At 43.5% G+C, this 114,921-nt stretch overlaps 6 protein-coding genes across 7 annotated transcripts; 3 read left to right on the forward strand and 3 right to left on the reverse strand.

Moving 5' to 3' along the window:
- Positions 1-483: 483 nt before the first annotated feature.
- On the reverse strand, positions 484-14,248 carry LOC306793513 (hepatic sodium/bile acid cotransporter-like; the record flags this gene model as incomplete). Its single annotated transcript, XM_079291154.1, has 7 exons — positions 484-545; positions 1,171-1,370; positions 1,466-1,644; positions 1,917-2,118; positions 13,514-13,626; positions 13,855-13,941; positions 14,030-14,248. 7 exons carry the CDS (start codon positions 14,246-14,248, stop codon positions 484-486), a joined length of 1,062 nt encoding a protein of 353 aa, XP_079147280.1.
- Positions 14,249-18,132: 3,884 nt separating this feature from the next.
- LOC306793514 (uncharacterized protein) lies at positions 18,133-24,734 on the forward strand (the record flags this gene model as incomplete). The annotated part of the gene is made up of 6 exons (XM_079291155.1): positions 18,133-18,140; positions 22,469-22,618; positions 22,870-22,942; positions 23,878-23,951; positions 24,067-24,174; positions 24,319-24,734. 6 exons carry the CDS (start codon positions 18,133-18,135, stop codon positions 24,665-24,667), a joined length of 762 nt encoding a protein of 253 aa, XP_079147281.1. The 3' UTR covers positions 24,668-24,734.
- Positions 24,735-26,766: 2,032 nt separating this feature from the next.
- Positions 26,767-30,277, reverse strand: LOC306793515 (hepatic sodium/bile acid cotransporter-like; the record flags this gene model as incomplete). Its single annotated transcript, XM_079291156.1, has 7 exons — positions 26,767-26,828; positions 27,454-27,653; positions 27,749-27,927; positions 28,200-28,401; positions 29,548-29,660; positions 29,884-29,970; positions 30,059-30,277. The coding sequence occupies 7 exons, from the start codon at positions 30,275-30,277 to the stop codon at positions 26,767-26,769; spliced, it is 1,062 nt and encodes a 353-aa protein (XP_079147282.1).
- A 3,302-nt stretch (positions 30,278-33,579) lies between these two features.
- Positions 33,580-42,365, forward strand: LOC306793589 (protein max-like). Of its 2 annotated transcripts, XM_079291254.1 has the most exons (5): positions 33,580-33,733; positions 34,020-34,046; positions 39,337-39,498; positions 40,171-40,294; positions 40,858-42,365. In XM_079291254.1, exons 1-5 carry the CDS (start codon positions 33,698-33,700, stop codon positions 41,043-41,045), a joined length of 537 nt encoding a protein of 178 aa, XP_079147380.1. In that variant the 5' UTR covers positions 33,580-33,697; the 3' UTR covers positions 41,046-42,365. The 2 variants fall into 2 exon arrangements, with proteins under 2 accessions (XP_079147380.1, XP_079147381.1); XM_079291255.1 differs by lacking the exon at positions 34,020-34,046.
- A 389-nt stretch (positions 42,366-42,754) lies between these two features.
- fntb (farnesyltransferase, CAAX box, subunit beta) lies at positions 42,755-56,378 on the reverse strand. Its single transcript, XM_079291336.1, has 12 exons — positions 56,214-56,378; positions 54,837-54,901; positions 51,969-52,041; positions 51,560-51,651; positions 48,765-48,911; positions 48,085-48,168; positions 46,777-46,863; positions 46,532-46,661; positions 45,218-45,350; positions 44,583-44,694; positions 44,331-44,445; positions 42,755-43,169 (listed from the first exon to the last, which is right to left on the reverse strand). Exons 1-12 carry the CDS (start codon positions 56,310-56,312, stop codon positions 43,029-43,031), a joined length of 1,278 nt encoding a protein of 425 aa, XP_079147462.1. The 5' UTR covers positions 56,313-56,378; the 3' UTR covers positions 42,755-43,028.
- Positions 56,379-58,121: 1,743 nt separating this feature from the next.
- Positions 58,122-68,107, forward strand: rab15 (RAB15, member RAS oncogene family; the record flags this gene model as incomplete). Its single annotated transcript, XM_079291006.1, has 7 exons — positions 58,122-58,272; positions 64,443-64,503; positions 65,396-65,456; positions 66,080-66,157; positions 66,719-66,808; positions 67,703-67,768; positions 67,946-68,107. The coding sequence occupies exons 1-7, from the start codon at positions 58,149-58,151 to the stop codon at positions 68,105-68,107; spliced, it is 642 nt and encodes a 213-aa protein (XP_079147132.1). The 5' UTR covers positions 58,122-58,148.
- Positions 68,108-114,921: the final 46,814 nt, after the last annotated feature.

A 114,921-nucleotide genomic window follows, 5' to 3' on the forward strand; every position in this document is an offset into this window, starting at 1 on the left:
GTGGTACAGGAAAAAGACAGATTTTTTTATGCAGGACAATGCTCCATGGCATGCATCAAAGTACTCCACTGCGTGGCGCGCCAGTAAAGACCTTAAAGATGAAAGTATGACATGGCCCCCGTCCTCACCTGACCTAAACCATAGTGAGAACTCGTGGGCCCTTACGAGAGATATACGGTGAAGGAAAACAGTCCACCTCTCTGAACAGTGCCTGGGAGGCTGTGGTTGATTGTCAACAGATCAAGACAATGACACAATCCATGAATGGAAGGCTTATTACTGTCATTGAAAAGAAGGGGGGCTATAGTGTCACTGATTTCTATTTGTTTTTCTAAATGTCAGAAACGTTTATTTGTACATTTTGAGTTTGTTCATTATCACTTTAACAGATGAAAATAAACAAGTGAGATGGGAAAATTTTCATTTACCGGTAGTTGATCAGAAAGTGTTGACATTAGTAAAACTTATATTAAGATGCATCCGTCATACAGTCTCCTCAGGGGCCTCTTTCTTCTGGTCCTCAGTGATGGCTGGCTGGTATTTATCTGTAGGTCAGGCAGACAAGCAGATTATTAATGCAAACTATTTTCATTAGCTTTACGCTAATACAACAGACTCGGGTGCATTGATTCCGCATTTTAAATATATAAAAATTATAATTGTATCAAACATGTCAATAACTGGTAAAATACTAGACTGAACTAAATGGTGTTAGACGTTTCTGAGATGATTCCTCTTACTGCACTACATCAACTTGAGAGAGGTAATATTTTGGATGACTTTTGTCCACCTCCATGAATACAGTGGTATGACTTCATCCTGCATCAGTCTGTGTTACTCACTTAGGTAAAATCTATTCATAGGGTTGTGTTTTCAATCAACCAATTAATCCTTTAGTCTATCAAATCAGTGGTGCCAAGGTGTCTGAAAAGAAAGTTTCTCAGAACTCAAGGTGACAATTGCTCGATTTATCAGACCAACTGTTCAAAACCCAAATATATTCTAATTATATTGTTTAAAAACAGAGGAATTCAGCAAATCCTCACATTGGGGATGCTAGATGGCATTTTTTTTCCCTCAGAAATAACTTGGAATGAAACGAAACCACTTTGTGTGGTGCTCACATTATCCCTTTAAATGAACCCGTTAAAAGCCTGTGGTCAGTCTCACCTTTCTTTTTGAGTGTGAATCTTTGGTGACACCTGAACAGCAGGATGAGTAGCCCCGCCTCCACAATCTGGAAGGCCCCGTAGACACCGGGGAACAGGAAAAAAGGGCCGATCACCTCCGTGGGAAAGGCCAGTTTCAGAATGGTGGAGCACAGCTGGACGTTCTGACAGCCTGTTTCCATCGAAACGGTCCTCCTCTCCCTGATTCGTAAGTCACGGATACACAAAGGAAGGCTCTTTATTCTCTAACATGGTTAACACCACCCGTCACAATATATTTCAACCAAATGACTCACGATTGGTTGAGTCTGAAGAGCGAGGAGATGATGTATCCGAAGGAGTAGCCTATGAAGGGCATGAGAGCGCTGGTGACCATGAGGGGAGGAGACAGCACCGTCAGGATTACACCTCCGACTGAAAAGATGGTCAGGCTGACGGCCCCCAACACAGCAATTACCATGAAAGTGAGGCCCACCTGAGAACAGCAGAACAGGAGACACATTCGATTTATTAAAATCCCGTGTGACACACCGCTCCACAGACATCCACAGCTTTTGGAAACACTGTGTGACATGTTCCTTTAGCACCATGGACTTGAGCACTGTGGCTTATTTAACAAAATGTGCAAAATATGACAGTGAAATGATACATTTACGATGTTTTTGAGATATATGTCTCTAGTGCTCGCCAATGGGCTTGTGACTGAGTGCCACACACAGGGTGCAGAAGTTGTGTGTATGCACTAACCCTCGTGATGGTCTTGGTGTACTGCGGCCTGTAGTGGTTGATGAGGATGCCGATGCCGCAGGGTATGAGGATCATGACCAGCGATATGGTGATGTCGACGTAGGGTATGGCGTTCTGCAGGTTGAAGCCCTGACAGTAGAGGTAGAGCAGCAGAGGCATCATGCCAAAAGCCAGCAACGTGGAGCAGGACGTCATCAAAATGCTGAGGGGAAACAAACGGTGGGGGGGGGGGATAACTTTCTCTCTCCCAACCTCGTGCAAACAGCAAGACTGCCAGGAAATGTGGTATAAATCTTTGACTCCTTATTAGTTTGGTGACCCATGACCTTTTTTTCAGGCCCACCAAGTGGGTTAAAATGCTCCCTTGACCAACTCTTGAGAAAACAATGTCACCAACACGCTGATCTGGAGCTTTTGATAAGAACAGCTACTCCAGGGTCAAGAATTAAACGTTGAACCTCAGATTTGAAGCTAACATGGAAAAAAAAGTCCCTAAAAAAGCCACATCTGTAATTCTATTTAACAGGGAGTACAGTAGAGTTCAATAAAGTGCTGCAGGAATGAGAACCTCGATGGTTCCACAACCATCTTCTGTCTCCCCTACATGATAACGGAAATAATTGATATCTTCTGGGTCCAGGCTACAAGGCTAATGACACCAATGACTCTCTCCAGGAAAAGTCGGGGCCCTGTATGCAGCTAGCCGCTTCAATTCCTGTCTTGCAAGTTTATAGAAAAAGAAAGGTGAGGCTGCGAAGAAACAATAGTAAACATGCAAACTTATCAAACTTAGCATACATTCCTCGTCAGCCTGTCCAAATAAATTGGGCAAAGAAAGCTTTAACCACATTAAACTTAGATTTATTAAATGTCAGCTCTCTGTCAGGAAAAACATTTTTAATCAATGATTTTATTGTTGGGCACAAACTGGACATTTTGTTTTTAACTGAAACTTGGTTAAATCAAGATAACAGTGCAGCTGTTCTTATTGAATCAACACCTCCCAACTTCAGTTTCATGAGCGAAACAAGAGCGCATAAGAAAGGAGGTGGAGTTGCTATTTTATTTAATGATTCTCTTCAATGCAAGCAGATGTCCTTTGGTCATTTTAGTTCTTTTGAATATGTGGCTCTGAATTCTACTCAAGCTTTATTCCTAAACATTTACAGACCGCCTAAATACTGTGCAACCTTCTTTGATGAGTTTACTGAACTGCTGTCTGTAATCTGTATTGATTTTGACTGTGTTGTCATTGTTGGTGATTTTAAGATCCATGTTGATAATCCCCAGGACAGAGAGTCTATAGAACTATGTGGTGTCCTTGATAACTATGATCTGACTCAGCATGTGACAGGACCCACCCACAACAGGGGGTACACTCTGGACCTAATCATCACCAAAGGTGTAAACATTTCCAAGGTTGCTGTGACTGATGTTGCACTCTCTGATCATTTCTGTGTTTTCTTTGACAGTGCAATCTCCTTGCACACAAATGTCCAAACCAAGGTTGTGACAAAGCGTTACATCTCTGAAAACACCAGTGAACTATTTATTCAGAAGTTCTCGTCCACACCAGCCCTCTCTTGCCACTCAGTCAATGAGCTTGTAGATGGCTTCAATTTTAAAGTTAAAAATATTATTGATGCCATTGCACCCACTAAAGTGAAGGTTGTCTCGGGTAAGCAAAGATCTCCTTGGAGAAATGCTACGCTGGTCAAAATAGAGAAACGAGAGTGTCAGAAAGCTGAGCGCAGGTGGCGAAAAACGAATCTCCAGGTTCACTGTGACATCTATAAAGAGAGACTTCGCAATTATAATTTGGAACTTAGAAATGCAAGGCAGTTATTCTTCTCTGACATCATAACCAAAAACAAGAACAATACACGCGCCTTATTTGCTACCGTCGACAGGCTAACAAACCCTCCAGTGTCGGTAGCTGCTGAGCTCCAATCCACCTGGGCATGCAATCAATTTGCCTCCTTTTTTACTGACAAAATTCAGAAAATTAGACAAGCAGTCAGTGCCTCCACATCAACCACAGGATATGTGTTGTCCCGATCTCTGAATAACATCCATTCAAATATCATGACACAATTTCATTCAATCGACCGTAGAAGCCTAGAAGACATTATACAACATCTGAAGTCATCCTCCTGCTGCTTGGATATTCTACGAACACACTTTTCAAAAATATTTCAAACTGCATGACCACTGATCTCTTACATATTGTAAACACATCCCTTCTCTCAGGTGTCTTCCCACAAACCCTAAAAACTGCAGTTATTAAACTGCTCCTAAAGAAGGCTAGTTTAGACTCCGCAACGATGAAAAATTATAGGCCAATATCAAACCTCCCATTTTTAAGTAAAATAATTGAAAAAGCGGTTTTCCAACAGCTGACCAACTTCTTGGCCGTAAATAACCGCTTTGATGTTTTCCAGTCAGGCTTTCGACAGCACCACAGTACTGAAACTGCTCTTGTTAAGGTTTTCAACGACATCCACTTAAACATAGACAATGGCAGAAGTTCAGTCTTAGTGTTACTGGATCTCAGTGCTGCATTCGACACGGTCGACCATGCCATACTCCTAGAAAGACTAAACATCTGGGTGGGACTCTCTGGCACAGCACTTAACTGGTTTGAATCCTACTTGAAGGACCGAGAATACTTTGTGTCTGTGGCTGATTACACATCAGAGCTGACTAAAATGACATGTGGTGTTCCCCAAGGTTCAATACTGGGGCCTCTTCTGTTCAACATCTACATGCTTCCACTAGCTCAGATTATGGAAAGCAACAAAGTGTGTTATCATAATTATGCAGACGACACACAAATCTACATAACTATGTCACCAGGGGACTATAATCCCATACAAGGGCTGGGTAACTGCATTGAACAAACCAACAACTGGATGTGCCAGAATTTTCTTCAATTAAACAAAGATAAAACAGAAGTAATTGTTTTTGGTACCAAGGATGAACAATTGAAAATCACCGCTCAGCTTCAGTCACTGATGTTAAAACCCACAAACCAAGCCAGAAATCTAGGTGTAGTTATGGATTCAGACCTCAACCTGAACAGCCATATCAAGACAATTACAAAATCAGCCTACTATCACCTGAAGAATATATCAAGGATTAGAGGACTTATGTCTCAACAGGATTTGGAAAAACTTGTCCATGCATTTATCTTCAGCAGACTGGACTACTGTAACGGTGTGTTTACAGGTCTCTATAAAAAGTCCATCAGAAAGCTGCAGCTGATTCAGAACGCTGCAGCTCGAGTCCTCACTAAGACCAGGAGGGTGGATCATATCACCCCAGTTCTGATGTATTTGCACTGGCTTCCTGTCCAACAAAGAATTTACTTTAAAATCCTGCTGTTGGTTTACAAAGCACTGAATGGTTTGGGGCCAAAATACATCTCTGATCTGCTGCTACCTTATGAACCATCCCGACCCCTCAGGTCGTCTGGGACCGGTCTACTTTCTGTTCCCAGAGTCAGAACTAAACATGGAGAAGCAGCATTCAGTTTTTCTGCTCCACATATCTGGAACAAAGTCCCAGAAAGCTGCAGGTCTGCTGAGACCCTCAGCTCATTTAAATCAAGATTGAAGACTTTTCTGTTTGCTGCTGCCTTTAATTGAACCACATTCAATTAATATATTAATCAATTTCCTGCATTTCTGCATTTTACTACTGTATTTTATTTCTTACACTGTTCTTAATTGCTGTTAAATCTCCTTTTCTTTTGCCTTATGTTTTGATGCTTTTAATGGTTTTAAAAGGACTGCACAATATATCGCCATTTCCTCCGGGACCGAGTTCGTGCAAGGCGTACACTATAAAATGCAGATCGGCAGAGATCTTTTCCAGACGTGGTTTGTGTGCGAGTAATTGCAGAATTGCGGCAGTGTATGGTTGATTGCGTTCAGCGTAATGTCTCAGGGAGACATCAATTATTGTTTCAATGTATGTTTTAAATCTCCTTTACTTTTTACTACTGAATTTTATTTCTTACACTGTTTCTTTAATTGTTTTTAAATCTCCTTTTCTTTTGCCTTATGTTTTGATGCTTTTAATGGTTTTATGTGAAGCACTTTGAATTACCTTGTTGTTGAAATGTGCTATACAAATAAACTTGCCTTGCCTTGCCTTACCACCTAGAGATGAAGCAAACTTGATAGTGTGTTGCCAAACATGTGAGGTGTCGTGCACATTGAAGCCTCCAGGGTGTGCATGTGAGGCTTTTGCAAGGTTTACACAGTGTATTGTCCTGTAGCTGCTTAACGACATGCAGCAGTCCCCTTTACACTCTATGAACACTGTAAAATGTTGAGAATTACCCTGTAACAACAAGTTGATTCTGATTTGTCTGCTGGTTAGTTGAAACAAAAAAAAGGCTGATTCATTAATGCCTTAAGCCCGTCCTTTCAGAACAGCTGTAGAGCAGGTAAGATCCACATCAGATATCAGAGCAGGCATTTCCTGAACAACACGCGTCGTCCTCAATGAGTAAGGTGTCTGATGGGGTGAATGGCCCAGCGGTTGACAAGGGGTTTGGCAACACCTTATTGTGATAATATCACAGTTTTATGATCAGGCTGGTGATGTCTTGCAGGTCATTCAACTCATTCAACGTACTACTATTAAATTACAGGGTTTGCTCTGATTGACCCAGCATGAACTGCTGCAGCTACATGAAACCATTAACCCCACCCTTACCAGCTGTGTAAGAAATTTGAGCAAAAAAACTGTAGTTAGTAGATATAATAAAAGTGTTTAATAATTCATAATTAATAATTCATAATTAGTCATAATCATAAGGGTTTTGGGAATGCATAATTAAGATAAACATAAAGTGATATAGGATTAAGTAGCTAAAAGTGCATAGGGGAATTTGGCCAATAGAAATTGAGATAGACGGAAGGGGAGGAGTCGTGAATTAATATGTGGGGGGGTTAGAAGTGTTTTTCTGCCTCTTTAGCTTGTGGATCTGCAGGACGGCTGTGTCCTGGGACCAGAGGTAGTTTTTTCCAAAGAGGGTGGATATTGTAATATTTCATAGGAGTATGTACTCCATGTATAACTGTGATCGTGCTTGCATCAGTGGAATTAAATTCCTTATAATTGTAAATCAGTTTCGGTAATGTTTTTAGCGCCGTGTGTCTGGAAAGCTATCATTCCACGTGTGCTAGCCGGCTCCATTTTCATTGTGAGGAGATTTAGCCTTAACAAATTTGGCAGACCACGAGGGACATTCTTACCGGCCTCGCTGTGTGTGCTGAAGGCGGCGTTGGTCAAGCAGACATCCCGGGCCCACAATATCGGTAGGCAGAGCCGTTTCATGAAATCTGTGAGTTAGTTTCTAGGAATCTTAGGGGAATGTCTGCTTGGCTAAGCGCTGCTAACGGCTAACGCTCCGTTGCCGGTGGGTACGTTCCAAGGAGGAGGCCACGTTCCACTGAGGTAAGTACGATTTACTGTCTGAAGTATGATGAACTTAAGGGATTAGTCAAGAGTATAAGGATCCTAAGAATCAATTAAAGGCAGACAGCGCTGTGTAATTAAATCACCACATTGGAACCAAACAAGCTGTGGAACGGGCGAACTGCTTTGCTCATGCTGGGAGCCTCCTTCGGCCCAACATAAGTATTGTTAGGCCTGCAGATAGCTAGTTTAAAGCAGGTATGTAACTTGGCGGACTGAGATTTCGTGGCATTCCGGCTCAGGGGTGCAAGTCTTTGCGGGTTTAGCCCACGAGTTTCGGGTCTTGAAACATACGCTGCTTAGGTAGCTAGGCTAGCGGGAGTTAGCTTCTGAGGCTGCGGCTTCAGGAAAGACACTCTCGTTTGTTTTGGCTGTGAATGGATAAATATAGGGTCGTGTGGGTGATTCAGAAGACGTAGCATAATAGGCTTTGGTGGTGCTAGGCGGACTGGGCGAGTGGGTGACACTGGAAGTGTATAACTCGTGATCAGACGTAACGATGAACCCGGGTCTGGAGGAGCTAACAGCCTGTTAACCGGAGGTTTAAGGTATAATAAAACCGGACAATAAGTCCAATAATACGTGTGACTAGTCTGTGTTTTAGCAGCGTGGAAATACGTTTAAAATGATGACTAAATAAGTCCAATAATACGTGTGACTAGTCTGTGTTTTAGCAGCGTGGAAATACGTTTAAAATGATTAACATTGCATGAACTGTAGCCGCGCTGTGAGGAGCTAACGCTAGCTACGTGTAGCTCCGGTGTTGCGGTACTCTGTATGAAAAATAAAAGTGCTTGTAAAGAAAATAACTGCTGGAGTGAGAGAGGAGACAGAAGGCGTATGAGTGGAATTAAAGTGTGGGATTTTGGTGATACTTGTGTGTGCGTATGCTTTATTAGAAGCTCCGGTTTTGTCGTTAGCATAGCGGTTAGCATATCCGTAACCACAGGACAACTTCCGGTTCGGTTACAGGGTAACTTCCGGTTCGGCGAAGTGTTTAGAATCTGTACATTTTTCAGAGATTCATTGTCTAAGAGCTGTGAGCTTATATCCTGACCTTAGTTTTAATTAAGCATTATAACTTTAGTCGTTGACTTTGGTTTTAATTCAGCATTTTAACAAAGATTAATGGTTTCAGTTGTTCTTCAATTCTTGAACTTAATTGTGACTCATTATTGTGCAGACCAGAGTGTAAGTGCAGTTCAACAGTTTGACTTGCATTGGTATTTCTGATTGAATATCTTTGAACACAGTTATTGATTTTAAAGTTGAATTTAATATTTAATTGATTAATTATTCATTGTTTTTTAATTTCATTTTACTTCCAATTTTAAACCTTTCGAATTCTGATTTGGAACTGGATTGTGATTGTGATTCTGATTTAGATGTTGAGTTTGATTTCGGAATTCTAGCTTCAATTTTGGATTCGAGATTCCTTCACATATCCAGTATTGACTAATTTTGGTACACTTACTATTTTACATAGTTCCTAAGAATCAATTTTGACACGGACGGCGCAAACATATTTGAGAGATCGTTGACCTCTCTTACACTACAGACGTATGCTAACATTTACTGCTGAACTTTTGGCAGTTCTGTGTTTGTTTTAGTCAAGGTGCGTGGTTGAGTGGGTCCAGATCTGGGAAGTGAAGCAGTGGATCCCAGTTTTGGAGTCAACGACCACACGCCATACAGCACAGAGGGTGAGTTGATTTTGATTCATGTGATGACAAGCATGCACATTTAATACACACATTTGAATACTCCTAGGCTGCATAATGTTCACATTAAAGAAGCAGAGGAAGGAAGCAGGAGAACTGGTAAGAAAACTAAGATGTGGAGTAAGGGAAGTAGGAGAACTGGTAAGAAAACTAAAATGTGAAGTAAGAGAAGTAGAATGCATCAGAAAAGATTTGCAACAGCAGATAGAGGAAAGACGAGCAGAAAGTAAAGAAGACGAGGATATAAAGAGAATGCAGCAGCGACTGCTGAAACTGCAAGTAGCAGAGGTCGACAGAGAATTAAATAGAAAAGTTCAGGCCAAGAAACAGATGATAGCAGCAGAAGCCCAGCAGCAACAAAATCCAGCAGTACCAGCCCACACAGTGGTGTACAATCAGCCCCCACCACGATGCAGAAGTGGTGCATCCAACAGAGGGAGAGGTAACGATAAAGGGGGGCATGGGGGTCTTGTATGTAAAGGAGTGTGCTACGTATGTGGGAGAGAAGGTCATTGGGTGAGAGATTGCCCTCATAAAAGAGCAGGAGGACCGATCAGTGCAGCACCACAACATGCTCCGTTCCCACCACAACATCAGCAGCACCTACGACCAGGTCCAGCTGGACCTCCTCCCATGAGACATCAACAGATGCCCATGCTGTCACCAGGATCATGGGGAGGTTCAGTGTATAGCCAAGATACATAGATGGTTGCCATGTGATCCCTTACAGCAGAGATATCGAGGTGAAGGGGGGATATGGTAAGGTGTCAAACATTTTTTGTAGATCCACATTTAGAATAGTTTTCAGTAAAGGTGCTACTCACAATTTTTGAGATTTAATAACGTCATGATAAACCACAACTAGACTTGCTAACTCTAGAAATTGAGAAATATACGGGAGCTCTAACTAACATGAGCCGAGTGTTGTTTTCTCAGGTGACAAACGCAGAAGCAGCAGCTGACGAAAGGAAGCAGGCTGACGTGTCACCAGGCAGTCTGGTGTGGATAAGAGTCCACTAGCGCAGGCGGAGTGAACCAAGGTGGACCGGTCCATGGGAGGTAGTATTGGCAACCTCACATGCAGAAAAGGTAAAATGGGAGCAACTTGGCACCACCTCACTCACTGTGCAGCAGCGAAGGTAACGAGTAAGACACTCGCAGAGACAGGATTGAACATCAAACAGGAAAATTTGAAGCCAAAGACACCTCAAAAGAGGGGTTTAGACAGTACTGAAGATGCCGTTTTCCCCACAGTTTAAGCGAGGGCGTCCATTAGGAGACTCTAGCTTCAGTAGGTTATGGAAGTCTGTAATTATTTTATTCCTGAGTTCAGTAGCTTCCCTCTTAGTATGTGGAATTAACCACAGACAGGAACCAGATCACATGCATGACTACATCAGGATTCGACATTTAGCCTCAGTAGCTAATCAAACCGATCTCAGACCACGTAGAGAGGCTTCTCTGACGACACTCACCTATGAAAATGTAACTCTCACTCTTATGTTCAAAGAAGGTACAACATCAACGGTCCAGTTCGACTTCTGTGAAGTAGTTTCCTGTCCCAGGTATGAACACGCCTGCGGGTGGATGACCAAAACCGTGTGCATCATAACTGACCAGTGTGGGCCTGCCACACATAAGTATGGGAAGCTGTTATCATATTATGCCTGTGATGTGTAGAAAGGGGGTGGGTAGATGTAATCCTTTAAGACTTACCTTAACAGACCCAAAATTGACTGACTGAGGACTTTACGTAGTACAGGGTAAGGCAACTACTGATAGTCCTGCCCCACAAGGGCTCATTAGGATTATTGTTAAGCCTGTAAAAAAGACCAGGTTCGACATACGACTGACGCAGAGAATGAGGTAAGGGGTGGAAACTGGAATGGCAGATGGGAATTTATGGTGGGTACAATATACGGCTTCAAGTCAGTAGTACAGATTGTATTGTGTGTTCAGGACCTAGCAACCCCTAGCAACACCAGTTCCTTCAAGATTCAGACTCATAAGTCCTGAATTTAGTTGTATTTTAACTCTGTTTACTGATGACACTTTGCCCCTCCATCACACTTGTCAGAGGCTGCACTGGGATCACCCACCTGTAGAATATAATACCCCACCTCTGTTCGAGGTTACAGAGGGTCCATTTGATTGTATAGTCTCAGATACAGCTAAGGGGCCCAATGTAGGTAGTAGTATTGCAAATTATTGCAAATTGTAGCAACAGTCACAACGCTAGCGACTATCTATATAACAGTGTGTTAAGACAGACAGCACCTAGAGCTGATTTATGATGGTGGGGTGGAGGAAGAACCATATATCCAATCCAGCCTAAAGATTGGACCAGTAGATGTGCGTTGATGCAACTTATATTGTCATTCTATATCTTGCCTGTCACTGATGCAACTTATAGAGAACTCATCTCTCCACGCCCACATGCTAACAGAAGATCCAAAAGAGATGCCGGTGGCCCGAAGGGAGCCTTTGATGACCAAGTGTACATAAGATGTCATAAGACTGCCAAGGGGGGTGTCTAATGACTTTCAAGCCAGAAATCAAATAGCAGCAGATTTAGAATCTGTTTTCTCTCAGAGGGTGATGATTAATAAAAATGTCGATTGGATCAACTACATTTACTATAACCAACAGCGTTTAGTAAACTTCACCAGTGACGCCATATCAGGACTGCATGCACAGCTGGCGAAGACTAGTTTAATGACCTTGCAGAACAGAATGGCATTAGATATGATTTAGCAGAGAAAAGTGGCGTGTGCCAGATGTTTGGGTCTGCGTGCTGTACTTTCATTCCAAATAACACAGCTCCTGATGGATCGGTGACCAGGGCTCTGGAGGGACTGACAGCACTCAGCCAAGAGCTAGCAGACAACTCTGGTGTCACGAATCCATTCACCGACTGGTTGGGAAGTATGCTTGGCCAGTGAAAACATACATTTTTGGCAATCGTAATTATTCTGTGTGCTGTCATCATAGACCGCCTAGTTGTCTGTGGATGGGGGTTCCCTTGCATCCGTGGACCTCTACAGGGGTTTATTGCTTCACCGATGAGCCAGACACCAGTCCAGGCAACCAGTTATGTGACGAGGATGAGGACGAATTGGAGCTTCTGATGGCCACAGTCTAGATGAGGCCACCAGCGGTGCCATAGCGGAACTTCACAAGCGGTTCCTGACCATCCTCTCGGAGATCCTGAAGGACCTGATAAAGGCCCAGGTGGACTTCTAAAACATCCAGTGAGATGTTGGAAGTTTGGGAAATAGACGGATTGTTTTGGATGAGTATTTGGAGATTAAATTTTTTGTTTAATTGGGTTATAAAGGGATTTTAGGGTGTAAAGATTAAGAAATGTAATTTTGTCACGTGTAAAAGAACAGTCAAGGCTTCTCAGTATGTGTTCTCTAGCCTACAGGCTGTATCCTGATCCTGCCAGCCCCAAGACATGGAAGGCAGTGACTTTCAACGCACTCTATCTTGAAACGAACTGAACAGAAATACTTGAAATGATATCTGTGTGCATGAATTCTTTGCCTCTGTTTAGATAGATAGGGAGCCTCTCCCTGGATTGAGTAGGGGGGAGGTCTCCAGGGACATTTGAATAACTAACTACATTTGAGTAGCTAACTCACAGTGAACTGTGAGTTAGGGGGGAATTGTAAGAAATTTGAGCAAAAAAACTGTAGTTAGTAGATATAATAAAAGTGTTTAATAATTCATAATTCATAATTCATAATTAGTCATAATCATAAGGGTTTTGGGAATGCATAATTAAGATAAACATAAAGTGATATAGGATTAAGTAGCTAAAAGTGCATAGGGGAATTTGGCCAATAGAAATTGAGATAGACGGAAGGGGAGGAGTCGTGAATTAATATGTGGGGGGGTTAGAAGTGTTTTTCTGCCTCTTTAGCTTGTGGATCTGCAGGACGGCTGTGTCCTGGGACCAGAGGTAGTTTTTTCCAAAGAGGGTGGATATTGTAATATTTCATAGGAGTATGTACTCCATGTATAACTGTGATCGTGCTTGCATCAGTGGAATTAAATTCCTTATAATTGTAAATCAGTTTCGGTAATGTTTTTAGCGCCGTGTGTCTGGAAAGCTATCATTCCACGTGTGCTAGCCGGCTCCATTTTCATTGTGAGGAGATTTAGCCTTAACAGCTGCCACATGCTTACACATCAATGCATCAATACTTAAAATGCAGTGATGTGATATCATTGGATTGAGTATTTTTACACTGCGGTATTGCTATACTTTTACTTAATCTACTTGATGTACTACTAAGCCCACGAAAGGTTCAGGAGCCACCGACGTCACCTCAGTTTATATTGTTTTGGAGCATATTTGTTGGACAGGTTGTTGGCGTGCACCTGAGGTTCATGTCTCCCTGCAGAGCCAGGGCCATGATGTTGGAGACGGCTCCTCCAGGAGAGCAGCCACAGATCATAACCACCACAGCCGTGATTCCAGTCTGCTGGAAGGCCTACGGAGTGAAACGACATCATGAATTCATACAGCGATCGGATGCCTGACTGTGTTGCCCGTGTCCGTTACTGAAAACAATGTGTAATAGTGATGCCTGGGCTGAAAATATGTGGAAGTAAAGAAAACAGCAATGAAAGGAGGAGGCCTCACACATGTCCTGTATTGTAAAATACAAATAAAAGTAAATATATTTTTAAACATTTTTTTATTAAAAAGGAACACCAACCTTAACCAGGCAAAATGCTGTTAGAGGCATGACACCATACTGTGCCAGCACTCCTATCGCCATCCCTTTAGGTTTCACTATGTGACGCTGGAAAGAAGGAAAAGATGCTTTAGTACAGACATCTCAACATGATGGTAAAGCCTGTCTATAAACAGATGGACATCGATGAAGTCACCTTCATCTTGGACAACTCCATGGTGCATCCCAGCGAAACCATCGTGATGAAAATGGTGATTAGCATGAGTATGTTGATGGTTTTATTCATCACCGGCGACATGGTGGCCTCGAAAACAGAGCTTTTGTTGGCAGCCGTCATGTTGAACAAGAAGCTTTGATTTTCCCACAAATCTGGATGAGAGAAGAGATCCGACGTGTCGTCCAGGGAGTCTTCCATGTCGGAGCAGCTTGTTGAGATGTAATCTTAAAGCACAATGTGTTGGACACAAAGTTACACAGAGACGTAATAGATCCAGTGGCCACAACGACTTTTAACATTTCTTCATAGTTTTCACTTTCACCATTAAATTCATGCTTTGAAACACATTTATAAAAAGAGTCACCAAAGTTCATTTTCAGTCGCACTTTCTATGGTGGCCACGTCTATAATGCAAAACAAACATACTTATGATGCGAGTGAGTACTTATAACTATTATACTGTGCTATAAGCAGATTATAACACATGATATTACAATGCATTATAGATATAAACTACATAGAAAGTGCTGCCCAATCTCTTAAACTGTTCTTTTTAATCTTACAACCATTGTGGTCATTTAGATAAGAAGAAAACGCAACATGCACTCTGTCCTCTCCAGAAATATTGAGATTCTGAAGTCAGATACTTTTATTGATTTAATAAATAACTCTGCATACTTCTCTGTGTGCTCTGCGTTGTTTTATGTGAAGCGTTTATTGTGTTTGAACAGGCGGACGGGTCGCTGTTGTGTTAGAAAGCAGTGCTTTTCTGCAGAGCGAGCATTATCTTTCAGTTCAAAGTACACATTTTATGATCTTGAGACAGTAAATGTAGTTCAGCCGTACAGTCTGAAACATATAAACTCCAACTATAAAGGAAGTCAAGTTTTTCCACTGATGGCTAAGACCCTGTATTTCCAAATGTGTTCATATTTTGGTTCAATATCAAGAAGCTTACAAATCCAATACCCTATAAAGAGACGTAACTTGATAGATATGTGTGATCTTCACATTATTAGAAATATATTTAATTCTCTTATAATTAATAAATGCTTACAACTACATTTGAGTGCATTATAAACCATTTATTCAAGGTTTATGTACAGATGTGTTGCTATCAAGTTATTGTTACTCTGAGGAATGCAAAGCAGAGAAATAGCAAAACAAACTGAGGCTGACAATATTAAAAGTATTGAAGAAATCTGGAAAGAACTCCTGAAGCATGTTTCAATAAAAGGTTACACCATTTCATCAGTAATCTTAATTCATTTCAAATATCAACAACGTGCGTTCTGCTGTAGATATCCAATTAAAGTGATCACGATGAGCCATTTCCAGATATGTCATTTCAAACAGAATAAGAGACGCAAACGCCTCTCAATTTACTTTTACAATATGCTTGTTTTATATTTTTATTTTCCAACCAAAAACACATATTTCTGCAACAAGTCACTTAAATCTGGCGTTTGCGTTCTTCCTCCCCGTCGTTTGTGCTTCGATGCCGAGAGAACCAACCACATCCTCCCGACTGGCATGCTCTCATGCTGTGTGCAGGTAAATTGCCTTCACAGTATTTTTTTGCACCCATAAAAAAACCACACACACATGCATGAAAAGATAAGACCCCACAGCTTCATAAATGTGTCACTCAACTGCAAACTGACTTCTCCACTGTTCCGAAGGTGAGAATTGCACACCTATTCCTGGAGATCAGTTTGAACAAAATACAAGAAAACGCCTCCTGAGAGGATTCACCAGACAAACAAACACTTATCCCTGCTAGAAGTGTAAAACTGACACATTTGTTCAGAGCTATATTTCATATATTGTGTTGTTACCTGTTGGGCCAGATGTTCCTCTTCTCTACTGCTCTCTCTATGGAACAGAATGTACGTCTGTGTTTGCGCTCTCTTTTCTGCAGGTCACAAATGACACATGGAGGCTACTGTACAGGGGTGCCATCTACTGCAACTGTTGATTTCTGCAGCTTGAGCGTTATATGAGAGAGGTTTACAGCATTCACTCCTCACATCTGATCAGGCACGTGCACAGACATTTTGGGGGGCAGGTGCTCAAGCAAAAAAAAGGGCACCCATCGCCAAAATTATACATGAAATTAAAATAATGATAAATAAATAAATAACACAGTCGGATATTTTCAACGTATATATTTATTTTTGTTAACGCAACCAATACTAACTCAAATTATCAAATTGAATAAATAAATGAATAATAGGCAAAAACAAGGCCAGACAAAAACAAAGACAAAACAAAGACGGGCTGATGGCATTTGATGCAAGAGCAGTGACTTCAAATGCTGGGGTGGTGATTTCCATGCAGAGAATGAATGCGAAGTTAATCGCATTTTTGTACATTTTTGCATCCCCTAGGGCCAGGTCAGGTGGATGTCTTTCGCAGATCTCATTGAGGAGCATCATTATAGCTTCCAGATTTCTCTGCTTGCTGCTTTTCCCTGTCCTTCTGTTTTTGTAGTCTCTCTTTTCTTGGCATTATGCTGCAATTTTTTTTAAATGACATAAATCAATGTTGTGCATAATAATCAAGACATTACATATCTCTCTAAAGCTGACAACACAGTACACACCCATGTTTTTACTGTTTTCTGACAGTTGAAGCATAAGCAGCATTACACTAATAATAGCCTATAGCCTACCACAATACCTCACCAGACTGTCATGTAGCTCAACTTAAGACCTACCTTTCTTTTTAATAATTAAAATAATTAATGTCTGCCTGCCTCTCTCCCCTCTCTCTTCATTAAACATGACAAACGTCAGTAAAACAACTGGGCAAGGCTTTTAAATCATGGATTTCGTGAGGGGTTTTTTTGTTTGTTTTTTAGCAAACGTCGGACCAGTTGCGACGTAATGTTTTCAGCGGCGCTAATTGTTGTTGTTAATTTATCACCAAACAACGTCGGGGTATTGCACTGTCATTACCTGTCTGTCTGATGCTCCGGGTCAGAGAAGAAGTTGGCTTCAGCCGTTTAGCCTGACGCCCAGCACTGCACGCGCAGTAGGCAGTAAGTGAAGGAGGAGGAGGGAGGGGCTATTTATATTTTTTTAAAATAAAAAATTAAAAAAAAAAATATTTATTTTATAATTTAATAATTTTTCTTAAATGCACTACATGTATTATAATTTATAAAAATATTTTTCCCATTATCTTATTTTCTCATTGCACAGCTGTCTTCCTCAGTTGTGTTGAGAATAAAACTCATGTTGAGGAGAAAACTCAGGTGAAGAGACTTAGGTCGAGGCGTTTAGCTCAATTCAAGCAATAAGGTTTATTTGTAACAGAAGTATTATGTCCAGCAGTTAAACGTGCACGGACCTAGAAAAGTTCACTCTGTAGGAGCGAATGAAAAGCTAAAAGGCGCTTAGACAGAGTGCGCGAGCCGTGAATAGGTTCTTCGGATGGAAGCCTATTGGTTGAATACAAAGTAGGAGGCGGATCTGTTTTTAGCGTTCAGATGGCCTGATGGAGCTCTGAGCATCTCCGCCCACACTGGCTCACGTCCCAGCACCTCCTTCTCTGCGTCATCAGTGCGTGTGCATGTTGATGTAGCAGCATATTGTTATGTTCGGTCGACTAGATAAGCAGGGCGCTAGATATGCTAGGGCGCCTCTTTCTATCTCTAAGATGGAGCAGGCAGTTGAAACTAGTTCTCTGTAAGACTATGTGACATTTAACTGGGGCAAAGGCTATCCTTCAGAGTTCTAGTATTTTCCACTTTGTTCAGGCGAGCGCTAGAGTGCCCCGCCTGGAGTTTTTGACCTTCGTGCACTAGAACTCACATATCCGCGTATAAGCTGTGTTTAACATTGAATGAATGTATATTTTATTTACAGTTGCTCTCAGATCTCACCTCTATGTGTGTCTATGCCAGATGCCTGCAGCCTCGGCTCTGCCGCCAGTGCAGATTAAAGTACATGGGGACGATATTGTTGATTGTCATAGTGTTCAACCAATCAGAGCTTTAGTTTGACATGTTGCGCGTATTCTTTGACGTGTCAGCGTCGGCTAGCGGCCTATAATGACGTCAGCATTATGTACCGCTCATGTCCAGGTGCACGCGCTGCAGAGTGTGCTGTGATTGGTCAGTGGGCGAGCACGTGACTAAAGTGAAACTTGTGCTTGCTAGCAGAACTGAGGTTGTTAGCAGTCAGAGTTCAAGTGGAAAGATATGGAAGAAATTATGGCATTTTTAGTTTTTTTTACTTTGCTTTGTTTTTTTAACATCAAATGGCGGAAGGACGAGAAGCTGATTTAGTGGCGGAGTTACTGTCACGGGAGTTCACAGATAGGACCCAAACGCAAGACCACAGGAGACAGAAGTGAATGTTAAACAGGCTTTATTTATAGACAGGTGGGTGCAGGTGTGGAGCCCGTGGTCCGACACCCGAGTGGCAGATCGACAGTGTGATGTCCCGTGGCTCGACACTGGAGAGTTGACAGATCGACGGTGTGAGTCCCGTGGCTCGACACTGGAGGGCTGGTGAGTTGACGGCGTGAAGTCCCGTGGCTCGATACTGGAGTCGACAGAGTGTAATCCGTAGACCACAACGAGAGCAGAGCGGCAGAGCGCATCCACAAAACACAAGGAGGGCAGAGCGGCGAAGTGTAATCCACAGACACAAGGAGGGCAGAGGAGCGGAGTGTAATCCACAGACACAAGGCGGGCAGAGGAACCACGGGGTTTCAGCGGGAGAAGACGGTACGACCTGACACTCCCAGACTGCAGGACCAGAGTTTATATAGTGGCAGGCTACTCATTAAGGGGCCCTGAGTCTGGTGTGTCAGGCTGCAGGAGGTGATCAGCTTGAGTGTCCTCAGCCGTGCACGATTAAGGGTGCGGCCCTGGGAGGTGTCTGAAGGCAGAGGACAAACAGAGCACATGGCACACCACAACAGACAGGGGAATCCTGGATCCTGACAGTACCCCCCCCTTAAGGCACGGATTCCAGACGTAACACAAGACCCAACACAGGGCGGGTGGAGGGGGTCCGGAGGAGGGATGTCCCCACAGCTATAAGGCCGACTAGGGTGGGCGGCGGGGGTCCGGAGGAGGGGTGACAGGATCTGACCCGCCACGGGGCCGCCGAAGAGCGTCGGCCCCCGGTGCTCCGGCGGCCGGCCGGGAGGGCAGAAGGGCTCCGGACACGGGTGCTCCGGCGGACGGCCGGGAGGGCAGAAGGGCTCCGGCCACGGGTGCTCCGGCGGACGGCCGGGCGGGCGGACGGGTTCTGGAGAATAGGATGCTGGTGCAGCAGGGGCAGGTCCTGGAGGTCTCTGCTGCTCCGCGACGGCAGCGGGCACTGGAGGTCGCTGCTGCTCAGAGACGGCAGCGGGCACTGGAGGTCGCTGCCGCTCAGAGACGGCAACTGGAGGTCGTTGCGCCTCTGGGACGGCGGCCGGGTGTGGGAGAGGCTGCGGCACGGAGGCGGCGACAGGAACTGGAGCGGACTGCGGCGCTGAGGCGGCAGGAACTGGAGCGGGCTGCGGCGCTGAGGCGGCAGGAACTGAAGCGGGCTGCGGCGTAGAGGCGGCAGCGGCAGGAACTGGCGTAGAGGTGGCAGCGGCAGGAACTGGAGCTGGCGCTGCGGCGGCAGGAACTGGAGCGGGCTGCGGCGTAGAGGCGGCAGCAACTGGAGCTGGCGCTGCGGCGGCAGGAACTGGCGTAGAGGCGGCCGCGGCAGGAACTGGAGCTGGCGCTGCGGCGGGAACTGGGACTGCGGCGGCAGGAACTGGAGCTGCGGCGGCAGGAACTGGAGCTGCGGCGGTAGGAACTGGAGCTGCGGCGGCAGGAACTGGAGCTGGCCCTGCGGCGGCAGGAACTGGAGCTGCGGCGGCAGGAACTGGAGGTTGCTGCTGCTCCGGGATGACAGCGGCGGGAACTGGAGGTCGCTGCTGCTCCGGGATGACAGCGGCGGGAACTGGAGGTCGCTGCTCTGGGACGGCAGCGGCGGGAGCTGGAGGTCGCTGCTGATCTGGGACGGCAGCGGCGGGAACTGGAGGTCGCTGCTGCTCCGGGATGACAGCGGCGGGAACTGGAGGTCGCTGCTGCTCCGGGACGGCAGCGGCGGGAACTGGCGGTCGCTGCTCTGGGACGGCAGCGGCGGGAGCTGGAGGTCGCTGCTGATCTGGGACGGCAGCGGCGGGAACTGGAGGTCGCTGCTGCACTGCGACTGCGGCGGCCGGGACTGGAGGTCGCCACGGTATGGAGACAGCGGCGGCCGGGACTGGAGGTCGCCGCGGTACGGAGACGGCGGCGGCCGGGACTGGCGAAAGCTGTGCCGCAGAGGCGGTAGGAACCGGAGCTAGCTGCGGCGAAGAGGTGACAGGAACAGGAGCCGGCTGCAATGCAGTCTGACTACGGGGAGCCGGAGTCGACCGGGCCACCGAGTGTTCCGCTACCCTTGCATGGCTCAGTCTCCGGCTGAGAAGGCGCTTGACCAGATACTCAGAGTTCCCCAGAGGGTCAAAAACTCTCATCAGAGCAGTCACAAAGTCCACATACCCCACAGTATTAGGCTGGTCGCTGCTCACTGTGTACATGGCCCAGTCCAAAGCCCTTCCCCGCAGTAAGCAGACCACGTAAGACACCTTGGACCTGTCTGAGGCGAAAGTCAGGGGCTGTCGGTCAAACACCCGTTGGCATAGCAACAGGAAGCCTTGACACCTCCCCAGTGTTCCATCATAGGGACTCGGAGCCGGCACGGGGGATTCCCAGACCGGCGGAGCGAGGACAGGAGAGGGGAGTGCAGGTGATGGGTCCGGTGCTGGAGCCGGCTGAAGCTGGCCTGTCCGAACCAGTCCCTGCAAGATGCGGCCAACCCCAGAGACCTCAGCTTCCATGGATTGCAGGGCTTGACGCATCTCCATGAGCATCTGCTGGGGTGCCTCCAGCTGCGTGCTATGTCCGGCCAGCGTAGCTGCTCCTGTGGTTGCTGGGTCCATTATGGTCAGGTCGTTCTGTCACGGGAGTTCACAGATAGGACCCAAACGCAAGACCACAGGAGACAGAAGTGAATGTTAAACAGGCTTTATTTATAGACAGGTGGGTGCAGGTGTGGAGCCCGTGGTCCGACACCCGAGTGGCAGATCGACAGTGTGATGTCCCGTGGCTCGACACTGGAGAGTTGACAGATCGACGGTGTGAGTCCCGTGGCTCGACACTGGAGGGCTGGTGAGTTGACGGCGTGAAGTCCCGTGGCTCGATACTGGAGTCGACAGAGTGTAATCCGTAGACCACAACGAGAGCAGAGCGGCAGAGCGCATCCACAAAACACAAGGAGGGCAGAGCGGCGAAGTGTAATCCACAGACACAAGGAGGGCAGAGGAGCGGAGTGTAATCCACAGACACAAGGCGGGCAGAGGAACCACGGGGTTTCAGCGGGAGAAGACGGTACGACCTGACACTCCCAGACTGCAGGACCAGAGTTTATATAGTGGCAGGCTACTCATTAAGGGGCCCTGAGTCTGGTGTGTCAGGCTGCAGGAGGTGATCAGCTTGAGTGTCCTCAGCCGTGCACGATTAAGGGTGCGGCCCTGGGAGGTGTCTGAAGGCAGAGGACAAACAGAGCACATGGCACACCACAACAGACAGGGGAATCCTGGATCCTGACAGTTACTGGGAACGCCTTTCTCAAGAAGGACATTAAGCTGCCTGAGCAAAGCCGCTACACGACACCAAAGTACGGCGGGACACTTGCAAGCTACGGTGCTCTTAAAAACGTTTGAAAGGACCCGAGTGGATCTCCAGATCAACGAACAAGTTCGCAGGGAAACGGAGCTCCACATTGAAAAAGTTAAGAAGAATAGGGAAATACTGAAAAGGACCTCTTGCTGGAACTGAAACGCACGGATGTACTGCACAGCCGAGTTATTGACCTCTTTGTAAACAAAGAGGAGGATGGACTTTGTATTGAAATAGAACAGCATTTGGTAAGTGAAACTGCTTTTGTTTTCTTTATATCTGCAGTGTGTTCATTTTGCCTATCGTGTCGTTTATGGATATTAGATATGTATATTATATATTGTTCCCTGATGTAAATTGAATGTGAGCGTTGCTGGATTGTTTTGTCATGCTTTGTTGTGAATATGTGTGACGGTTCTTTTGAGTTTGTCTTGTCATTGTGTTAATTACATCGATTTTGACCATATGCATTGTCCGTTAATTACGAAGCATCTTTTACAAACAAGAATGATGGTCTGGAGAAATGGGGATTGTGTGGCGATTGCTTAGCCCTGTTTGAATCAGTAGGGAACAGCTAAACGCTGCGGGGAGAATGTAGCGTGAGTTTGTGCGTGTTGTTTTGTCAGACACTGACCTGGAAACTAAACAGACAGACAGACCGGTGTCCACCGAAAACGTTATATTTACCACAATTTAAGCTTCTGCATTTTCGGCCGTGGTAGAGGAGGTGGTGGTGGTGGTGGTGGTGGCGGAGGCGGCGGCGGCGGTGGCGGCGGCGGCGGCGGCAGCGGCAGTGCAGGAGGCCGCTTCTCTGATCGCTATGGCCGCGGCTCCCAGAACAGTCGGAGGTAAAGTAGTCGCACCACCCATAGTTATGGTAACAGGTCACCTGCGTTATGATGGCAGGCAGATACGTTTCACTGGATGTCATTCAAATGAGGAAGGAACATGTGTGCAAGTACAGCTAACGAAACAAAAAAAAAAGTTTATTTTTTAATAATTGTGAAGTAGCTAATGGAAGCTGCTATGCTCTGTTCCTCTGTATCTCAGCCCCACAATGTCGTCAATCAGCTGATTTGAGTCTTTTTCACATTTTCAGCCGAAACCCTCCGCCGATGCGCACTGAGAACCGCCTGATCGTAGAGAACTTGTCCTCTCGAGTCAGCTGGCAGGTTAGTAATGCAACATTATCATACACAAGTCTCTACAAGCTGCAGCACCACACATGTTATTACCTCCAGCAGTCTGGCTCCAACAATACACACATGCAAATGTAGATTCCAATGCTGCTAAAAACCATAGAATAGCTGGAATCCAATTGATAATTTGCTTAACTTGCTAATATGTTTAATCAAACTGTTATATTGTGATGAGGACTAAATTGTTTAGAAATGTCCTATTAAATCTGCATCTCATGCAGCTATGTAATGATTCAAATAGCAGTAACAACAAGAACACACTTAATTTGTTCCTCTTTTTTTTCAAAATTTTAACCAATTCTTCACCCCTTTATTTGCCAGCCTGACTGTTGTGTCATATGGAAGAGGTCGCTTATGGTGGCGTTAACCCCTTCTGGGTCCTTCTGTCTGGGTTGAGCCTCTGGCCTCAGCCAGTCTGTCCTACTCCTAGTTGACGCCTGCTGGTCATGTGAGCGATGCCCGAGACGGGGCGGTCCCGGCATGGAGCCCTGTGTCCTCCTTGCCAGGGAAAATGGGGCTCTTGGTGCCAAAGGCTGCCCAAGTGGCGCCACTGCAGTTCAGTTCATGCAGATGGTGTTCATGTCTCTGTAGTTGTGGTGAGTCCAAGAATCTCAAAGCATTTTCAAATACTGTACACTGATAATAGCGCTTGTGAAAATTGGTTGATATCTAAATTGGCAAACATTACATCTTTACTAATCTGTTGTATTTTATTTCATAAAACACATTATTGAATGATTAATCGGCCACCGAGGTTCTTGGACTCATCCTCCTTATCTGCAGTAGCCTGTGTAGTCCTCTCAGAAAATCTAACCATCTCTTTTTTTGGGTAAATCAGTCCTGTTATGTGTCTCTGACTGCTTGTGTCCCGAGCCTCTCCGTGAGTTGACTGATGTTTACATGTGTAGGATCTGAAAGATTTCATGAGACAAGCTGGAGAGGTGACATTTGCAGACGCACACCGGCCCAAGCTCAACGAAGGGTAAGACCGTCTCTGTTGGCGTCGAGCCCCTCGTGAATATCACAGCATGAGTCTCGTGCACCATATCAAGCTTATCTACGATTGTACTTAATACGGTCTCGTGTTGTTTCCACAGAGTCGTTGAGTTTGCTTCTGGCAGCGATCTGAAAAACGCCATTGACAAACTGTCTGGAAAGGAAATCAATGGCAGGAAAATCAAGCTCATTGAGGCAGCCAGGAAGAGGTGAGCTGCTTCACTGCATCACTACACATTGATGCTGTATCAGTTAATTGTACAAACACCGCGGCGAAAGAGATCCAGTAGTGCTGTGTGTTATGTAAATATATAATTATCTTAATGTTGTTCTTCTCTCTCGTTATTTCCCAGGTCGAGAAGTCGTTCCCCGTCTGAGAGTTCCTCTCGCTCGCGGTCCCGCTCTCGCGGTCGCTCTCCATCTCGCTCCCCCAGGCGTTCCCGCAGCCCCGCCCACAGGGCCCACAACCGCTCGCGATCCCGCTCCCGCTCCCCCAGCGGGTCCCCCGTCGGCGCCGCCTCCTCCCCGTCCTCCAAATCGAAGGAAGCCGCCAAACGGTCGTCCAAGACGAGCAAGTCCGCCACCCCGCCCTCCTCTCCGCCCGCCCAGAGAGCCCCCGTGTCCCGCTCTCGTTCCCGCTCTCGTTCCCGCTCTCGCTCCCGCTCTCGTTCCCGCTCCCCTTCTACCGACAGCCAGCGCTAAACACTGCGTTTTAAGTTGAATGGGAATCGGCGGTAGAAACGACTTGGTTCAGCAGGATCTGGAGCTCCCATGACCTCTCCTGAACACAGAGACAAGAGCTTTTCTCACTTTTTTTTTTTTCTTTTTTCTCCTCCTGCTGGATCATCATAATTATCCATGAAGCTTTTCACATTTAAAACACCGACACATTGTCAGACAGGAACAATTATATTCATTTGTATATTTAATTGCAATTATAGGGCGTTAAAAATGAAATACCGTAAACGGAAGACATTTGTTTCACAGTGATCCTCCATATATGTTTACGCCCAGTTCATCCATCGAGGCTGCAGCTCCTCTTCTGCTGCACCGTCGTTTCTCCTCACACATCCCGAGTGAACCAGCGTCAAGTGTCTGTTATTGGGTCTGTAAATTTAGCAATCCACACACACTACACACTCAAACTTTGAAGAGGGAATCTGTATTTTTTTTTTGGCAGTACTGCAACGCTTTTGATAAGTCGTGTGACCACTTTCTTTACTTTTTCTTTTTTTTTTCCCGCAATTCGTTTGCTTGTTTTTGCTGGTCGTTTGGAGAACTTTTAATCAATTTCCACATTTTTTCGCCTAATTTTTTCTGTATTCTGACCTACTGTGGCTTGGACAGCTGGTGTGTGTGATATCTATACCTGGGGATGCCTGCATGTGATTTTCGTTTGATCAAAATTTAGAGTTGTATTATTGGCATTGGCAGTATCGAGAAACGCTGCAGATGTGCAGAGTTCAACAGTTAAACAGCTGTAGAGTAAATGAACTGTTAATGTGATGGATCTTACGTCTTCTTGCCGTTCACTGTCCACTTTTATTTTGATGGCAGATGTAAAACTACTTTTGAGGATAAGGTCAACACTTTAATTTCAACACTCAAAAATGTTGTTTAAAGAATGCAGTTTATTCTAGCATTGTAATTACCTTTTTTATTTTTTGGATTAGGGTTTTGTGTACAGCATTGCTGACTTTTGTTTTACATACAGTATGTGTATAATGTAATTCCAAGAATGCGTGTAGGTACTGTGTCTGTTACTGTGGTTTAAATGAACTTGTAGACAAGAGTTTGAAAAAGAAAAAGCAACATTTTTGTACGTAAGGATTTTATTTTCAGTGAAAAATATGATGGCCGTTTCTATGGTGGACTGAAACAATAAAACAATTTTAACTAAAATCATTGTTTTTGTTCATCTGTGATTTTTATTGAGAAATATACAAAGAAATTCCGGTTATAAAACTCACAATCAAGGACTTGGCATAACAAAATGGCTGTCCTGCAGTTGTACACTGCGTGCACAATTAGTATGCAACTAAATGTTCCCATCTCGTTTATATTCATCTGTTAAAGTGAGCATAATAAACAACTCAAAATGTACAAATAAACATTTCTAATATTTAAAAAAAAAGATCAGTGACCATTATAGCCCCCCTTCTTTTCAATAACAGTAATAAGCCTTCCATTCATGGGTTCTGTCAGTGGAAAGGTCCAACCAGCTCATCTTTAATAATACCAGCTAGTTGGACCTTTTCGGGTCGAAGATGGACTCAAAATCAACTCCCAAACCTACCGCCAGACACTGTCTTCAAGCAGTGGTACAGGAAAAAGACAGATTTTTTTATGCAGGACAATGCTCCATGGCATGCATCAAAGTACTCCACTGCGTGGCGCGCCAGTAAAGACCTTAAAGATGAAAGTATGACATGGCCCCCGTCCTCACCTGACCTAAACCATAGTGAGAACTCGTGGGCCCTTACGAGAGATATACGGTGAAGGAAAACAGTCCACCTCTCTGAACAGTGCCTGGGAGGCTGTGGTTGATTGTCAACAGATCAAGACAATGACACAATCCATGAATGGAAGGCTTATTACTGTCATTGAAAAGAAGGGGGGCTATAGTGTCACTGATTTCTATTTGTTTTTCTAAATGTCAGAAATGTTTATTTGTACATTTTGAGTTTGTTCATTATCACTTTAACAGATGAAAATAAACAAGTGAGATGGGAAAATTTTCATTTACCGGTAGTTGATCAGAAAGTGTTGACATTAGTAAAACTTATATTACGATGCATCCGTCATACAGTCTCCTCAGGGTCCTCTTTCTTCTGGTCCTCAGTGATGGCTGGCTGGTATTTATCTGTAGGTCAGGCAGACAAGCAGATTATTAATGCAAACTATTTTCATTAGCTTTACGCTAATACAACAGACTCGGGTGCATTGATTCCGCATTTTAAATATATAAAAATTATAATTGTATCAAACATGTCAATAACTGGTAAAATACTAGACTGAACTAAATGGTGTTAGACGTTTCTGAGATGATTCCTCTTACTGCACTACATCAACTTGAGAGAGGTAATATTTTGGATGACTTTTGTCCACCTCCATGAATACAGTGGTATGACTTCATCCTGCATCAGTCTGTGTTACTCACTCAGGTAAAATCTATTCATAGGGTTGTGTTTTCAATCAACCAATTAATCCTTTAGTCTATCAAATCAGTGGTGCCAAGGTGTCTGAAAAGAAAGTTTCTCAGAACTCAAGGTGACAATTGCTCGATTTATCAGACCAACTGTTCAAAACCCAAATATATTCTAATTATATTGTTTAAAAACAGAGGAATTCAGCAAATCCTCACATTGGGGATGCTAGATGGCATTTTTTTCCCCTCAGAAATAACTTGGAATGAAACGAAACCACTATGTGTGGTGCTCACATTATCCCTTTAAATGAACCCGTTAAAAGCCTGTGATCAGTCTCACCTTTCTTTTTGAGTGTGAATCTTTGGTGACACCTGAACAGCAATATGAGTAGCCCCGCCTCCACAATCTGGAAGACCCCGTAGACACCGGGGAACAGGAACAAAGGGCCGATCACCTCCGTGGGAAAGGCCAGTTTCAGAATGGTGGCGCACACCTGGATGTTCTGACAGCCTGTTTCCATCGAAACGGTCCTCCTCTCCCTGATTCGTAAGTCACGGATACACAAAGGAAGGCTCTTTATTCTCTAACATGGTTAACACCACCCGTCACAATATATTTCAACCAAATGACTCACGATTGGTTGAGTCTGAAGAGCGAGGAGATGATGTATCCGAAGGAGTAGCCTATGAAGGGCATGAGAGCGCTGGTGACCATGAGGGGAGGAGACAGCACCGTCAGGATTACACCTCCGACTGAAAAGATGGTAAGGCTGACGGTCCCCAACACAGCAATTACCATGAAAGTGAGGCCCACCTGAGAACAGCAGAACAGGAGACACATTCGATTTATTAAAATCCCGTGTGACACACTGCTCCACAGACATCCACAGCTTTTGGAAACACTGTGTGACATGTTCCTTTAGCACCATGGACTTGAGCACTGTGGCTTATTTAACAAAATGTGCAAAATATGACAGTGAAATGATACATTTACGATGTTTTTGAGATATATGTCTCTAGTGCTCGCCAATGGGCTTGTGACTGAGTGCCACACACAGGGTGCAGAAGTTGTGTGTATGCACTAACCCTCGCGATGGTCTTGGTGTACTGCGGCCTGTAGTGGTTGATGAGGATGCCGATGCCGCAGGGTATGAGGATCATGACCAGCGATATGGTGATTTCGACGTAGGGTACGGCGTTCTGCAGGTTGAAGCCCTGACAGTAGAGGTAGAGCAGCAGAGGCATCATGCCAAAAGCCAGCAACGTGGAGCAGGACGTCATCAAAATGCTGAGGGGAAACACACGGTGGGGGGGGGATAACTTTCTCTCTCCCAACCTCGTGCAAACAGCAAGACTGCCAGGAAATGTGGTATAAATCTTTGACTCCTTATTAGTTTGGTGACCCATGACCTTTTTTTCAGGCCCACCAAGTGGGTTAAAATGCTCCCTTGACCAACTCTTGAGAAAACAATGTCACCAACACGCTGATCTGGAGCTTTTGATAAGAACAGCTACTCCAGGGTCAAGAATTAAACGTTGAACCTCAGATTTGAAGCTAACATGGAAAAAAAAGTCCCTAAAAAAACCCACATCTGTAATTCTATTTAACAGGGAGTACAGTAGAGTTCAATAAAGTGCTGCAGGAATGAGTCCTACCACCTGGAGATGAAGCAAACTTGACAGTGTGTTGCCAAACATGTGAGGTGTCGTGCACATTGAAGCCTCCAGGGTGTGCATGTGAGGCTTTTGCAAGGTTTACAAAGTGTATTGTCCTGTAGCTGCTTAACGACATGCAGCAGTCCCCTTTACACTCTATGAACACTGTAAAATGTTGAGAATTACCCTGTAACAACATGTTGATTCTGATTTGTCTGCTGGTTAGTTGAAACAAAAAAAAGGCTGATTCATTAATGCATCAAGCCCGTCCTTTCAGAACAGCTGTAGAGCAGGTAAGATCCACATCAGATATCAGAGCAGGCATTTCCTGAACAACACGCGTCGTCCTCAATGAGTAAGGTGTCTGATGGGGTGAATGGCCCAGCGGTTGACAAGGGGTTTGGCAACACCTTATTGTGATAATATCACAGTTTTATGATCAGGCTGGTGATGTCTTGCAGGTCATTCAACTCATTCAACGTACTACTATTAAATTACAGGGTTTGCTCTGATTGACCCAGCATGAACTGCTGCAGCTACATGAAACCATTAACCCCACCCTTACCAGCTGCCACATGCTTACACATCAATGCATCAATACTTAAAATGCAGTGATGTGATATCATTGGATTGAGTATTTTTACACTGCGGTATTGCTATACTTTTACTTAATCTACTTGATGTACTACTAAGCCCACGAAAGGTTCAGGAGCCACCGACGTCACCTCAGTTTATATTGTTTTGGAGCATATTTGTTGGACAGGTTGTTGGCGTGCACCTGAGGTTCATGTCTCCCTGCAGAGCCAGGGCCATGATGTTGGAGAGGACTCCTCCAGGACAGCAGCCGCAGATCATAACCACCACAGCCGTGATTCCAGTCTGCTGGAAGGCCTACGGAGTGAAACGACATCATGAATTCATACAGCGATCGGATGCCTGACTGTGTTGCCCGTGTCCGTTACTGAAAACAATGTGTAATAGTGATGCCTGGGCTGAAAATATGTGGAAGTAAAGAAAACAGCAATGAAAGGAGGAGGCCTCACACATTGTATTGTAAAATACAAAAAAAGTAAATACATTTTTAAACATTTTTTTATTAAAAAGGAACACCAACCTTAGCCAGGCAAAATGCTGTTAGAGGCATGACACCATACTGTGCCAGCAATCCTATCGCCATCCCTTTAGGTTTCACTATGTGACGCTGGAAAGAAGGAAAAGATGCTTTAGTACAGACATCTCAACATGATGGTAAAGCCTGTCTATAAACAGATGGACATCGATGAAGTCACCTTCATCTTGGACAACTCCATGGTGCATCCCATCGAAACCATCGTGATGAAAGTGATGATTAGCAAGAGTATGTTGATGGTTTTATTCATCACCGGCGACATGGTGGCCTCGAAAACAGAGCTTGTGTTGGCAGCCGTCATGTTGAACAAGAAGCTTTGATTTTCCCACAAATCTGGATGAGAGAAGAGATCCGACGTGTCGTCCAGGGAGTCTTCCATGTCGGAGCAGCTTGTTGAGATGTAATCTTAAAGCACAATGTGTTGGACACAAAGTTACACAGAGACGTAATAGATCCAGTGGCCACAACGACTTTTAACATTTCTTCATAGTTTTCACTTTCACTATTAAATTCATGCTTTGAAACACATTTATAAAAAGAGTCACCAAAGTTCATTTTCAGACGCACTTTCTATGGCGGCCACGTCTATAATGCAAAACAAACATACTTACGACGCGAGTGAGTGCTTTTATGCTATTATGCTATTATACTGTGCTATAAGCAGATTATAACACATGATATTACAATGCATTATAGATATAAACTACATAGAAAGTGCTGCCCAATCTCTTAAACTGTTCTTTTTAATCTTACAACCATTGTGGTCATTTAGATAAGAACCCCACAGCTTCATAAATGTGTCACTCAACTGCAAACTGACTTCTCGACTGTTCCGAAGGTGAGAATTGCACACCTATTCCTGGAGAATTGCACACCTATTCCTGGAGAATTGCACACCTATTCCTGGAGATCAGTTTGAACAAAATACAAGAAAACTTGTGCTTGCTAGCCGAACTGAGGTTGTTAGCAGTCAGAGTTCAAGTGGAAAGATATGGAAGAAATTATGGCATTTTTAGTTTTTTTTACTTTGCTTTGTTTTTTTAACATCAAATGGCGGAAGGACGAGAAGCTGATTTAGTGGCGGAGTTACTGGGAACGCCTTTCTCAAGAAGGACATTAAGCTGCCTGAGCAAAGCCGCTACACGACACCAAAGTACGGCGGGACACTTGCAAGCTACGGTGCTCTTAAAAAAGTTTGAAAGGACCCGAGTGGATCTCCAGATCAACGAACAAGTTCGCAGGGAAACGGAGCTCCACATTGAAAAAGTTAAGAAGAATAGGGAAATACTGAAAAGAACCTCTTGCTGGAACTGAAACGCACGGATGTACTGCACAGCCGAGTTATTGACCTTGTCAAGAAGAGTTGAGCTCACAGAGAAAGCCGCCTTGGATACATGCATACACGTTCAGGGCAAAGACAGGATATAAAAGCACGAAGCATATACTCAGAAATCAATAGTTAAAGTGTATTCGAAAGATAAGGTTTATGATCATTATATAACAAATGTTTAATGCATAGAGTGATTTAACAAATGTAAAAACTGATTATAATAATGTTCTGTGTACCGGAGCTGAGATGTGGAAACAGTGTGTCATAGTGTGTCAGCAGACCGAGTGAGTCAGGAACAGATGTTTTTGGGTGTGGGTCGGAAAAACAGTCATGAGACATGGAATTCTGCTGTAAGAGGTGACTCATACACACGAGAGGGAAAAGTCTGGTGCTTTCCGGAGACAAACGCACACACAAAAGGGTGGGATGAAAATCATGTGTTCAGAATATCAAATCAAGGATAAAAGGAGACGCTTAAGCCCCAAACTGGGATTTCTTCTGCATTTTCCAAATGCACCAGTATTATTGTTCGGTTTGTAAGCCTTGTACCGAACGGTTTAAAACGAATACGTGATGTTACACCCCTAGGAACAAATAACCGTAGCTGTGGCGCCATCATGAGGTTATTAGGTGGTAAAACAGCAGTGAAGGGCCAGGTATAAAATGCACGGCCCGCCACTGAACAATGGGATAAAGAATAGTTTGAGTAAACTGGTAAAACTGGTTCTAACACATAAACAGTCGTGTTCTTGAAGGCAGGTAAACTTCTTTCGAATCTAAAAACACCAAAACACATCCAATCCAATTAATTAAGATCTCCCACATACAAAATGACATCTATGTCAAGTTCATCACCACATCCCAACAGCACGATTACACAAAAATCTAAATGAAAAGAGGTTTAACTTACACACAAGTAAGTATTTGAAATAATGTAGCAGAAGTCCTTTTCGCAACTCTCATTTTATTTCCTGAGAATGTACTGTTTTACTGTAAATATATAGATGAAGTATTGTAGTTTACACCTCATCAAAGCCTTCGGTCATACAATTACAAAACAGTGATGGTGACGGCACTTAAACGCATCGGTTTGTATTTCTATGAAAGCGAAACGGATACTTTTATTAAACACTTGGAAGTTAAATTCTTGTGAATTTGTTTGCCTGGACTGCATGTGTTGTAATTGACAGAACTGCATTTTAAACTAGATTATATGCTCACCCAAGGTACTTTATGTGCAGAGAGAAAGTATCCAACAACAAGTCTTGCCGTGGTCTGAGCTCCCTTTGCGGTAACGTTCCAGCAACTCAGAGGAATATGGGAACAGGTGTATAAACAGCTTGCTAAGTAAACAGGCCTGCAGTTCAACAGCTACTATTATCATACTGGTGAGACCAGAGGATAATGAAAAAAGATGCAATAGGGCTGTACACACACACAGGCCAAGAGCAGTGCACGGCTAATTCACCCGTGTTAGCATCGTTTTAACGACTCTGGTAAAGGCAAAGCTAACTGTAATAATTACAACAATATTTCGTTTGAAAGGTACGAAGTTTAACTTCAGTTTAACACCATTAAATCAACTGAAAACATTACACGATCATTTTTATCAACATTGTAAGTGAATTGTATTGAAACATTAGCTAACAACTGTCCGGTTTGGGGTACAACTCCGTTAAATAATTGATACATTTTCAAAATATTGGCAAATTGGTTTATCAATTCATTGACTAACTGTTTTAGATCAACACATGTTATTGTGGCAGTACAGCTCTATGGATTTGGACTGTGGTTGAAAAATAAAGAAAAATGAAAGAAATATCAGTAAATAGACCTGAATTATAGGTGGTAAGAGAAAGAAAACACATGATTAGTGCATATTTGCAGGCTGTTGTATTTGGACATGAGTGTGTGTGTGTGTGTGTGTGTGTGTGTGTTTCTTGAGTGCATTCTTAAAATCCACGTGTCTCAGCCATGGCCTTATTTAACTTCTCTGGCATACAAATATGACCAACGACAATTCCCAGAAAGCCCCTGAAGGGAAAGACGCTGTGACGTTACATGCAAGCTAAATGACTCCTGGATATTGTAGTTTATGAATAAACATTGCTTTCTCTTTTGATAATATTAAAGAACGTACTAGTGTTAAAACCCTTCATCGCTTAATCCATCTCTATTTTGAAATTAATCTACTGTAAAAATCACTAAGAAATGTCATATCTTTTAAATGATAGACGGAAGAAACAACTCGAGAAACTACATTTCCCACGCGCCCCCAGGATGTTGCGCATCCGCGTTGCGCAGTGGTACCTGAGCGTGTGAAGTGTAGTCACGTGGAGAGTCCACTTCGGTTCTGTCCAAACAGAACGTGAGCATTTAGCAGTCTGTTAGAGCGCCGGTCGGTGCTAAACTGATCCATGTTGTTTTTTTAGCCACGCGTCCCTTTAAACTAGCCCATTTTATCGAAGAATGAGTGACAACGATGATATCGAAGTCGATAGTGACGTGAGTATGGCCACTTTGAGCTTTTTACGGATGTTATTTAGCTAGCTGGCGATGTAGCTGAACTAGCTCCGCTAGCGTTAGCTCCCAGTAAGCCTGATAGCTCCTCTGTCTTCATAAGTGTGTTTTTATCGGGCTTCTTGTTAACTGAAACGCAACACTAGCCTTTCTCGCCACAGAGCGTTATTATAAACCTGTTAAATTTAACTTTCTAGTGACTTCAGCGAGGCAGTAAGATTTGCTGGACAAATGTGGCTACAATTGTACTTTTTGTTCTGTTTCTTTGCAGGAAGACTCACCGAGATATCACTGTGTGGTGCGTAATGCTGGGGGATTCTTTTTTTCTTCCAATCTTGAGAAATGTTTAACTGTTGTTGTAAAGTTGATTTATCCATCACATTCTGCTTATTTTGTCCGGTATTTAATCGACCGATACGGTTATTCTGTGGCGGTTGATGTCGCTCAAACGTACTTATTTCTGCCTTGTGGCACAAGTACATTTTTAAAATTAATATTCGTGCACGTAATCTTCTGTGGCATTGAACTACAGTGCATTTATATAATTACGTGTAGCGATTGTACCTCGGTAGTGCATTGCAGGGTGTCCCCATCCTGCCTGTCCGCGGCCATAGGGAGACTGTGACACGACGTCTATATTTAGACCGAAGGTTTATCCCGCTACAAAGCCTTTATTGTAGCATGTTTATTATTTCCCTGCTATAATACAAATCTCTCTGTGAGCGGTGGCAGTCGGTTAGTCTCTCCGAGTCGTTTCCCCCGCGGTGCTTCACCTCACACCACGGGGGGGTTCCACTCCTGATCATTTTTTTTCTTTTTTTTTGTTGCAAATTACACATCTAGGTCATCTCCGTAAAGAGAGACCGTTTTGCATCCGTGCCGCATTCACGATGAGGGTGACGATGAACAGAGGGTGCTTGTTGCGTGTAGCCGCGCCTGCATCTCGGACAAGCCTCCGTGTCAGGAAGGAGGTGCTGCGGGATGTTTTCCTGTGTTGCAGCCAGTGATTAGAGCCATCTTCTCTCTACAGGCCCACTAAAGGGCTGGCAGCCTAAATGAATGACGTATAGCTGCATCGCACACTGGCGCTAGAGGAAAAAAACACCATCACCTCCTCCACCACCACCCTGCTGCACGACTCCACTGATGCACACAACACGACGACTTACCTCCAGTCACATTGCCAGCATTAGAGTGCAGAAAGGCATTCAGGGATCAATAGGATTGCATTTTAGAATATACATTCGCGATATTAAGATAGAAATAGTTTTTTTTTCTGCTGGTGATCGTGGTTGCTTTTGCGTCATCACAGAGCCACTTGAGGAACTCTAAACCTGATTTCAGTTCACTTACCATCATTACAGAAGCTATAAAATATGTATCTCCTGATGGCTGTTTGTGTCACTCAGACAGTTGCCTCCATCGCTGCATGTCTCCTGTAAGAGCTTTATAATCTGCAGGCATATAAATAGAGCTGAATTATTTGGGGAAATATTTAATAGCTTCAAACGCGGCCAGCTTAAACTTTCACTTGCTGCAGCTTGTTAAGACACTGGTAAATTGGCTTTGTGCGGTATAATTTAAATTTCAGCTCTTGTAATTTCAAAATGGCACTTTTTTTCAAATTTGATAATTTCGATAAAAAAAGATGCATCATTGAGGCAAGCATTGAAATAAAATCTGTGAGCACTAACGGTGTGGCAGATATTGAAAATGTTACACGGTGGGTTTGTGAGATAAGATACTGACAGACTGCTTTATGTCCTGTAAAGCTAAAACATGAACAGGCAACCGTTTATATAATCGTTTAAATACAAAACAGTCTACAATTCACAGGTTCATTCTCAAATGTTGACATTGCAGCAAGTTTAATATCCTGAGGCTTCCTAACTGTTTGTTGAACAAAACAAGATTTAAATATGTCCCCGTGGATTCTCAGGGCATTTTACACTATTAGCCGACATTTTATAGACTAAAGTGTTAAAATAATCGAATCAAAAATGAAACCAGCTGTTGTTGCAGCTCTATTTGGAGTCTAGCTTCACAGAACATGCTGTTGATTTTATGCTATCTTTTTACTTTTATTTTTACACCAGTGGTGTCATTCGCCCCGCTGCAGCTTCTGCTTTATTGGTGTTTACCACGTTGTTTTTAGTGAAGGAAGGTTTTCCACGTTCTCCACCCGGCGTTCATGCGGACCGTGTGAGACGGACATCGGTATCCAGGAAGCTGCGCCACCCGGAGCAGTTATGTAAAGTGTCGTGGTCAGGTATGAATAGAACGGAGGGAGCCGCTCGGCTGGCGTGTCCTCTCAGGCAGCTGGCTAAAGCTATCGGTTTTATGATGGCTGATAATGGGTGTTCTTAGGTAATTGGACACCTGTTTTTCGGGCTGCCTGATGTGCTTAACAACTCCCGTAGTTCATACCAGGTAGCTAAGAAGGCACCGCAACATGTAGTACAATTACCCGGAGTTATGAAGGTAGTTTGATATCAGTAAACCTGTTTGTTCTTCATCCTAAAGTGAGATGCTCATAAACCTCTCATGCAATGAAACAGAAGCTACATCAGTCTGGAATATATATGTACAGTTTGAAGTCGTTCAGAAGTGAAGTTAGGTGACATGCGTCTATAAACCGTTGCTTCTCAGCGTGTATTCTGATATATTTCTTTAATATAATGACGTTCCTCCTGTCTGGTTAGTACATTAGTCCATCAGAGAATGTAGCCTATGTATTGATATGCTGGTGTATCATTAAATATATCACGAAACATTTTATCCATATAACCCAATTTTTAAGTAGAGGTGATAATCCGCCCAGATCCGGATGCATCTAGTCTTGTAATCCATTCAGTCTTAGATGACGGCCTACATGACAGCCACACCTATCACACACACGTGTGTGTCATCTGCTGTGTGAACCCTCCTCCATGAACATCTCAGGAAACACTGCATCAAGAATAGTTGAATTCTGTAAAAAAAAAAAAACAAGAACATTTAAAATGGCAAGTGGCTGTCGCTTAGTAGAACATTTTTATTCCAGATTATTGGGTGATTCACCGAGAAAATATTCAAAGAAGTGATATTCAGGAGAAGTCTGTTAGGTGTTCACGTTAAATCACCCGGGGCACTCAATGTCCATGACTGCAAAGTAATTGCACACAGAGCAGCTCCAGAGGGGAGTGCTTAAATACGTTCTTGGATCTTAATTACGAAGATTAATGATATAAAGTGCCGCGCTCGATGTAAGAAGTGTGTTTTAAGAGTCAATACAAGTCTTGGTTTCCAGCTGATCACATGCTCAAATACGTCTTTAGTGTTTTGTGTGTGTCACAGAATGTGATCAACACTACTTAAAAATGTACTGCTGGGAGCAAAGTCTAAAGTGTATTCAGTATATTATTATACTTTAGTGTCTTCAGTGGTTCTTCAGATACAGAAATCGGCCACGTGTTCTTTCTAACCCTTAAACTGACACCATGCACATCACAATAGCAGCCAGACTTGTAATTGCACATGCCATCAATACCAGTCATGCGTTTGTTTGTGCCGGGGTTAATGGAGGGAGTGGAGCCTCGTCCTCTCTGTGGCTTTGTGTATGACACGAGGAGGAGGAGGAGGAGGCACGTGGTTCTAGTGGACTGGTCTCTCCTGGATGGGTTGTGGCTCTTGTGCAACAGGCCTCATGAGCAGCTGTCACTATGCCAGCCCAACTAATCACAAGCCGGGAGTTGTCAGTTACACGCAGTCAATTTTGATAACGCTGTTTTTTTATTTCGGTTTCAGTTTCAGATGCGCGTCATCTAGTCTGATAGTTGGTTTTCTTGCATTAAGTTGCTAAATAGGAGCTTGTATTTGTTCCAGATGTTTGGTGGCTGAGTCACACGTAACACGCCGGCCTTCCCACCAAACACATGACACACTGCGGGCATGTCTCAACCTGCGTGTTGTCTCACTTTGTTGCGACTTTGTTTTTTTTGTTGTTGTTGTGATCGTTGGACTAAAGGAGTCAGATGACGCCAGGTCACGTGACTTCTCCTGTGTCGTGGCCACACCACCGTGCCGTTTCATTGCTGGTATTAAAAATTGGGCCTTGCTCTGTTGGCGTACGAAGCGAGATGATCGGTCGCGCTTGTGCCGGCTTTGATTTGGCGTCGGGGCTTGATTTCTCTCCACCCGGTGACAGCGTGGATCAGGCCAGAGTCAGACGTGATTGGAGGCCGCGATGGTTTGGCCTAAAAACAGGTTGAACGACAGGCAGCAAACTGATCTGCCGGCTGCCTCTGGTCATGTGATTATGGCAGCCATCTTATGCCTTTACAGTCTAATTACAATACAAATGTGTGTGGTGGAAATGTTGAGCCTGGTAGGCGCTGTTATGAGCCTCTGCGTGTCAATTGGGGATGATATTTAACTTGGAGGGGGTCAAATAGAAGGAGGGGGGAGGCTCAGGAGGGGGTCAGAAGACAAAAAGGCAACAGAATACAGCAACTTGTTGTGATGAAAGTTGAGCGGTATTTGGTGCACGTGCAGTCGGGCCAAGGAGCATGTGATCAGTTTGTGGATTTAGTTTTTCCCGTGAACTCTTGCGCTTAACGTGAATAAAAAAAAATGGTGGCATATTAATGACACAATTGTCTGTCATTACATGTATTTTGAGGCAGATGTGAGATTGTTGGATTAATCTCTCAATATTTCATTGTTGTATTGTGCAGTCTTGTTGGAGAGAGCTGATTATTTGCCAGCTAGTTTCTGAAACTTTAGGTTTCCTCCTTTGTCCGTTTTCAATCAATCTTAAAATGATTTTTTTAATGAGACAATTTAAAAATGACTGATAACATAAAATATACGGCAGGTCCGTTTGTTGACCTCTTCGGCTAACATCCTCCGAAGACGTTGATTCATCAATAATCTGCTTCTGCTGCTGTAACGGTGCAGTTTATGAATTAGTTTTTAAAATTTCAATTGTAATCTATTTACTGACGACAACCAGCAGATCCACGGTAGTTATTTCCCCTCTGTTGTGTAGTGGACTGGAGGTCTCTACCAAATAACAGCATCCAGCAACTACTAACACAAGAACCCGTGTTATTCGTGTATACGGCTTCAAAACTTCAATCTCAACATTAATGTAAAAATACAAGGCAACCAAGAGTCATCACATTAAGGATGAGCTTTTGTTTTTGATAAACTAGAATCAATTAGGGTTAGATCGGTATGTTCTTCCGTCGTGTCATCGTAAATTGTCTTTTTTCTGATAGTAAATATAAAATCTTTGGGTTTTTGGACCGATGGTCGGACAGAACGAGCAATTATAAAGATGTCACTTTGGGGTTCAGACATTCCTCAGTATTTCTATTGGATGAAGCAATTCATCAAGAAAAATAATCTGCAGATTAATCAATAATGAAAATGACCCGTAGCTGGGTCCCTGGTGACATCTTTTGTGACGTTTGCCGCCGACACAGAGTGAAAACTACAGAGCCAGTTGTTGTCGTTTGTGTAGGTGGACCTGTGACACCCCCGCTGTCCTCTACCCACGCTGCTCTGCTGTCCGTCTAAAGGCCGTGTGGCTCTTGTCATTGCAGGCAGACAAACGGGCGCACCACAATGCCCTGGAGCGCAAACGTAGGGACCACATCAAAGACAGCTTTCACAGCCTGCGGGACTCTGTCCCCGCCCTGCAGGGGGAGAAGGTTGGGAAAGCTCAGCCTGCCAGTCCTCCAGGCACACGATGTTCCGGCTCTCATGTAAGGGAACTTTTGACACGTTTTATTAAATGGTGAAGTATGAACTGTACTGCACATGTTGTGCATGGGTGAGTGCATTTCTGTCGTGATGTCATTTTAATGTTTTCTTTCCTTGTTTGATTAATACAGAGATGCAGATGTCTTTACTTCCTTCATTGTGTGTGTGTGTGTGTGTGTGTGTGTGTGTGTGTGTGTGTGTGTGTGTGTGTGTGTGTGTGTGTGTGTGTGTGTGTGTGTGTGTGTGTGTGTGTGTGTGTGTGTGTGTGTGTGTGTGTGTGTGTGTGTGTGTGTGTGTGTGTGTGTGTGTGTGTGTGTGTGAGAAATGGTTGAAGGGACTGGGAGGAGGAAAGATGGTGGACGAGTGCAGACTGGCAGCAGCAAGACAGTCTGAATGCTTGGGCCAGCGTTCTTATGAGGACATTTAGTTGCTCTCTTCCTGTTTTGACAGTGAGAGCGTTTTGGAGAGCTGGTTCAGTAACTGGGCACACGCTGTGTTATTTTCCCCTAAAAGAGCAGCTCATGACTGACTCAGTAGGGGGGGGGGTTTAAGAGACGACATTTCTTCTCCAGCTGTTCCAGTCTGCAGCTTAACGATAGGAGCGTGAATGTTTATGAAAGATGCGTGATGAGAACTGTGTATACGCGTGTCTCTAACCGCTGTCTGCCAAACAGGCGTCTCGAGCTCAGATCCTAGACAAAGCGACAGAGTACATCCAGTACATGAGGCGAAAAAATCACACGCACCAGCAGGACATCGACGACCTGAAGAGGCAGAACGCTCTGCTGGAGCAGCAAGGTAACCAAGTCTCTCTGTTCTTCAGTTTAGGGTTAGACCGATGATACCACACGTGTTGTTTGCAGAACGTCTGCGCTAGCGTGTGGCAGATGTGAGGATTCAATACTTGTAGCCTGCCGATGGGGACTCTGATAACATCATCAGAAGAGGTTTTTGAGTTTTAGCAAATCAAATTTGACCCTCCTCCAGCCGGCGAGGAGGGAATAGAAATGCTTCAGTGCCATGTTTGTTTTAGTTTGTTGTGATTGTAGTGATAAAAGAGCATGCGGGTGGCTGGTTTGCGAACATGTGTCACGATCTCAACATCAAAGTTGTTTGTGCCGCCACAACATGAGACAAAGCTGAAGTTTAGACGGGACTGTTGATTTTGGCGAGTAGTAGTTCATGGTTGTGGACGTGAAGAGAGAATCTCCACGGAGGTTTCTGCCCACTCAGCAGAAGTGCGTTAAACACAAATGGATGGGACAACGCGCCCAATGTCCATTTTGAATTCCCAGATTATCTGCATTTCGTCACTGACTCGTTTTGAAATCCTCCCCGTGGGTTCTTGTGTGTCCCTGCAGTCCGCGCTCTGGAGAAGGTGAAAGGCTCCGCCCAGCTCCAGGCCAGCTACTCCTCGTCTGACAGCAGCCTGTACACCAACCCCAAAGGCAGCGCCGTGTCGGCGTTCGACGGAGGCTCCGACTCGAGCTCCGAGTCGGAGGCCGAGGAGCCGCCCAACAGGAAGAAGCTGCGCGTGGAGGCCAGCTAGAGGGGGCGGGGCAGTTAACACCTGGTCGGAGGAGGCGGGGCATGAAGGAGGGGCGATGAGAGGAAACGCAGCCTTCAAAAGCTCTCGAGGCTCATCTACCCCTCCTCCCTCCCCGTCCTCCCTCCTCCTCATGTGGGTGGGCTCACACCGGAGACTCATGACCCCGCTAACCTCCCGACACCGCCGCCACAATTGTCTCCCATTCCACCCGATCTCCAAGAACAGGAGGGAGGAAGATGACTGCTTCAACCCACGTAGAGAGCTTCAGGCCCCCCCCCCCCCCCCCCATCTCCTCTTTTCCTTGGTTCTCCATCAGGTATTTTCCCCCCGACAACATCTACAATCCCAAACCCAAAAAGAGGCAGCTTGGCTACTTTAGGACATGATGCGTTTTTTTGTACACTCAATACAGCTCCTCCTCCCCGGGTTGTTTTTTGGGCGGAGGGCGCTCCTGGCGTACCCCAAGCATTGCTTTATTATATATTTTGGGTTTTATGTTTTGTTTATTTTGTTCGTGATTAAAAAAAATCAGTTTCGAATTTACACACGCCTAGATAAATTGTCCCGGAGAAGTTTACCTTTTTAAAATACTAAAGTCAAACATTTGTAGCTTACTTTTTTTCCACTAAAGAATGTGACGCCGCTCTGAAGCGAACGTTAAAGTGATGCCCACCTCAGGCCCACTGGATCGCAGATGTTTTCTGCCCGACACGTTGTTGTGATCACAAGATTAAAAAAAAGAAAACAGGACTCTTGTTGAAATTGATGTTTTGAAGGAGAATATTCCTAAACTTGTACCGTATTTTGTCCTCTAGCTTGAAGTAGTGAATGACTAGGTGGCTGAATAAATTAGGCATCTCCGTTTTATATATTATAAACAGCATTGATTGGATGTTTTCAAGTTCTAAAGTATGTTATGCATTTTGTAGTAATCTCACGAGTCATGGAGAAATGCCAATTTCTCATAGTTTCCTTAAGGGTATGAAATGTCAAAAGGTAGCTCCCGTCGTTTGCAGTGCAAGGAATCGGAGTAATTCCCTGTCGATGTGTTGTGCTTTACACGGTAAAAATCAATGTTGCTGAATCTTCCCCCCCCCCCTCCAAGGAAAAAAAGGAAGCATTTTGCGTGTCTAGGAAACGTGTGTATGTATATGGTTTCCATTTTATTTCTATTTAGGATATAATTAGTGTAATAGTTCTGTTTGTCAGATTCCATTCCATGGAAATTACAAGTATGTTGTACATACTGCCAACAATTGTCTTGCAAGTTGAGGCCTACCTTTACTATGAGACTATACAATAAACTATTTTATCCTTTAACGTGCTCCTTGTGGTTATTTAGCACTTTAGTTTGTAACTCGTTTCAGAGATTGTTTCCCTCCAACAGCCCGCACTGACCTCAAAACGCCAATGTTTTATTCAGCGAGTGAGCAGATTATGTTCTGCACGTTTGATTCAAATGGGAGCAGTTCCCCCAAACTGTCAAAGATAAGTCAAACTATTGGGAAGTTGGACAGAATACAAACATTACCATGGTTCACTTCAGGAAAATAGGATCGAGTGGAGATACTTATTTTGTTGGAACTAGGAAATTTAAATATACTGACGCTTAAAACACTGGGGTCAGTTACTTTATTTAAATATATCTTGTTCTGTTTAACGGTCGACCGTTAAGTCGTAAAGCATTTTATAACACCATCATGAAAAGTTCTATACAAAGGTTTATTAACTGAGGTCAAACTGAACGTTTCACTTTTATTTTCAGGCAATGAAAACATTTGGCATCGCAAGCAAAAATCCAGCTAAATGCTAAACTGCCCACACACACACGTTGACCTTTTACTCAGGAAAACTCCTAAAGTCCAGCCCTCATTTCTACTGACGGTCGACCGTCTGAAGGTCTTCGGGGGCTCGTCTACGTGAGCCCCGCCTGCTGTTTGATGGTTCGAGTCAGTTAGCAGCGACGTCTCCGCTGACGACTAACTAGGACTGACGGTCACGTGATCTGGAGGCGGCAGCGGCCGGGTCCGACACTCCGTCGTCTGGGACAGGCAGCCGGTGAAAGTGCTGCAGGGCCTTGGCCACCTTCTCCGGACAAATGTTGTAAACTGGATGAGTTGGAGCCTACGAGACAGAACGAGAGGACAAGATAAAACTCATGCTGTACCAGAAGGTTTTATTCTAAGCCTTCCATTTCCTCCTATTCATGATCTGCTTCTTGGCTCAAAAGTGGCCTAATTTTCCAGCAGCTTTATCTAATCAGGTTCGGGTGTAATCACAGTTTCAGTATTACTTACAATGTGCGTCTTTAATTACAGTAAACTGCTCACCATCCAGGGAGACGTTTCATTGACTTCAGAATGAAACTAGTCTGCCAAAGAAGAACCCATTTATTTTAACGCTGCACTGTATTGGTAGTTTGGTAAGGGGACACAACATTGTAACGCCGCCTCAAAACTTTCCAGAATTGAATAAACACGTCTGAGGTTTTCAAAAAAAAAAGATAATGCTCACACTTCCACTAAATATGTGATAAACCCACTGCCGTTACTGGTTGGCTCCTGATTCTGTATTATAATCCAAAGAGATGACATATGTATGTCTGGGGGGGGGGGGGGGATACAACAGGAAACATGAAACCACATGCCCTCTTACAACCAACACCCCCGTCATTGCGTCGCCTTTTCCATTTGCATAAAAGTGTACCCCGATCAGGAAGTGAAGCCACAGACCGTCACACACTGAAGATGAAAGGCGTGCATTCAAAGGTGCATAATGAGGAACCGCGTCACGCTCTCTTGACTGAATAAATGCATTTGCATACCGCAAATAAATGGCAGATTAAAAGAACAAAATTTGTACAACACAGTGAGAAAATAAAAGGGCGAATTAGAGGCAAGATGAGCAGCTGAGACCTTTTAAAAAGGAGTCGAGTTAATTCCTTTATATTTTAAGGACGTGCAGATTAGACTCTGTTATTGCAACCATCACATCAAGCCGTTTGGTAATAAAGAAGTCTACGAGGAGCTGGACTAATATGATGATTATGTATTTTGGGCCACTACAGATACCTGTTGATCACCTTTCCTGGTGCAGATCAACGTAAATACTTTTCTGAAAGAAGAACTCTGCAAAAAGAACAGTTCTACAATCACCAAATTATTCCAACACAATCCATTTCTATATAAAGTAGCAACACATCCATTCCTCATTGGGAATAATCCACTTCTGGATGAATTCCACCCTGGTTGAGGCATTTCCCCCCCAGCCGCGCTGCAGTCTCACCAATCTGTTCTCCTCCCTGCCGAGGATCATCTCATGATGGAGGTCCACGTTTCCAAAGTGCTGTGCTATGGAGAGGCCGCTCAGGCAGTAACACGTGTGGTAGAAGTCTCTGGATCTGGACACATGGAGACACAATGCCGGACAGTGTAAAAGGATGTGCGCGAGTAAAGAACAACATGTGAATCACATTGTGGAGCGCTGCCACCAGCCCTTAGTGTGTGTGTGTGTGTGTCCAGATGGTGCTGTACTGACTTGCCAGGCTTATCCAGAAGCCCCCCTGTTGGGTTCTGACAGCACAGGAGGAGGTACTCCTGCAAGGCCTGCTGCTCGAACATCCACCGCTGCCGACTCAGCTCCGATTCTCCTGCGCAAACACAATACAGCCAGACGCAAAAGTCCTCCGTTACTCTGACGCCCACAAACACGACACACGTACCTTCTACTGTACGATGCACTTTCTGAGCAGTGCTTGCTACAAGAAGACCTCGTTCACAGTCAAATGTGATGATCGGTGTCTTTAAAAAACATGACCATGTTTTTTTTTTTGGGAGCAGAAACTGGTCAAACTGGAAATGAGCGGTTCAGTGTAGCAACAGTAAACACAAGTCGGCAAAGAGAGAAGCACTCTTAATCCCCTTAACGGGAGGCCTCGGGAGTGCGCCACACTTAACACCGGCATAAGGAGGTTCTCTCGGTTTATTGTGTATTGATTCTGTGGTGGCAATGTTAGTGGGGAAAAACGCAATTGATATCGAGTTGACTCTCAGGAGAGGAATCAGTTTATTTTCCACTTATTTTTTAATAAGAAAGAGTCACATTTATAGCTATACTATGCTAGAGTCCGGTCCGTGTGTGTTCAGACTTTGCTATGACCAGAGACACGGTACCTTCTTTGAATAAGGCTCTGTGGAGTAGCGGCAGGAGTCCAGCCTGCCAGAAAGAGTAGCAGCCGTCCACCAGTTTATTACAGCGGCCCTGGAAGCCTCCTTCGAATCGCATCTGTCTGCTGACGACCCACCGCTGAGGAGCACACGCGACACACACACACACACTTTAAACAATCTTTCTTCACTAGTTATTCAACTGTAACATGCAAATATCTGAATGTTCTAGCTTTTTAAAAAAGGCATTTGATGCCCCAGCAGTAATCTACACCATAAACGCTTCATGCTGAGTTTAGTGCCGTGTCTACTTGATTAGAATAGACGGGCCGATCACTCATTGGCCCGGCTGCGCTGTGGGAACTGTCCTGCGGGTGTGTGTGCTGATACTAGTCTACTAGCATGCAGGGAACTGGTTCAGACCGGTCAAATGCAAATTTCCCTTTACTATCACACCGACATTTGAAGACGTATAAATACCGACATGTATATTTACAGTTTGAAAGGACCAGCGTGTAGACGTTAGTGCCATCTAGCGGTGAGATCACAGATTGCAACTAACCAAGTGAATGATGAAGATGCAAACGGCTCATTTTGAAGCAACGAAAACACAACTCTTAGTTTCAGGTGAAGAAAACGTAGTTATGAGTTTTATATTCTCTATGAATCCCCCTAAATCCTATAAAAGTGTTCCTGGACGAAACCAAAGCAGCCAACACAAGCTGTTCAATAAGAGATAGAAACTCTCCGTGTCATTCGGCATGTGGCCTGCTGCACACGACTCTCTGGCCAAACTAAAGCTCCGGGGCTGCGGTTCTGCCCTCTTACTTCTCTGGAAGCCGGCACATGACGAGAGAGAATTCCCCTGAAGGGATCAACGCGGTGTCCCGATGGAAACTTTGACCTCAAATGTACCAAGAGCCTGGAGGCAACACAAACAAACGCAATAACGGCTACAGCTACGTCTCTAACAGGTTCTGCAAGACAGGAGATGGTGGCTCTAAGATGCGGAACAAACTCTGTTCTAAATAAACAGAATAAACACCAAAGGGCTGCACAGACCGTCTCCAGCTGTTTACCGACTGAAACCTCCTCTGGGTTGTAACATTGTATTCTTATTTAATCACAGCTGTGTGTTATCTGCAGACAGGATATTGCTTCAGCACATCCATCTTATTTCGATCTGTTTTCTGCGCGTCTGTAGGACTCGAGCCCAGCAGCCCCTCGGGTTCTCCTGTTGCCATGCTGTTTTAATACTTATTTGTTTTTTTTGTTGAATCAGCAAGAAAATGGGCCCAAAAGGTGATGGGAGCTCCTCACCAGCAACGCTTTGAGGTCCAGCATGTGCTCTTTGCCCAGGATGACGAGTGCAGCCGTGCCACAGAAGGTGTAGCCGCCGTGGGCCTCCAGACCCGGCACTCCGCTCAGACCTCCTTCCCAGTTCTGACAACTAGAGGCCAAAGGAAACGAAACATACGGTGAAAAAACAAACACACAATCCCCGGTTTATGGAGGAACGGGGTCTTTGATAAATTCAACAATAGAGCCGCTGTGGTGGGCTGTACCTGAGGATCCAGTTGGGCGTGTCCTCAAACAGTTTGGGAATGAGGATGTTTGTGAGCGACGCTACGGAAGCTGCACAATAAGCACTCCTATAAGACGGGAAAAACACAGGCTGATATGGGTCAAGGGAGGGGGGGGGGGGGGGGGGAGAGAGAGCGAGGTCTGCTCTTCCTACACTTACACATTATCATCCACATCTTGTTATTTTTAGCCGAATACAAACATCTTTTTTACGTGTGTGTAATCTGTCATCCTGGCCTTTTAACTTATATCTTTATGATTATTATTATTATTATTATTATAAGACTCCTTGAAGACTCCAGAAACGACAGTGAGTTTATCCAACAAGTCTCGTCTGTCTGTCCAAAGACTGACTGCTTATTTCTACGTGCGTGACCTGGAAACACACCTCTGAGCGCGCTCAGTGACACGACATGGAGCTTCTCTCCATAGATCAGGAATACAGGCGTGGAGTTCTTTCAAAATAAAAGACACTGGTCATTTTAGCCGAGTATCAGACTTCGCTAGTAGGACACATTCAGGGCCATGAAAGGAAATGTCCACTTGTGTTATCTTATCGCAGACGATACTTGTTAGTCTGATTAATTCATTGCTGGTTTTGGTGTTTCATGGGATTTGTTGATAATAGAGAAGACATTGAATATCACCGGACCTGTCCTTAAATGTTAAACGGGTTTGAGCAAATCCTGCTAAAACGAGGCTGTTTATTCATCGTTCTTGATCGGTTACGATAAGCGGTTTTTTTTATTTCATTTTTTTTTTTTTTACAGGACAGCGACAGATGAGCAAACCCGTCAGAGAGGAAAAGAGTTTCAATAATACAGAACGACAGCAGAGCATTAACTGGTTGGCAGCAGATAACAGAGTGAAACAGTAACTTTGGCTTTTGAAGTTCTCTGTTGAAACCGAGGACGATACCTCAAAGCTGCTTATTAAAAAAATCCACCGCCACACAGAGCAGATTCAAAGAGAGACACACACACACACTCCACTCTTACGCAAGAGAGCTGTGGGTATTTCTCTTTTTATCAACAACAAAGAGGAACACAAAGCACAAAGCAAAGAGAGATAAAGAAGGGAGGCATTCCTTTAACAAAAAATGTCCTACTTTTTCGGGGAAAACACCAAATGTGCCGACTGTCACACTGCAAAAAACTCAAGAAGGAATAACATTGTGGATACCAAGCGTGCTCCTAATTGTGACGGAGACTTTGGCGAGTAATGGATCTTCCTGTGTGGTGCGGAAACAAAGACGAGAACAGAGGGTGGAGGAGGTAGCGCCATCTCACCTGACATCCACCTCTCCTCCGACGTGCATCACGAACGAGCCATCTGGCTGCTTCACCGACATCAGGAAATCTAACAGCTTCTCCCTGGAGACGGCCGATGTATGGAGACACGAAGAGCGGGGGGGGGAGATAGAGGGGAGGCGAGAGAAACATCAAAGGGGGGGGGAAGGGGATATTGTAAATACTGCACATTTTCAGAAAGCGCGAATAGAAAGCAAACACGTAGCAGCTTCACCCGTCAAAATGAGTTAGTTGTGTAAAGACTTCTACCTGCTCTTATAAGCTATTGGTTAACTAGAAGATAAGTCTGTAATAATAGTAACAATTAAATTACACTGAATGGTATTTAAAGGCAAACATCATTATACAGCCACTGATTGAAATGTGAATATCATTACACTTAATAATACAACTAATTAGTGTTCAATTATTATTTAATTATAGTCTCAAGCCCTTTCATTCAGACTGATTGTGAAACCCTTCAGGTGATTTGATGTAAACAGAGGTTTGTGTATTCTTCTAGTTATCTCTTTCCAACAAAGTGTGATTTCTTTTATCAACAAATATCAACATAGGAAGCATCCCGACACCTCAGTATGAAGGAGTCTTATAACAATCACCGAGCTATTGACCACCGAGTCTATTTGAGTTCTATAGTGTTGTGGTGGGGGACGCCGTACCTGTCTATAACATCAAAAGCCTCCTCCGTGCCGATGATGCAGAGGGCGTTGACGGCAGCGTAGGTGGGCGCGAGGTGGGCGTGTTGTCCCGGTCCTCCGGAGAAACCGCCTGCAGCGCTCTGACAGCGAGCCAGAAACTGACACACGCTGGAGAGAAGAAGACCAAGAAGTTAAAGACCAAGAGTTGTTTAAATCCCTCTCCCCCCCCCCCACACACACACACACACACACACACACACCAAATAACAGAGGATGTGCTTCTTGCATATTGAATTACTGCATTTTTTTGTCACACATTAAAACACGATAACGGTTTCGATCCATGAGAACTGCGCTGGAAGGAAAAGCCAACATTAACCCTTTGCCAACCAGTCCGCCCGGTGTCGATACTGACCCGAGAACAGTGAACATTTCATGGGACACAGAAAGCAATCTGCTGTAGGTTACATTGTTGTGAATCCTGTGTGTGTGTGTGTGTGTGTGTGTGTGTGTGTGTGTGTTACATTGGCGCTGGGCAGTGCCAGCCGGTGTGTTGGCACGGCCTCGCGGTAATAATGTGTGTGCGGGTTGGCAGCCTGGCATCGCCACTCGCTACGGAGGTTTGCTGAGTGTTACGTCCGGCTGGCAGTAATTTAATGAGACGACAATAGAAGCAACAGCGTTTGAAGTTGCAGCTGCATAGACTCGTCTGAAACAACACACCTGCTTGTTCTGCCCAATAGCGTCGTCACAAAATAACGACGACTGGAGGAAAAACGCAAATTCCTTCTCACATCAACGACCACTACTGATTTAAGTGGGTGCTTGATTATAGACGAGAATTAAGATGAATTGTTTGCAGATATTTATGGAAAAATACAGAGGCGAGAAATTATTTAACAGCACAACCCTCACTCATATTAATGAACAACATAAATTGACTACTGCTCGTTATATGATCAGGGTTTATTTTATTCCAGTAAAAATGTCTTAACATCTGTGATGAATCCTTCTGGTGGCATGATGATAAAAAAAAGTAATTTTAAAGCCATATTTTATTTTTTAGAGCCTTGAAATGAAGACAAAACTCTTTCTCCATAATATCAGATGTAGTTATGTCCTTTCGTGGCGTATGCTGATTTACCACTGTGATGCTATTTGAGGCTTTAAAACAGGGGCCAGTGTGTGTTTATGCACAGTATAAAGCAGGGGTATTCAACTAAAATTCCAAAAGGTCCAGATCGAGAAAATCTCCTCGGGCAAAGGTCCGAAACATTACAATAATATCTAGCTCGCGCTATTTACTGCCATATATATATATAAATATATTCAAGAAGCCTAGTAGTAGTAACACCGTCTCTGTGTAGTCAACAACTGTCAAATCAAATAAAGTACACATCAATTATATTTTAACAAATTATTACTCAGTTTTCTTATTTAACTGGATGGATTATAAATAATACATAGACATACATAAATAAATGTTCTTCTCATTTCAAGTACAATAAGGGCTGGATTAAAGAATAACTGACATAACGGAAAGCTTTTCAAAAATGTGCATCTTAAAATAAAGTAATTCATTTTAGAAAAAAATAATTTCACTGAATTGTCCTGCAGCTTTAAATTCAGTTCATTCAGGTGTGAAGTGATGTCAAAAAGCCACAATATTATATTTGTCTCATCTTCTAAAAAGAGAAATTAGTGAGCATGATCTTTATCTGTGGTTATTAAGCCACTTGTTTCAGCTCTATTCTCTCTGTTAACATCCTTGTTGTGAAGTGAATTCACATGTTAGGATTCTGATCATGTTGGGCTCGTATGTTTATTTTCTGTGTCTTCATTTAAATGTGAGTGGGTACATTTGTTCAAAAGAGTTGTGGTTTGTCTCGTAGTGGCGCTTCATTTACCGCTTTTAATTATCGTCACGGTCTCCAAACATGAGAGACACACTGGTTTTAAACTGTCCGTGTGAAGAATTAACCTATAAGAGTCTGTTCATTCCTGGTTAAAGACTCTGGTCTCTTTGACCACTTTTCTCTTTTTGGAGAACGTCATGTGAAATAACTTCTGACTCACGCAATATTCTCCTGCTCTTCCTTCTCTTTCCTCGTCTCTCCCCCGGTGTGTGTGTGTGTGTGTGTACATCTCTGAATACCCATATTTGATTCGGTGAGCTGCATCACGTGTTGTGATTTGGTCGGTGCGTTTCCTGCATCGAGTACCGTGAAGGCTGAAAAAGCTGCGCAGCGCCGGTTAAAATAGAAGCGCTCTGTCAAAATAAAAACGATTTTAGGTCCTGGGTCCAGATACAACGGCGCCTGTGTCCGGTTCCGGACCGCGGTCCGCCAATTGGCGACCCCTGGTATAAAGCCTCCAATAAAAAATTAAGCTCTTTTTAATACTGGCTGTGTACCGTTGAACAGCCTTACGTTTAACATGAACTTAACAAAAATATACTTTTTTACTTTTAACATCTTGGAGCCATATTGGAAAATAACTGTCACTTTAACTTCCCTTGGATTGGTGTAAATATTGTGTCTTATAAGCCCATGTTGGTAGAGAATTCACATCACATCACTTGTAATATATACTTATATTATATTACACAATAAACCTACAGATATTGTTGCCATTAGACAGTTTGTGTGCAGCTGCTGCAGTTAATTGTCAGCAATTTTTCGTTGCAGCTACATTTGCACTGCTCTAGTAATTATGAGAACTGTGTAATAAATAATACAAAGTCTTTGGCAGTGCCCCTCGGTAGGAGTCTCGTTGTAGAGTGTGTAGCACTGTGTGTAGCACTGTGTGAAACTCACTCTGAGGCGACAGCAGCAGGAATGGGCTCCTCTAGTAACTCCAGACTGTGAAGAATCCAGAAGCAAAGCCACGGTCTGCTAGCATCCAGACACTACCCGGACATAGACACACACACACACACACGATCAGATGACCAATTACAGCAGTACACGAGATAGTGAGATCAGTCAGACAGAGACGACAGTAAACAGAGCAGCAGAGGCCCAGCCTTCAGGAGGGAAACGATAAGAGGCAGAGAAATAATCACACCACTTATTGTCACCGTTTACGATCAAAACAACACAGGAGTTTAACGTATTTTGTGCTCTTGATATATATATATATATATATATATATATTATATTATAATGACTCAGATTGTAATTTGCATTGCCGACATGGCTGCAAGATGGCCGTGTGATACCGTACCTCATAAGCATCTGATAGGTGCCGTAAGCCTTTCTTGAGGTATTGGTAGTGTTGTTCCCGCAACAACGTTGGCCTGAAGACCAAACACAGGACAGAAGCAGCGGTTAGAAAAAAAGAGCAGCAGCTTGGAAGTAAATGTCAGAAACAGACCTCTGAGAAACAGGCAACACTCATTTCACAGCCTTTGTAGAGAGGCGTTTCTTGGCCACGCTTTCTTTTTTTTCTTTTGTCATTTTGAATAGCAAGTGATACCTCAAGTCATAAGACAAAATGAAAAATGCTTTTCAGTCGGTTGTCCACCAGGTAATCTCTCTGCTCGCTTCTCTCTTCACATGCAAGGCTTTTGACTTTCTTCTTTATTAAAAAAAGAAGAAAATACAGGATTGTATTGGATTAATACAACCATTTCAGCACATACGGCCTGTCAGCGTTTCTTGTATTTATCCATCGACATCTTTTGGCTCTTCGGCTTCTTACTTTCTGTCAGCGGGAAAGTATTCTGGTCTGTCCTCATTAGGAACAACCAAGAAAAAGAAAAAACTACTGTCAGGTATCAAAATTAATATTTATAAGAGGTTCATCTGTCAAATTTAAAGACACTGTAATGCAGAATATTACATTACTGAAACATTGTGTTGTATTTTTTTTTTTGTGAGTTTTGTGCAGTCGCATAATAAAGGTCCATCTAGGGACTAAAACAGGAAACTAGCTCGGGCTCCTAATGCTGAGGCATGTTGCATTAGTACTTGATTTAAACAGTATTGTAGCAGCAAAACAATGTAATAAATAAATGTACAGTTCTTTAAAATGTCATGACGCCTAAAAAGTAATACAAGTTTCACTAATATTGCACCAGTAATGTAATAAACTGCCCCGATTGATATTGTAATAACATTTTTACCGTTAATGTAACAGCTCTCAGGCGGCTCTTTGTAAACACACCAGTGTTTGACCGTATGTGCGTCAGTGAGTCAAAGACGGTTGACCCTCCCACCCGGTCCTATTTACCGCCTGCCCTTTTCACGCACTGTTTACTGGGACGATTGTAATTACGCTCTACCTACAAAGGGTTAGTCACAGATCGCTGGCCAGGGATTCATAGCTGCCATCACTGCAACAATCGGAAGGGAGAACGAGACCGGCGCTGAGCAGCTAAAAGTCAGTCCGCCCACCCCGGATGTGGCCGTCAGAGACGAGGCTTCGACTCGGCTGTTTGAAAGTTGGGGGCAGTGAGAGTAGATTAAAACCCATAATTTCACCCTCAAGTTCAGCAGAACTAACATTTAAAACAGGAGGGCGAGAGAGAAAGAGCAAATACTGCCTTAGGCTAAAGAATAAATACGTCCAACCCTCTCAACTTTATCCACGTTGTTTTCAGCTGTCTCATACTGGTTTTCGTGGCATATTTGGCTGATTCTTTACACATTTTGTAACTTTTGGTAATAACACAGAGGGACATCGCAAATGCAAGGTTGTGTCTCTGGTTTCAGGAGTTCACATTCTACTGACACACACACACACAGCATTTTAAAAGTCTGACTCTGATGAATGAGTCAGGATCTGAAACGGGGGCTGATTTTAGGTTGAATTAAAACGTTTAAGTAAAACAAAAAGGAGAGATTTTCTCCACTGAAGTGATCCGTGGCAGTGTGAAGAAGTCTAATACAATATATATTTTTAATTCCTGGCTTCTTAAGGACTTCAAGAGATATAATATAAAGGTCACAATAAAGACTCAGTTACTCTTCTCACATCAGCACATTTCTGATTAAACTGCTAAAACGACGGCGAGCAACCCGGCCAGAACATAACCGACGCCTGGTCTCCCTTTCATGCGAGACGACGTCTCCCTATAACGAAAAGATGTGTTGAACTCAAGAGTTCAGCCCAAAACAGGTGATCACTACTAAATAAATGCATGACCTCCACCGATGAATACCGCTCCACTATTGTCTCTCGTAGAACATTTCCCTCATCGGCTGCTACAGCCGTGACATTCGGGTCCGTGCAGTTGTCATAGAAATGAGATGAGTCACCCCCATCAAGAAAGAAAGAAAGAAACCATTTTTATTGTCATATATATTTTTACACATACACGAAATGTATCTCTGCATTTGACCCATCCCTGTATATAGGGAGCAGTGGGCTGCCATTGATCAGCGCCGGGGGAGCCGGGGGTTCAGTGTATTGCTCAGGTACACTTCGACACGTGACACGTCCCAGTCGGGGATCGAACCGTTGACCTTCCCAGACGACCCTCTTAACCCAGTGAGCCACGGTCGCCCCGAGGAGACTGATGATCAGCTAATGGCAAAGTGTGTGTGTGTGTGTGTGTGGGCTGATCGACACACCCTTTAGATAACAGCCGCCATGCATCTTCCCTGCAGCCACCTCTACAGGCAAACAGCAGGCGTGTGTTGGTCCAAAACCACCACAGCCAATGAGCAGAAGTCTCTCCCGATGGCGGTAAATGTATTGGACAGTACTACGAGTCCTATGAACAGGTGATCGTCATCGCTCATATTGCATGATATGCTGAGATCATGTCTTATGTCACGCAGTCACATGTCTGAAGCACAAGCAGAGCTACCCAACTTTCCTCTGTCTACATAGAGATGATGCAGATCCACTTATCTTTGAAATCAGATTAAAACAACGTGGACCTAATGGAACATAAATGACTCACTATGATATCATGTAGCTTGGGCACAGGTTTTATGACAGAAGGATTTTTTTGTTCTTGTTTTTTGAGACAATGCTGAGTGTAAAGGTCAAGGTGAACAGAGGGAAAATAATCTGAGCAAAAAAACCCTCAAAAACAAAACTCTTCAGACCCAACCACAAATAAGGTTCTCTCTGCGTACTTACTGCGGTAGGCTGTGTATCTGCTCGTAAACACTGATGACTTCTTCAATGCTGCGCTCCACTTTTTTCTGGTGAAAAAGAAAAGAGGAGAGAGGAGCGCGTTAACTCCAACAGTCATTACAAAGGCCGTTTGTGAGCTAAAGAATACCAACAACCAAACAGTGAGCCGGAATTTGATTTAGCCTTTTCCTTATCACGCGGGTGCAGATCTTTCTATGTTGCCAAGAGGTGAAGCGGTCCTAAGCGGGGCCACTGGATCTAGCCTTGGGCCAGGCTTTGTCTCTGTGGTTGGCATTGGAGAGTTGTGGAGAGAACCACGGACTGTATCCGTTTTATATAAAAGGTCATGTCTGCCAACAACACCATTAAATATTGTGAAACGCTAAGAGTATTTTTGCAAAAATGGTCTAGTGTGTTTGTCTATGAGCTGAAAAAGTTTCAGGCACTGTGCTTTTAATTTGTTAGAGCTATCACTGATCCGGTCCAGGTTAAGATCCCCATCATCAATGACTCAGAGGAGGCATTCAGTGTCCAGAGCTTTGCAATGTGTCACATGCATATCCCAACTAAGACTTATGTCCGACACAACATGTTCATATTTCAATGGGCTCTGAGCAAAAGATGATTTCGTGGACAGTGAGGCAGTCTTGGGATCTTAAGGCGAAGGCCATGTTTCAGTCAAAAGGAGGACATCTGGGGACATTTCATATAACAAAACTTGGTTATAGTCGATATTTGGGAGCAGGCCTCTGATGTTTAAATGGAACAGACCGAGCCCCCTGATGTGGTTTCAAGTCATGAGGAGTTTCAAGTGTAATATGCTCATTAGAGGTAGCAAGGGGCAGAGAGTGGGCACGGTAGACACAGGAAGTTAAATTCGATTTTTGAAAAACATCATTTTATAAGAGTAGCTGAAAAACATAAATAAGTCATATGCCGATTACAATACATCTGTGTATTGGCACTATACTTTCTTGGGTCTCTTAATTAAGTGGGCCGTGATTGAATTCAACCACACACTAACTCAAGACCATAACATATCTAATTGACTTGGAGCTTCTCCTCTGAGTCTCGTTAATGTACATGGGCCGTCGTCTCAGGCTTAGCCAACAGCTAATTTAATTAATACCTAATCTCATTAAGGTAACATTACAATGCTAGCTAACTAAAAGTTCTAGTTTGCTAACTAGCTAGCTAACGGGACGCTAACCAGTATCGAGCACTCTTCTCATCTATGGGCTGATCCGTTGCAATAGGAACTTAAGTGTGTGAGTTGAATTTTCTGTCACTTTTCCAGACGCGCCTCCATCCAGACTGGCCAGCAAGCAGTGTTAGCATTAGCCACATTACCTAACGCAGCTAACCTGTGCCTGCGCTCACCTGCTCCACTGAAGTCACCGTTTCCACCTCGTCATCCACAAACTTTTCTGCGGAATGACACTCATTGAAGCACCGCAAAGGCGTCGGAAACCCGTCCATGGTGTTCGTGGGACCCGTTAACTGCAAGGGGTGCGGGACGTGTAGCGATGCCGCTAGTTTTGTAGTTCGCTCAGTTTGACTCTGCTCACTTCCTGCTGTGGTTGGAGTGGGCGGAAACTACGCGCACACCCGCTACGGCGTCTCCAAGGGATCAAACGTCTCTCATTCCCTGATACCGACTGATACACACAGCCTCGTGTAAACGTGTTCGACGTGAGGGTTATAATACAATATGGATTAACGAGTAAGTTAATGTGTACACGTTGTATTTAATTGGTGTTATGTCACCAACGTCGAAAGAAGCCAGCCCACCGCGCGCTTTATTTCTACCGTTAATCTGTTCTGCATCAACAATACAATACCGGAAGTGGTTTGACTTTTCCTTCAAAAAAATAACATTAAAAAGTCTTTGGATCTAATTTCCTGCCAAAAATTAGCAAACAAACAAAATGTGTTTTAATAAATGCCCTGCGATTCACTTACAAACAGTGTGGTTAGTAAATAAGCATGAACATGCCAAAGCATTTTGTTTTGCAAATATAAAACATACTTATCAAACATAATTATAATACATCAGAAACAAATATGTCCTGTAGGTATAAAAAATAAATATCCTTCAAATAAAACATACAAAACATATTACATAACGTTTGGCACCATAATCACAGTTTGCACGCTGACTTGATGTTTGAGATGTGCTTTGATTCAAAGGAAGCACACACACAACTACGTGCAGGGTGCAGGAGGGTTTGGCTGCCAGCAGAGATAAAGCTACAACACGATCTGATGTTGGAGAGAGCGTGTGCTGAAGATAAATAACACTTTGCACTGGTTGTAATGGCCTCTGAGGCATGTTTTACACTTTGAGGCTGCAACAACAGTAGCCTACCAACTCTCGAGGCCCCATCTTGTAGAGGGGCCCTGAGTTAAATTATAATTAGAAGGCTTTTACTATGCTACTATACACTGTGCTTCTATTGTGTTATTTAATAAATAAATTGATCACTAGTCGTTTGATCAGTTGGATGTAAAGTACAGATGCTGCAATTAAACATTCTGTCAAAAACAGATGATATGTACAATAAGCAGATGTAACAACAATATGCTGTGACCTTTATAAACTAGAATACGAGAAATGGGACATAGTCAAGATAAGATAAAATAAGATAATCCTTTATTAGTCCTGCAGCGGGAACATTTACAGGATTACAGCAGCATAGTGGATAGTGCAAACAAGAGACATATCAAGACAAGTATTATAAATAAGTAATAAACAGTAAAGAATGTTAACTAAGTAAGTGAGTTATCATATGAATGAATAAAGTACCGCTTAGATACTGGTAGACATTTAATGTTTAGACATTAAATGACATTTAACATTTTAATGTTTAATATAATGTATTGTTTAATATTATCATGTTAACCATGAAGTTTTATCTTTATAAGGATATCTTGGGGGGGGGGGGGGGGGTCGTGCTGTTACTGAATTTGCTACCAAAACATTTGTCCAATCCTCTTACCACAGAATTAAAAATGTTCTCAAGAACCCAAGGCTTTTATGTTGGAAAGCACCACCGGAAGTCTCTTTTGCTCATCGGGTCTTACTTGACAATGGTCCACCGCACCCACTGGAAGCTGGAGGCTGCATGGGAAGCCGGAGCATCCCTGTTTAGTCACCCACCGACCGAGCGTCACTGAACAAAAAGAAGCGTCGCCAAAAGCCTCATGTTGACCATTTGAGCAGACATGGGATGCAGGCGGGGAGGGATCGGTCATCCATCACTGAGTTAGCTGACTGGGGCTTTTCTTTTCTAATTCAACACCACATCCAACACCATGGCTAAGCAGTACGATGTGCTCTTCCGACTCCTGCTCCTCGGAGATTCTGGGGTTGGGAAAACATGTTTGTTATGCAGATTCACGGACAACGAATTTCACCCGTCTCACATCTCCACCATCGGTAAGACTCTGCTTTACCACCAGGAGTTATTATTTTAATTGTATGAATCACGTGCGTTAATTAACAACGTTTGCACGGTCATTTTTTTAAACGTTTTCTGTTGATGTCGTTTGCGCATCACCCTTTCTTTGTGGTCATTGAATTATCTGTTTAAATTCCACTGAATAGATTTGATGCGTAAATTATAGAGGTTTTGTCTAGATTTAAACAGAGTAGTGTATTCACCCGGAATAAAGAGTGTTAACTATAAAATCAGCGTGATTGCATTGGTTGGGGTAGCTCTGAGGCGGAGGGTCCAACACTTAGCAGCCATGCATATGAGTTTACCAATTATCAGCACTTGGCACTGCCAGTGCAACCATGTGCCATAAAAAAAATAACAGCAGAGGGACACTTTTCATATTTGGGAATAAGTTGCGTTTTGCATCTGGCACTGACTTCCTGGGTCTGTTAGGAGGCTCCTGATCAAAATGATTGACAGTTTTATTTCAGTGCGTTATAATAAGCATAATTAGTAAATGGATACCTCATGTTCAGTTTCACTCTACACATCATACAAAAGAAGACACAGTCTTATCAAATAATTTGGTGTGATGTTTGTAAAAATCATGATTGATGAACCCCTGATTCAGTCTCAAGTCCTTCCTGCTAAACCATTATGAAACAAATATGACTCGAGTGGATTCGTCAGAAAATGAAACCGGCAACCAAATTTTGACAATTGGTTTAACGATTTAAGTTTGTTTTCAAGAAAAACATTTGATGTTTTATGATGTTGCATAGATCAAATGACGAATCAAAAACGGAACACAAATGCTGCTCCTCTTTCTTTAAATTCAGAGTACATAGAGCAAACCAACAGTACCTCTTCCTGCCTTTGGTCATGGCTTTGCCACGTATACCTGAAGATGACTATTGACTCAGCAAAGCTGAGCCAGCCTCTTTCCTCATAGTTAATATTGGCTGTGCAGTCCATCTCCCTCCATATTAGGATTCAGAGCATGACAGACTTCACTGTGAGGTGATGGAAATAAGGATGTATAAGCCGTTGTTTTTATTTTTGATCTGCTGCAGTTGTGTCTCTTATCTCTTCTTCTGTGGCAACTGCAGGTTTGTGGGTGTGTTTAGTTAATAGAGACGTTTTCTCCCAATAAGCTCCTATTTGTGGTAACACCTATGACATTGCAGTATGAAAGGTGCAATACAGATATCCATGTGAGAAGTTGAAGTCAGGGAACGTTCTTCCTGCTTTTGATGGATAGCTGACTTTTTGTTGAAAAGACATGTTGTCTGAAGAAGGTCAAGGGAATAAATCATGAAGCTGGCGGTCAGGCTGGGATTTGCAGACAGATGTTGCCCCGAAAAAGTCGGACAGAAAAAGGCTGTGGTTATACATTTTAAATTTTAACATAATAATTGAACCCACTAATGTGTTTGCATGGATGCTTTCATGGCGAATTCAAAGCCTTTCCGATGTTCAAGCTCTCAGTGAACTCCTGCAAACACCCCACATCCACAGCATGAGGCTCAAACTCAAGTTCTAGACTCTTCTGCCTCGTCACACTGCACGTAAAAGGCCACTTCAGGACACTTCCTCCCAGTAGAGTCACGTTCATTTAATTGCAAGCCTGTCTGCATGTAGTGATCTGTTTGTGCTGTTTGTGCCGCGTAAGTGTTCACAAGGCAATGGAGTCCAGATGTTGGCATTCGGCCGAATAGTTGTGGGCAGCAGACTGTAACGGACGTGCAATAGTTCAAACTCCTCTCCTCAGACTAACAAGCCCAACAAAGTCCAAAGAGACAGAGAGATCATAAGCGACCACCATCAGTGCTCTCCTGCGGAAGATCAATAAATAATTTCCGAACCTTCATGGTCACAGAGGGACATCAATTCTCTCCCAAGTTCCCCTCACGGGTAGCTCCATAATTCATCAGTTTCTGTTACAGTCCACTTGCTCAGTTTTTGCTCTTAATTATCTCAAGAACTGCTGGGACATCTCAACCCATAGGGGGGTTGATTAAAGTGTATCCATAAATATATTAGAGGATGAAAAGAGTCTTATTCAGCACCTCCTGCAGTTGTGCATGAAAATAAACCCAAACAATTGATACGCTGAGCAAACGGTGTGATGATGTATATTATGGCTCCCTCTCAGCCACAAGAACGTCAATTCAGATCATCACACCAAACTCAGAAAACATTTTCTCTATGGAAAGGGTCTGTTTGAAGCACAACATCCTCTAAAATATTCTTGGATGTTGTAGCATCAAGGATTTGCTTAATTTGGTGCTTGGCTCAAACTATGACAGGACAAGGTTGTCCACTGTTTGTGTCCTGGGCTACAATCTAGCATTTTGAGAGTTTTATGTTCCTTTTGCGTTTATGTTAAACGCAGCTTTCTCGCGGCCTGTAATGATTTTTTTAGCATTCTACGACAGGTCAATGGGTCAACGTTTTCAAATGATATCGTAAAACGTCTCTTCCAGAATCGTTGGCAGCAGCTATTCCGACGATACACCCTCACTCATGCAGGTATCAGAGACTTCATTTTAACAGGTCACTCTGTTACGACTTCCATCTGGGCCAGAGAGTGCACATTACTCTGGCAAAGAGCAGCTGTAGAGATGATTTAGTAATGCTGTTCAGTCACTCTGCCGAGTTTAATCTTCCTCACCTTTACCTCGGCGGCATCGTCGCCGGACTCCTCGAGGCTCCTGGCTGTCACAACGCCGATAAAGTGCGAGCCCAAGCCCCTGCCCTATATCACCGCTCAATGAGCAGCTGTCCTCCTGGTTGTGGTCCCAGTGGGTCTCAGCCTGGTCAAACACTTGGTCATTAGTCTAAAGGGCTGGGCATCGGGACACAGCCACCACACATCTCATAAAGAGTTGGCAAAGAAACCAGTGGCGCTGTCTCAGCCTTGACTTCCTCCTGGCTTTCTAGAAACATAAATGGCGTGATCTCACGTTTCCTTTCATCTGCTGTCCTTTCAAATCAATCTTTCAAGGTGTGCACAGTGCAGGACGTCTTACAGCTGATAAATAATGATGTTAAAAACCCTCTTAGTTTTCACTTTGTGTTAATCTTTGGGAAGCGATGCAGGCATTATTTCTAATCACAAGCAGATGGCGACTCCTCTGGTTGCCAAAAGCGTATGAGAAAAATGACCCTCACTTGATTTATAACCTCAGTAAACATTGTACGCATGAGTTCATGGTCTCAATCAAGTGTCAAGTCTTCTTCAATACAGTAGGATGTTCATTTCGTAAGATATGGTCCCATTGAGAGCAGCACAGACAATACAACTGGGTATGTTTTGGGGCCTGTCGGCTATACCTTGTGATTGACAGGTCGCTACCACGGCGTTGTGCGTACTGGGAGCTGTCTGTGTTTTAGTCTGAGAGCTTGAACCTTTTCACAGAGTGTTTTCAGGTCATGAAAGTTAATCGTAACTGTCACTACTGGTTGAAAACAAGATGGTAACGCCCAAAATACTGAATTCAAGCCTCCAAATAGCAGTTCCCAAACCAAAGAATGAGGTCACGGTGACTGCATCCAATTATATACAGTCTCTAGCCTCAACGCTGTGTGACACTGGCCTGGAATGAAACAGCCACTATGAGTCATTATACGTGTTGTATTTCATACAGGAGGTCAATACAAGGCTTACCTATTCAGTCCAGGTTGATCACAAGTTTTTAAATTGAGAAAGAAGTGTGTCCCTTGTCCTGCGGTGCCCTAAAGACAGCAGCTGTTGGCAGCTGTTGGCTGTCCTCTGCTAGTAATGATAGTCATGGATGACAGGAACATTCCCCAGTCAATCTGTGTCAGTGCCAGAGCATCCGTCCATCCATGAGTGAGCCTGTCGCCATCACCTACATCACCTACTGGCATGTGTCACCGCCTAATCCGTCTTGTATAGTGGAACACAGTCCTCCTGCTAATTTGGGTGTGTAGCCATTCGTTTTTACATGGCTTTCACACTGCTGATTGTGAAAGGCTGCCATGTCGAATGAACTGCTGTCTCTTCTTGCACATTGTGCTTGTCTCCATTGTCACAGTTCCCTCTGAAGAGGAGGGGGAAGAATGACTTTTTCTCAAGCAAGCCTTTGTGATTTAACATCATTTAAAGCCAATACGACTGACATACTTCTTAAACTTGGCACTTGGAACTTCCGGCAGTGTGAGGTGTAAGGTTTGGTTTGCAGTGAAAGTACATTGAAGTGTTGTTTACAGTTTAGTTTCAGTTTGAGCTACAGAGGAGTTTGTTACCTTGCAGACCTCTCATGCAACCTCTCATGCAGTTTGAGAAATTGTGCAGCAAGTGGGACTTCTGCTGTTGTGACAGAACAATTCAAATATCAAACCTCTGATAAAGAGACATGTTTTTATACCTTCACAACAGCCTGTTGGGTCGTTCATTGTTTGCACTATGGTTAGGAGCACCTGGTTCTATGAAAGAGCCTCATGTTGCTCGACTGCTATAAAACAATGCGGAGCAATCAGACGGGTGAACATACAACCTCATTTGTTTAACAGCAGGAAGCAGACAATGTGGGCTCGAGTACTTTTTTTTTTGTAAATATAACTGAAAAGATACTCGTTATGGGGACTTTTTATTTATCTTCTGAAGACTTGCCTGTGGAGCCATCTTGATTTATTTCTTAAATTTCCAGATTTGGTCCACCCCCTTGTTGTAGACACACACTGTACAGCTGAAGAATCCATGAGTCCATATCTGCATTTGCTATTTAAAGCATGTTGCCATCTGACTGGACTTACACACTGCTAATACAGTGACGCAGGAAGACTCTTCATCTGCCTCTTGTTCATGATCTCGTCTCAAGCCTCGGGCAAAGCAAGCCGCTGATTGTTATGCTGACCTTTCACTGAGTCTGAATGCTCTCCAGTCAAAGGCAAAGGCCGCCTCACGACTTAAATGAGTGTCGAGTCGGTGCAGCTCCGGCCTCCGTGGAGTCTCCGCTTGACTCCAGCTCGTTTTCAACAAACACTAAAACCAACCAGGCCATGCCTGTAGCTCATCTGTCAGCTGTTTCTGCAGAAACGCAGCTATAAAACAAACACAAACGGCAGTTCTGATGGGAATCGATTGGACTCAGTCGGTCTTTCTGTGAGGGCGATGCCCGGCTTGTGACACATGGGTGCTGAGTGTCAGGTTAATTGGGATGAACTGTTCATTGATTTCTCAGGGATTAGTGTGGTCTATAGAAGCCTGTGGTTTTGCTTTTTAACGAGTTGGATGCATTAGTCTGAGGAGAAAAGACAAGATATAAAGAATTCAGTCGAGGCAGAGTTAATGGTCAAACTGATATATTGTGTTTATTTACGAGTGTCTCCCATCAAGACGGATGTGTTTTATTGTTGCTAATGTTTGTTATTATAGTTGGTAACTATACTGTTGAGGAGAACACGGTCATGTCATCGGTATGGAAGGATGATAATACAATGGACCCCTGCATGGGCAAAGAAATGTCAAAGGTTACCCATACGTCTAAACGTTTCAGCAAAATGCTGCTTTAAAAAGCAGAACTTTAGAGTTAAAAGTGCTGCTGATGGTTGAAAACTACACCTGAACTTCTGTATTTCTTTGATCTAAAGCCTTCAGTAATCCATCTATGGGAATAAAGAGGAGGTTACATTCTATATGCTTTACACATGCTGAGATTTTTAAGGCCGATTTGGATATTATATTCTGTCGCTACACAATATCGCACTCGGCCGTCTGAAATAGATCAAAGATCCCTGAAGCGAGCGTGACCCCCTCGCCATCTCATCGCAGCTCTCATCTCTTCCTCTGCGGTGTTACGCAGCGCTCGGCTCTCGTTGTTTGCCCTTCTCCCTTATTCCAACTCCTGTGTGATCGATGCAGAGAACTGAACTGAACGAGGACTCGGCTCGCTGGATCATTAGCCCGATCTCCTAACAGGCTGATTATACAGGCGTTGACCGTTAATCCTCCCTATGATGTTACAAAGCTGCAGCAGATACCGGTGACCCTCTGTCTGTGAAAGACACGCCGGGTTCATTGATTTCAGTCAATTATTGAGTGCAAGGCCTTTTGAGAAGATCCAGAACATTTAGTCTGAATACATTTAGAGCTCCTCTGTGAATGTTGTGTTTTCCTGACCATATCTTTCCTCTCTTACAGGAGTCGACTTCAAAATGAAGACGCTAGTAATAGATGGTATCAAAGTACGGATACAGATATGGTAAGACAGTGGCATAGGATGCCTCGCTGGAAGGCCTTGTGCAGGAGATTAACACAATGTTGTTTGATATTACACAACAGTAGCTCTGTTCGAGGGGATATTTCTCACTTGTAAGTATGCTGTCACTATCAGGATCATGTTCAGGGCTGTAGCTACCATGACTAACACTGCTTTTTTTGCTGCCTGGAGGATTTTCAAACTCTACAATGACAAACTTTCATATTGATAGTATTTTGTAAACTGATTCCAGTACTTTTAGACTGTGTGTGTTTACATTTAACTACTTTTTAGGTCAATTAAATACGAGTACTTTCATGCAGGAGGCTGGAGTTTGTGTCACGTCACGGACCTGCTACTAGCGTTAGCTTTATTAAACTGTTCCTGAATTATATTGCAATGTATTTGTCAGGCGATGATGTCATACAATTCACGAAGAAAATTCTCTGAGGCTGTACGTAGATAAAGAGGTGAATTTGAGCATGCTCACGCTGACAATGCTAGACGTTTAGCAGGTGAGCTTTACCAAGTTCAACATTTAATTTAGCCTGTTAGCGTGCTGACATTTGCTCATCTAAACTCAAACACAGTACTGAGGCCGATGGGAACGTCATTAGTTTTGGTCATGAACCATTTAGGCATTAGCTGTCGAGATGTCTCAGTCTGGAGCCCCCCCCGCCGCTAGCATGGCTAAACAAACCACTTCAACAAGATACAGGGTTTACATCAGTGATGAGAAAATCGAAATACTTAAACATTTTAGGTTTCAGGGATGGAGACTCAAGACCTTAGTATTTCTATAAAATCCTGCCTACCTACCTGATCATGTTGTGATATTATAATCTCACAAAAATATGTGTATGTTCACGTTCATATATGCTTGTTGTCTTTCCAGGGACACTGCAGGCCAAGAAAGATACCAGACCATCACGAAGCAGTACTACAGACGAGCACAGGTAGCTGACCGCTACTCTGAAAACAAATTGAAATCAATTTCATTTCTGACATTAAATTAGTTCGAGCTACAAGATGTTGATATATGCCTCATACCTGGCACCGCTTCAGGTGCTTTAATGAACCGTTAGATGCTTTTAAAGGGAGCTCTCATCGATCAAGGTTGCTACATAGCAGCTTTAAAATGTGGTATTGTAGGCGTGGAGGATGTTGGGAGTAGCTCTCCAGGCCAAACACAACCACCACCACTCTGACATTGTTGTATGCATGTTGCATTTGCTTTTGGCTGTTAAATAGGTCAAACTGGCTCAAATCGAATTGTCCATTTACCAGAAACTGATAATGAAATTATGTCCGGTTCCTGTTTTGCGTTACAAAAATGCCACTGGCACTGGCAGGATGGGCCAGTGGCTTACAATGCAAAATAAATTGTTGGAAGAGGCTCCCAACTTTCGAAGTGGCGGTCTGGTTTCTATACAGCAGTATTGATTTTTCCACTTGTATTGATTTTTAAAATGCTGCTTTTAAGCATCAAGAAACCAGGAACCTTTTTAAGCATGCTTTCAAATGCACTGTTTCTCGTCTATTTCAAAAAAAAAAAAAAATCCTTTCAAATCCTCTTCAGGGAATCTTCCTGGTGTACGATATCACGAGCGAGCGATCCTTCCAGCACATCATGAAGTGGGCCAGTGATGTGGATGAGGTGAGTCACAGAGATTGGGGATTTACCATCAACAGGCAGCAGAAAAGGCAACAACTACTGTGCAGAGGCCTCAGCTTGACAAAGAGCAGATGCCTGACACAGTCTGATAAAAACCAAATGCTGTGGCCTGACGGATTGTGCTCTGCTGTGTTTATTATGTCCCATCTTTATTTTCAAATATCTGTCGTCATACATTTTGTGTCAGTGTAGTCATTGGAAGGAGAACCTTTTTTCCTCTCGCGGTCACATTTTTCTTTCAGCTTCAAAGGCTTCAGGAAGCAATCTTGTCTGCCTTGCCTCCTCCTGTCGTTTCCCAGATGATTTTATTCTATTAATTTAGTCACGATGGACCTAATTTCCTCTATCTGTCTGAATATACACTCTGTTGATGTTGGCACACTTCCAGCTTACTTTCAATCTAGGTCTCATTTCCTGAGCGCTGTGTTTTCTCCCCTCTGCATTCTCTTGACATTTGAAATCTCTCTCTCTCTCTCCCTCTCCCTCTATCTCTTTAATTTTGTTTTCTTTATTCCTCTATATTCACACGACAAACCCCTGCAGTACGCTCCCGAGAAGGTCCGGAAGATCCTCGTAGGGAACAAGTCAGATGAGGTGGACAAGAGGCAGGTGGCCACCGAGCAAGGTGTCAAGGTGGGTCAATCACTGGCTCTGCTACATAATGGATTGTTCGATCCTTGGCATGGTTGTAAAAACAATGGTTTAAAACAATAATGTTTTTAATTAAAATACACTGTGCTGGTTTTCTTTGAGTTCAATTAGTTCACTGAAAGCTTGAAGCCATTCGGTGCAAGTTTGGGTTCTGTAAGAAATCGGGCTCAAAGTTCAACATAAGAAACTGGAGGCAGTTAGCTTAGCATAAAACCTGGAAGCAGCTTTCCTAGCTCTCTCCAGAGTTCAAAATGATGCCCTCCAGCACCTCTAAAGCTCACGCATTAACACATTGTACCTTGTTCGTTTAGATCGGCAAAAGGAAAACAATTTCATGTTTCAGACAGAAGTTATGTGCTGTTACAAACGACAGTTTATCCATTCAGGTGCAGTGCCCGAACAAAGAACCTCAAGAGCCGCTCGTCCAAACAACTTCACTCAGTCGATCGGGTGAATGCTTGTTGAGAGAATCGAAGGACAGACAGACAGACATATAGACAGAGACTCCTTCCATTTTATTTAGATCCCAGCACTTCTGTGCAACCTCGCTGTCACTACAAAACAACAACATGTCAGCGGTATTGTTAGGCCTGTTTTTGAACTTTGGACAGAGCCGGGATATCTGTCTCCTCCTGCTTCTAGTCTTAAACTAAGCTAGGCTGACTGCCTCCTGGCTCTAACTCTATCATTGAAGAGGTACTTATCCTGGGTTCCCCGAAAGCTTATAATCATTTGTAATCATCATCAGGTCTGCGTTCCAAAGCTGACAGCCAGCAGATCTCACCGCACCTGTGCAAAAGGAAATAACGTGTCGGTTGTCTGTGCTTCTAATTCAAAAAGACCAAAGTAAATACGTCACTGTTGTCTATCTTGCAGCTGGCCAAGGCTTATGGAATGGACTTCTTTGAGACAAGTGCCTTCACCAACCAAAATATAACAGAGGTGAGGTGATCTGAACTCACGACATGTGACCACGTACAGAGTAGGAACACGAACAACGCAATGCATGCAGTCATGGCTGTATAATAGGAGGAAATCACTTGATCCGATTTGATTAAATTCAATGTCATTGCACTGAGACAATGAATGTCTCAATGAGTGTCTGTGTTTCCCTCCAAGACTTTCACACGATTGGCTGAACAGGTGCTGGCAGCCAATAAAAAGGACCTGGATCTTCTCCGGATGTCTTCTAATGACGAGATTAATCTTGCCGCTCTGGAGGAAGAGGAAGGACTCTGTGACAGTGCCGCGGGCGATCAAGGCAAAGGCTGCTGGTGTTAAAGACACAATTAAAATCGGATAGTCTGTTATCACCAGACACTTTGCACACTGTAGGCAAAATGGCTTTATTTTTGTCGTTCGTTGAAACACTGAGCTGCCATTTTTGCCTATGTTCCTCCGTGTCACCTGCCAAAAATGCTAACGAGCTATTTGAGAGCAGTTTCAAGAACAAAGGTGGAAACATTTTGCCTCCGAGTGCCAAGTGTGTGGTGGATTAACCAACTGAAGGTCCAAATGTCAAGGTTCCCCTCAGTGGGACAGAATGTTCATTGTCTAAAAGCACTAATTCCTGCTCAGTTCAGTGTGTCTTGGATGGAACCAAATACAAATCCATGTCCTCTACCAATTCTGCAATTGACATACAGTTGAAAGGACTTAACTCAAAGATAAGATTGTATCATCGCTTCTTACAGAATTTGTCCAGTGTTCAGATGTATACAATTTGGGAATGACTCGGAATCGTCCACCACTGACTTGAAACTTTTCACAACGTTGTATTTCACATTGTTTTCCGAGCGCTGTCGCTTATATTCATCACAGGGCCGGTTGCCTTGCAAGTCAACAATGTGATTGATTCCATTTGGCCTTCATCCGCCCCTTCGCTGATTTCCTTTTATGTGGGGAATCGGCACCCCCTGCACACACAGCCTTTCTACTGTTGAATGCATTAGATGTAGTGTGAGCATTTGACCACAAGAGGGTGCTACGTGCATTGTGAAAACAACACACACACTGGAGCGTTGCCCTGAGTTAAATGATGCTATTTTGCCCTCTTTTTCCTTATGTGTTTGTTTTTGGTTGTAGTTGCACTCGCAATGACCACCTTTTAATGCGATGAAAGGATTCTAAACATATGCAGCACTTTTCTTTTTATTGCTTTTATGCAAATATTGGCTCAGTAAATATGTTTTGCCGCTTGCAGTATCATCCATGTAAGACCACACATACACTCTGACAATGACGCCTGTACAAGTCGTTGACTGAGGGAAACATTGAGCGCAAAATTATTCAATTTCCCTGTAGCAAAACTGATGTTTTTCATTTTATAGTCTTTGTTTATTCCAGAATATCATATAACAGCTCATTGCATTGTACATACCAGGTTTTTCAAAGCATTGTAGATCGGTATAGTCATTCTGTAGTTTTCTCGCTGTTTTGTACAGAGTCCAGTAGAGATGCCAGTTAGCACCCCCCCCCCCCCCCCCCACCCACTTCAAAACGGGACAAGCGAGGGTTTTGCATGCGATCCACTCTTCTTTCCTTTCTTTTATTGCAACTTCAATGAAGTTGATCGACAACTGACCATACAAGCATTTGACCAGAGTTGCCTGTTTGAGACTTAAACAGAATCACCACCACTGGAAGAAATTTGGCTACATTTTGTTTTTTTTTGCAACTTGGTAATACTAAATGCTACTGAAAACAGTTGTTAATCTGTGCACAGTGTGAAATGGCAGTATGTTGTACTGAATGATGTTCTGGACTAAGCTCTAGATACACAATCTATCTGTGTTGTTTTGGATAACTACTTTTCTTTCTTTTAGAGTACTTCAACTTGTATTTGTGGAAATATATTACATGCAACATGTCAAATGCAACATGTTATTCTCGGAGAAAAGATGTCAGATGTTTACGAGTAAATACTTAAGAGATAAGAGCCGTCGTCCTGGTTGTGTCGAGACCCGGTGCTCTCCTGATATGAGACGGAGATACGGTACAGTGTCCTTTGTATCACATCAGCACATTATCTATTGTACAAAGGAAAGGCAGAAGACTGTGCATATCCTCCACATTCATGCATTCACGTCGAACCAGTGTTTGAACATCATGGCAAACACAATTGTGGGCTATTTTGTGTCATATCACTCAACCTATGGATGAATATCATCACATGGTGGATGGGGAGGGGGCTTTTTAGAAACCTTTATGTCACTTCCTAATTTGACCACTAGATGACAGATTCACTCATTTATCTTTGTTTTGTTTGTCAAAGTCTGCTTCTAGAGTGTAAGGCACTTGTGTCATAGTGAGAGAATTATTCGTCACTTATGGAATAACCACGAGTCACCACAAGATCATGCTGTTGCCATCTGGTGGTCACATTTAGTCATATAACTTCAATACTTTAGATAAACTAAGGTCCACTTTATTCCTAAACCCTTTAAAACCTGGCTGTTTTAGTACCCTACACACAATGAAGTTCACACAGAAACGTTACAGTAATATGAATTTGTAATTCGTCGTCAGTGATGGTGTTTTCTCAGTGAGAACTACAGGGGGAAAAAAGCTGCAAAGCTTTTGTTCATCACCTCATCTGAGTTGTTAATGTTGTGAACTCATTAAAATCGCTCTGGGTGAAATTAGCATAATGATGAATATGCATGCTGGACTGTTTGTCTGGTTGTCAGATATGACAGCTCAATATCTGTCACACGGCTGAGTGACACACGGACACACGTACAGAATAACACGTCAACACGCACACTGACACATAGCACCCACACGCATCATCATCATCATTTTCTGCAACACAATCCCCCACCACAATACTCCAGGTTTTGCAGCTGTCTGACATTCGGCCATATGGTATGTGTGTGTGCGTGTGTGTGTGTGTGTGTGTGTGTGTGTGTGTGTGTGTGTGTGAGTGTCAGTGTATGGGAGTGTTTGTTTGGGAGTCAGGGTGATAAAACTGTGTCTGTGTGTGGGGAAAAAAGAAGAACGACAGACAAGCTCTCTGATAAGGACAGGTACACAGACTACAGGAAAGAGAGTTAATTTATGTAGACACAACTTAATACTCTTGACCTTAACGCCATACAAGCTTTAACTTGTACAGTTCTGGAGGTCCCCTGGCCAGCTGGCACCTAGAGTAAATAATTAGACATACCTGTGTAAGGTTAATTTAATGCAACTTTAAATCCAAAAGTCCTGACATCACCTCCAGGCCAGCCACACGCTTCTGTAACTCAATGAAAGAATGAATCGTAGCTGATTGTAGCTGTTGTTTCTCCATTATCCACGACTATCCATTACAGTAGAAAGAATGCAAGTTTAAGGCACATCGCATCAGCTTCACTTTTCAGAACCGGAGGTATCCGCTTGGTTCAAACACTAGCTCGGCTACATGGAGCAACATTAGCTCTCATTTGGAGTTGTGTGTCAGGCCACCTGACAAACGTTTGTCCAATCCCTGAGGCCCTTTTTAGCTTTTGGTCTCGATGAACTTTGCATGTGGACAGCAGCGAGATGCTTGACTTTCGTCAGTAGCGCGTGACTAATTGTCTCTGGTGGACAGGCAGTGTGTACAGTCCTGTGAGTTTCTTTGCCGTGAACAGCTGAAAACTAGCGGAGGCAGAAAGGATGAGAGTGGAATCAGCAGGCCAAAACAATTAGCTAAAAGAGACTAAAAAGGCGGAATTGTTCAATTCATTCATTGTTCATATAAAAAAATGTTGATTGGTGCAGCTTTAAAGATCACAATGAATCAGTTCCTTCTATCTTCATAAGGTTGCGTTCTTAGCTTCATGGCTGTTTTCTCGTGATATGACAAATCATGTCATCGCCATTGTTTGAAAAATAATGACAGACCACTCTGCTCATGAAATGTATATTTGATAGTGAAATCATGCTTTTGTGATAATGAATAATCCTGCTGTGTCGAAATGACAACATTATCTGTGACCACAGGCAAATCTAAACATGAGAAATAATCACATATTGGTATAATGGTTCGCTAAATATATGTGGGCTGTGATTAGCTGGACGGCAAGATGCTCAGTGTCCAATTGTAACAAATCATTCAATTCATCCTATTGAGACGACAACATAGTACATTTAGAGTCACAATCAGTTTCTCGATGCGAAAGCCACCAGAGGCCCTCTCTACACTCCCACTCATAATCCCGAAATACCTGCAGGTATTCACATACTGTATGTGTGAAATCTGATGAAGAGACATATGAGACATCTGATGATGAGACATATGAGACATCTGATGATGAGACATATGAGACATCTGATGAAGAGACATATGAGACATCTGATGATGAGACATATGAGACATCTGATGAAGAGACATATGAGACATCTGATGAAGAGACATATGAGACATCTGATGATGAGACATCCTTGGCTACCACGTGTCCTGTGGCGAAGTGTCCCTGAGCAAGGCACTGAACCCCTAACTGCTCCCCGGGCACCTCTCAGCAGCCCACTGCTCCCTAGGGATGGGTTAAATGCTGGGAATAAATGTCCCCACTGCGGGACTAATGAAAGATTTATTCATTTGATTTATTTATCACCTCAAACATTTGTCTTGTTTATTTCTATATTCTATGTGTGTTGAGATCAAAGTCAAAACCGGAGTCAAAATCCATGTATGCGTACGCAGCTGATTCTGATATTGAGTGAGCGGTCAAGAGAACGAATGGATGGTTTTCAGAAAAATATATACAAATCAATTCATAAAAAACATGAAGAGACGTATGAGACATCTGATGAAGAGATGCCTGGCAGCTTTAATTAACTGCTCTAGCACCCTGCCAAGCCAGAACCAGACACCCACCCCCCACTTCCCAGTATCCTGGCCAATGCCTCCATTACAAATGGAGCTGTAGCATTATGTTCTGAGCGAGCCAGAAAATCTGTGGAGAAAATAGACTCTAAATCACACATTCAGATGTAGCAGTGTAGGTGGAAGGTTTCTTGGACAGCCGGATCTTACATTGAATCATGTTGTCCTCCATCTTCTCATGCCACCTGCGGTTGCACTGTGCTTTTGTTAAAGCTACTTGTGTTCTTGAGAACCACCTCCATCTATCCTCCTTAACGATATCTGAAAAAGAAAAGGAGTAGGAAGGGGTTGCCTGCTTCAGAAACATCTCCCTCCAAAATCGACAAACAATCCGCCCGACTTTCTTGTTGTCATCAAAGCTTCAAGTGTAATTCTTCAGTTCATATTCCTTTAGAGACGTGGAGACCCAGCAGGCAGCTGTTTTCAGCAGACAAAAAGCTCTGTGTGCTACCTGTCCAGGACAAAGTATCGGACACATAATGTTGGCGACAAGCTGATGAACACAGTTGAGCGTATCGTAGCGAAATAGACAATTGTTTTTCTCAGGAGCTGGACCAAATCAGAGACAGAAGAGTCCAAGTGAATGCCAATGAGGCTCCGTCTCCTGGATGATAGGCTACTGTGGCTAACTGTTTGCTAACATTTTGGCATATCAACTTTATATGGTGATATTAGGCCTGTGCACAAATGTGCCAATCGTTAATAAATATTACTTTAAATATAAATCACATGACACAATTTCTTCTTCAGATTTTTCTACTGCAGCCCAAAATAAATCCTTTCTGCTCGATATTGACATCAACACAAGTGAACAAATCTCTCCAGGGTCCATGGTGTTATTATTTCTGCCAGGCCTTTAATGTAGACTAACAAAGCTATCAGGTGACTCCATAGAGCACTTTAGAGCAAAGCAGAGCCAGTTCAATTCAAATGAGTCACCTCTCTCATGCCACCTTTGTATGCACAAAGAAACACAGCTGACTGCTCTGATTACATCACATCAACCAGTCCTTAAAGCCGCTCTAATCAATATTTTAAAGGGATCAACAGTGAATGTGTGACGTGAAAAGGGTCTCTAACAGCAATCGACCCCACTCAGCTCTGCAATGCCCCTTTTCTCTAAAGAGCTTTGGAGCATCCTCGAAATCAGAGGTCTTCAACAGTAAACAATAAAAACGTCAATTTGAATATCTTGTATGCATGATTATCATGCAATTGACAGACAATGTTGATATTGACATTGGTATCAGCTGACAAGGTGTGTTTATAAATGGCAGTGGCACGGCCACCCTGCTCACTGTACCTTGCACATGTTTAAAATAAAAACATGAATATATGAACCTGTGTATTATTTGAATAGCTTAGTATTGAATGCACAATAAAGAGGTATTCATGGTACTAGGCCTAGTTTAATATAAAACACAATTTTATACAATATATATAGTCGGGGGTCCCTACTCCATCTCTCTATCAGTTTGGGGGTCCTTGGCCTGAAAAACGTTGAAGACCTGCTCTAAATCATTGTTTTGGTTTTATGGGATTTTGAACATCTAATTCCATGATAACTAAGCAATATCTATCCGCTAATGAAGACCATGTGATTAAAAGCTCCAGAACAGCTACGAAATTGACTTGAGCTGAGATCGTCTGGTCGAAAGCGACCAATCTTTGCATGACTCAAGCGTGTTTTCGTCTATTTTTAATCAGCCGAGGAAGACAAAAAAGCTTGTCGGGATCATGGTGAAATGTGTTTTTGTTGGTGAATCACTGCATCAGCAACTTGTCTCACAGATCAAGCTCGAATCCTGCCTCCTTCCTTTCAATCGCGTTAGAAACACTGAGCATGTGCGTTTGCATGCAGTATTCATGAGGGGGGGGGGGATTTCTGCTTGACAATTAATCACACTTCCTTTCTACTTGTGCTATCATCACATGCAGAAGCTGGAGCTGGTCCCAAGCAGCAGGGGTTGAACATATACTGAATGCACATACGTATACACAGACCCGGAGAGATTGGTGGAGATTTACAGCATCAGAGTTGGATGGTCCCTTCTCCTTTTTAATATCGATTTTTTTTTTTCCGTATCCTGGCCAACCATTGGCTTGCCTCCTCCCCCCCCCCCCCTCATAATACGAAGTCTGAAATCAAAAGCATAACTCCAATGTCTCCTAAGGATAAGCAACGTTATTTATTGTGAGGAAAGGGTCACCGTTTGTGTCCACGTGTTGTGGGGGCGGATGGTGCGATTGGGAGGCGGCAGAGGAGGAGTGTGTGTACATATATATATATATATATATATATATATATAGGTGTGTGTGTGTGTACGTGCCTGTATGTGCATGCTTGAACGGGGTCCAACTCCAGTGCACTTGTTCTTCTGCTGGGTGCTGTGACGTCATCCTCCCACCTCCCCGCTGTGTTTTCACACCAGCGTGAGTCACACTGCTCCAGCGCTCTTTGTGGGGAGGTGTGTGTGTGTGCAGTGCCAAATGGGGAGGGGTATTTTGAACATGAATTCTGTCTATGCCTCTGCCTTTTCAAACATATCTTAAAATAAGGGAGGCTGGGATCACGAGAAATCACCTGCGTCTTTGTCACATGCAAAGATGGAGAACAATATATATATATATATATATATATATATGTATATATATATATATTTATATATATGTATATTGGCAATGGAGTTTGCGTGGAGCATGCATAACTCACATTCCCATGAGACAGACCTCTCTGTCGCTGCAGCCGACGAAAGACTGAACATGTGAAGAGCTGGACAAAGACTTCTACAAAGTTGCTTTTGCAAGACACCAGCAACATTTCATGAACAAAAAAACAACAATAACAAAACTGGGGATAACGGTACAAGTCTGCCTCTCTATTTTGCTACCTCCTATTCAACAGATTCAATATGCTTCCGACGTGCAGTTGAAGCTGCACCCATAAAATATACACATCGTAAATTATTGATGATTCACAGTTCCTTGGTCTTGTCTTTGCTGTGTTTGTTTTAGCAACTGGCATTCAACTTGGCTGACAAGACGTGAAGGCGTGTTCAAATAAAGCAGATTGCATAGGGCTTGTGATGGAGTGGTTTATTTGTCTGGCTCTAACTGCTTCAAATGTCTGACCCATCAGTTCCCCGGCTTCACACTCAATAATGTTCACGGGTAAGACGAAAAAACATCAATCATCCGTATATGGTATCATTCTGGAGCCATCATCAGGTCAAATCGACAGCTCGTCCGATACTTCGGATTATGACGAAATACCGCCAAAAATAATAACGTTTCCTTCAGCCTCAGCTGTACTTTGTGTGTGGTGCTAATTAGCAATTGTTAGCATAAAAACACACAAAAAAATACAAGCGATGCTGCAGACTCTTGTTTTGCTGTTTTTCAAGTTTTTCAAGTTCAATCTTTGCATTTGATGATATCTTTTAGGTATGCATGGCACAAAGTATCTCCTTTGCTCAAAACGTCCCACAGTCTTTCAATGGATGCAAAAGTAGTCCATCTCCGGAGTGGCGATTGGACTGAACATCAGTTGCCGCTCTCCTCCTGTCCATCCGACACTGTCTGCCAATCCCTCAGCCTATAGCGACTAAAGCCTGACAGTTTACTCTCACTACAACAACGTAAAACACGAATTGCACACACACTCCAATCAAGGCACCGTGGTCTCCACTTACGAAAAACAAGCGCATCAAATTCAGTCTATTTCAAGAGCACACTGTCTGCATAATGGCCCCTTAGAAAAGGGGACAAAAGAGCCAGTGTACGTGAAAACAACTTGTCCCCTTTCTTCATGTCAATCTCTATTGTTGTAGGAGCGCCGCTTGAGTGGAACTTCGTGAATGGGGCCCATTCTTTTCATTCCGCTGCTTCCAGGGGCAACAGAGCCAGGAATTCCACCGCTCTCCCTCTCTGGGTTACCGCGGTCATGTATCCTATAGCGGTGATTCTTAACCATAGGGTCGCGGCCCATGATTGGGCCACGAGCGCCACCTAGAGGGCCGCGAAAAACTTTCAGTTTTACACCTGTGGGCCGCGGGACCGCATAGGTTATCAATTGAAGACACCAGAGATATTACTGTTATCCATGAGACGCTCAGTTACAATATAGCTTCCCACCACCTGGTGGCGGTAATGCGTCAGTCAGTTGTTTAACAAGCTGCAATAAGCAGAAGAAGACACTCAGCTAGCCGCTGGCCTGTAGCGAAAGTTATGGATAAGTTATTAAAAAGAAACAATGAAGACGACAGTGGTGCCATACCCCCCAAAAGTCTAAATGTGTGCGCAAGTACAATCCTGACTTTCTTAAGTACGGCTTTGTGAACGGAGGCAACGAGGCAGAGCCGAGTGCTCAGTGTGTGGAATGTGAGCTAATGCTATCAAACGAAGCACTGGAGCCTTCAAAAATAAAGCGACACGTAGCGACGAAACATCCAACGCTCGTGGGAAAGCCTGGTGGGCTTCTTGTTGTGTATGCAGGTTTACATACACATGATAATAAATGTCTTTGATCATCACATTGTATCATCTCATTTATTTAACAAGGGTTTTGCCTGTTCAACTCCGCGAGGACACCGGTATCCTCGATCCCCTTCCGTTCCTACGGCTTGTTTGCGCAAAAACGTCACAAAACATGTCCGTGTTTGGTGTCCCAGCATGCCCAAAATCCTCATCTTTGTAAAGAAATCATCGATTTTCTTTCATTTCTTATGGTTTCTCCACAAAAGGAGCGCACACACACACTGTCCAAAGTCGCCATAACCGCTGCAAGTCGTAACTTGCAGCATTTCAACGGAAAAAGACACATTACAGACCCGACAACGTGCTAGCGGATGTTACCATGGAGCTAGTGGCTTCAGAAAACGCTAGTACTTATAGTACAAACCGTATCTTCCTCTTCTATAAGCCGTCAACCAACGTTTGCGTAACTGAGCTATTCTCATACTCGATCGTGCGCTCGGTCGCAGCCATTACGCATAGCAAGTCCGCTACTCACACACCATATATTCATAGTTTTTGCAATTTGCAGAGGCTAAAAATAAAAGGAAAATAATATAATATCAAAATATAAAGGGAGAAACACCTTTAGTGTGCCAGAATATCATTTGGTTACCATGTATCCATTTGGGTCTCCAAATGTCCTTTTAGAGCTCCGCCTGGATCTCTTCATGGAAGAAACACTGTAGAATGGTCATACTTTGTCCAATTCTTCAAATTTGAGGCAGTTGTTCACTGATAGTGTAGTTACAGCCCTATACTGTCCTTTACCTGTGCAGATACAGCCACCGGCAGTTATTTATACTGAAAGATACTTTTTTATTTTATGCGGACAAAAATCTGACATTTTTACTGACTCCAAAGGCCCACTGCTCTGTTTCTGTATGACCTACAGGTTTTCTGACACTTTTGATGCATATAGTCAGAGTGGGCCCCGGGACACTTTGTACTTGAAAAGTTGGGCCCCGAGGTCAAAAAGGTTAAGAACCCCTGCTATAGGTGGTCGCCCCACGTCTGCCTTCACTGCTTGACATCTTAATATGTCTCAGGCGTAATATAATGGTCGTCTGCTGCAGAATCACCATCAGATGCGATCGCATAATGTTCGATGCTGTGATGTAAAGGGCATGCCGTAAAAGTAGGGGTCAAGGACTGAGCTTCAATAACAACCTCCCTCGTTATTAAGATTCCTTCTTTCCCCACGGATCAGTCATCATCATATCGCCAAGAGAGAGCATCAAAGATGAAGGTGGAGGTACAGGCCAAGATGTAGTGCAAAGACAGGCCCTGTAACTCATGCAATTAAAGGCCTCCACAAGTGGGAACTGCAGCATTATCTTCTGTTTTTTTTAGCAATTACTACAGACTTAACAAGTTTTAAGTATGTAATATGTCCATGTTGTGAAAGCATATTCAGGTAACAATTAGTGGAAAAGACACTGACATATATGCTGTTGCCCCACAATGCAATGCACAAAGGAGATAATTAAAAAAATATTCAAAACATGTTAAACAGCTCCAGGAAGATGTTTTTTAATACTACCTGCAAAAACGAGGCTATTTCATGGGTACTTTTTCAGAGGTTAATTTCCAGATTTGTATCTTTTATCATTTCCTGATAGTCAAAAAGTACATTTATTTGTTGTGCACAAACTGCCAAAGAAAAGAAAAATATCCTATGAGGATGCAGGGATGCACCAAATTGGTATCCTGAGACAATATCAGCACTTATACTCACATTATAAGCTGATGGAGTATCGGCCATAACATGATTCTTTTTGGTTAATTTCATTATAAAATTCTGTGTTTCCATGATCAGTTTAGTATTAGATCGGTACTCCGCATCAGAAAATACCTGAGGTTAAGTGTCAGAATCAACATTAAATTGGATTGGGGCATCTCTGTAGTACATATAATACTGTATGTATGAATATACGACATAGATTAGTTGGTTGAATAAAACAAGTTCATAGCTAAGTTTAACACTCAGGGAAAATGAGTGAGTTTTGAGAGTAAGATATGTCGACAGCGAGTAAAGTGTTTGTTGCATCATTGGCAAACACAAGGAAGGACACACACACACACACACACACACACACACACACACACACACACACACACACACACAGACGTTCCTCTGCATTAGAAATCAGTATTTTGAGAGGCTGCATAGTCTGCCTCTGCTTTGCACAGGGGCTTGTCTTATGAATGGTGGATCAATGTGCCATTCATCTTTTAATCTAATAATGAAGTAGTAGTAGTTTAGGGTGTTAAGAGAGACCCTGTTATATTGTTCTCATAAATAAAAACAGATTAAAGACACAGGACACTTCTCAGGCAGTATATACACCTCATAATTCCACCACTAGAGGAATAAAGTGTTTTGAAGTTGACATTATTTTCTGCCGCCCAAATAAGTGACACCTCAATATTTTTATTGGCTTAACAAACAGTAAAGTTTCTCTGCCATTTATTGTTGGTGATGTGTCTTCTAGCTTTAAGTCCATACTGCATTTGAACCCAATTAAACTACTCGAGCTAATCCTGGGGGAGCAGTTTTTCAGCAGAGAACAATTCAAACCGCCCACACAAATATCCGCCCCATGACAGAATGGGGTGGGTAGTGTTAGGACCCACAGAGCTACAGGAATAGAGAGGTTTTAATGACGGTAATCTCTTTTCCTTTGTCTTTATTAGATTGTTATGCAATCCTGGATGACATTTTAGAATAATGTATGCTTAGATGGAAAGTGGAAATAAAAGGAAAGCAGAGGTGAATGTGGAGAGACTGTGTGAATGAAGAAGAGAATATGAACTGCCGTCACTGGGACCAAAATTAATAATTATAGAGAAGAAAAGACGGACAGACTTTGCAGACAGAGAATGCAGATAACAAGGTTGCAACTATTCGCAGGTGATTATGTGGGAGAGAAAGATGAATTCCTTTGACTCTGATACTATTCACCCACTCCTTATGTTGGTACCTACTGAACTGCTTTAATTAGGTCACTGTTCTTTCTCTTATCTCATTAGAAATGAATGCTGAAATAATGAATGTATGTGAGGAAAGCAAGCAGGTGGAATTTGCAAAGCCAGGCTTACAGCATTGAAGTTATTATCAGTCTTTTCACATATGTGCGTCATTGTTGCTGTCTATGTCTAACCGCCATTCATTTCATTTAAGACTTTTTAAAATGAATTAGTTTGTGACATTTCCAGCCCCAGTGAGTGCATTCTGAATCTCCCACTGTGCGGTACATGCACAGCATCAAATGGCAGTGAAAGTTAGCAAGTATAGCGGGTAAAGAATTCAAGCACCGAGCAGCTAAAGTCATGTACACTTTGTGGATTGGGTGCAAACCAAAACAGGTGAGTAAATATTGAACATGTTGGACATAAACTACTGTTTCCAAGGTCAGGAACGAGCATTTAAGCTCAATATTGGACTGCTCTAAACTCTGCAGCTACATGGGGGTGCAAACAATACAACTATGTCTCATTATGACGTCATGAAACAGGGTTATCTTGTCAATGGACACCTTGCAGCTAGTCGCTTCTGATGGCTGTCCAGTATTTTTTGCAAGAGCAGACAAGGGGACGCAGACTTACAATAGATGATGCAATAGCAGCTAAACTGGGGGTTTCATCACGTGCTGTGTTCATCAACCACACAAACACCAGTTGTCCCTCGCTGTCCCTCTCTCTCGCCTCCATCCTCTTCACCAGCTACATGCTCGTCTGCTTCCTTTTTTTCTTCTTCTTTTACTCTCGCGAGACTGCGCGCATGCACTCATCAGACCACTCCGATTCGTATCGCGAGAGTACAACCCCATAGGAGTTTGTAGAGAGAGGCGGTGACCTCATCGTCGTCGCGAGGCGGAGCGAACCGCTGCAACTTTTGGATGAACTTCTGATTTGAAACAAACCGAGAGGCGGACCGGCGGCAGAGTGCACGGACAACAACAGTCACAGAGGTTTTCTGCTACGAAGTCTTTATGTCGGTTCGTTTTTATATTCACCGGCCGTGACGGTGTGTGTATGCCGGTGACCGACCAGCGAGAGCGTTATTTTTCCTCTCCAAAGAGCCGACAAGGTGGACATTAATAAAGGTGAGTGCGCTCTCTCTCCTTCGTCGGTCTCCCGACTGACACACAGGCGATATGAACACCGTTAGTTTGGGGTGAACAGCCGAGAGTTGTGCATGGTTCATTCGCTGTCTGTGCATTTCACTTCGAATGCACGTCCGTGGGATCCACACGAGGAATTCAGGTAACACCTCCGGAGGGAAAACTACACCAAAAAAAGTTTACGCACCGCCTTATTTTCCAGCTAATATCAGTATTTTATAACTCGTTCTTTCATCAGCCACATCGCTAGCTAACACATTGGGATTTCGACCAACCATCGATGCCTCTCTGCAAAGACAACACACAGTTTGAATTGTTAGACACCGTGACTCTTAAAGAAACAGGAAACTGCAACAAACATGACCATCGGATAAAGGTAATTGTTGTTTGGTTAAGTCCCCGCGTGACTGCTGTATAATTGGGATGGCTAGCTGTTTCCTGTCCATCTCAACCTCGCTGTCCATCCTTTTTTAAATTTTTTTTTTTTACTTGTGAACGACGACACTTGTGGTGGAGCGACTCTTCTCTGTTGAGCTCTTCGTGCAAAGTCACGACTGATGCAGTGCAATGTGTTGTCATGCATCGCTGTCCTTTGCATGGGTGTTTTTTGGACATTTGGACTGTTTTACCATATGTATGTGAAGAGGTGCGACCGTGTGTTGTTGTTTTTTTGCAGGGAAAGTTTATAAATTGTTTCTCTGCAAACCAGACTGCTAGGTTATTCAAATGGTATTAATTGTGCATTAATCTGTTACAGAAGAAAAACAGTGCACTTGCATAAGGAACTTGCAGGAAATCAAATGTTAAGGTGTAATTTCTACCCAGTGCTCTGCCAAAACCAGCCTCATTAATCAAAATGGCCGTCTATGTAGACTCCTCAGATTTGAATAGTGATGTAGCAGTGCCACACTTAAGTGATGAAAAGTGCCATAAAGCCTATGGCTTTGAGGTGCAACTCAGTAATCCTTCAGGTTAAAGCACTCACTATTAGTTAAGACTCCATGCAAGTTGGTGAGGCCATGCGTCTGAGCTCTCCTCTTGCCTAATGACACCCTGAGAGGGATTGTTATTATAAGTACCCCTCTCCACCCCCTCCTGCAGCTACCCTGTCTCACTACTTCTGCCATCTCAACCTGTGGAGTCCATCCCCAGACTACCAGCTTCAGCCTCCCAGGGGGCTTACACACACACACACACACACACACACACACACAGGAACACACACACACACACAGGAACACATCGCTTCCTCCTTTGACGAGTCCTAAATGGACACGTCAAAGAGATCTCATCTCTATTCATTGGGGCGGCCCGGGGTGGGTCAGATTCTCATCCTGAAACACAACGGCATATTCTCTCCAGGGACCGCATTTCAACTGCTTTTGTCTCCTTGTGCCTGAAACCCTCTGAAAAACTCTTGTGTGTTATCACTGCGGTCGAACATCTCTAATCGGCCCTTCCATTGGTGGTGCTTGTGAATACCAAGGCCGAGCAGATCTGGAGTGGGCTCTTGAAATGGAGTGTGTAGGTGGAGGTGCACATGTTTTTGTAAGACGTGTGTCTGCCGATTTTTTTAAAGGGGAGGTGGGAGTAAAGGGAGAAATTGTCATGGTTGCTGATGGGCCGCTAAAAGCTTATCAAAGGGCTTTTTCTTTTCTGCATGTGGAGCAGCTTTCCGTTTGGTTTTCCTGGAGTTCGCTGAAAACTTGTCTTGGGAAGCGCTTCAACCCTCTCCAGCGTAAGCACAAGCAAGGGTCTCTTATTGGGAGTGTCAAAGGGAGATTTTCCCAGGGCCTTAGTCGGCGCTTGCAAGCAAAAAATCTTCAGTGATGAATTTGTATCAGATGCACTGTGATCGTGGACGTGGTCGCTCATTCAAAAGCCCTCTGATGTGTCGCCTGGGCCTATCTGGAAACAGGCTATTGGCAGCGTGCACCGAGAGCAATCTGGCAAAGTGAGGAAAGAGAGGACGTGCAATGCATTGCGGGAGCTGAAAATAGAGTCCTACCTGTTGACGATCTCCCACGCTAGCCTCGCCATGCCCCCCCCGGCTCGGTGGCTACTTTCTATCACCTCCGCCTCGTCCTCCCCCTCTGTGTCACTTCTGTCGCTACTTCTTTACTCTCCACCTCCCACAATTTCCTCCTCCCTTCTGCCAGCCGACAGAGTGCCTTCTCCTCTCGCCTTGCTTCCTTCCTGTTGTTGTGGAAAGCACGTCAAGACTCTGACATTCTCATCATTTTTGTCAAGATCCCGTTCCCCTTCCCTCTCCCTGGTTTTCAGTTCTCCTTTTCCCTTCGCTCTGTGCTTCTCGTCTCCCTCCCCTTCTTCCCTGTCTCCCTGCATGCTGGAGATTGGAATGTGAGTTCCCTCTGTTTGGGGTCTTAGGGTGGGCTGTCTCATGAGAAATACCAGATCAAGAAAATACTTCACAGTGAATAGATCACACTGTGCGGCACAATGATTTAATAAACTACCATGTGCTGGTGATTCAGGGTTTTCCCAAAATAGAAAATTCAAAGGTGGCCTTTTTGATTTTTTGAACATAATGCCACCTTATTGAAAAGTGTTATGTAGTGATGTAGTGATGTAATGCATCACTGCCAACTGCAATTGCAAAAGCAGAATCACTCCAGGATGGCCCGCGGATGCTACGCCAGCTATATAGTGCTGACCATTATAAGCACAAACAGGACGTAGTCTATTTGTCAGGTCTGACGGTGGGCAGAATACATTAAGAGAAGGGACTGATGATGGAAGGGAGAGTCAGAGTCTGCTGTTATGGATCAACAAGTTCCCCTCTCAAGTGGCGACTCTCCTGTGAACAAATTGGTGGTTGCTTGCAGTGAAGGCTGATGCTGAAAACAGGAGGATAGAAATGCAGGAACAGAGAAAAAAACAAAGCAAAGTTGGCTTTTGAAAGTTATTAAACTACAATCATACAAACATAATTAAAAGTAGACCGATAGTGGATTCTTAAATGCAGGACAAGGCTGATAGCTGTGTTTATGGCCTGCTACTTTTGGACATGCCGTTTTTTTATAAACCAGTTTCTGTCCCTCCAGAATTGAATCACTAGTAATCATGAAGTGTGATTTGATGGATTATGTTATTTTTAATTGCAATGGGCGACGTGCTGTTCTGTGGCTTTTGACCGGCCAGGATTGCTTCCTTTTTTTGTTTTTGTTTAGGCCACCGTCGGTGCAACGTTCCACCGATAATGATTGTTTGTAAAAAGTTCCCATCTGTGCCAACCTCTAAACTATAGTCTGCTTCACCACATTGTTGGCTGTGCGTTTATATTTCATACAGTCACCTGATGACATCTGGATAGAATGTGGGCTATGAGCAACATGAACATATTTAGAATCCTATCGTGCTAAATAGTGGTGCAAAGGATCATAAAACTCACGGATCGGATCAGCACAAAAGATAAAAAGGGGAGCAAATTAACTTTTAGAAATCCCTGATCATGTTTTTTTTGCTGCCGATCATTGATGATCTATATTGCCAGATACAGATTTGTTGTCTGATTATACAGCTGGTCTACAAGTCTCCAGACTATTTATATATATTTTTTTGTGAAAACTGAACTCAAACTGGGTTTATTCAAGTTTCCCACCAACACTACATTTGACCAGATTACAGTTGAACACATGTCTTGATCGTTTATTATGCTGAATGTTTGCAGTAAACGATCGCCTGTAAAACATTTATTTCACACTGTGAAGGTTAACGTTAAACTGTGTTATTGATCCGCGGTTCACATGCGTGCCTGAGCCGTTAGGGGGGGGGGGGGGAACGAGAGGCCACAAGAAGCACCGGTTTATTTTAGCTGTTCCACCGGAGGTGAGGGGACTTAAAAGCTAAATCTCCCTTGTATTGGATCCCTTTCTCTTTTTCAAATTTCTCCTCTTTGTCTGATGAAGAAACTTCCTAATTAGGGCTGTAAAATTGGATTGTAGCATGTGACAGCAGAATGGATTATATAAAAAAAACAAAGCCCAGATTTCAGTTGTGACAGATGAGCAACGAATCTATAAAAGCATCATGAAACAATGACTAGGCAGGCTAATCCATGCAGACGTAAACAGAAGGAACGTACTGTACAGATGGAGAGCCCCGAGAGAGAGAGCGAACAGCCTGGATGTAATGAGAGCCACGCTTAAATACACTCGGCATTAGCTAGCTGTCCTAATTCTTACAATAGCACAAGCGAGGGTGGCCCCTTATCACCAGCTAAAACCTCAATCGTTACAACGGAAAGACTACCAACTATATTTGGCTATTTTGGATCAACAGCAGCACCGGTCCAACTTTTCCGATAGCGATTCCGACACCTCAACTCGATGTATCGAGCCAATAAGAGTCCTGAAGATACTGGTCATACAAGTAAACCTAGATTACTCCAAATTTCAATCCAAAACACGTATCATACATATTGGAACACTATGCTATTGTATAAATGTAGGATTGTTGTTCTTCTCGCCCTTTAAGCCGTATATGCTGCTCTTGTCAATCTCTAAAATGCTCTGACACGCGAAGTGTACGTTGTTGTGTTAACTTTATATTTAAGAAAAACGACAAGTCTGCAACAAGTCTGCTTCGGTATTTTCATACAGCGAGTGTGATTTAGTTGTGATCTGTTGTGAATCGTTTGCAGGGCGGTCACAAGGTGGAACATGTGTTTGTGGGTGTTTGTGTCGGGATGTTCTCCTCCCTCACACACCGCGATGGCACCGCAAGAACGCGACTGTGCACGACAACTGTAAATCTTATCCCCAAACATGTATGAGGACATTGCCGAAAATTCCCACCAACTGCCTTGCCATCTGTTTACAAGCAGACACAGCTCTCGAATGTCGGTCTTGCTGGATGCGTAGAAGGATGTTGCTGCTGTTGGCTGCCTGGGTTGGTATTACTGACAGAAGGGCTTTTGTTGGGTTTTTTAATTGTTGCCGTTTCTCCTGTGCCATTTTGGGGAAATGCTTGTGTGTGTGGCGCTGCAACCTGAAATGTATGTAAGCTAGGCTACTTGTCATGAAATTGCTATTTAATGGTTAATGGTCTGTTAAAAAGGGTCAGATATTGGTCAGAAAAGCATCCTCAGTGAGTATAAATTCAAAGAGCTGAAAGCATCACATTGCACACTGAATCCAGGTAAATTGGCACCAGGAGCAAAATCTGAACCCAAACAATCACACGACCGTAAATTTAACAGCAACGCCCTTTAGTGTGCAAAGCTTCAGCCAGAGAGGTAAACATTTCCGCTTTATAGAATAGTGAGTGAAGATTAATGTGAGGGATGAAAGATAATGAATGTTTTGTGATTTTGAAAGAACATTCTAATAAGAGATTAAAGCACTATTATTATGGGAGGCTCTGTAATTGGACATTTTACCCATTAAAGCCCTCTTCGGACGGGATTATTTTTTTCTCAGAGATGTACTGTGATGTTATTCCTGTCCGAAGGCATACATGATTTTTCTCCCTCTCCCCCCCATCTCTGTGTGAAGTGGAGCCCTATGTGCCCTCTGTGTTTTGGAATGCTTGTTTTTATGATTAGATCTTTTCACTGAAATAGTTTACGTCGAGGCCAACTAGGCATCTTGTGATTGGAAAGATATTTGTGAGTTATCTCATCAGCTCTGAGTTCTGTAGAGTGCAATAAAAGATTTCAGTAAAGATTTTGTAAACAGGAACAGATCTCTTTACATAAGAGATAGACACCCAATAGATTTTATTTAACATTATAGGCAATACACTGTGTTCGTTGTGTGTTAAAAGGCTACTTGTTTTCAACAAGCCTGCTGCTGATGCATTTACACACACTATCCTGGGAAAGTGGGGATTATTACTAATCACGTTTTTATAATTTTTGCACCGACTAACATGCTGTCCAGAAGAATCCAGTTATTTTTCATCACTCATATGACCCATCCTCACTGGACTGTGTTGTCATCCAAGCATCCTGTTGGCACGAGACATTCACTCAATTTGTTGCCTGAAAAATAAGAGCACGGTTAATTGTATTACACAACGCATCCAGTTCAGTTTGGGGGAAAAGAGCTCTTCTGTCTTCTGCATGTACTGTACACTCTGACTATGGTAATGATTGATCAATGCTACAGACTCTATGTGATCCTTGTTATTGTTTTGCTGTTGTAACCGATGATAATCTCTTTTTTTGTGGGTCCAAGCTGGCCAGTGAGTCTGCACGACCAATGAAAAGTGTGCTCCAGAATCAGGACCATCCTCTTGAATTGTTGATGTATTTAAACAGGCTATATTCATGCAGGATTAGTATAATCAGGTCTTTTACTCAGTCAATTAGTAGTTTGATTCTGACAAATGTTTAGCTATTTAACAGACTTTGTGAAATGTTTCGATTTCCTCAACGGCGCTTTTCTCATATGTGGCTGTAGGGAAAACCTCTTCTGACAACAGTCACACAAGTAGGCGCAGGATGAAAGGAAAACACATCATTGTTCATCGCCGCTGGATGGAGTCGCCTCTCTGATCCAAAGGAAACCGTTACTACTTGAAGTTTGGGAAAGCTGTCATCTGTTGACGGTAAGTTTTGAAGCCGCTGCCTTTTTATGTGACGAAGAAGATGTGAGGAATGTTCTGTGTCGTTCCACACTTTGCATATCCGCCACAGCGTGAATAAGTGGCTCGGAAGGAGATAAATGTGGCGTTAGTTAGAGTGGTTTCCCATCATTGGAATTGATTCATTAAGTGTGCTGTAATTGACAGCCTCTGCGATTACACTGTCAGTTTGAGGTCTCGGCCTCGGCTATAAGGCCCCGCCGAGCCACAGCAAACCAAACGGATCATCCTGTGGCCATGGTGATGTTTCTGGTAATGCGGCTGCCCGGCAGGGAGTGACTATGTTCAGACACTGGAACACACATTTTAGGCATAGACGTGGTGTTGTGCTCAAGATATCACGAAATCTGTTGTAAGTGATGCTTTTCAAAGAGAGTTTTAAGGCAGTTTGTTGGTGCTACTGCTGCTTTCCCTGATAAGCAATGCTCCTCATTAATACCAGAGTCATTATGTACCACCGATGTATAGTACTGAAAATACAGAAACAGATTGCTGACAACAGCTGTAATTACCACAGTTGATCAATGTTGTGCTGTTCCAGATGAGTGATCTGTTTATTATTCATCAAGAGTTTAACTGATGAAGCTAAGCTGCCTCATCCAGACGGTGTCAATGATTTGATCACGTTTGTTTGACATCAGGTGTAATATATTGTATTCCAGTATAAATTGTGCTTTTACTACAGCATGCTCCGAATATTTTCTGAGAGCACAGTGAAGGCTTCACAACCTTGAAGCAGCGGATGGTTTTATGGATGTTTCTTGTTGCTCGCTCGGTAACGGCGACTCTCGTGCCGACTGTCTTCCAGCCTCCGTCTCTGTTTGTGTTGAAACCGCCAGTTCAGTAAACAGTGCCTCTACTATTTACAAGTATTGTACAAAATGGCACGAATCTGGATTAAAGACTGCTGTGACAAAAGTTGCATTTGGTAAACTGCTGAAGAAGAATGAGGCACATTGAGTGAATTTTCATAGAATGTCATTTCATTAAGAAAATAAAGCCCCAGCACTCGCTCAGCATGCCGGAGAGAAAAAGAGCTCTGGTGTATCGTCGTAATGAAAGTCATCTTGCTTGGGTTCTGGGCTCCAAGGAGGTCTTGGATTTTGCCAAGAGAGGTAAACACATAAATTCATCTTGATGTACTGGGAGCAGCAGCTTTTGGCTGAACCTCTCAACACTTTTCCTGCAGAGCCACGTACCAGAGAGAATGCTGACAGCAGGGCATTCCTCACTGACACTTGTTCGGCTATGTTTGGGACTGGACTTTGCTTTGTTTGTTTGTTTTTCATTTGCTTTTCTTGTCTGACAATACTGAAAAATAGCCTTCACAGTTTAGGCTCCATGTTGTGTGTTTGTCTGACCAATAGTTGAAAAACTCAAAGGCATTTCATTTACAAACGGGTCAAACAAAAAGCAGATGATATAATTATTCCGCTGATTCCAGTGTCTATTCTACAAACATAAACTACTAGAAGATAGCACTCAAGCGGACCTGCAGATGATTATATACATTTTTTTTAAATCAGAAAAATGAGATCACTGTGCCCAGTCGTTCAACATCTGGTTTGGTGGAAGCAGAAAGCACAACAGGAAAGTGGCCTGTCATGGTCCTCTCTGCTCACTGTGCTCATCCAAGAAGGGAAGTGTTTTGAGAGGGGACGGCCTCGAGAACCCGAGTCGAGTTTCCATCGTTTGGTTCAAAATATTTCAGGTTGGTGGCTTTGTAAAGTGTTTGGCCTTCCTCTAGGTTCATGCCAGCAGGCTTTTAGCTGGGTGTTCAACAGCATGCTGCACAATGTGAGAGTGCTGCGTGTACACAATAGGGACGACCTCATTGTTCTCAGCTTCATCCAAGCTCAACATGATAAAAGAACAATGAACTCTGCATGCCACAGTGCCCATACACTGTGTGTGTTTATGTCCCCACCTCTGAGGTGTGTATCTACTTTCTAGTTTACAGAGGTTCTTAAAATATTTACTCAGGCTTTAACTGGTTAATGATTATTTGGACAGGCAGGATTGTGTGTTGGCTTACACACACTATGGTATGTTGTTGCAGAGAAGCCAGCTCCAATGAGTGCAAACCTAACTTCGCTCACCCTCCTGAGCTTCTGCTCAGACGGCCTGTAAACGAGACCTGATGGGTCATCTGGAGAAAATCACACATCGCCATCAATTTCACCAAATACGTCCATACGGATACTGCAGTGATGTTGTAGGGTTGACCGTTGATGTTGATGATGATGTGGATATAAAGGTAAATGCAAAAAAATAGCTCGAGCAGCTCGAGCACTCTGGCAAAATTACATCACTGTACTGTAATGCATCCTTTAAATCCAGGAAAAAACACTTCTTACGATATCCAAAATCGGAGGCGATTTCCAGTTTCGTATCACAATATCCACATAATATCGATATATTGCCCAGCCCTACTGTAAACTGAGGGAAAATGTAATTTGTGCTTTTATTTCCAATCACAGACTCGCAGAGTGAAGATGGCCTGTGTTTTAGTCTGGTGATTTCTGTCTTTTAGATTAACAGAGTTGAAACGATAAGTCAAATCAACTTTTTTGATAACATCACCATCATCTTGTTGCTCTGAGAAATTATGATGGGAAACTTTTCACTGTTGGCAGTTCATTAATTCATTAATTCGACGAATTAATGATGAAACTAATTGTTAGCTGCACCCCTTAAAAGTGTCAAAGTGTATTTTATAATATCCTAATGTTCACCAACCCAAATTTTTTTTTTAACCTTCTGTCAGCTGAAACAACAACAACCCCAGTCTTCAGTGTGAGCTGAAGCGAGCGGGGGTTTTCCATCAGGAAGTAACTGGCGCACGGGAGGAGAGTTGACCGCCCGGGCGGTTCATTCGAATGACAGCAGGCCAGTTTAGGAGTAAAGCATCTTCAATGTGGGCCCACAGGGTTGTTTTTAATGAAGAGACTGCCTGAAGCCCTTTAACACCTCATAAAGCACTCAGGGGGGGTTGAAAGGAAAAGGGACTCACTTCACCCTGCCTCTCTAGTTATCTGCATTATACGGTCTCATCACTGACATACCGGTTTATAAGTATTATTGTACAAAATGGCAAAGGGGGGGGGGGCTGCTGTGTCGTGGGTTTGTGGCTGTGTGTTGGATTACATCAATGACTGAGAGGCCAGGTGTAGACACCTAATGGGATATCAGACGACTTGAATTTATAGCCCGATTGTACTCTGACGTCACAGTCTGTACCCGTGGATGAAAGGAGCATCCAGAGGGTTGTAGCTCAAAAGCACCGCTGGGTTCTCATCGCGTCCTGGCACGAGATTCAATTAGCTAATGTTGCCAGGCAACGGGTGCAATTCCACTTTTAGCAAGTATTGCTGGGTAACAAAAATGTGTCCAAGAAGTAAAGGCAGAATCGCTGGAAGGATCAATGATGGATACAACCCTGGAATCTAGTCATTCAGTTGGGGTTTGTACGACTACTTTTATGTTCTATTCAGTGGATGGGAAAACATGAACACAATAAGGTGCTAGTCCATGCATCTATACATGGGCTTCATATCTATATCTATATATATTCCAAAGCTGAATCCTCCACAAATATCCCCACAGGTTGTGTCGGAGCCGGAGCACTCTTGTATCACAACGCACCTCAGCCTTTCAAAAACGGCCAATGGTGCGCTAGTGGGAGGCGGAGTGGGTGGAGAGAGGGGGTGGGGGGGGTAGTGTGAACGAGGGGGTAGTGTGAACGAGGCCAGCGGGGGTGGTGCTGCTGCGTTACATAGCATCAGATGGACCCAGCTGTGTTGTGTTGTTCAGCCCATGGGTGAAGTGGTGCCAGCCCAGCCGACTGATGCGTCCGCCTGCGCTCGTCCAGCGTGGGTCCAGGATTAGGGTCCAGGTCAGCGAACAGGTTGACCCCCCCCCCCCCCCCCGAAGAGACTGATCACATGCAGTCGGTATGGATCAGAAGCACCGACATCCCCTCTGTGTTGCCATGGCAGCACGGTTGTTGTGTTGACAGAAGCCTTGGAGCGTAACGATAATGCACGGCTCTAACGACGGTAATTAGAAGCCTTTTTTATTTATTTTTCCCTTCTTTTTTTCTTTTCGACATCTATCTTATCCCTTTACAGCCACTCTTCAGTGGAGCAATGCACCCTTTCATCGTGTGTTGTAGACAACAGCAGCTTACACTAGTGAGTGCAATCTTCTCCCCTTTGTGTTGGCAATGTGTGACACGGTGATTGTGGACAGGAAGCTCTTGTGAAGACTCCGTTGCCGTTCATTTCCCCAGCAGGTTGGTGCGTTTCATTCGGCAGACTCTGCCTGTAACATAAACCTTGAAAAACAGAATAATACGCTGCAGGTGTCTCTTCCAGGAAGGGGCTCGTCGCCCTACACGCTCTATTTAAAAAGCCGGAGTCACCATCATTAAAAGCTCATCATGCTGCTCTCACAGACCTCTGTAATTAAAGGAAGAGGCGTCCGTGCTTTAGCTTGGACTCTGTGTCTCTGATACGACATTAGAGAGACTCTCCCAGACACTTTTATTTACCGTTTAATAAATACTTATACGCGTTTAGTTCGTTTTGAACAAACACTGAAACTCAAGCTCCCTGATACACAGCCATTAAGGTGATATAACCACTGAAAGAAATGTCAGCAGCACGGTCAGCTGTGATCTATTTGTGTTGTATAGCCAAAGGAAATGTCCAAATCAAGAGGGCCAACTCCTGATGTTTGGGCATGTTCAGTGAAAAGCTTTGAGTTTAATACATCTATTTCTGCTGTGCCTGTTGATGAAACTGTAATAGGGGAGAGGTGAAGATCTTGAAAGTTGCCGGTTGATTCACATTTCTGTTATGCCGACGGCAACACAACTCGCTGGAATTTAAAGAAAAGCACCATTTCTTTCAAGGTGAAATGGGACCACACACAGTCAGGCCTCGAGTGATTGATGGATGGCTGAAACTGTGTTAGCGCCGCCTGAAAACACCCGACGGGAACTTCTGCTGGTTTCCCCCCCCGATCCGGCCTCTCTGCACCGCAACCATTTTTGGCCCCATTTGACCGGATCTGATTGGAGCACGCTGGAGCGTTTCGGCTCTGTGTATATCTGCAGCCAAAGCAGTTCCTGCAGCTCTGTTTCAGCCCTCAAATGAGTGGGATAAATTGAGGAGGTGGGCCACAGAGTGGAGACCGGGCGAGAGAGTGAGATGGCCACAACAATTAGAGATGCATGGATAGCAAAGGGACCGGGTAGAGACGATGCAGACGGGTAGAGAGAAACGGGGGAAAGAAGATAGAAGGAAGACGAAAAATAGGGTAAATGCAGAGGGTCGAGCAGTAGAGGTTTCAGAGTGATACATGCGAGGGAGAAGAAGATCCATCCCCCGCACTTAATTGTTTTTTTTTGCCAGGAAAAGCCCCAGATGCCTGTAGTCAAGCAAATGTTTGACCCTTCCTTTGGCTGTGAGCTGTGGGGCTGAGGGCACTGCACAGAAATCTTAGCAGTAAGCCTTTTCTTCCAAGGCCTTTTCTCTGCTTTGCCCCTTTGGGAGGTGCAAAGCCTCACATCTGTCAAAGTGTCACAGGGCTTTGCTGTCCGCAGCCCCTGTCCTCCTTCCATCCCTTAATAACCAGCGATTACCCAGGAACCCCTGCACACTGTTTCTCACGGCAATTAAACATGCACTTGTCAATCGGGCCTCCCTCGTCTTTTGACCGATGGCCTCTCAGCCGGTTTAGACCTCATCAATACAAGTGCAGATTTTCTACCTCATTGCTCTCCAACCGTAGGCCTCTAAGAGACGTGGACGCACAGTTAAATCCTGCACAGATTCTTTTACCTTTTTTTTTTTTTTTTAATTAGCTGCCAGCAGTTTTGTTGGAATACAATCAAACCAAAAACAAGTACACGGGGGTCTCTTAAGCTGGTTTGGGATTACTGGTGTTTAGTCTCATGGTGCATGCATGGTCCAGCAAACTATCTAAAAAAACATCTGAATATTTGCCAAAATTTATGTGAGACATGGTTATAAAAGAACCTCCTTTAAGCGCATGAGGAAAGATGTTCAGACTGTCGGCACAATAAAGAGAAGAGCGGGAACAGCGCGCTCGGCTAACTGCTAAGTACCGGGCTTGTGTCTTCAGATGTCAGGATTAAAAGCTTTGGCGTTTGCACACTTGCCTCTCTCCCTCTTATTTACCTCCATGTCAGAGCTGTAATTTCCCTACGTGTTGTTTAGGAGCGGCTCTTCCTCACTAAGCGTATACATGTGGTCGGGAAGTTGGCACACGTCTCTGACCATCACGGCCTCCTGACTTTATGTCCTGTGAAATGACACACTTGAAGTTAATAACACTGCATTTGATTGAGAATCGTACAATATGAATCAGATCATATTGTTAAGAAACACACAATTAGATACACGGTCTGTCCACCAGTTTCATCTGTTATTATATAGACACAAATAAACAAAGAATGTGGTTCTTCTTCACGAAATACAGCAGACAGATTGTTATGAAATATATATCATGGATAAGTAAGCAACATTAATGTAGACACACACACACACACACACACGCATGCATAGCTGCAAACTTGTCACCGTTTTGGTAGATAGATCTTGAAGTCTTCGTCAAATTTGTCTGGACCACACTTTCAAATTCAAACCGACACATCTGACTCATTGGAAAAAAACACCTGTATTAATATCACACAATAATCTATATCGGGATTTGCACAGTGCATTAAAGACTAAAGACATTATTAGGCGACCAAAATGTTACAATTAACTTCAATGAACTGAAAACATTCCATTTCAGTTTTCTCTCCATAGTAGTGCCCATGTACTTGTACTCTACATTTTTAATAATGGTGTCATTCATGATCACTGGGGACAGAGAGTGTCTGCTAAAAGCAATGATCGTTTATTTTGTCTTTATGTTTAAAATCAATGAGTGATCTGAACACCGGCTGTGCACGTGATTGATCTCAGCTCTGTATCTGATCTCATCGCCACTTAAAAGGCCTATTAGAGCGCCATCATCTGCAGATTTAATTGTTGTGCAACGGTTAACAATATGAAAAGCAGAGGCGGGGGGGGGGGGCACAACCCTGTCTGTGAGAGATGTGCAAACAGTACGTGCACATGAAATGATGGGGTCTCCAGCAGTCTGTGAACTTGATTCAGAACAGTCACTGTCGCTTCTCTTTGCTATATATGAAAATGATAAAGCATCCATCTGACCGTGGGTTTCAGATTTAACGCAAGATGAAAGAATTTGCTCAAAACATCTCAGTTCAAATGTTAAGAAGTTAAATTATCGGTCTTGAATCATTTAATTCAGAGGCATTTGTCTTTTTTAGGGTAGGTAGGTTATTTTAGAGACTTTCCATGTCCGTGGAAGTATTTACAAGTCCATAGCTTAACTGCTCACAGCACTTTTGTATCGTATTCCCTTCCGTTCCATCAGGACCGATGGATTTCCTCGTGTTTATCGGCACTTCCTCCAATGTTACGGATATTAGCGAGCCACCCTCTCTCCAGTTCCCCTCGGGCTCGAATTGGGAGGATCTATGAGTCTCATTACTTGAAAAGGGCAATTTAGATCATTACTCCGCTGTTTGGTCCACTGTGAGTTCATGCCGACCATCGTGTATTCCACGCCATGCCCTCATGCATTGTTGCCTTTGAGTAGCAGCTCCACTTCATTCATTCTTTGTTATTTATTTTAAATGGCAGTTCTTTTCCAATTGGATGATGTATGTTTATACGTATATACCGCCCGGTCCGTACATTCGAAGCAACCTTGTAAAGTCAATACGTTCTCCTCATCTCATACACGTTCACTGATTTGAGTTTTTCAGTTTTTGGAGATATTTCTCAGGTGAAATGTAGCGGGGCGCAACAAGAGGCACGAGTCTTTACGCTGACTCGGCTTGGCCGTGGCAACCCTTACCGCTGCTGCTGTTTATTGTGTGAACGCTAGGAGAGAAGAACCTCAAGAGAACGGCGTGTTGTTGTGGGCTGGAGTTTTATGAGCTTTGTGGCTGGGGGATACGGTATGTGATTCATATCTTTCATTACGGAGGTTCTACCCCACCGTTGGTTCCCAATAGACGCCACACAGACTTACACATCCACTCGAGGTAACTGCCGAGGCTTGTACTTTGGCAGATTGTGGCGAGACAGAGGTGCAGAGCGGTTTAAACTCTCCAAGGAGCCGCTTTGACCACAATGATTAAATATTAACGCTGCTCCAGGTCTGTAGCACGGAGCAGCGTTCACACACACACACACACACACGCACACACACACACACTCTTTCTCGGCTACCTGAATCTTTGATGTGTGTGTGTGCTCACTGTGAAGTGTAGAAGAGGGGGAAGTGGAGAGAATGGAAAGCTTTTTCCAGTTGAACTTGTGAACTCAAGTTGTGACTATCTTTTTATATTTCCCTCTGTGGCACTCTTCTTGGCCCTTAATCCCTCTTTTTTTTTTCTCAGATTCAGCTCGCTTTTCTGGATAACTTTCTATTCTTCCTCATTACCTCACCTTCTTCTCTTCCCCCCCCCCCCTCTCTCCCTCCCCGTCCTTTGCTTGTGGACTTTCAGTTCTGCTGTGATTTACAGTCGTAGCAGAGGATCTGCTACTTTGGTCATGCTTTTTTCCTTGCCACATTTTGTCAATTTCCCTCTGTGCACAGATGATTCCCAGGCTTCTTCAGACACACACAAACCTTCTCTTCTTTTTTCCTCTGTTCCGAATCCTAGTTCATCTTTTTTTTGGCTGGATGGCAGTGATACTTGGCTTAGAAAGCACTTAAACTCCTCAATACTCTTGATTGACATTAGCTCTCTCAATAGGCTCTCGGTGTGTTGACTTGTGGAAAATTGCACATAATTACACGATGCATAGACACAAGTAAGCAGTCGTAACTCTTCTAATCACCCCGCTGATAGTAGATCTGAAGCTTCTGTGCTCGTCGGGTGAACTCCTGGCAAAGTCAAGAGCTTCACGAATAGTTTGGCCCGTCAGAGCGAGCGAACACTTACGCCAGGCTCCTCTGAATAGCAGCGGCAGCGGCAGCGGGCCTAATCCAGGCTCCACTCTGAAGAAGGTTTAACCGACAAATAGATTTGGTACAGCGGCTCCGCCAGCCCGCATCCCTGTTTTTCTGAAGGGCTGACGAGTGTGGGAGAGGAAAACTGAAGCTTACGTCCACACGACTGAGGAATGTGAAAAGCAGGGCAGCTGAGACTCGATGGAGAGCTGTGACCAGAACAATAAAGACAGGTTCAGGACGGGCATGTAGTGAGGATAGGTGGCAAAGGAACAAAGCTGCTTAAGCTGGCTCGCGGTGGCTTCAAAATGGAATCCACGGAGAAATTTGAGTTCCTGCAAGTTCTAGCGCTCCCAAACACCTGCACGACGCTTCCTCAGCCTGCATCAGACGCACATACTTTCATTAGTCACCACGATTAGACCAAGTCAGGAAAAAGGTTGTCGCTGTGAGGAAGATTATTCCCAGTCTCTCGTGCCAGCCATCTTTTGTTCCTCAGAGCCCCTTCGGAGCATTCTTTTGAAGAGACTGGTGCGGTGAAATGATGACACACCCAAGGCCAGCCTAACAAGCATACAGTAGGACCCTAAAGGGCAAAGTATCAGCCAAACAAGATTTGTGCTAAAATCTCTTGTTTTGTTATTGTTTTTAAAATGGTTTAAGTTGAATTGGTATCAAATCCCTTCAGATTGTTCAGTGTTTCCAGTCTGGTTCTCAATAAGGACCATCAGTAGCTGACTGGGAAGAGAACTCGCTGCTGAAACCCTCTCCTGTGTTCTCGTGCGTCCTGCCAAACATCTGGACGTTGTCTCTTTTACGACCTGCAACTTGAGCCGATGCTCCGTCTGAACCCGGTGTACCACTGACAGCATGATTTGTATTGTCAAGCTGTCTCCTTCAAAAAAAAAAACGCTGCCAGAGTACACATTCTTCTTAATCACTGTTTATTTTGGTCATATTTGGTATTGTTTTATGGCTAATGGATGGAACATGCTTCAAATCTACAGTGAGAATACATAACAGGAAGGAAATGAACAGTTGGTCTTGTAAACTTTACATTCATGGACTGTTTTGCAGATTGAACTTGACTCTACTTGGCGGACATAGTCTCTAAATCCAAGGTAAGATGTAGCCGAGAGGCCGGCATATGTTCGATAATGTCTCATCACAACTTCTCGAGGAGGCCTCGCGGTTCAAAAGACTTCCAGATCGATCTAACTTTTATAATATTTCCGAATTTCAAAGTTGCAGTAAGATGGCGTATGCCTCGCTCCATGTGCTGGTGTAAACGCATGCGGAGAAGCTCGTGGCTTTGGCCTAAGACATGAACTCTCCTGCCAGCCCACACAATGGCTTCACCAGCTCTGACCGTCTCTTTTTTTCTTCCTTTCTCCTCCGCTCTCTGAAACCTGCGTCTCCTCCTTATTTCGGGAGCCTTCGTCTGTCCGCCCTTCCCGGAAACTATTTTGATGTCTCCCGGCTAGCAGTCACAGTATCGGTCATAGTGCTCTGCAGTCCTGTACTTCCCCGGACAAGCTTAAATGAATTATGGCTCTTAAGTCCATTGCATTTCTTTTAAAATACATATCTGCGTACAATTAGTCATGTTTTAACGCATCATTTAGATTAAGTTGAATTTGCTTCACCGTGTTTTCTCGCCTGCTCAGCAGCCATCTCTTATCAGAATCACACACACAGTATTTTGGATTTTCTCCTGATCTCTGAAACAAAGCCGTCCAAAACCGGTGTTTTTGGTTTCACATCGTGTGAACCAACAGACTGAGGCCTCGCTTTGTGAATGTGTTGTAACAGGACTCACAATCATTAACGAGCAACACTAACAGAGCGTGACTAATGGACAAGTTCCTGTGAGCGTGTGGCCTTGGGAAGCCAATGGAAGTTAGGACTTGCAGCAGTAGTCACCACCGAGGATGAGCGGTAGAGTGGAACAAAATCTTTTCCACTTAACTACTGCAGTGCATGTCTCACTCCAATCTGTGTGCTCGTTACAATTTGCGTATTTTCTTATTATTTCCTAAAACAGACTCCAGATTTCAACTTAAAACGTAGTTCTGTAACTGGGTTAAAGCCGGCTGCACCAGCCCAAGATAACATCCGCAGATCTGTCGAGCAGGGGAAGATGAATAGAGAGTGTGTGTGATACAGCGTGATGGGATGCCAGACAGGTTTAGCATAAAGTTGACTCATGCTTGGGTTATGCGTGTCCTTTCATCAACTAAGCAACGGTGCATCGTGGTAGAAAGTGTGTGTGTGTGTGTGTGTGTGTGTGTGTACTGAGCGACTGTGTCCATGTGTTGCAGTTTGCATCGAGGAGAAGGTCTCCCCCACATGGACATGGGTGGACCATTAGCAAGCCTCATTAGGCTGAATGCCAGCATGCAGAAACGGACTACGGAGCGGTCCAAAGGTCCAGGTTAGCAGTCTGTGCTAATAGCTCGGCACATAAAGGGATGCTGATGAAGCTGACTGTTTACTCAGAGGAGTACATTTGTTTAAGTTTGGAGCAAAGGATTGGAATATAAGAATATGTTTGTTGTTTATTATGATAAGAAATAGATGACTTTTACTGAATGTCTAGCCTCTTCATTTTGCTCTCAACGTGCACCAGATTGATGCATTTAATGAAAAACATATACAAGATTTTGTTCTTTTTCATGACCCTGGATCCCTGTAAAGGCTGTTTATCTAATGATGGAGAAAACTGCTATCCTCCAGCGAGCTGATCACGAGATGAGACGTGTCAGTGTTGGTCTCATTAAGCTTTCAGCTGATGACAGTAGGTGGTTTATCGCATGTTCACTTCACTTACCACCTCTGCTAAACACGCTCCCTAATCACTACCAGGTGTTAAATACATGTGGTGATGACACAGCAGACTAGCTGTTAAAACCCTGCTTTTTGTGGGAAGAAACTCAAGTGTGATCTAATCGCAGTTATGAGACAATGAAGACAATACGCTGCACGTTATCTTGGATATCAGATCTTCTTTCAGGTTACAAGAGACGTCGGTGTTTAATTTGCAATTCCTTTAAACACAACACGTTATTCCAGTTCATGCGACGACTTCTGAACCAGGTCATTTTTCTATATATGAGTTTGTCTTGGGGCGGCGCTGGTTCAGTTGAGCTCGCATCAAGTCCAGCCCGCATCAAGTCCAGCCCACACAGATTGTGTTTGTCAGATCTGAACCACAAGTCGGGGCTGACACGATAATCGCTGGATCGGTGATATCTGGTGGGAAGCGAAACGTTAAAGTTGATTGTCATGAGTTAAAATCACGAAATCAAATGAATTCACGGGACCACACACATGGAACTTATATTAAGTCTGCAGAGTCGGCGGCGGCTGCTTCCTCCTCAGCTCTCCAGGAAATCCAGCCAACCGCCACAGAGAGGGATTGAAATATGTGTGTGTTGGTTTGTGTGTGTGTAAACTGTCAGATTACTTGTCGAGCTGTGAATACACTGCACTCTTGTTGACCTTTGTCACCTATTATGCATGTTTACTGATTCGTCCTTTGCACTCAACACAAGCTGGCTATGAGCATCATAAATACAGACCACCTCTGTATCTACTCTTATGGACGACTTTCATCAGACTGTGAGAATGAAGGCCTGTGACTCGTTATAGTCGGGATGATTTTTATGGTCTTGTTAGTGTGATGGTCCTTAAACTTGGATCACCTCTACCATTGTGAGGTACTCCATTAAATGAATGTTTCCCCAGAGGCTTCTAAAGCTGATTTGAACGAGCTGAAAGCAGGAGAGCCCCTTCAGCCGTTCCTACACTTTGTGATGGATTTATTTGCAGGCTATCGTTGACTGATGCACCCTTTTTTTCCCAGGGTCACAGTATCAGAATTTGCATTCGAAAAGGAAAACTCTTGTTGTGTTCTCTGTCGCTGTCTCATTTAAAAAAACAATCAGGACTCTGTTGTGAGCAGGTCTTTGTCCTCTGTGTGATTTGAGCTTTTTGTATCAGGGTATCGGATAAAAACTAATCCCTCAAGGAGGCGATATCACCGAAACCGAAACCAAATTCTGACTTCTGGAAGTGTGCTCTTGCTGAAAGTGAGAATATGTTTTGCTGTGCAGAAAGATGAAATTACAGTTGATTACGAAATTACTTATCAAATTACATTTAATCCAGAACATTCATTAGTTTGCTTGCTAAGTTTGCCTCTCCTCATTTCTCACAGCCACATTGATCTAGATGCTGAAGGTCTAAACTGTTGAGTTTATCAGCTTAAGATGACGAGATGATCTGAATGAAAGATTGACGAGGAGAGTGTGGCTCCTGTTGTTCACCCGACATGACCCGCTTGAGAGAAGATGCGTCACTCAGTTGGAGTTGTGGGAACTACAAAAACATTCGGTCCGCTGACATGAACTTCCGCAGGAGTCGTTTGTCATTTTAAAGCGGGAGAGAGAAAAATCAGAAGCTGCCACCTGAATGTTTTGTTCACTGAAGAGGAGCGATATTAATATGTGTTAGCGTTGATGCCGCGATGCGTAGCGGGCGTGCATGAGGCTGTTTTTAAAATATCATTCTTAATTAAAAAAAAAAAAAGATCCGTCTCTCTTTCAGGGTCACCCGACAGCCGTCAGACCGTCTCATCTGGAGTCGACCGGCCTGGACGAGGTACCGGGATCCTCGGTGAGCGTCCGCCTTTCTCAGTCGGGTTTGAGCGTCTGTGGTCCGTTAGCCGGTTCTGTTAAGTTTGAGTTTAATTCATCGGGTACCATTTGTTTTGTCAAGATAATTGTTCTTCTGTTGCGCTCATTCTTTCCAAAAAAACCACCACTGAACTGCATAAAGTGAATTACCCTTTATTGCAGGGCTGTTACAGAAGACCAATATTAGCTTTTCATCGTTGCCGTTGACAGATATTTGGTACCATTAGGTTTTTAACGGCAGGCTTCCCTTTATACTCTCTGAACAATTGACGAGCCATTGTTCTCTATTCCCATGCCGTTTTATTCTGTAAACATTCATTTCTTGGCTATTATTTGTTTGTTTTTCTGTCAAATTCGACTGCATTACTCCACTTTATGAAGGTTATTCGATTGTCGCTGCGATTGTGTTATAACGGTAAAGCCACTCATTTGATTGTAATGTTTTCTTCCTAATGTCCACAGTCAAGTTAATAGTTCTTTCCCTGCATTCACAAGTTCAAACCTCCTCCATCTTCCCCGACACTCCACAGATGGTGCGTCTGGCGACTCGTAGTTCAGTTAGGCGGCAAAAAATGGCAAAAGGATAATGTTCTGCTTCTCCTAGTAATAAGGTAAGCTAGACATGGGAATAATCATAATATATATATATATACCATCTAAAACTTCAGGAATAATATAGATTGTAAAACTGAGGAGTAGTCTGCTTTGGGATGAAACATGGTGAGTAGGCGGCCCTTATCCACGAGACAGAAACGGCATGTTTTGTTCCAGTAAATGCTTCATGTTTCTTTCCCTCTCGCTTCTTTTTCTCTCTCTCACCACCTCCAGCCAGCAATGCTGCTCTCCTCCCCTCCCACACACACACACACACACACACACACACACACACACACACACACACACACACACACACACACACACGTGCCAGTACTCCCCTTATTCACATGTTGGCGTGTGTATCTGCAATCTCTTGCTACTAATTCCTATTTATTTATTGATTATTTATTTAAGCATGTTACACTATGTCAGTTGTGATTTTATAGTTACATTATTATACTTGTGCTATGCATCTTATACATAGCCTATACTATATCACTATAATATATTTTAGGATGCCTATAGCCTGGAATCAACATCAGCCAGCCAGTGTGTGAGATATTCATTCAGGATGCTTGAACACATTATGTAGCAGAATAAAGACACCATCTGAATTTCAACAGTGGATAAAATATACTAGAGGTATTGGACTGAAGGGTCCCCCACTCCCAAGAAAATGGAAACCGTTATAAATCCTCAGACTACTGGTCGTATTTCTCACAGGAGGGTTGAATTTTGCTTTGATAATCAAGAAAGACCTTTTTCCCCCCCGAGAAAAACATTTTCTTTGCATACAGTTGTATCCGTTTCATCGGTTGTGTATGTTGATGGAAAGGATGTCCAACCTCTGCATTCAGTGTGTTACAATGGACCGCTGTGGCCACACAAAGCCCATTAGATGTAGTCTGAATGCTAACGGACTCTCTCTGAGCAGAGCCTCCCCTTCCTGTCACATGTGTGCCCTGGTTCTCCAGGTTTCCTTCTGCTTCTATTAACTGCTGCATGGCCATGACAAAGTGTAATTGGTTGCATTTACAGGCTTAGATGTGTTTGCACCCAGCGAGACTGGACTGTTTGAGGACTTGCATCGTTACGGCTGGTTCCCCCAGCGCTGCCTCTGTCAGCTGCGTTTTGATGGGATGGATGGATGGAAAGAAAAGAGCGAGAATAATTGACTCGATGGACTGACTACACACTTACATTCTGTATCTATCTCTCGCTCTCTTTCCCACTTTCAGTCGTAGCATCTCATCTCCTCCCACATACTCTCACACTGAGTGAGGAATCAATCCTTCTCACTTCCATTAACTCTCCCTATCTGTCTCTGTCGCTCTCTCTGCCTCTTCATTCTGGCCGTCCTCTACCAATCGAATGCGCTCGCCGTGGGCACAAATGAGCGCGTGTCTCTCCAGTCCCACGGCAATCATACCACGTCGTCATTAGGGCTATTCTAGTGGCCGGCCTTATCCTGCTTCATCCCGTTCCCCTTATAATTAAGCACAAAAAACCCTCTGCCGACCAGTCAGCAGGAGCCCAAAAGAACTGCAATTTAGTCCTTACTGCCACAGGGTCTATTAGCAGTGTGTAGGTTTGGACAATGGCCTCTGTCTGAGTAACCATGGGTCGATTTCAGTGAATGGGTTTGTCTTGTAGAGTGCTTAAAGATGCAAGGCATAATTATTTCAGTAAGCAATGAGTGCTGAGCACAGAAGAAGAAGAAGGCATAGAGGAGACGTTGAAGCAGAAATCCTTTTGGTGGTTTTGTTTGTGCTGTTGCCAGAGCTTGTGTTATTACGATATAACTGGTTTGTGTGGCAGTAAAAACCTGCTGAGCATGTAAACCCAGTCTTAATGTTCTTCACCTCTACTATTCCACTACTGTATGTTTTATATAGTTGCCACATACGGATGACACCAAGTGCTTCAAAATAAAAGGCAGGTAGGCACGTCCGAGAATAATTTGAGTCTGGGGGATTTATTCATTTAAATAAACCTTTTTAAAATCTTAAATTGTTAGTGTAATAAATGCTGTGACTTTTTTAAATTGATACAATATGAGCAGGTAGCCGTCTGCAGTAACCAAACCAAACTGTTAGTGTGGAAATACAGCAGTAAGAAGGGACATCCCAAAACCATGAACAAGTAGTCTGAATGGAGGCTCCGTACCTCAACCTGTTGCTTTAGTATAATCTGAACAGCAGCAGCTGCAGGGTTGTCTTAATGAAGCAGAGCATGTGTTGTAGAAACAGCATAGTGTCAACACACTTTTTTTTTTATTTTTTTTTTATTCAGCTATTGTAGAACCAGTGTGTAGGTGGTTTCCATTTTTTTCCTTGAATTTCACTCCTGACTTCAGTCTTGAGTGTGACTGGCTCACCCCATTTCCTGTTTGACCGGTCACTTCCTCACGGGAAGCAGGAAGTGGCTGAGATGTGTTTCCTGTTGGAATGTGAAGCCGCTTCTTTGGCTAAAGTGACGGCTGTGTCGGACAGCAGCAGGGTTTCCTTACTATATATTCACTGCACATTACAGCCACATGTATTCAACTTTAAATTCATTTTTTTACACTTTATTGCAATGTATAAACAGCCACTTTAATACAAGTTTAACTTTAGCTTCTGATAAAAATGCATCCATTTGCTGTCATACCTTGTAGCTCAAGACGAGCAGGCTTGTAGTGTTGTTTTAAGATTATCCACTTATAATATAGATTTAGATTTTGTTTCATAACTATTCTCATTGTTATGTATCCAAGATCTTCCTCATTGCCAGTGTTTTGGTTCATTTTGCAAAAAGAAAGAAAATGAGTGAAATTAGTTTCGTGAAATTTTAAGTAAAGCCGTAAAAATTAAATGCCAAAGTATGGTTTACATCTTGTGCCTTAATCATTTCAAGTGTAAATTGGAGAAGGAAATGTTTTGAGAAGAAGATGAGATTGAACCTGTTTAATGTGCTTGTAATCTGAGAGCTCAGGTTGGGATCTGTGACTTCATATTTCCCTTTCTTACATGTCATGTCTCCACTGCTGTCCATGTTTCTGTCTCTCCTCCTCTGTCTCCTTGCATAGAAAGCCACACATACGCAAGTACTGAAGAGTGAGCTGCTTTCAGTTCTCAGTCCCACTCACTCCTCTCCTTACTGCAGTGCTGTTCCAGCCCACGCAGAGCAGTGCCATTTTGGAAATCTGCAGCGCTTTTCTGATGGCTGTAATCTGTGGCTGAAGACGTCACCTGTGCTATGAGGCAACGGATAACGAGACCTCCTCATTCACTCCAGGCATCTCTTAAATGAAGATGTACCCTGTGTTACCAGTTAAAAGTGAGCTTTGCATTGCAGGATTAAAACAAAGCTCGTGAGATGTACTTGCTGCTGTAAATATCAGATGCACTTTCGGATACTTCTGCCTGTCACCGGGTTTTTATTTACTTTAGGAGGAGGAGATCGGCACAGATTAGAGGGCTGTTGTTGCTGGTGCGGAGGTGGCGCTCTCAGAGGACCGAGCGGCTTTGTTGCTGCTGCCTGAGCACAGCTGACGGAGCCGTTGGCCTGCTGTGTGTCACCGTTGTAATGACATCTTACTCTATTCGATGTGATCGAATGGCTGAAGACAGATTCAATTGTTAGAGGGTTCATATCAAGTTTAAAATAACCCTTTCTTAAATGTTAAACCGTTTAGCATTGATGCACAAAACTTCCTAATTGTAATTCAGAGAATCCCCCCAAATCTATTTGAATGCCAGCTCAGCTGCCATCTTAACAGCACACCACTTGCCTCTGACTGGCTGGCTTCTTCTATGCACCTGGTGTAAGAACACGTTACAGTAATTCTGTTCCTCAGCTAGTGCACTGTACACACTGCCAAAACACACCGTTGTTAAACTGTAACGTTTTCAATATAATACCAGTAGAGTATCATGTTAGTGCAACACACACACACACACACCATGCAGATAGTGTCTGAGGAGGCTGGACAGTATCCTTTCAACGTGATGCCTGCAGCTTGGTCAGTTTTAGTTTCTTATTTTAGGCACAGAAAAGCTAGGATGAATGAATTGGAACCTCTCCGATAGGACCCTTGTTCAGTTTGTGTGTGTGTGTGTGTTCTCTGCTGTTTACTTATTTATTGTCCTATGGAGACACCCAAGAGTGAACAGTGTGACAACATGCGTTTTGCAGTAAATGTCAGCAAGTGCTGAGGTGTTTTAGGGAAAGAACAGCTTTTCAGGCTGGAAAATACAGAGTTTCAAATTTTCTTCGACTACCCCATTAGCATTTTGCTACTACTCTCGTGTCCCTCTTGGGTTGGTCTTGTTGTCATTAGTGATCTGTTCTGCAGCCAGTTGATGAAAGCAGCAGTGAGATTAAAGACAGGAAGTATGCAATGATGGGCCGCATGGCTTAACAGGCTGAAAACCAGAGCACCACATACAGATACAAGCGATGACAAGTAATTCAGGGAAGTGCAACGTATAAACACCAGCGCAACCGCTTGTTTCGTGCCAAATCATTTTTTGTATGAAAAGAAAATCAAGCATGTTCTTCAGAAAATCAGCAGGCACCAAGAGACATAAGAGAGAGTAATAACGTGTGTCATACGTGCAGTTAATACCACTCCGGTCAGGCCAGTGGTAGTATTGCTGAGGCCAGGACCGTTGCGTCATTCCTCCAGTTTGGGCTAAATCCGACCAATGGTGTAAACCTCCTATTGCAGTTGAGGCAAATGTTTCTGGCAATGTTTTGAACTTTCGTTGTGCCTCATTGCTCCATTTAGTAGCCGCCTGTCTGTCTCATAGGCGGATGGTGAGCCTGAACTAATTGTGGTTTTTATTAAACGGGGTTTCCTCAGCAGAATGACTAGGAACAGAGAAATGTGTTCATGGCACAATACCAGACAACAAGACAAACTGAACCTACACCTCGTGCGCAATCCATGTTCTGTAAAATCAGGGCTTCAGAGGCCAACACTATTTAATGTCATTGCGATCAAAGAGGACCTTACAGCCTCCAGTGGGACATGTTTTCTTTTCTACATCGGACCAGCGGAATATTTTATGCTCAGATCAACCACGCCAAAAAGCCTCTCTGCCTGCCATGAATAATAGATCAACCCGTCACGAGGACAATTGACTGAATGGACCTGATTCCTCAGAGCTCACGCGACCCAGTTTCCTCTCGTGTGAGCGCTTTAAAGCAAACGTGATGGTGAAGAGCACAGTAGCGATGTAGCTCACATGGGTTGTGTTTGGGTAACGATCAGCAGCACTTTAAAAATGTCGTCCAATCGTGATCGAAGTGCCATTGGCAAAATAACAGGAGCAAACAACCAAACTCAACAAATGTTATTCCCCCCCCCCCCGCCCCCCAAAAAAGGTATCCCTGTTATTCAAACTGCTGTATATATTTCTTTCATTTCATTTTGCATGTATTTCACACGTGCGCCTCATCTTCATATTTGTCTTAACTTGATAAAGGAATGCAGATGTATAATGACTGGAGAAAAAAAGAACTCATTGCATCATGGGAGGTACAGAGGAGAGGAAGCTTGAGTGACAGCCGGTAAGAGGAAGGCGAGGAAGAGTGTGTGAGGGTGAAACGCGTATCGTTGTCCTGCTGTGTAAATGGTTTGTGGCTTTGATTAAACTGCATTCTTGAGCAGAATAAGCAGTCATACACGAGACGTGGTAAACTACTTCTGCTATATATATTCTCTCAATGTACTTGTATGATAACGGCTGATTTTCAGCTGTTTTGCCATGGCAACGGTACAAATATGGACACACTTGCACGTCGGGCGTGTAGGAAGGCCATAGCTATTTGTGTCGTTGTTGCACACTGCGGACCTGAAACAGTGGCACTTAGCCTTAGTCACTCTCTCCTACACCCATGTAATGCCCCCCCCCCCCCCCCTCCATGTCCTATCGTCACTCCTACCTCCTCTTCTCCCCATAGAGAGGGGCATCATCATCGCTGTCATCCAGAGGGACAGGGTGTTAGCAAGTTCACTGACATGTGACACCTAAAAGCATTGAAAATGTTCTCGAGCTAACAAGCTAGCAAGAAAAGGTCAGGGCAGAGGTATTTAACATAAACACGTATTCTAAACATACGTGACACTGAAAGATTTAGCTTTTGATATTTTAAATTCCTATTTTGGGGTGTATATATATTTTTTTCCTTTACAGGACTTTAGTCTGCCCTTATAATAAAGGAGGTGGACAAAATACTAAGAACATGTCCTGGTATAAAGCAATGCAATTCAACAGCACCACAAGCTACAGGCTCCAAAACAACAAGAAGTTATAAGGAGTTAGGATTTATTGCAGCGTAGGTTCTAACTCGGTGAACCTAATAAACTGGTACGTGAGTGTTATCAGCGGCAAAGAGGTTTACCCGGGAAGTAATACATTTAGTGTTTACGGACACAGCATAACAGACTTCAATGTGATTTAAAAAAAGAATTTCAATAAGAAGGGAATATAAGAATATGCCAGCTATGCTTCATGTTTTATCATTTGCAGTGACTTCCCTGAACATGTTTTGAATCGAGTGCAAACCTGGTCCTCCTATAACCTGATTTAACTCATCAGTTGATGGATATTGCTGCCTCTTCGCATCGCTTATGATTCTAAATAGAATATACTTAATTTAGCCGAGATTTAAGAGTTTGAGGCTGATCCTAGAAACATTCATCTTCTTCTTTTCATCTTTTTAGGGTCTTTGTGTTTACAAGAGATCCAGACATCCACAGGCAAAGAAGAGCAGCTTTTTCTTTGTTGTTCTTTTCAAGGCAAGGTAAGAACACTTCATATTTTCCTCAAGCATGTGCTAGCTTCAGCGAAATGCAAGAAAAGAGGATCTCGATGAATCACGAGTCACAATGAAACTAATATAGGAGTCAATGGAGCCATGGAGCCATGAGTTGCTGATATGGAAATGAGATGTTCCATGTTTGTGACTCAGTGCTTCAAAAACTGCTACTAAAAGAAACCGCTGTCCACTTGACTGCAGCTCTGTGCAGCTCACTGGGGCAGAGCAGACCACGGCAGCTATTAGCTGTAGTTTGAGGTATTTAAAATAAAAATGTATGACATTAGATATTTTGCTCTGTATTAAGGGACATTGTTCACGTATTGTTAAAGCGACATTTAAATATTTTTATTTAAAATCTTTAAGGTATCTGGAACCATAGCACAATTCATATAGTCCACTATTAAGTGACCGCTTCATATTTTCACTATTGGTAACAGCACATAGACTCTCTCTCTCTCGTCACTCGTTCACATCTCCATGCTCATCTCCTCACTGTGAGAGCCGGGGATCGGGGGGGGGGGGGGGGGGGGGAAGTGTACGCCGTAAAACGCCTTCGCAATTTCACACTCGAGAGAAAAAGACAACAATCGGTGGACTTCAGAGCTCCCGAAAGCCCCTTTTACGTCTCACTGAACCAGAGAGGAGACCCCCACCCCTCCGCCGAGCTCTGCAGAGGAAAAGGAAAAAAAAAAATAAGCAAAGCACGTTTATCTTTCCACGCAATTACAATCTCACTTTGAAATGCTCTGAGCTGAAACCCCAACACATTGGACTGCCTTGTCAGCTTTCAAAGAGAATAATGTTTGATTTATTTTTTCCCTTCTTATCTTCGCCGTGTGTCTCGGCCTGTCGTTTCCTCGTCCACACTCAGACGAGCTGAGCTGCAAAGCTCTCAGATGGCCGTGTAGCATTTATCCACACCAGGCCACTGCGAGGTTTGAAATACCTGCAGCTAGTGAGTGCAGTACCCAGAGAACATGTTAAACTATCATTACCGCTTTCCGCAAATATAGTTAATACTCAATAACGTTTGAATGTGACAAAAGAGTCGAAGTTCAAACCAATTGAAAACTGAGACACTAATGCCACTGATGCTGGGAAAGATGACTTGGGTGAGAAAATAATAATTGTGATGCAATATTCCTCATCATCTGTGTCCTTTTGTTTGAGTGTGTGTGAGACCGAGAAACGGACGCACTGAGTGCCTGAGTCATAACCTGGAATTTGTCTTAAGGCTCTTTGTGATACCTGCGGTATCTACACCTGCTCGTGAACAAATGCATGTCTAACTGTATATTTTTCCAATATGCCCAGAGGCATCTTAGAAGCAGCTGTTTGAGAGGACTTGCTGTCAAAGTGTGAGTCAGTATCGCACTCTTTATTTTGTAATTGCCATTTTCCCCACACACTGCTCCCATCGCACCCTCAGCCATCTACCAAAGGGGATCTCTTTTTGAATTTACACTTGAGAGGTTCCTTCCATTATTTTTTTTGTCCAAAAGCTTTTGGTTCCTCCCGTCTGTCTCCTTAGAGAGACTCCTTGGGCTCGGCCTCAATCTCTTTTTGTTTTGTTGTCTGGTTTTACAAAAAGACACGACATGACTGGACTTGACTTGACTCACCAGTCGGTTAGGTAAGGATGTCTGCCTGGGAACAGGTGTGTGATTGTCAAAGATGAGGTCATGTAAAAAAGAAGCTAGGGCACGACTGACACTAGCGTACAGATTTTACTTTCTCGTTTTCTTTTGTCTCCTGCCTCCATACGTCTGTCATTTTAATAACCGCTCTGTGATTGCAAGGTGGTGATCTTCGCTAAACACAGGCCTGAGCAAACTTCATTCTTCAACCACAATACCGGCTGATTAATGAACACCGCACATGCATTCACTCTGCAATTGTCTAACGATATTAACCGCTTCCAAATTACAGCATTTCTGAGAATGGAGAGAAGAAATGGAGGATATAGGGTTTCAGTATTTGCACCTGAGCTATGCTCACACACGCACGCTCTCTCTCACTCACAGTATCTTCTGCGCAACCTTTTTTGTACCGTCTCTTTAATTAAGTCTTTCTGTGACTGTCTCTTTTTATTTGCCTCTTTCAGCCGTCAGTCAGCTTGCGTGCTCCATAATTTCCAGGTGTTTATGACTAACTGTGCGAAGTCACAGTGTCCATACTGGCACGCCTGTGCTGCTTGACAACAACAATCTTACACTGGAGGAGCCAAAGACATTGCAAATAAGTGCAATAGGATTTACATATCTTTGATGTCACCATAGTATCAAGAATGGCACCCTCGTGGCATTGTACTCATCAGTGAATGAATTCATAAATGTTGTCGTTTATTGCTCATTGACACAGCAGGTCAGTTGAACAGGAAAACATGTCTAAAAGCAAATAAGCCATTCAACATAAAAATAATAAATTAAGTTAAAATATTTAGATTTTTTTATTTTTATTGGCCACTGTAATAATTCCTCCTGTTCATACTGGCATTAAATTGATCCCTTCATAGTGCAACTATATATATCTATAATGTATGGAAGTGTATATCTCGAATATCAAACATTAAAATAACGCTTTCATAACTTGCTAATGCTGTGTTTATGGTCCACCATTGTCTGTAAGATGCAAGTTAGTTCCTCTGGTAACAGTTTTCAGTTGACTGGGCCAGAAGACAGCCCTGGCAGCACTTTGCTCCATATTTATCTCAGGAATCGACCTCATTTCGACACCTCTAAAGGTTACTGAGTATCTGTCGGTGTAATTGGTCCTCTGTGACGGCAGAAAGGCGCGCTAAGCCGCATTCATTGGTTTCAATTCCCAGTCTCCTTACCTAACGTACAGTATCTCCCCAGCGCTCATTAAGGAGTGCTACCCAGTCCTCAGCGGAAAGAGAGAGGGGGGGGGGGCACTTTTTGAGTGCGATTTCAAAGGCGTCATTGACTCAGTGGAGGGCAATGCAGCGTTGGTACTTTGTGACTGATACTTTTGCAGAGTACTTTTTTTGTGGGTTTTAATAGAAAAATTTGAACTTTATTTCTTCCCTTAGCTGTATCGTTTTGGGGGAATAAAATGGAATTTTGCCCTTTTTTTGCACAAGATGCCACTTGTAATCAGCTGCAAAGTCGTCTGTCTGTAATGTAATGCACATTGTACTTTGGTGAGGCGTCTGATTGAGCCACTTGTGCATAAGAGAAACTGAGAAAAGAGACTCTGGCGCTCCACTTTTTAAGTGTTGGTAGTTAAAGTAGTTTATTACTGCAGGGTTTTTGTTGCTGCCTTCATGTACACTAAATGGAGTCGTAACAGGAATTGTCAAATTCTGTAGTGACAGGGACCAAATTACGTGGATGTCAGAGAACAAATTCTTTCACAATATATGATGAAAATAACCCTCCACAACGCACGACTTTCTCCTCTGTGTTTATGCCACTTGTAACGCACTATACCCGATTATTACTGCCTAATCCTATGTAGGAGTTTGTGGGAGGAAACATGGATAATTAGTGAATACTTTGCAATACTCTGTCATTTGGTATCGAGGGGATTTGAATCCAATTGAATGAGCTTTGAAAAGAGTGGTGAACCACCGGTCCACCTTGGTTTCTACCGGCGTAAAGTTTGACGAGCTTAAATCATTTTGCCGGCCGGCATCGAGGAAATCCCCTCTGAGGAGGTCAATCTATATTCATGCCCTCTCAGTTGCTAATTTTCACGATCTCTTTTGAGAGTGAATTGAAAGAGTTTCATTTTGATCCACGCCAAGATGACTGTTTGTGTGTTCTAGTACACCAGTTGAGACAACTCGCATGGCCGCTTGCTATCTTAAAGATGAACTTACAGTACTTATACAGTATTTCTTAGAATATAGTCTTCAATGGAAAATTTAAAAGCCTCTTTTAGCACATCAAAAGCTTTCCCAGTCACACACACAAATGCTCACCAACGCCTTTGAGTTTCTGCCCATTGGACTTCAAACACTTGCGTGTTTTAAAGCCAATCCAAAGCCCAGACTAGGCTGTCATGCTGCTCCAACAGGCCCGTCTGAACAACTCGCAAACGGCATTGGTGGAGGACGCACTGTAGTGTCACGAGTACTGTCCACAAAGCTGCACAATGCCACTACAAAGCGCCTCCGATCTCTATTAAAGGGCCAGTTCACCCATTTCACAAAATACATTTTCTCAGACAACTTGCGGCATTGATCCGTGCAGATAGTTTTATGAGATATCTGCGAGTATGGGAGTGATTTATCTGTTAGTGCTGCTTAAAGCATTAATAATTACTCAACAGCGATGTGTTAAGTTTAGTGAAACAGTGAGGACTGTGGGAAGGAAAGGAATCAATCGTTCTGTAGGACTTCTTATCTCCATGGTGATGCAAAGTGTGAAGGAGAGAGCTAGTGCACCATAATGGACGAACCAGTAGACAAACACAAGCAGGCTGAAGTCTTTGCTCACCTCTCGCATTAATGGAGGTGGAGGGCGATAGCTGTCACGTCGTTTTTTGGTTGAGATGTTGATTTTGTACATATGGTTGTAGTTTGAATGAATCTACCAAGCCCTTCAGGGGAATCTCCAAATTGTCTGGGCTGTTCTTCAACGTCATGGATCCTTGATGTTATGAAGAAAAATTCAAGCAAGAAAGACACGACTCCCATGTAGAAGGCAACACAAATTAAATCCTGAAGCATCTGTAATTTACACAGTTTTCCAGTATGTCGTACAAAAAGTTCCGATAGGAATACATTCTGTGGCCTCTTTTAAAAGAGTGCTTCGACAACAGCATCGCACTTTTCTGAATTTGTGAGACATGTAATGGCCGTGTTAAATAAATGTCTCGATCAATGTCGCAAAGGCCTGTGATACCTCAACATTTATTCTCTGACATGAGTCAAATGGCAAAATTGCTTCTACAATTCCTTGCTGCAGCTCGAGCTGCCTGGTGAATTATAAACATCAAATACTCCAGAATGAACAAGCACGAGGAAAAAAGGTGAACAAAAAGGACTTTCCACCCCTAAAACTACCGATAGCTTTTTGGACGAGACTTTACAGTTTGCAGTAAACCCGAGGATCAACAAACCACTCGACAGCACCGCCCTCAGACAGGGAGGGACAACAACACACTCATCATGACATGCGAAATGGACAGAAAGGAGAAGCGGTGTCGAACTGACTTCAGCAGCTTTTCCCTCTTCGACTTCTCACAGAGCTTCATCTGAATTCATGATCACTTTGTGTCTTGACGTCTCTCGTGCTGCAGTACCACTCTCTGCCTGACCTGTTACTGACCTGTTTTATAAAAAGAAAACGAAATATTTGAAATTATATTTAGGCATTTGATATCATGACAACACTAATTATCAGCACGTGGGCCTTATTGTTCTAAATTTCCCAGACATACAGTCGTTTCCCATTGCTTACTTTGTAATGGCTCTTGGCTCCGTGTCTCTTGGAGAATCTGAAATGAAGGTAAGATTTGATGCTGTAGAACATGTGATGTTCCCTAACTGGATTTCTCGCTCTCCTTTCTCTCGCTGTACTGTTTGTCTCAGTTGCTGAGTTGGTCCCATTCAGACTGAGTCTAGTCCTCTTGCAGCACGGTTGCGATGCAGACTGCTTTTTAGAGGCCAGCTGTAAAAGTTCACCGTCAACACATTTCTTTTGATCAAGCTCCAGCTCCGGAAAGGTATAGCGTCTCTGCTGTTTGATTAAAAGGAATACACACTTAAGGTCTTAAACTTGAATGGTGGGGGCCAATGTTCAATGCTCTTTGCCAGATAAAATATATCTTCTTAGCACTCAGTATTTGATTTAA

Source organism: Melanostigma gelatinosum (genome assembly GCF_949748355.1).
Source record: "Melanostigma gelatinosum genome assembly, chromosome: 19".
NCBI classification, from domain to species: domain Eukaryota; kingdom Metazoa; phylum Chordata; class Actinopteri; order Perciformes; family Zoarcidae; genus Melanostigma; species Melanostigma gelatinosum.

Coding starts and splice junctions, on each gene's coding strand:
- fntb (XM_079291336.1), bottom strand. CDS start 56,312: ATGGACGGGTTTCCGACGCCTTTGCGGTGCTTCAATGAGTGTCATTCC. Junction 48,169..48,764: donor GCTTTTGATGTTATAGACAG/GTACGGCGTCCC, acceptor GGCCGTCTCCAG/GGAGAAGCTGTTAGATTTCC. Junction 46,662..46,776: donor ACGCCCAACTGGATCCTCAG/GTACAGCCCACC, acceptor TTTGGCCTCTAG/TTGTCAGAACTGGGAAGGAG.
- LOC306793589 (XM_079291254.1), top strand. CDS start 33,698: ATGAGTGACAACGATGATATCGAAGTCGATAGTGAC. Junction 33,734..34,019: donor ATATCGAAGTCGATAGTGAC/GTGAGTATGGCC, acceptor GTTTCTTTGCAG/GAAGACTCACCGAGATATCA. Junction 40,295..40,857: donor CGCTCTGCTGGAGCAGCAAG/GTAACCAAGTCT, acceptor GTGTCCCTGCAG/TCCGCGCTCTGGAGAAGGTG.